Genomic DNA, 144,179 nt, shown 5'->3' on the forward strand with positions numbered 1-144,179 from the left:
CTTGCAATTTTAATTACCTAAGTATTTTACCTAGACAAATGTATTCCCGAAATTTCATTACTCTACATTATTTATTTTTTAATGCTGCGATTATTTTGCGTCAGTGATGTAGCCTAGATCAAGTGAAATGAAATGAAATATTCGAATCCAGTTGCGCTCTTTGTTCCAAATATGAGGTCATGGGTCGGACCAGACGGGTGGCCTCAGGGCCTGGGCTAATCCCACTGTGTCTTGTGTGGTGAGTACTTGGTGCAGTATCGTTTGTATCGATGATGCTGGTGTTGGGGGCGATGGAAAGGCTGAAACCTGGCAGTGGCATGTGACCTTCTCTTCTCAAAAAGCACAAATGCGCCGAACAAAATGTGACAGATTATTCTGTAACTCACGAATCCATATCAGAAGATGACATGTAATGAGTTCCCAAAGCTGTGACTGATAAATATCCAGTTGTACATCGTTAACTCTTTCTGATAAATTATTTTTGATTTATTGCCATATCTGAGCTTGAGAAAGGAAACAGCCATTGTGTAACGACACGACTGTGTGTGATTAAATGAAAAACTGAACACTTGTCGGTATCGAAACTGATTAGATAAGCTTGGTTGACTTATCAACAAATAAATAGTTCGGCCCCTCTGTTGCAAAACTAAGTGTCAAGCTGTGTGGCAGAAGATGGAAGGCCGAAAGGTCTATGTAGTTACACTGGTTGTTCTGCTGGGGACGTCGATAGCCTGTCAGTCGGCGTCAGAGTTCCCAGATGGATTTCTGCTTGGGGCCGCGACCTCGGCATACCAAGTGGAAGGCGCTTGGAACGAGGACGGTGAGTCACAGCCACAGGACGTACTAGAAATCAGATGCAGTCCCACTTCCTACGTGACAGACGCTTAGTCTTTGGTTTATGATGTAAGAGTATACAGCGAGAGACGCATTTTCTTTCTAAGGGAGGAGGACTAAAAGGGAAGTTAAGAATGTGTCATCAGCAAGGTCATTAGGGAAAGAGCACAAGCTTAAACGAGACAAGGTTCGGGAAGCAAATCGGTCGTGGCTTTAGGGAAGAACTATCACGTTATTCATATTAATCGATTTAGGGAAATCGTGTAAAACCCAAATCTTGACGGCCGGACGGGAGATTGAATTACGCGCCTCTCAGACACGAGTCCTGTGTGCTAACCAATGTGCAGTTTCGCTCGCCGTGCACTACACCGAACAAGTCTGAATTTTTCCAAAGAAACACACATGCACGCATTATTGACTAAATAACCATCCCTGTCCTTTGAGATGAATGTGTGCCGCTCAAAACCCATTGACCATGAGCAGCAGTGTGAGGATGCTGTTTCTGCGAGGGCTATTCAGGAAGAAACAAACGTTTCGGTCTATTGCGGCGGTCGCCGGGCCTGCAGCCGCCATGTTGGTGCCATAACGTTCGTACACTCCGTGCGCATCCAACGGTGGTAGTTTGTGGTCTGTGCAGTGGCGGATAAAGAAAAACCTCAAGGAGGTGGCGCTAAAGATATCTTGGGCTACCGTTACTTTTACCGTAATACACTCCTGGAAATTGAAATAAGAACACCGTGAATTCATTGTCCCAGGAAGGGGAAACTTTATTGACACATTCCTGGGGTCAGATACATCAGATGATCACACTGACAGAACCACAGGCACATAGACACAGGCAACAGAGCATGCACAATGTCGGCACTAGTACAGTGTATATCCACCTTTCGCAGCAATGCAGGCTGCTATTCTCCCATGGAGACGATCGTAGAGATGCTGGATGTAGTCCTGTGGAACGGCTTGCCATGCCATTTCCACCTGGCGCCTCAGTTTGACCAGCGTTCGTGCTGGACGTGCAGACCGCGTGAGACGACGCTTCATCCAGTCCCAAACATGCTCAATGGGGGACAGATCCGGAGATCTTGCTGGCCAGGGTAGTTGACTTACACCTTCCAGAGCATGTTGGGTGGCACGGGATACATGCGGACGTGCATTGTCCCGTTGGAACAGCAAGTTCCCTTGCCGGTCTAGGAATGGTAGAACGATGGGTTCGATGACGGTTTGGCTGTACCGTGCACTATTCAGTGTCCCCTCGACGATCACCAGTGGTGTACGGCCAGTGTAGGAGATCGCTCCCCACACCATGATGCCGGGTGTTGGCCCTGTGTGCCTCGGTCGTATGCAGTCCTGATTGTGGCGCTCACCTGCACGGCGCCAAACACGCTTACGACCATCATTGGCACCATGGCAGAAGCGACTCTCATCGCTGAAGACGACACGTCTCCATTCGTCCCTCCATTCACGCCTGTCGCGACACCACTCGAGGCGAGCTGCACGATGTTGGGGCGTGAGCGGAAGACGGCCTAACGGTGTGCTGGACCGTAGCCCAGCTTCTTGGAGACGGTTGCGAATGGTCCTCGCCGATACCCCAGGAGCAACAGTGTCCCTAATTTGCTGGGAAGTGGCGGTGCGGTCCCCTACGGCACCGCGTAGGATCCTACGGTCTTGGCGTGCATCCGTGCGTCGCTGCGGTCCGGTCCCAGGTCGATGGGCACGTGCACCTTCCGCCGACCACTGGCGACAACATCGATGTACTGTGGAGACCTCACACCCCACGTGTTGAGCAATTCGGCGGTACGTCCACCCGGCCTCCCGCATGCCCACTATACGCCCTCGCTCAAAGTCCGTCAACTGCACATACGGTTCACGTCCACGCTGTCGCGGCATGCTACCAGTGTTAAAGACTGCGATGGAGCTCCGTATGCCACGGCAAACTGGCTGACACTGACGGCGGCGGTGCACAAATGCTGCGCAGCTAGCGCCATTCGACGGCCAACACCGCGGTTCCTGGTGTGTCCGCTGTGCCGTGCGTGTGATCATTGCTTGTACAGCCCTCTCGCAGTGTCCGGAGCAAGTATGGTGGGTCTGACACACCGGTGTCAATGTGTTCTTTTTTCCATTTCCAGGAGTGTATTTCTGATTCTAAATGTAACCTAGCTCCCTATTCGGCGGATAGTCCATATGTATAACGCTACGTATCAAAGGTTCTCTGTAAAAGAAAATAGTAGAACATTGGCGACTTTTCTCGAACAAATGCCAGGCAGAATAACTCGCCGAGATCACTAGAATGGCCGCGACTTTTCTCGTAGGTCTGTGTTAGCTATCTATGTGCCAGACAGAAACGTAGAAAATACGATGACGCGGGCGCGCGTGCTACGTAGGAAAGTACAATTACTCGATTCAGTCGAGTCGACTGACGAAAGAAACGAACGAATAGCGTGCGGGCTGACTGGCGGGGACGGCGTGGGTGGCATTGTGGATGGTTGGGTTGGGGGTGGGGGGCGGACGCCCCGCGCGCCCCAACATATGTATCCGCCACTGGTCTGTGCCTCTGCTACTTTGTTTTCTGTAACGTGTTAAAATCTACGCTGCAGTAGAAAATCCCGCTACTTGTGAAGTGCGTGCTGTGATTAGATTTTTGTTGGCAAAAAAACTGCAAATCAACTGAAATTTATCTCGGCCTTTGTGATGTATACAGAAAAGGATTAATGAATGAAAGTTGAGTAAGGCAATGGTGGAATGAAATTACAATGAAATGAACACCCTTTGCTGCTTACAGGCGTTGACGTACGTCAACGGGGACAGATGAAAATGTGTGCCCCGATCGGGACTCGAACCCGGGATCTCCTGCTTACAGGGCAGACGCTCTATCCATCTTTTTTTTTTGCATTTTGTTCGTTATTGATCGTTGTGTTCGGTCGTTGCGGACGTCGCAAGACATCCTGTTCAAGTTCGGTGGTTGATCCTTCCACTCAGTTTTTTTTTTATTACAGAGGCCAACCGGCTCTCTGACCGAACACGCTGAGCTACCGTGCCGGCATTGAGGATAGCGCGACTGCAGGGATTTATCTCTGGCACGCCTCCCGCGAAACCCACATTCTCAACGTATTGTCCCGCACTACATTCGTAGTGCCCCCGCCCATTATACATCCATCTCAGCCACCGAGGACACAGAGGATAGCGCGACTGCAGGGATTTATCTCTGGCACGCCTCCCGCGGAACCCACATTCTCAACGTATTGTCCCGCACTACAGTCGTACTGCCCCCGCCCATTATACTCAATACTCGCGGCGCGTTGCCGATTCCCGTAAGAGTTCGGGCACTGTTTGTGCATTCTAACGAGCTGCTTGGTCACCGATGGTATCTGTTCTTTTGGACATGTCCGAAAGAACAGATACCATCTTAGTAAATATATAGTTAAGGCTCACCGGCCACTTGACCATCTTCTTCTTCTGTGCGAATGCACAAACAGTGCCCGAACTCTTACGGGAAACGGCAACGCGCCGCGAGTAATGAGTGAGAATGTGGGTTTCGCGGGAGGCGTGCCAGAGATAAATCCCTGCAGTCGCGCTATCCTCAATGTCCTCGGTGGCTCAGATGGATAGAGCCTCTGCCCTGTAAGCAGGAGATCCCGGGTTCGAGTCCCGATCGGGGCACACATTTTCATCTGTCCCCGTTGACGTACGTCAACGCCTGTAAGCAGCAAAGGGTGTTCATTTCATTGTAATTTCATTTTAACGTGCTTCTTGGTGATATGTCCGAAAGAACAGATACCATCTTAGAAAATGGTGGAATGATTTTAGAAATAACCGTATCAATGTTCATGATGAGGTCCGCAGTAGTAGACCTAACATTGTGACGGAAGTCAACGACAAAATATGTGGAAACCGTCGTTTCATGATTACAGGACTTTCGCAACATTTTCCTCAAATTTTACGCACTTTGGCGCTTGAAATTGTGGCGGAGAAATTAGGTTATCACAAATTTTGTCCTAGTTGGGTTCCCAAAATCCTAACAGAAAACCACAAAAAACAGACTGGCTAAAGGACTGATTTTCTTTGAAGACTACGAGAAAAATGGTAACAAAGTTATTGATTGTATTGTAACTGGGGCGAGACTTGCATGAGTCACGTCCGTTGTGAAACAAAGCAGTCATAGGATGGGGACACACAAATTCTCCCAAGAAACCAAGGAAGTGATTGCAAACGCTGTCAGCAAGAAAGATCAAAGTTACTGCGTTTTGTGAGTCTAAGGGAGGGATTCTCGTTGATTTCATTGAACGAGGCGCAACAGTTACCTCAGAGGGCTATTCTCAAACACTGACAGAGTTAAGGCGAGCGATACAACACAAGCGTTAGGGAAACTTAGCGCAAAAGTTTTATTTTTTCACGCCAACTCACCTCCACACATGGCTGATTATACCCGCTACCTCCTACGGGTTTTGGATGGGTGGTGGTAGATCATCTACCACACAGCCCGGATTTGGTTCCGAGCGAATACTACTTCTTCCCAGGAATGAAGACATGGCTCGCTATACAGCACTTTCATACCGACGCCGAACTGCACGCCGGCATAAACATGTGGTTGCAATCGCAGGCGGCAGATTTCTACAGAGATGGTACTGAAAACTTGTGCCACGGAATGATGAGTGCCTCTTTGAATGGCGATTATGTAGAAAAATAGCTCAAGAGTGAACCTTTAAAGTATTTTGGTTTTTCCATCTTGTTAATTTTTTTGTTTCAAAACGTATGTTACTTTCTGACAGCGCTCGTATTACGCAGTTATAATGTTGGTTTCACTGCCCAGTAAGTACTTTTCTGTATCAGTAATAATTAGTAGCATTCAAACAGTTAACTAATACTTTTCACAACTGAAGAACGTGTTTTGAAAGACAATGCTAGTTGTCAGTATTCAGGATCCGTAGTTAAAAAACTACAAACTCTAATAATACATTTGCGGCGTTCATAAACCGCACTGAAGCACCAAAGAACTGGTATAGGCATGCATATTCAAATACAGAGATGTATAAACAGGCAGAACACGGCGCCGCGGTCGGCAACGCCTATATAAGACAGCAAGTGTTTGGCGCAGTTGTTGGATCGGTTACCTTTGCTACAATGGCAGATTATCAAGGTTTAAGTGAGTTTGAACGTGCGATGGGACATAACACCTGCGAGGTAGAGATGAAGTGCGGGTTTTCCCGTACGACCATTTCACGAGTGTACCGTGAACGTCAGGACTTCGGAAAAACATCAAATCTTCGACATCGCTGCGGCCGGAAAAAGATCCTGTAAGAACGGGACCAACGACGACTGAGGAGAATCGTTCAGCGTGACAGAAGTGCAACCCTTCCGCAAATTGCTGCAGATTTCAGTGCTGGGCCATCAACAAGTGTCAGCGTGCGAACCATTCAACGGGTCATCATCGACGTGGGCTTTCGGAGCCGAAGGCCCACTTGCGTACCCTTGATGACAGCACAACACAAAGCTTTACGCCTCACCTGGGCCTGTCAACACCGACACTGGACATTGTTGATGACTGGGAACATATTGCTTGGTCGGATGACTCTCGTTTCAAATTGTCTCGGATGGATGGACATGTACAGGTATGGAGACAACCTCATGAATCCATAGATATCGCTGCGGCCGGAAGAAGATCCTGCAAGAACGGTGCCAACGACGACTGAGGAGAATCGTTCAGTGTGACAGAAGTGCAACCCTTCCGCAAATTTCTGCAGATTTCAGTGCTGGGCCATCAACAAGTGTCAGCGTGCAAACCATTCAACGAAACATCATCAACGTGGGCTTTCGGAGCCGAAGGCCCACTTGTGTACCCTTGAAGACTGCACAACACAAAGCTTTACGCCTCACCTGGGCCTGTCAACACCGACATTGGACATTGTTGATGACTGTAAACATGTTGCTTGGTTGGATGAGTCTCATTTCAAATTGTATCGGGTGGATGGACGTGTACAGGTATGGAGACAACCTCATGAATCCATAGACCCTGCATGTTAGCAGGAGATTGTTGAAGCTGTTGGAGGCTTTGTGATGGCGAGGGGCGCGTGGAGTTTGAATGGTATGAGATCCCTGATACGTCTAGATATGACTCTGACAGGTGACATGTACGTAAGCATCCTATCTGATCACCTACTATCCATTCAGGTATGAGCATTCCGACGGACTTGGGCAATTCAAAGAGGACAATGCTACACCCCACACGTCCAGAATTGCTACAGAGTGGCTCCAGAAATACTCTTCTGAGTTCAAACACTTCTGCTGGCCACCAAACTCCCCAAGACATAAACATTATTGAGTATGTCTGGGATGCCTTGCAACGTGCTGTTATGGATTTATGGACTTGCCTGCAGGATTCATTGTGTCGGTTCCCTCCAGCATTACTTCAGACATTAGTCGAGTCCATGCCACATCGCATTGCGGCACTTCTACGTGCTGGCGGGGACCCTGCACGATATTAGGCAAGTGTACCAGATTCTTTGGCTCTTCAGCGGAAAAGAAAGACAATCTGGGCCATAGATCCTCGTCTTACTTCAAAATCGTCTATTACTATCTTTAATCGCTCCATCACACATCACAACTGCACAACTGCGCATCAAAGCGAGCCACGTTCCTGTCTCATGTGCTTGCTGTCATACTACCAAGCCATCAACCTTCCTTTCCGCTCCGCACGTTCTTTTTTACCGATCCGACTCTTCACCCCAGTCGGGCTACAATGCCATTGCAAGTGGGCTAGGACATTATAGTCGTACAATTGCATCTGTGTGTATATGTATATACGAGTACTCTGTACTAGTCAACTCTGAAGAACGATATCATGTGAAAGCTTGTTGATGTTTTCTGTCTTCTTTAACAACACCTCAACCATACGGTGAAGTGTTATGTTTACTCCTTCTGTTACCTGGTCTAATCCGAGTCACTTCTTGGGGAAAACAGTCTTCAGATAAGGTGAGGAATTTATTAATAAATATGCTGTATTTTCTAGTAATGCCTGTAGCACTGTATACACCGTTCTAGTTCATGTCTTGGAGTTATTTTTTAAAATAATCAGTTTTTGGTTCACTGACTACTTATTGAATTGTATCCTGACATGTCAAAGCATTGACTATTAGTTCTGTGCTATAATTTTGTTCAGTAGACTTTATGTATAACAATTTTATCAGTGGTTCTTTTTGCGCAATTAGTTGCTCTAACTGGAAAGTTTACAATAGGAGTTAACTTGAATGGCAATGTCAGTTACGAACAGCAACAAATCCTTACTGGAATGCTTTTCAAGAAAGCACTGCTCAGAGATATGAGGATAAGATGACACGTCAAGTTAATCAGTTCTTTCATGAAGCAGAAAAGAAATCATTTTCTTACAACAAAAAACCCCAAATACGTACAGTCCTAAATCCTTCTGTCGACTCAGATCAACAGAATATTCACGAACATAAAGAAATAAACAATGAAAAAACCGTGACTGTCATACATGAGACTAACAACCACTTAAATAAATAACTGAAAAGTGTACACGATGGGAAATGAAACGATTTTAATATTGACAGGGTCAGATGGCTCTATATAATCCACTTGTGAGGAAACCGATTCGTAAGAACTAAAATTTCTATCATAGAAAGTAGGTAACTAAAAGAAACTGAAACCTCCTTAAAGACCACATTGTAGAAGCATGTGAAACTTTTAGAGGAGAGATAGAGAATGGAAAGAAGAGGCTAGGTAGAGAAAGAGAGGAAGGTACCTTATGTATAACTCTTACAAGAAGAAGAGAAAGGTTTGCAGAATACATGCTTAGGCATCCATGAGCATCTATTTCAGGCGACCACCGTAGGCAAAAATTGAAGAGGAAGGCAAAGATTGATACGTACAGATTATCGAGGTTGCACGATACGAAAAAAATGCTGAGGTGAAGACCCAGCAACACCATCACACAAAACAGATAAAAATAAGAGAACGCCGGCAGGTAACGTAAAAAACAAAATTTAAATCTTAGATTACGTAAACCACTGCAGATTGATCTTGAAAGTATAAGACTTATCATCGCTGTTTCCGAGTATCAAAACTCTTCGCTTCGAAGATAATACTGTGGCGCAATAAATCGGATAGAATGTTTTTATTTCCACTCCATAAACGAATGAACCTATATAAAATATGTGCAAGCTTTGGGCGATATGGTTAGATGATGAATGAATGGAGAATGAAGCAGGCAACAAATAACTGCCCAGCATGAAAGACATACACCGTACCCATTCAACAAACGTTCAGCCACAATATGAGTCGATTCCTTTTATAAGTTGAGAGTTTTAGTACGCCTATTAGGTTTGGAGAGGAGAATGGAGTGTCTTTCATCTCTAATTACTGTGGTCTTGTATTGTGAAATGCATCTTTTTGTATGTAATGCAATAACGTAACACAAAGAAATCTGTTACTTTTATCTGTATCGTTTATTGTTAGAAAGAAAAAAAGCGGTTTTGCATAAATGCATGACAATGCATTTTCTCACAAAAGAGTAACGATGTCCTGTATGTGTTCCCCAACAGGTAAAGGTGAAAGCATTTGGGATTACTACCTTCATAATTATCCAGAATCGGACCCTGATGGTGCAAACGGAGACATCGCATGTGACTCTTACCATAAATACGAGGAAGATGTTCGGCTGCTCAAAGAACTTAATGTGAGTTTATTTCGCTTATGTCTGTGCCAGCATTGCTGTGCACAACGGGAAAATGAACAATTTGATGACATGCATGAACATTACAACAAAATAAAAATAGTTAAGATAAATAGTTAAGTTACCATTTTTATAACAGAAAAAACTGAATTTGTTTTGCAGGCCAACGTCTACAGATTTTCAATTTCTTGGCCTAGAATCCTCCCAACGGGAGATATATCACAAATCAATGCTCCTGGAATAGATTATTACAACAAGCTCATCAATCTCTTGCTGGAAAATGGCATTGAACCTTTGGTAAGTCACTAACCGTTTGTGCCTGGGAATTTAATCAAGTCTTCAACTTCATCAACTTGAACAAAATTTTACGTGTCTCTCAAACACCGTGTAAGTACATTTTATTAAAAAAGCAATGGACCTTTTTAATTGGGCAGCTTGAATTCATTTCGGTGTTGAGAGTACTCAATGGTTGCAACTCTTGTTGGTTGTGAACAAGTTTTCAATAATTTGAAAAGACTGTTTCTGATTAGATGTAGACTATGTGGACTTTTATTAAATCAGTAGACGTACGAGCAGAAACGAATTATTTTCGGTGTTCTTTGATTCTAGGTGACCATGTACCATTGGGATCTACCGCTAGCTTTGCAATACATCGGTGGCTGGACTAATCCCATATTGGCAGACTATTTCGTCGAGTACGCGCGAATACTATTCGACAACTTCGGTGACCGAGTGAGTTCAAAATTTATTACATTCCCACATGTAATCTTCACAGTGTGTAAAACCTACCAACAAGTAATGTCTGTAAGTAGGGCAATCCTGTTACACTTAATACTGTGGTACCAATACAATAGGGGATAATCCAGAAAAACGAACCCTGATTTTAGATTGAAGTTTCGGGAGAAAAGTCGTATTTCATGAAAAAAGAAATAAAATTACTCTTTACCTTCTATATTGCTTCAATAGTGATACTGACATACACGTCGAAGTGCTTCGTTAATTTCATTACCAACTGCTGTGTATCTGATTAATCCCTTTTTTCCGGTAGTAATATCATATGAGATGTAGAAAGGTGTTAGAAGTATAAAGAACGAAACGGCGTCTGTAAGTAACGGAGTTGCAGTAGAAATGATTAAAACTTGAGGAAAGGTAATGCAATAGAAACTTACAAAACGATTTACAAAATGTCTGCTGGAAGAAGATGATTTCCAAAAACTTGAACAATGCTGCAATTATTCTACTTCGTAAGAAAGGAGATAGACAAGATATTAAAAACTATCAGATCCCACTTCCTATTATACGAGATCTTCACTAAAATGGCCACAACCGCTTAAGCAACGCATTAGATTCTAGTCAAATAAAGCAAGAAATTGCTTTCAGAAGTAGATACATAGCACAATGTATCAGGTGCAACTTGCAAATTAAATTATAAAACACAGCAACGAGTGTGAATGTGAACTTTGTCTAGGAGTCATAGATTAAGCTGAGTAGGCTGAAATCTGTACTATCTGCGTACATCGTAAGAATAAACCTGATGTAAACATTACACTATGTACTCTTCTTCCTTTCTGGAGCCTCATTGGATTTCATTTCGTGTTGAGCGGAAGCCAAGCTGTCTCGAGTACAGTCAAGTGCGATAATAAGGATGCATTTGTCGTTAAAGCTTGCGTTACGCGATCATCGACCCAGAGATGTTCAAATGTGTGTGAAACCTTATAGGACTTAACTGCTAAGCTCATCAGTCCCTAAGCTTACACACTACTTAACCTAAATTATCCTAAGGACAAACACACGCACCCATGCCCGAGGAAGGACTCGAACCTCCGCCGGAACCAGCCGCACAGTCCATGACTGCACCGCCCTAGACCGCTCGGCTAATCCCGCGCGGCTGACCCAGAGATGATAACGGCACAACAGTGTTACCGGCGCATTTAATTTGGACTGTACTAGAAAACCAGCTGGTCCAACTAAACTGCAGTGATGTGCCGGCCCGGAGTGGCCGTGCGGTTGTAGGCGCTACAGTTTAGAACCGCGAGACCGCTGCGGTCCCAGGTTCGAATCCTGCCTCGGGCATGGATGTGTGTGATGTCCTTAAGTTAGTTAGGTTTAATTAGTTCTAAGTTCTAGGCGACTGATGACCTCAAAAGCTAAGTCGCTTAGTGCTCAGAGCCATTTGAACCTTTTTTTTTGCAGTGATGTGAGCAATTGCAGTTAAAAACGTAAAAAAGAGATGAGCAGAGAAACAATATCGCTTCGAGTTTCATTTAATTTCCAAACAAATGAAATAATGGCAATAAGCTGCCTAGGTGAGAAGACGCAAAACGTAAGATACTCTTGTACTTAGTTATCATAGTACTATAGTTAAAAAAGATGAGTAATAAAAATTACTAACTTAAACACAGGGTAATTTCTCTGCGTGGGCTGTGTTTGACATAGGGCTATGTTTGATGAATTTGAAATTTAAATGATGTAAGTATTCGAACTGAACTAAAAAAAAGTAAGGCCACTGTGAGATGCGATCTAGCCATACATAGAATTCTCAATTACCAGCCACACATCTCATATCCACAAGTAACATATATTAAGTAAAAAAAAAAAACTTCAAAAGCTGATTTTTCCTTGTAATCTTGTGGAAAACATTAAGTACAACTCGTTTCCCGCCATTTTTATTCTTATAATGAACGAAATATAACAGCCTTTGAGGAACAAGAAATCTACATTCACATACTGCAGAAAATAAAAGTTTTCAAAAATTCAATCTTCATATTGACAAATATGATGGTGGAATACCGAGAAATATCCGTTGTTGAGCAACCAGGAGTCTGTATGCATAGTGGGTAAGTACAAAGCACCCAGGGCGTCATTTAGCATGCTTGAGGTGTGTAACAATCCTTTATTGTTCTGATGTCGTTGACAATAAACATTCAAAATGAACACCATTAACTTCAGTATGGAGCCTGTATTGACGTAGCAGGGCGTCTCATGTTCGATGGAAAATATGTGGCGTGGTTTGTACGTATGTGGCCGCTGCAAGAACTGCAACCAGCCCACAGGGGTAGAATACACTTTGGTTTTCATGTAGCCCCAGAGAAGAAAGTCTAATTTGGAGCGGTCTAGGGACCTTGCACACCAGTGTTCAGTTTCTCCCCGGCGGATCCACCGATTGCCAAAAGCAAGGGCTACTGCTACAGGTACTGATACATCAACGTGCGCCAGGGCTCCATGATGCTGGAACCACATCCTCTCGCTGACTCATAGAGTTACCAGTAACGTCGGCAGGTTCTCTTGCAACAACAGTCTGCACATTGGCCACTTCAGTCGAGGAGGCAACATGTATGACCCAAGTAAGTAGGCACCCGCTATACCGGCCCGCATGTTTACTCCAAATTGTCTCTGATGGCCTCACATAACTCTTGTACATGGGTTTTCTTCTCCACAATACATGCGAGTTACGACAATTTTGCTTATCTTCCTGAGTAAACTGAGTGTCATTTGCAAACAGAAGAACTTCAGGAAACTAAGGGTTTGAGTTAGCTGTTGTAGAAACCAATTTACGAACTCAAGGTGAAGTGGATAATCATCTGATGCTAGAGTCCATACTCTGGTGGAGGGAAAGGATGAGGCAGCTGTTCATGCATCACATTCCATACTAAACTATGGTGAACTTCACTAGGACCCATTCTCAAAGTGTAACAAAATGTCGTTATCAAAGGTACATGTGCGCATCGTCCATGGTCTCCCTGTATTGGGATTGTGTACCATCAGTGTGTCGGCTTTTTCCAGTCGAAAGTGGACTGCAGTCAATGTTCGACATCTTTGTGCAGGGAAAACTTGGCAGTATATCTGGTGAACACTTTGATCATTGGCTTCAGCTTGCCATAAACAAAATGCACGTGTCACTCTTGTCTCCATATGTAGCGCTCCATGTTACCGTAACTGCAGGCTGTTTACTGGCTGTTTACTGGCTCAATGGGAACGTTAGGACATCACATTATTAAGTACTTCAAAAAAACTTACGTGTAACAGTGTTTGAAGACGGTATTTTTTGTTTATCTTCTTTATCACTGGCATACTGATGCATGTTTAGTGCTTACGCAATATGCGCTTCTGAAACCCGGTTGCTGAACGAAATACATTTTTTGTTGGTTCTATTGTAAAATCTGTCAGTTTTGGATTTAACTTATTGAACACCCTGTAATATATCAACAATATAATTTCCATTAGATTTCAAAAGATTAATGCGAAGCAGATTAAGGAGGCCAAGAGGAATGTATTAGATTCTTAAACTGGGGAAAGGAAGGGTGAGTACTTATTAATGCCAATTACAATCAGTGTATACACTGCCTAACAAAAATAGTGAAGCAGCCAGTAGATATGTGCGCAAGTGAGTGTTACGCTCATGCATGTACACACCATCGGATCCCCTGCGGGTTCAGGGGTTAGAATAGGCCTGAGGTGCAGGCCATTTGGGGAAGGATGTCTCACATGGCGCACCATATATCTGTAGTGCGATTCGACCTCCTGCACCCCTCTGGAACTCCACCCACAATCCAGCTCTTTAGGCGAGGATGCCTAAAGGGATACATTATTTACTTCCATTGCTTGTTTTCCTCTTTCACCCCCAAGACAATATTGGATTTCACCGCACTCAATATACAGCACAACAGGCAGTCTGTCGTGGTGGTGTCGTCATGTACCCTCTTGGTCATAGCCCCGTGACAACACAAGGGTCACTCTACCGATGCCTTATCTGCCAACCTCCCCCCCCCCCCCCCGTATGCCAAGGAGTAAAAAATGGCTCTGAGCACTATGGGACTTAACTACTGAGGTCATCAGGCCCCTAGAACTTAGAACTACTTAAACCTAACTAACCTAAGGACATCACACACTCCATGCCCGAGGCAGGATTCGAACCTGCAACCGTAGCGGTCACGCGGTTCCAGACTGACGCGCTTAGAACCATACGGCCACACCGGTCGGCTGCCAAGGAGTAGATTCCCTTCTTCTTGGGGATCAGGATTCCTGGCAACGGCCACTGTGCCAGGTGACCTTTGTTGTGACTGGGTGGCGCCTGTGGGGAGAGCCACTGATCAGAGTGGATGGCATGAGGGCAGATGACCTGCAGTGAAGCAGACCAAGTCATGTTTTGCTGGGGATGAATGGCCCCAGCAGTCCTTAAAAAAGGGAAGGTAGAATATAATGTTGAGAAATATGACCTCAAGTCATTCCCCTAGCTAACTACACCATGAGAGGAATATAGGGTTACAGAAAGAAGAGCGCCATACTCCCCTCGTTATTTAGCGTGCAGCAGAACCGTTGGGACTCATTTCTGGCTACCAAGCCTCTCTTTCTTGTAGAGCACGTGGAGGATACGTTTGGGGAAGTGGCAGTGCTGTCCAAAATGAGAAATGAGTCAGTCTTGATTCAGATAACATCTGCAGCCCAGTCCCGAGCGTCGCTCGCCTGTGACAAACTGGCTGATATTCACGTTTCGCCCCGCCCCGCCCCCCCCCTATGAGACTCAACATGGTCCAGGGGATTAGTTTCCATCGCGACCTACTCTTGCAGTCCGACGACGAGCTATGCGCCAATTTAGAATGGCAGGGTGTTCACTTCATCTGGCGCATTTATAGGGGACCAAAAGATAATAAGGTGCCTTCATCTTGGCCTTTGAGGATGATATGTTAACGGGCAAGGTCAAGTTGATCTTATACCAATATGATGTAAAACCATACGTCCTTACCCCTATGCAGTGCTTTAAGCGCTGGAATTCTGGCACATGCCTTCCCAATGCAATTCCAGCGCCACATGCAGAGACTGCAGATGTCTCTGCATCTGAGTACTCGATGTGCACTTCCTCCCACCTGTGTCAACTGTGGAGAGCACCATTCCCCCTGCTTGCTGGACTGCATAGTACCCCAAAAGGAGCGAAAAATGATGGAGCACAAGACCCTGGACCAGCTGACTTACCAAGAGGCTAAATGGAAATATGAATGGTTGCACCTCATTCACCTCATATCTTCATATGCAGCAGGTACATCGATGTCACCCTCACTGGTGACGGTGCTCCCCACGCCCCTGCCTCATACACTGGCCCCTCAGGGCTTCCCGATTGCACCCTCCCCCTTGGTGCTTGGAGGCACCTCTTCTTCCATTGCTCTCAAAGCATCTACTTTGGGAGCAATACTCTTCCAAACACTGGGGACATCGGTCTCCTCCGCTCAGCTGGAGAAGCAACAACCTTCCCTGGCTTCTCTCACCTGAAGTGGGGTCCCATTGGGACTCTACCTTCCAATGTCTCCCCCTGTGCAACAATGGACACTAGCCAGTGGCTGAAGGAGCCACAAGCTGCTGATTGAAGGGCTTCACGGTCGTCCTTAGTGCCTGAAGCTACTTCTGTGGAGTCCTCCCAGCAAGCCACTAAAGACTAGTGAGAAGACAACCAGATGAAGAAGAAGTCTGATAAGAAACAAGATACTCCAATGGCCTCAACATCACGACTCCCTACCAGTTCTGTGTCTGAGGATGAGGTGGAGATTTTGGCATCCCCCAAGGAGCTATATCTTGCTGACGTCTCAACCACAATGGAGATGGATACAGATACTCAACCGGTGGCAGCAGGTGATTATGAGGCGTAAGCTGCCTTCTTGGTCACTTCATGCCTTCCCAGACTTCAGAAAGCGTGATCCTCCAGTGGAACTGCGGAGTTTTTTTCCACCACCTGGCTGAGTGATGGCAACTTTTAACTGTTACACCTGCTTTTTGTGTTGCTCTTCAGGAAGCTTAGTTTCAGAAAATGTGGATCCCTGGCGTTCGTGGCTATCAGGAGTATTACAAAAATCATTTTGACTGCAACAGGATGTCAGATGGAGTCTGTATCTATGTCCTTGCCTCTGTATATAGCGCTCCTGTGCCCCTTCAAGCACCTTTAGAAGTTCTGGCTGTCTGGGTGAGCACAACACAGGAAATTACTATCTGTAACATTTACCTTCCTCCAGATGGTGCCATGCCATATCACAGATTGGCTGCACTTATTTCCCAACTCCCCTCGACTTTTTTACTTTGGGTAATTTCAACACCCACAACCCTTTATGTGGTGGATCCAAGATTACTGGCTGTGGGAAAGATATCAAATATCTTCTAACTCATCTCGACCTTTGCCTCCTAAATACAGGTATCCACACTCATTTCAGTGTGGCGCATGGCACATACTCGACCATTGATCTCTCCATTTGCAGTCCTGACCTTCTACCATCTATCCACTGGAGAGCTCACGACGACTTGTGTGGTGGTGACTACTTTCCCCTCTTTGTGTCCCTCCCCCAGCGTCACTCACCTGGATGCTTGCTCAGATGGGCCCTTACCAAGGCTGACTGCGATGCTTTCACCTCTGCTACCAACCTTGAATCTCCGTTGTATGGCGACATCCATCGATGTGGTGATACAGACCATCACTACTACCATTGTTACCACAGCTGAATCGACAATTCATTCTTCCTCAGGTTGCGCCCAGCGGAAGACAGTACCTTGGTGTTCGCTGCAGCCATTAGAGACTGTAGGCAGGCCCTCCAATGTCATAAGCGCTCCCTGTTGCTGGTGCACCTAGAAGCCTTCAAACAGTTCTGTGCCCAGATCCATCAATTCATCAAATGACAGAAGCCGAATTGTTTTGGAATGATACATCTCCACCATTAGAACACATACCTGTCCTTGCCAGGTTTGGACCAAGCTCTGGCGCCTTTATGATTATCAGACCCCTGCAGGTATACCTGGAATTTCCACAAATGGACCTCTATATACCGATTCAGACATAATTGCAGAGCATCTTGCTGAGCATTATTCATTGCACCTCTGTATCTGCCAATTACCGTCCTGCCTTTCGTCCCCTAAAACAGTGGGTGGAATGACAACAGCTATCTTTTGCTCCATGCCACCCTGAACCATATAATGCTCCCTTCAGTGAATGAGAATTTCTCAGTGCTCTTGCTGATTGTTCTGACACATCCTCTGGACCAGACCGCATTCAGCCCCAAATGATTAAACATCTGTCAGCGGATTACCAGCGCCACCTCCTTGCCGTCTACAATCGTATCTGATGTGATGGCGAATTCCCGTCGCAATGGCGAGAAAGTATCGTCGTTCCATTGATTAAACCTGGTAAGAAACCTCTATATGGGGATAGCTATCGTCCTGTCAGGGTCACTAACGTTTTGTGCAAGCTGCTCGAACAGGTAGTGAGCCAGCAGTTGTGCTGGCACCTTGTGTCTTGGGACCTTCTGGCTTCGTCCCAGAGCGGTTTTCGCCAAGGTTGTTCCACCGCTGACAGCTTGGTATACCTTAAGTCTGCCATTCGAATGGGCTTTTTCCGCTGTCAGTTTATTAATGCCGTCTAAAGCTAATAAAAGCCTACGATAACACTTGGCGACACCACATTCTCACTACTCTGCATGAGTGGGGTCTCCAGGGCCTGCTCTGGATTTTTATATGGGACTCTTTGTCGCTCCGCATTTTCAGAGTTCGAGTTGGTGCTTCACCCAGTTCGCCCCATATCCAAGAGAATGGGGTCATACAGGGCTCTGTACTGAGCGTCCCTCTTTTTCAGTGGCAATTAATGGACCTGCAGCAGTAGTGAGGTCCTCAGTCTCCCTCTTCTTATATGCTGACGATTTTTGTATTTCGTCCTGGTCCTCTTCTTTGGTGTGGTTGAACGTCGACTGCAAGGAGCCATATGAGAGGCACAGTCATGAGCCCTCACTCATGGCTTTCAGTTTTCAGCCACCAAGACTTGCGTCATGCACTTCTGCCGTTGTATTTTCCACCCACATCTGGAACTTTACCTTGATGAGCAACTACTTAATTAGTGGAGGCTTACCGCTTTTTAGGAATGGTTTTTTATGCCCATCTCCGTCATCTTAAGGAAAAGTGCTGGCGGCATCTTAATATTCTTCGATGCCTGAGTCACACTGACTGGGGAGCAAGTCGCCCTACACTGCTGCAACTGTACAAAGCCGTTGTGCAGTCCTGTATAGACTATGGGAGCCTGGTGTATGGTTCAGCATCACCCTCAGCATTCCAGCTGTTGGACCCTGTACACCACTGCGGAGTTCGACTTGCGATGAAAGATTTCCGAATGAGCCCAATGTACAGCCTCCATTGCAGATCAGGCAACAACAAGTGCTTGTGAATTATAGTGCCCACATTTGTATTTCACGTCAACATCCAATTTTCTCTCTCCTTTTTACTAACATAGGGATCCATCTCCTTCAATGACAACCTAGATTGGGGATTCTAATTGCAGTCCATATCTGGTTCCTTCTCATTGAACTCGAGTCTTTCCATCTGCCACCTTTCCTGAGGACCCACTCAAGTACACCTCCATGGTCCATGCCTTGGCCACAGTTTCATCTGGACTTATCGTGAGTCCAAAAAGACTCACTTTCTCCTGAGGCCCTCAGCCGCCAATTTTTCTCTATTCTCAGTGAATTCCAGGGCTCAGAAATAGTCTCCATCAACTGCTCTATAGTTGATGGTCATATTGGCTTCTGTTACACTCATGCTGGACATACTGAACAGCGCTTCTTGCAGGATGACTGCAGTGTTTTCACTGCAGAGTTGGTAGCCATCTCTCGCACTCCTGCACATATCTGCTCCTGTGCAGGTGAGTCCTACGTCATCTGTAATGAATCCTTAAGCAGCCTACAAGATCTCGACCAGTGCTTCCCTTGCCATCCTGTGGTAATGACTATCTAGGAGTCTCTTTGTGCCCTTGGAAACAATGGATGTTCAGTGTTCTTCATTTCGTCCCCAGGACAAGTCAGGATCCCAGGCAATAAACTTACTGACAGGCTGGCCAAACAGGCTATTGGTAAAATGACCCTAGGGATCGGCAAACTGGAGACTGATCTCCGATCGGTCTTACACTGTAAAGTTTTTGAGATGTGAGATTCTGAATGGTGCACCCTCAATGCACCGAACAAACTGTGTTATCAAGAAGACATCAAATTTGCGGAGGTCATCCATGTAAGGCATTTGCAGAGATGCCATTGTCCTTTGCCAGTTTCACATCAGCCACATTTGGCAGACTCACTGCCACCTCCTACATCGCAAGGATCCACCTCAGTGGTGCTATGATTCCCACTTGACTATGGTCCACATCTTGTTTGTAGTTGGACAGCCCAATTTTAGTCACTATAAGGCAGACTGTTAACCTTCCTGCCTCACTCCCTATGGTGTTGGAAGACAATGCCTCAGCTGCGATCTCATTTTACGTTTTCTTTGAGAGGGAGGTTTTTACCACTCAGTCTAAGGCTGAGCATCCGATCATCTCTCCCAGGCCTTCACCCTCCCTCTTTTTGAACTCTTCTTCGCACTTTGTTTGCTGTTTATTTGCTTGATGTTCGTCGTTCCCGATTTGTGTTCCTCTAGCCTTGTATTTTTCGACTGGAGATTTTAGTGTGTTGCAGAGTGGTTGGCTCATCCTTTTTTATTCTTGTGATCTGCCAGCCCAAGCCATCTGCTACATTATTTTAATTCCCTCCTCCGCTTTTTTTCTTTTAGTGCACGTTTTTCCCTTTTGGTTTGCTTATTTCGTTCTCTCTTTCAATGTGGTTCCCAATTAGTTTTACGCCTTTTTTCTTTCCCGACTCCTTTTGGGAAAGGTTTCAACCCAAGACCTGTTTGCATGAGGAAAAAGGGACTGATCGCCCTATAGTTTGGTCCCTTCAATCTCCAAACCAACCAACCATCCAACATTGTTGGAGGGTAGATGGACGATTAGAGTTACAATTCTCTGCGACCAGTAGAATGGCCACCAGCGTGCATTAGTGTTGTTTGTGTTTATTATTGTTACCAGGCCTGGTAGGGAATATAATGGACATGAACAGCATCAGATATTAAGTGGCCGTTGTGGAACATTGATATGCTGCAGACTTTAGTGAGATAAAGTTATCAGCAACTGATACGTTTCCAAGAGACCTCATTGTTGGTCTCCATTTTGCTGGCTGGTGAATCGAGCAATATCCAGATATGTGGGGTATTTGAATGTGACAGTGGCCCAATGTTTAACTGCGTGGGAGTGTGAGGTTAGGCATACTTGTTGTCAAGGTTCCAGTCCACCATATATGACCACCAAATGGTGGATCGCCATATTGTGCAACATGCACAGTTCAACACCAGGGAATCACTGATCCACGCATAGGTTGCCGTTAACATCACAACACAAATGGCTGCGTCTGGAGTCGAGCCATGACCAGAAAGCGTGGTGTGCTGATGAATGATGTCACATTGTGTTCAGTACTATCCCGGATGACCTCCGTTGGCGAGTTTAGTGGTGACCTGTGGAGAGGTCCCAGTCTCCAATGTTTGCAGAAAGGCACAGCAGTGATACTCCTGGTATCTTGGTCTGGGAAACCATCGTTTATGACTCCAGATCATGGCTGATAATGATTCAGAGAACACTGGTGGAACAACAGTATGTCACTGACATCCTGCTTCCCCATGTGTTATCCCTTATGAGAGACTATCAAGATGCCGTATTTCAACAGGATAATGCTAATCCACACATGCCACTTGTCTCCATGAACCGTCTGTGTGATGCTAAGGTGCTCCTGAGACCATCAAGATCCCTGTCCTCAACAGAACATGTGTTGGACTTGCTCTGACATCGCCGGCCACGGTGGCCGTGCGGTTCTAGGCACTCCAGTCCGGAACCGCGTGACTGCTGCGGTCGCACGTTCGAATCCTGCCTCGGGTATGGATGTGTGTGATGTCCTTAGGTTAGTTAGGTTTGAGTCGTTCTAAGTTCTAGGGGACTGATGACCTCAGATGTTAGATGTTGAGTCCCATAGTGCTCAGAGACATTTGAACCATTTTTTGCTCTGACATCAAATTTGTCCCAATGCCAGTATCCAGGATGTCAAGGAGCAGTCACAATAGCTTGTCTCAGGAGAATATACGACGACTTCATGACACACTTCGGATGCATCCAGGCCAGAGGGAGTGCAACGTCATACCGGTAAGAGCGCAAATGCTGCCAAGTACATTGCAAATTTGATTCGATTATGTAATTACTGAAATAACATCACATACCCTCTCAATGTGCGCAACATCAGGCTGGGAAGAGGCCGCATACTGCCAAGTTCTTTACAAATTTTATTCGATAATGTAATCACTGAAATAACATCACATACCTTTTCAACCTATGAAATTCCATTTCGTTCCCTCCTCCTCTTCTGGGTCCTTCAGATTTTTTGTCAGGCAGTGTGTTACGATTTCTGACTTACGGAGAGAGACGTGCACTTTCAGTTTGAAAACTGCTTTAAAAATGAAGGTTGCTCAGCGAGAAATAGAGGGCTGCATGTTGGGAATCACTGTGTTAGATGGGCAAAAGAATAAGTGTACCGAAGAGCAGACCACAGTGACTGTAATGAAAATGAAACAGTGGTGGGCACGATATGTAAGCAGCCGAATCGATGGTAGATGGGCCAAGGAAGTTGTTTGTTGGCGTACAAGAGACTGACGACCTATTGGAAGGTTGGTGAATGGCATGCGCAAACATGAAGGAGTGTCATATTTGTGGGACAGCTACTTAAAGGAACTGGACCTGGCAGGAGCACCATATAATTTTCTGATGAGGACGACAGTATGGCAGAGAGCTGAAATACGTGGAATTAGAAGATGCTGTGCTCTAAATGATGAGTAATGCATGACCAGCAGATTCATTTCATTTCTGATACTCAGCTCTGCCTCATCACAGAAAAGATCACAATCTGCCTGCAGTTAAACTGTCAGTAACAGGAATTTTCATAATTGAACCTGATCCAGTTATTTAACCTGTGAATATGGATTATTGATTCAGCTGATATGTCTCATAAGTATAGTAAAGATGTAAGAAAATGTATGATGTTTGCTGGTGAATTACTTGTGGCAGATGCTTCTCACTGCACGTATAGACATGTCTTTGCCTTGCTACACTCTATTCTTGCTGTGCATGCGCACTCATCTGTACACCCACCCACAGATACACACACACACACACACACACACACACACACACACACACTGAGGTTATCATTTTCCAATGGTAGAACTACGAAGTTCATCTGCCTCTTCCTCCCACCTTCTCCCCTCTCTCTGCAGAACTATTTCTATACTTTTCCTTTGTGCACAGAAAACAACTTCGATAATTCTATAAGTAGATTTAATAAATATGAAGCGTTATTGAAAAAAATTACTTTTATAAACCACATTGATAAAAAATATTCAACAAATGAAATTTATGAGGAGTGTTCAGTAAGTATTTGCAACACATTTTTTTCTCGGCCAGTTTCGGCTGAAAAAAATTTATAATTTGTTGTGGGACACCATGGCTTATTCCTGCTTCAGTATCTTTAGTTACATGGAATTCCGATAGGTGGCGACACTATACATAGCCTTCAAAATGGCGTCTGTAATAGAAGTGCGTTCGAAGAGAGAGATGTCATTGAGTTACTTTAGGCGTGAAACGAAAGCATCAGAGATATCCATAGGCGCTTTCAGAATGTCTACGGAGGCCTGATAATGAACAAAAGCTCTGTGAGTTGTTGATGAGGCGTCTGTCATCGCATCAAGATGGCTCTAACCTGTCCTATATCGCGCTTCCGTACACAGCTGTGGCTCATGCAGTGTTGGAACGTGCGGACACTCTCATCCGAGGTGATTGAAGGATCACAAGCAAACACCTTGCAGCACAGTTGGGCGTCTCTGCTGCTTGTGCTGGCACATTCGTCCACCAGTTGGGGTACTGAAAGGTATGTTGCCACTGGGTTCCTCACTGACTAACAGAATGCCATGAAGAGCAACGGAGGACTATCTTTGAGGAACTACTTGCGCGTTATGAGGCTGATCGTGAGAATCTTTTATCGAACAACGTCACAGCCGATGGAACAGGAATTCATCACTTCTGACCGGAAAGAAAACGGCAACCCATGGTGTGGCACCACACCATCTCGCCTCTGAAGAAAAACTTTAAAGCCGCACCCTCGTCAAGGCCACGGTCTTTTGGGACTCAGAAGGGTATTCTGTTTGATGTCCTTCCTCACGGTGCAACGATCAACTCTGACGTGTATTATGCTACCCTCAGGAAACTGAAGAAACGACTTGAGCGTGATCGTCACCACAAAAATGCAAACGAATTTCACCATCTCCATGACAACGCAAAGTCTCACACTAGTCTGCGCACTCTAGAGGAGCTCAGAAAACACCATCGGACTGTTCTTCCACGTCCATCCTACAGCTCGGATCATGAACCCTCCAAATTTCATCTTTTTGTCCTAATAAAGGATGCGCTTCACTGGAAGCAGTATATAGATGATGGGAAGGTTATTGATGCAGCTCTACATTGGCTCTGACGTCAAACAATAGAGTGGTGCCATGCGGGCACACAGGCCTTGCCAGTAAGGTGGTGTTAGGCCGTTGCAAGGAACTGAGATTGCATTGGGAAATAAGGTTTTGTAGCCAAAAGAGTGGGGAATAATATGTGTATTAGAATTCTGAGCAAAGCCAACCTGATTTCACAAAAAAAGTGTTGCATTACTTATTGAGTGCTTCTCGAATCACTGTAGTAATTACAAATTGAACTGGGACCGATGGCCTCGCTGTTTGGTCGCCTCCCCAAATAAACTAACAAATTACACAAACTTTAAAAAGAAAGTCAAAGTAAACGAAATTGATATTTTGTTATTCACAACAGATACCGTATATTGGTTTTAGAATAATGTCTGCCCGCATCTCGTGGTCGTGCGGTAGCGTTCTCGCTTCCCACGCCCGGGTTCCCGGGTTCGATTCCCGGCGGGTCAGGGATTTTCTCTGCCTCGTGATGGCTGGGTGTTGTGTGCTGTCCTTAGGTTAGTTAGGTTTAAGTAGTTCTAAGTTCTAGGGGACTGATGACCATAGCTGTTAAGTCCCATAGTGCTCAGAGCCATTTGAACCATTTTTTTTAGAATAATGTCTAATAATGAAAACAATTCATTTGCTCCTCATAAATTATTAATAGTACGTAAACTATTTAATATGAAGTAAAAGAAATATTTATAGTTTAAAGTTAAGAAAATATCCCTTTCTAGAAATTGTGTTTTTATTATTATTTTACTTTGTACATCCCAGCTTTGAAAGAAGCAAACTCATTGAAATTGTCACTGTAGTCCAAATTAGTAGCTGTGTCATGTACTGTCAACAAAACAGTTAATTTGACTATCTGCATTCCAACATACTCGACCTTAAGTAGTTTTTTATACTCTTTAATTTGCTGAAACTCTCTTCACAACATGCTGCAGTTACTGCCATGGTCATAAATAACTTTGAATCTATTTCGATGTTCATATATCTTTAAAAATAGCCTATTTGCTTCAGCACCCACTAACCGACCTACAATAACGTACCGAAGTAGCAACAGGAATTCCTTTGTTGGATATGAGTCAGCCGTGTGGGCTGTGTTTGTGCCAGGAATCACGTTTTTGGGTATGTCATCCGTGTGGGCTGCGTTTGTAGCAGGAATTCCGTGTTTGGATATGAGTCAGCCGTGTAGGCTGTGTTTGTGGCGAGAAGCTAGTGTCACTCTCTGCTTACTGTGAAGTGACGTCAAAGGACGTGTCACTCAACGCGACTACGAAACTCTATAGAAGCATAAATGAACGCCACTTGGAGTTTGTCGTATTTCGTAGTATTTGTATCATAACTTCCGTGTTATAATAGCATGCCGTTTTAAGTAAAGGGCCACTTGAAGATCTGTAACAAATACATCACTCTTGGTGCGACTGTTGTAATTAAATGCCAGTCAGAAACCTGCGAATGTGTAAGTAGCAGGAACCTAAGAGCACACCTTAAATTGCTTGTCGTTTCACTCGGAGCAGTGACATATACGAGGTCAGTTCAAAAAATTCCGGAACATTCGTAATTCCTCGCCAGTGGTGTATCGGAGCGAAATACGGTTGGCATCCCTGCACACGCTTGTGTGTAATATATAACTGCCGGAGGTTTCATTGTCGTAGGTAAATTTGTTATTGTTCCAGCGCTGTATTGAGTAGAACGTTGTGTCGCACGGTTGGCGAATTTCGAGATGACAGGGTCAGAGGAGCAACGCATCTGCATTAAATTTTGCGTGAAATTCAGGAAAACCTTTACAGAGACACACCAAATGATGCAGGAAGCCTAGGGTGATGAGTGCTTAAGCCTTACTCGGTGTTGTGAATGCTTCACACGGTTTAAAAATGGCCGGACGCATGACCCTCGTTCAGGACGCCCTTAACTTCTTACTGACGTCACTCATGTCAGGGACTTCAGCGAAACAGTGCGTACCAATCAACGACTGACTGTCCAAGAAATTGTAGAAGAATGTAACATTTCAACTGGATCATGTCATAAAAACCTGATACAGCATCATGGGATGCATCGTGTTGCCGCCAAGTTCATCCCACTGATCATGAGTCAAGACTATTAAGACTTTCGCCTCGCAATTTGTAAAGAACTTTTGGGTCACGCAAATGAGAAAGAGATGTTTCTTAAGAGAATCATGAATGGTGATGAGAGGTGAGTCTACGGTTATGATGTTGAGACCAAGGTTCAGTCTTCACAGTGGATCGGGAAAAGTTCTCTAAGAGCACAAAAGCTCGTCAGGTCAGGTCAAACGTCAAAGCCATGTTGATAGTTTTCTTTGACTCTGAAGGATTAGTTCATCACGAATTCGTGTCACAGGAACAAACTGTTAATCAATGGTACTATCGGGACGTGTTGCGACGCCTGCGAGAAACTGCGAGAAGGAAACGGTATGAAATGTGGCGAGACAATTCATGGCTCTTGCGTCACGGTAACGCACCGTATATTCATCTCTGTTGGTGTGTGACTATTGCACGAAAAACGAAATCACTCTTCGTCCGTACTCTCCAGACCTGGCCCTTGCAGACCTTTTTTTTATTTCTGATGTTGATAACCCCGTTGAAAGGACGAAGATTTGCAACTATAGACGAGATGAAAGAAAATTCGCAGACGGCGCTTCGCGCGATTCAGCAAGAGGCGTACGAAGACTGCTCGACACCATGCTCAATAAGGAAAAGTTAAGCATAGGAAAATTTTGTGGACAAAGTTAAGGAAATTTTTGAACAGACCATGTATATTTTTACTTCTCACGAATTTTGGCTGTTTGTTTCGGAATATGACACCATTTGCGAGGATGTGGTTAGGCGGGAACCTTAGGGCACAGCTTAAACTGCTGCGAGCGAGATGAACAAAACTAGTCACTCACGGCACCTTGGGTCGACTTCTATCAAGTTTCGTGGTAGTATAGAGTGACCCATTATTATGATATCACTTCACAGTAAGACGAGCGTAGCTTCCCCAGCATTTCTCTATACCAAGTGCAGTCTTAGCACATATACTACGTTAATGGAAAACGTCTGTTCGGTAGCTGTCTTTTCTTTATCAGGATTCTTGAACGAAATTACGCTGACAACAAAAAAATGTGTGTGAATTCCTAAGGCACCAAACTGCTTAGGTCATCGGTCTCTAGACTTGTTGTTGTTATGGTCTCCTTTACTGGTTTGATGCAGCTCTCCATGCTACTCTATCCTGCGCATGCTTCATCTCCCAGTACCTACTGCAACCTACATCCTTCTGAATCTGCTTAGCGTATTCATCTCTTGGTCTCCCTCTACGATTTTTACTCTCCACGCTGCCCTCCAATGCTAAATTTGTGATCCCTTAATGCCACAGAACATGTACTACCAACTGGTCCCTTCTTCTTGTCAAGTTGTGCCACAAACTCCTCTACTCCCCAATTCTATTCAATACCTCCTCATTAGTTATGTGATCTACCCATCTAATGTTCAGCATTCTTCTGTAGCACCACACTTCGAAAGCTTCTATTCTCTTCTTGTCTAAACTATTTATCGTCCACGTTTCAATTCCATACATGATTACACTCCATACAAATACTTTCAGAAACGACTTCCTGACATTTAGATCTATACTCGATGTTAACAAATTGTTCTTCTTCAGAAACGCTTCCCTTGCCATTGCCAGTCTATAGTCTATATCCTCTCTACTTCGACCATCATCATTTATTTTGCTTCCCAAATAGCAAAACTCCTTTACTACTTTAAGTGTCTCATTTCGTAATCTAATTCCCTCAGCACCACCCGACTTAATTCGACTACATTCCATTATCCTCGTTTTGCTTTTGTTTATGTTCATCTTATACCCTCTTTTCAAGACACTGTCCATTCCGTTCAACTGCTCTTCCAAGTCCCTTGCTGTCTCTGACAGAATTACAATGTCATCAGCGAACCTCAAAGTTTTTGTTTCTTCTCCATGGATTTTAATACCTACTCCGAAATTTTCTTTTGTTTCCTTTACTGCTTGCTCAATATACAGAATGAATAACATCAGGGAGACGCTACAACCCTGTGTCACTCTCTTCGCAACCACTGCTTCCCTTTCATGCCCCTCGACTCTTATAACTGCCATCTGGTTTATGTAAAAATTGTAAATAGCCTTTTGCTCCCTGTTGTAGGCGCCCCGGTGGTCCCGGTCGCCTAAGGTGGACTGGAGGCCGAGCGGTGACCTCTCCAGTTGTCAGGATGCTAGGAAATGACTGTGGACGCGTCAGAAACGCCAAAGAAACATTATTAATTCATAACACCTTTATTCCTGCCGAGTACAATGTGGCCCGCGTAACACAGGCTGGCTGAGCTAGGTGATATCAACGACCTTCCCTGAGTCCTCGTTCTCGTAGTGCGGAGTGCACTCTATCCCACCCCGTCTTCTTCCCTGTTCCTCCTGGTGGCTCGTACGCGGTGGACGGGCGGAACGGGCTGCAGTCCCCCAGCGTCGTCGGCTCGCCCAGTTGTCACGGCGGATGCACAGGGCCTAGGCCCCGCACGATCTCGACGACGGCTCACTGATATGGTCAGCATTGGCGGCAAGTGAGTCTGCCGCGACGTCTGCTAATCCTGGGTTGATGATTGACAGCGGCAGAAGAGAGGACCAGAGCTGCTACTGTCCCCTCACGTCTGCTACTGGTTGGGCCGCCCTTACTGCAACATCTTCTTAATAGAGATTAACATGTTGATCACCGAGCTGACCGCTACGCAGCGACCCAGTACACATCTAACTGCAAGTCTAACTGCGACTGCCTTGTTGCTATCAAAGCTGGCGTATTTAAAGGAAGCACGAGCGACGTCCTGACATGCTCATTTGTAACGAACGCATTCGTTCCACTTATACTGCTGATTCATCTGTCGTTCTCGCCCCTTAGGTGTTCTTGCGAAAGAGTTACGTGTTGTTACGGCAGACTTACGCGAAGTTGTGAAATGCAGTACAGCTGACGATATACCTCCGTCTTGCACTCTACGAAAGTCTCCGTCTAACACAAACCCGCGTGCTAAGCAATTTTCTCTCGCCTGTTATGTGTAACCCGGCCACTGCCCCTGCGTGACGACACATTCAGATATATGTGCAATCCTCTTACCCCTTGGCTAACCAACTGCCTCTGGCTCTCAGCATAGGCAACGAAACTTTGACAATATTCCACGTTTCCAACTCTTTACTATTTCGCGACACTACACTGTATTTTACCTCTGCCACCTTTAGAATTTGAAAGAGAGTATTCCAGTCAACATTGTCAAAAGCTTTCTCTAAGTCTACAAATGCTAGAAACGTAGGTTTACCTTTCCTTAATCTTTCATCTAAGATAAGTTGTAAGGTCAGTATTGCCTCACATGTTCCAACATTTCTATGGAATCCAAACTGATCTTCCCCGAGGTCAGCTTCTACCAGTGTTTCCATTCGTCTGTAAAGAATTCGCGTTAGTATTTTGCAGCTGTGACTTATTAAACTGATAATTTTCACATCTGTCAACACCTGCTTTCTTTGGGATTGGAATTATTATATTCTTCTTGAAGTCTGAGGGTATTTCGTCGCCTCTAGACTTACACACTACTTAAACTAACTTATGCTAAGAACAAAACACACCCATGCCCAAGGGAGGACTCGAACCTCCGGTGGGAGTGGTCGCGCAGGCCGCGAAATGACGCCTAAACCGTACGGCCACTCCACTACGTTGACAACAGCATGTGTTCATAGTCAAGGGCACTTGGGAACATGAGGCGTAGGAGATTTCAACTACCTCTTCAGATTAAGCCTTCAACCACATTTATTTATTTTTCTGCTCAGTTTTTATGCCACTTTGGGGCTTTGGCCTTCGCGGAGGCCTGTCTAACCAACCTGTGAGTATGGCCCCGCACACCACACAATTTACCTTTGAGAAAAATCTTCCTGCATCCTTGGTCAGAACAATTGGAAGGCTGGTAACGCCAAACTCTTGTGTAGAAATTCTTTGCTGTGTTGTGGATCATAGCATGCGACGCCAAATGACTTACGGCCCAGATGGCTCGTGTGCTCATACATTATGGATAGCTGGTTGGTTGTAGGAATTCTGGTATGGGTTTGTGACGGGACTGTTTAGAAGTGGCGGAATGCAACAGACCACGTGTTCAGAGGCTTTGTAATTGTGTTTAGTCGGCTTCGATTACATAATGTTGATAACAGAGTTCAACTCATTCTGCACTTGAGTTGAAGTGTTTTCGTCTGTCGAAATTTTATTGCGATTCCCGTTTATCAAATTCACGCCACTTCGCGGCATGTGTACTTGAAATGTGCTGGTTTCTCTAAAGCTCTGTTTCAGAGCATGTGTTGCTTCAACGTAGTAAACTTTGATTTAATGTCGTCACCCATACCTATATGCGAGTTTCGTAGGTGTTCCAATTCAGGGTATCTGTTGTGATCATGCAGTTACAAACAGCGTAAGTGTGATAAGATTCCCATGCTATCTGGCTTATAACGAGCTAGTGTGAAAGCCTATATAATGTACAGAGCTTCATTTACCCTGGTAACCACAATGACGGAAACAAAAATAGCAACGTCAAAAAATATTTAATGTAGGGTATTGAAATTTCGGGGGTACATTTGTCTATATGGCATATTTAAGTGATTAACATTGCAAGACCACAGGTTAGTGTAAAACCGAGATAAGCCATTGGAAACGGGAAATTCTGGTGCATTAATAACCGGTGTAGCCGCCAGAATGTTGAATGCATGGATGCAAACGTGCATGCATTGTTTTGTACAGGCGGCATATGTCAGTTTGTGGGATGGAGTTCCACGCCTGTTGCAGTTGGTCGGTCAATACAGGGACGATTAATGCTGATTGTGGATGATGTTGGCGATATCTCCCCATGATGACCTATGTGTGCTCGATTGGTGACAGAGCTGATGATCGAGTAGGCCAAGGCAACATGTCGACACCCTGTAGAACATGTTGCGTTACAACAACGGTATGTGGGAGAGCTTGACGTGTTGGGAAAGACCCCCTGGAATGTTGTTCATGCATGGCAGCACAAAGGGTAGAATCACCAGCTGATGTACAAATCTGCAGTCAGGATGCGTGGGATAACCACGAGAGTGTTCCTGCTGTCAAACGAAATCGCACCCCAATTCATAACTGCAGGTGTAGGTCCAGTGTGTGTAACGCGCGTACAGGTTGGTGGCAGATCCTCAAGTGGCCTCCTTTTAACCAACACACGGTCATCGCTGGTACTGAGGCAGAACCAGCTTGCATCAGGAAACACAGTGACCTCCACCCTGCCCTCCAGTGAGCTCTAGCTTGACATCACTTAAGTCGCAAATGGTGGTACTTTGGGGGTCAGTGGAATCCACGCTACGAGGCGTCTGGCTCGGAGCTTTCCTTGGAGTAACCGATTTGTAACAGTTCGTTCTGTCACAGTGGTGTCAATTGCTGCTCAGATTGCTGCTGCAGGTGCAGTATTCCGCTGCCAGCAATTGTTTACAGGGGGTATGTCCTTGCCAAGTCTTTCTCCACTATCGCAGAAGGAACATTCAGTTTCTCGTAGCCCTATTACACAACACCTTTCAAACTCAGTGAGGTGTTGATAATGGCGCCTTTGTCACCTTTAAGGTATATTTGACTAACATCAACTCGCCCACGTCCAGTATCACAGGTAACTAACGCTTACGACCGGTACAGCGTGTATTTAAGGCAAACCTGATTTGCATCCTCATAGTGGCGCTACTAGCGCCACTCTTTTGCGGCTGGACGAAATCACCCTTCAGATGTAGAAACACGATTACCAGCTTTCATTTATGTCGCACAACTCCTTTTTGGTGTTTTGTTTTTTTCCCTCAGTGTATTTCATTCATATTTCCGTCGAATAAAACTTGTTCTGCATAATTGTTGGAGTATCTGTCAGAGCTTTTGAACAGGTGTGTCTTTGTCCGATTAATGTGAGCCATCAGCTGCTAACTGCACATGTTTGAGTTTTGTCCTATCCATGTTAGTTTGGGTTGCCAATATAACAAGACTTTTATTTGAATATACGCTTCTGAAAAGGATGTGTCAGTTTTTGACATAATTTTACCCATAGACCACTGTCTTTCCACATTTCCATCGCCCCTATTTCCATCTTTCTTTGGTTAATGCCATATTTGTGAAATATCCACGTGTATACAACGAAGAGCCAAAGAAACTGGTACACCTGTCTAAATGTGTGACCTCCGCGAGCACGTAGAATTGCCGCAACACGACGTGGCATGGACTCGACTGTTGTCTGAAGTAGTGCTGGAGGGAATTGACTCCATGAATCCTGCAGGGCTGTCCATAAATCCGTAAGAGTACGAGGGGGTGGAGATCTCTTCTCAACAGCACGTTGCAAGGCATCCCAGACATGCTCAATTACGTTTATGTATGGGAAGTTTAGTGGCCAGCTGAAGTGTTTCAACTCAGAAGAGCGTTCCTGGAGCCACTCTCTAGCAATTCTGAATGTGTGGGGTCCCGCATTGTCCTGCTGGAATTGCCCAATTCCATCGGAAGCACAATGGACACGAAAGGATGCAGATGATAAGACAGGATGCTTACGTGCGTGTCACCTGTGAGAGTCGTATCCAGACGTGTCAGGGGTCCCATATCGCTCCAACTGCACACGCCCCATACCATTACAGAGCCTCCACCACCTTGAACAGTCTCCTGCTGACATGCAGGGCCCATGATTTATGAGGTTCTTTCCACACCCGTACACGTCCATCCGCTCGATACAATTTGAAACGAGACTCGTCCGATCAGGCAACATGTTTCCAGTCATCAACAGGCCAATGTCGGTGTCGACGGGCCTAGGCGAGGCGTAAAAAAAATGATTCAAATGGCTCTGAGCACTATGGGACTTAACTGCTGTGGTCACCAGTCCCCTAGAACTTAGAACTACTTAAACCTAACTAACCTAAGGACATCACACACATCCATACCCGAGGCAGGATTCGAACCTGCGACTGTAGCAGTCGCGCGGTTCCAGACTGCAGCGCCTATAACCGCTCGGCCACTCCGGCAAGCGAGGCGTAAAGCTTTGTGTCGTACAGTCATCAAGGGGGCACGAGTGGGCCTTCCTCTCCGAAAGGCCATTATTGATGATGTTTCGTTCAATGGTTCGCACGCTGATACAATCTGCAGCAATTTGCGGAAGGGTTGCACTTCAGTCACGTTGAACGATTCTCTTCAGTCTTCGTTGGTCCCGTTCTTGCAGTATCTTTTTCCGGCCGCAGCGATGTCGGAGATTTGATGTTTTACCGGATTCCTGATATTCACGGCACACTAGTGAAATGGTCGTACGGGAAAATCCCCACTTCATCGCTACCTCGGAGACGCTGTGTCCCATCGCTCGTGCGCCGACTATTACACCACGTTCAAACTCACTTAAATCTTGATAACCCGCCATTGTAGCAGCAGTAACCAATCTAACGACTGCGCCTGACACTTGTTGTCTCATATAGGCGTTGCCGACCGCAGCGCCGTGCTCTGCCTATTTACATACCTCCGTATTTGAATACGCATGCGTATACCAGTTTATTTATTTATTTATTTATTTTTTTTTTTTTTTTGCGCTTCCATGTATTTAAGCTAACAGATAAGCACATTGCAACATCGAAGAACAGAGACACATGACTCTATTGCCCAACTTTCAGTCTAAGTTAATCGAGGCAAGATCTCACCCTTATGAATTTTTCTTATCATGGCATGAAAATCTTCAGAAATCAACTGAATCTGCTTGCCGGCGTGTATACTCTATTGTACCGTTACTGCAGGTCTTGTAATGAAAAGCAGATGAGACGTTTCTCATAGATGCGGGAGAATTTAACAATCTTCAAATGATGCAGTGTAGTATAATAGAACAGTTGAGAGATGGAAACAACCTCCGTTGAGGATGGAAATTTTACTAAGAAGCGCACAATGTGGCGCGTCACAGGGAAAGTCTCCTGCTTTTATACAGTATTTGCCTCATAGAAATCCACCCTCAGGTGGTTTATTTGCAGATCTGCCTGGTATTAAGCCATTGAATAGGTTGGCAGACGTCATTGTTCGGAACCGGAAAGCGATCAGACCAGCGCGCAGTTATAATTGCAGAACATTGCATATAGCCGAGAAACGATCGGAATAAATATCTCAGGGAGATTCGAACATTTAATTGAAAAGTAACAAGCGAATGGACACAATTATGTCCGATCGGTCTCGTCCAAAAAATCCGCCGTCAGCATCGCCTACGTTATGCTGTAACATGAGGATTTCACAACTTAAATGACTCTCAAGGTAGGGGCTTGAATCAATGACGGAGCCGGCACATCAGATAGATTTAAATAATATTTATTGACCAGATATATTGACAAATACGAAACTCACCGTGAGGTGACGAAAGTCATGGGACAAATGTTAATATCGTGTCGGACCTCCTTTTGTCCCGCATTGTGCATGAACTCGATGGAAATGGACTCCACAATCGTTGGAAGCCCCATGCAGAAATAATGATCGATGCTGCCTCTACAGCCGACGACAATTGCGAAAGTGTTGAAGAAGCACAATTTTTTGGACGCACTGACCTGTCGGTTATGTCTCATAAGTGTTCGAGGCATGGCCAAATTATTCGGTGGAATTGTCGAGAAAGTTCTTCAAACCAACTGCGAACAGTTGTGACCTGGTGACATGACACATTGTCATCCACAAAAATTCCATCGTTGTTTGGAACATGAAATTCATAAATGACTGCAAATGGTCTCCAAGTAGGCGAACATAACCATTTCCAGTCAATGATCGGTTCCATTCGGCCAAAGAACCCAGTTTATTCCATGTTAACACAGCCCACATGACTATGGAGTCACCACCAGATTGCACATTGCTCTGTTGAGAGCTTGGGTCCACGGCTTCGTGGGGTTGCGCCACACCTGAAAATTACCATCAGCTCTTATTAACTGAAGTCAGATCTCATCTGACCAGGCCACTGTTTTCCAGTCGTTGAGGGCTCAACCAATACGGTCACAAGTCCAGGAAAAGCGCTGGAGGCGATGTCGTGCTGTTAACAAAGGGAAGGCGCTGTCGTGCTGTTAGCGAAGGAACTCGCGTCGGTCGCCTACTGCCGTATCCCATTAACGTCAAATTTCGCCGCATTGTTGTAACGCATACGTTTGCCTTACTTCCAACATTGATTCCTGCGATTATTTCACCCATCGCTGTTTGTCTGCTACGACTGACAGCTCTATGCACACACCACCGCTCTAGTTCGTTAAGTGAAGGGCACTGGCCACCGCATTGTCCGTGGTGAGAAATTTGGCACACACTTGACACTGTGTATGGAAAGCTTTTGGCATGAATCATTTGAGTACAATTGACAGTTCGGTTAATGCTCTGCCCTTTTACAGCCTGTGTTTGCGCTACTACCGCCGCCTGTGTATCTGCATATCGCTATCCCAGGACTCTTGTCACTTCACTGCACATCTGCTCAGCATGAGCTCCTAACGACAAAAGGCTATAACACTGGAAGAAGATAAAGGAGCAAAACTCCTTCATTTATTTTCAGTGGCTTTGCATTCACCACTTAAACAACTATTGGAAGTTTTGCTATGTCAAATACAGTCTTTGAACATATAGAGCCACACAGGGTATGTAATACAAACATGTTTCAGGACCCCTGTGCCGTCATCGGTTGGTTTTCTTCATTGAAATATGTGCACTGCGACCATATTTTAAGTGATATCTACCAAAATCAGGACTGAAACAGTTTTTGTATGTTTTTGTCATTACCTTAATTTACCCTTTGTACATTATAATGTACTGGTAGGTTGTCATCTCCAACCAAACGATGTTAATGTGAATTTCGTTTGCGAGTTAACACATCATATTACGTTTAAACGTAACTTTGTTATGTCAGAATATTTCACGCATATATTTGGTATTACAAATGTTTTGCTTTGGCAGATCCTTTTCCTATTGTGTTTTTATGAATTATTGACAGACTCACAAATACTACACATATTTTGTAGAATTTTGTTTGTAACGAACATTTTTCACTTCATCAAACCACAGTGTAAACTTTTTTATTGTGCTTCCTATCCCACGTCGAAGTTAAAAAAATAAAAAGGGTTATTCCAGTTCGGCGCCAAACTCACTGGAGAGCAAGTGAACGCCGACTTGGCATAGAACACTCAGTAACGAAGTTTACCTTGTGTTTTGGTGAATTGAAAAGTGGACATTACAAACAAAATTCTGCCAAAGATATGTTATATTTGTGTAACTGCGGTAATGGCAAAAACAAACAAAATCTATTCTTTAGCCATAATTTTCGTAAATTAGCTATCACTTAAAATATGTTTACATCTCACGGATTTCCATAAAGAAAACCCGCTGATGATGAGACAGAGATGCTGAAACGTGTTCGCCTCACATGAAAAAGAAAGTGTTTTGCAAAACAGGGGAACCTTATATACAATAATATTTATAAAATGACTTTACACTGAAATAGGAAAAAACAGAAAAATTGTATAGATACATTCATTGATTCAAGCACACATAGCATTTCGTAAACTCCATCGCGATAGAGAGCACCCAGGGATGTGGAACGAATCAAGTTTACAGGCATGAGTAGCTACTGATGGCTATTTCTGTAAAGTATACGAATAACAGATTATGACTAGTGCTAATAGACTCACATCGATAACCGTGGTCATTAATTCTAGATTCGTTTGTAAAGGTATATTAAGGATAAAACAGCTACTAAAAAAAAAAAAAAGGGCCAGTACACCTCCTGTACAACTTTGCTGCTTCAAACAAAACATTTATGTACATCTACACAGACCACCATCAGCTGTCCATACGCTGGCACATTCAGAATCTGTATAATACAAATATTTCAATCACGCGTAATTACCATCCTTGAGTCCAAATATTCTGATAGATTGTAGGAATGGCCAGTGTCTGTCTGATGTCCAGCAAAAGTATAAAACCCTAATCAGAAGCCTAGAGAGGGATACTCTATATGAAAGTAATAGTTACTTCTAGTATTGTGTCTGTGAATTGCAATGTTCATCCTATATTCACTCTTGTTGTTAACCAGAAATAATATTAGGAAGTATTGGCACTAAGGTGTAAGAACTCCTACGTCTCTGAAGATACAGGGTGGCGCAGGGAAACGGGAAATTTCTAAATAACGTCATTTCCATGAATAAATTCATAAAACTAGTAATTTATTAACGAAAGTGAATGTATTCAGTATGCCATTATTCAGTATGTCTTTACAATTCAAATTTCCGAAAGTGTCTCTTTACTTTTTAAAGATGACATCGGAAAGATGTGCTCCCATTCGGCGTTCACACTCTAACGGCCTGTTATGAAAACTCTGGAATGCGCGGTGTAGCAAATCTTGAGGAATGGCAGTGATTTCGTTTTCAGTGTTTTCCTTCAGTTCATGGATTGTTGCAGGACGTGTACGGTACACCTTGCCTTTAAGATATCCCCACAGGAAGAAGTCGCACACACTAAGATCAGGGGATCTCGCAGGCCATGCAATGTCACCGTTACGTGAAATAATGTGTCTTCCAAACAGTTGACGAACTGCTGCCATCGATTGTCGAGCAGTGTGTGACGTAGCTCCGTCCTGCTGAAATCACATGTTTTCGACGTTAAGATTAAGCTCGTACAGTCTCGGTGTAAAGAATGTTTGAAGCATTTCAACATATCGAGCGGATGTTACTGTCACTGCACTACCATCCTCACGTTCAAAAAAATAAGGGCCGATAGCACCATGACATGATACAGCACGCCATATTGTGACCTTGGCGTTATGTAGTGGTCGCTGGTGAAACTCACAAGGATTGTCCTGTGCCCCATAACGAAAATTCTGTTTGTTCACGAATCTGTTCAGGTGGAAATGGGCTTCGTCTGATATCCATAAGTTACCAAGGAAATTCGCGTCCTCGTTGATTTTAGCCAATATCTGGCTACTAAACTCCATACGTGACGCTGGCTCTCGTTCATGTAAGTGTTGCACAATCTGCAACTTATAGGGATGGAAGTCTAATTCGTACAGTATTATTTGTAAGCTTCGTCGCTTAATCCCTAGCGAAGATGCACGCTGTCGAACGCAGCGGCGAGGACTTCTCTCGATTGCAGCTCTAGCAGCTGCAATGTTCTCTGGGGTACGTACCGTTGGAATGCCACCTGAAGGTTTCTTTTTCAAGGCAGATCCTGTTTCTTCAAAATTACGCACCCACGTTGTAATCGCATGCGCAGATGGGACACGTCCATGACGTCCAAGCTGGTAATGCTGTCGAAATGTTCTCCGCGCGGCAGTCGCACTATCACAATTTTTGTAAAATGCTCTCACAGCTACTGCACGTTCCGCACCAGTCCAATTCTCCATGATTACTAAATGGCAATGCGTTCACGTCAATTGTGCAAAGCTTCGAACATCTGCCGGCGCTACAATGCCGCCAACTGTAACGTTCAAAATTTCCCGTTCCCCTACGCCACCCTGTACTTCTACAATCGACTTTGCACACCATTCTTATTGCGCACATCTGCACAATCGATACTTTTTTACTCTTAGCTGACTGCCTCAGAAGACTATGACGTGGAGTTGTGTTTAGCGAAAGTATACAAAATATGTTAGCAGTACTCACTGCAGCTCAACACCGTGAGACAGATTTCTAAGTGCAAATCAAGCAGTACTGAGCTGTTTGGTTAGCATATCCGCACACTGGAGCCACCTCAGTTGATTATCCATCTATATACCTTGGAACTTCACCCAGACTATTTCTCTTACCGCTAACAGTGATTTCAATTAATATACAATGGGATGACGAAAGTCGTGGGATAACAATATACACTTATACAGATGGCGGCAGTATCGCGTACACAAGGTATAAAAGGGCTGTGCATTGGCGGGGCTTGTCTTTTATGCTCAGGTGATTCATGTGAAGGGATTTCTGAAGTGGTTAAGGCCGCACGGCGAGAATTAACAGATTTCGAATGCGGAATGGTACATGGAGCTAGACGCATGGGACATTCCATTTCGGAAACCGGTGATTGACTGGAAATGGTTATGTTCGGCTACTTGGAGACCATTTGCTGCCATTCATGGACGTCATGTTCCCAAACAACGATGGAAATTTTGTGGATGACAGTGCGCGGTGCCACCGGTCGTGATTGGTATGAAAAACATTTTGGACAATTCGAGCGAATTGTTGGGCCACCCACATGGCCCGACAGGAATCCCATCGAACATTTATAGGACGCAGTCGAGAGGTCAGTTTATGCACAGAACCCTGCACTGGCAAAACTTTCACAATTACGGACGGCTGTACATCTACACTTACATTTACATGGTTACTCGGCAATTCACACTTAAGTGCGTGGCAGAGGGTTCATCGAACCATTTTCATACTACTTCTCTACTATTCCATTCTCGAATGGCGCGTGGGAAAAAGGAACACCTAAATCTTTCGGTTCGAGCTCTGATTTTTCTTATTTTATTGTTGTTGTTGTTGTGGTCTTCAGTCCAGAGACTGGTTTGATGCAGCTCTCCATGCTATTCTATCCTGTGCAAGTTTCTTCATCCCCAGTACGTACTGCAACCTACATCCTTGTCTACTATGGGACTTAACATCTGTGGTCATCAGTCCCCTAGAACTTAGAACTACTTAAACCTAACTAACCTAAGGACATCACACACATCCATGCCCGAGGCAGGATTCGAACCTGCGACCGTAGCAGTCGTGCGGTTCCGGAACTGCGGCAGGCAAAAGGAGGTCCGACACGATATTAGGAGGTATCTCATGACTTTTGTCACCTCAGTCGTGGTAAATATTCGTTACAAATCTGGAACCGCTGTGAATGCACTACGCCAAACCTTACAATACAAACCAGAACCTTTGCAAACAGTTCCAGTAAGAGATCTGAGAATGAACAACAGAAACTGATTTCGACCCTGCTTCATATCTTAGTCCACCACAGCAGTGTCTCTGCACATCAACCGACAGCATCGAACGCGAACACCCTTTGAGTGTTTAAAGTAAACGTTCCCAGTGAAACACATGGTACTCTCACCCATGAGTGGCTGTCGCTACAGCATGCTACTGAATGACTAGCGTCTCGCCGTTGCGAGGCTGTGCATCAATATCTGTGGTTTGTGACACGCTCGACTTACACGTGGCGTCAAAATGACGCCGAGCCCACAGCAGTCGACAGCTTTGGAGACGCCATATTGCTTTCGTCGTTTTTTGTATTATAACTTGCGTGTAATGGGAGCATGCCAATCCAAGGCAGCGGTACATTGAAAATTTATCGTAAACGCGTCACTTTAGTTTGATTTCTTATAATTAAATGTCAGTTAAAGACACATGAGCCGTAATAGTCTTCAGCAGATCATAACATGAAAAATATTTTTTTAATGCACTATTGGTCGTTAAAATTGCTACACCACGGAGATGACGTGCAACAGACGCGAAATTTAACCGACAGGAAGAAGATGCTGTGATACGCAAATTATTAGCTTTTCAGAGCATTCACACAAGGTCGGCGCCGGTGGCGACACCTACAACGTGCTGACATGAGAAAAGATTCCAACCGATTTCTCATACACAAACAGCAGTTGACCAGCGTTGCCTGCTGAAACGTTGTTGTGATGTTTCGTGTAAGGAGGGAAAATGCGTACCACCACGCTTCCGACTTTGATAAAGGTCGGATTGTAAGCCATCGCGATTGCGGTTTATCGTGTCACGATATTGCTGCTCGCGTTGCTCGAGATCCAATGACTGTTAGCAGAATACGGAATCGATGGGTTCAGGAGGGTAATACGGAACGCCGTGCTGGATCCCAACGGCCTCGTGTCACTAGCAGTCGAGATGACAGGCATCTTATCCACATGGCTGTAATGGATCGTGCAGCCACGTCTCGATCCCTGAGTCAACAGATGGAGACGTTTACTAGACAAGAACCATCTGCACGAACAGTTCGACGACGTTTGCAGCAGCATGGACTATCAGCTCGGAGACCAGGGCTGCAGTTGCCCTTGACGCTGCATCACAAACAGGAGCGCGTGCGATGGTGTACTCAATGACGAACTTGGGTGCACGGATGGCAAAACGTAATTTTTTCGGATGAATCCAGGTTCTGTTTACAGCATCATTATGGTCGCATCCGTCTTTGGTGACATCGCGGTGAACGCACATTGGAAGCGTGTATTCGTCATCGCCATACTGGCGTATCACCTGGCGTGATGGTATGGGGTGCCATTGGTTACTTGTCTCGGTCACCTCTTGTTCGCATTGACGGCACTTTGAACAGTGGATGTTACATTTCAGATGTGTTACGACCCGTGGCTCTACCCTTCATTCGATCTCTGCGAAACCCTACATTTCAGCACAATAGTGCACGATCGCATGTTGCAGGTCCTGTAGGGGCTTTTCTCGATACAGAAAATGTTCGACTGCTGCCCTGGCCAGCACATTCTCCAGATCTCTCACCAATTGAAAACGTCTGGTCAATGGTGGCCGAGCAACTGGCTCGTCACAATACGCCAGCCACTACTCTTGATGAACTGTGGTATCGTGTTGAAGCTGCATGGGCAGCTGTACCTGTACACGCCGTCCAAGCTCTGTTTGACTCAATGCCCAGGCGTATCAAGGCCGTTATTACGGCCAGAGGTGGTTGTTCTGGGTACTGATTTCTCAGGATCTATGCACCCAAATTGCGTGAAAATGTAATCACATGTCAGTTCTAGCGTAATATATTTGTCCAATGAATACCTGTTTGTCATCTGCATTTCTTCTTGATGCTTGTGAAGAACTTCTTCGGCGCTCTGAACGAAAAGGTGACGGCTTCCTTGCAAGAATCGTTACTGGGGACGAAATCTGGGTTCACTTCTACCAACGGGAATGAAGAGAGGGAGCAAGGAATAGCGCCGTTCCTCATCACCAAAACCAACGAAGTTTCGAACAGAACCATCAGCATGGTAGGTTAAGCTGACTCTCTTTTGGGACGAAGAGGGTGTCATTTTGGAGCATTACATGCCTAGAGGGGCCACTGTCACCAGTGCATCATACACAGCTTTCCTAAAAAAATCATCTGCGGCCTGCAATCAAATCAAAGCGACGTGGATTGCTGGCAGCAGGTGTCCTTTTACAACATGACAATGCAAGGCCCCACACTGCCCGTACAACAGTTGCAACAATCACAGACCTGCATTTTGAGTGTCTTACTCATCCACCATACTCACCAGACCTTACTCAAAAAATGGTTCAAATGGCTCTGAGCACTATGGGACTTAACATCTGTGGTCATCAGTCCCCTAGAACTTAGAACTACTTAAACCTAACTAACCTAAGGACATCACACACATCCATGCCCAAAGCAGGATTCGAACCTGCGACCGTAGCGGTCACGCAGTTCCAGACTGAAACGCCTAGAACCGCACGGCCACACCGGCCGGCACCAGACCTTGCTTCAAGTGATTTCCATATGTTTGGACCACTCAAAGACGCAACGGGAGGAAAGAAGTTTCGTTCTGATGAAGAGGTACGCCACGCGGTGCATGAGTGGTTGCGCGGACTACCAAAAGAATTTTTTTCTAAAGGAATTTATGAACTTTGTAAGTGCTAGAGGACTTGCATTGAGCGTGGGGGGAGATTATGTTGAAAAGTGATACAGCTTTGTACCACTTCTGCACAATAAATAATATTTAAAAAAATATTTACGGTTTTCATTTGACTCACCCTCATACTTGGACCGATTATTATGCCACAATGCCTCGACGGAGGAACACACCTGTACTTCCTGCGGAATACTCTGCCTGGCATGCATGAGAATGTGCCTTTGGCAATACGACATAGGCACCACGCCACTTCCGAATTACAGTTCGTCAACACCTCAACAACATTTTCCCAGGACGTTCGATAGGATGCGGAGGCACTGTTGTATGACCTGCTAGATCACATGACTTAGACCCCCAGGATTTTTACCTCTGGGGGCATCTGCAAAGTGTTGTGTACGCTGAATCAGTTCCTGGTGTGCAGACCTCGCAACAGTGCGTTCACGGCGCCTGTGACGCCATTCAGAGAGAGGCCGGAACAGAGTGTGGCAATCCATGACGCGATGTGTGAACGGGTGCATTGCATCCGATGGAGGCCACTGTGAAAATCTGTTGTGACGTGGATCCGATGAAGCTCTGAACTGTGAACTTCAAATGATATAAAAATAGTCCTCACAAGCTTTACAGTTCACATACTGTAATAGCACTCTGGCACTGAATCACCTACTATTTATGGGCAGACTCAGTTTCATTTATTATAACTTATGCACAGATAAAGAATAAGCCACAAACTATGTTCTATAATGATGAATAACATAGGTCACAGTTTAATAGTACTGTCACATTTTGGAGTGGATATTATTAGAAGATTAACACATTTCATGAAGTTAATTGCAAGTTCACAGTCGGTCATAGGAAGTGGTGAGTGGACAGTTTCTCGGCCACAGATTTTAGATAAAACTCACCACCCTGCACAGGTTGTAATTTGTGTTAATTCATGTGCAATAATTTCGTGCACAGATCTCGCCCACATGATACACTTCGCAAACTGACTAAAATGGCCTCCGGAAGCCTCTCTTTTATAAGGTTGCAATAATTAAGAATACTTTCAGCTTTTGTTGTTTGCTGTCTTTTTACAAATTACGGTTAAAGATTTATGCTTTTGTGCAAATGAATGATAAGGAAAGACTCTTCCAAATGAGTACTTTTAGATGAAACAATAATTGCTATTCAATTCTGCTGTCTTATTTGCCAAAATATGATATTCTATTTCAGTAAGAATGTTTTAACTATAAACGCTAATTACTCTGAAACTAAATGGATGCAAAAGTTGCTAACATAGTTCTAGCATTAGCTGTACAAATGTCATAATTGTTTACCTGGATTTTTCCTCTACTCTATCCAAACGTTAGTAACTGGGTATGGTTTTACATGTGATCAATGACAACGAAGTTTCATATTACTGGTATCTTGCAATTGTACTAAACTAATTATACCAATGGCTTCTAAGTAACGAAATGAATGTACTGGATAATGAAGTTAAGCTGGCTAAGTAGTAAGTTAATATTTGAGATTTTTGGTATTCGTGGCAAATACCACATAAGTGAATCTCGCAGACATTTGCAATAAATAACGGCCCCTCCCGCTGGAGGTTCGAGTCCTCCGTCGGGCATGGGTGTGTGTGTGTGTTGTTCTCAGCGTAAGTTAGTTTAAGTAGTGTGTAAGTCTAGGGACCGATGACCTAAGCAGTTTGGTCCCCTAGGAATTCACACACATTTGAACATTTGCAATAAATAAACAATCAAATTGAAATTTTTCGGCAAAAAAGCATAACTGGGGGAAAGATCCACCTGGTTTGTTACAAGTTGTCTGTGGTTGCTCGTGACGAGTACTTATCAGTATTCCTTGGAATTGTTTCAATATAACGAGGCTTAAAACTTAAAAGTTATCTTGTTATTATTCCTTATGGATTATATTATTAACCCTTTTTCCTACCATTTTCGATATTAAAAAAATGCAAATAAAAAAACTGCAGAACGCATGTGGGAATCGAACACAAGTTCTCTCCTTCCCAGCCAAAAACAAATAAAAAAGTGCAGAACGCCTGTGGGAATCGAATACAGATTCTCTCCTTCCCAGCCAGACGCCTTGGTCGCTACACCAGCGACGCTTGCCGGCACGATAACTCAGCGTGTTCGGTCAGAGGGTTAGCTGCCCTCTGTAATAAAAACAACTGAGTTAATGGATCAACGACGAACTCAAACGGATGTCTTGCGACGTCCGCCCCGAGCAGATACAACGAACAAAAACGAACAAAATGAGATATAAAAAAAAGAAAAAAACGCTTCCGTTGAACAGCATTAACCTTCTGGGTACGTAAGCGGCAGTCGTAACACTTTCTCTTCTCCATTTATAGGGAAATACACGTTTGTGGAGCGCACAGATACTAATGAAAATGCTCTGTTTTCAATTATCTATCGATCCCGTGAATTCTGAGTCGATTGTGTGTTATGAAATTCACGTGTGGTGTCCTCAAAACGAGAGGCATGTTGAACCAAAATATTTTAGTCTTTTATTTTAGGTTGTGCACAAGCAATGTGCCACATATGAGCCGAATCAATTGCCCGCATCAGTTGTGAGTGTGTCAAAGATAGTCTTTATTTCAGAGATCGTAAGCTCATATATAAAATATCTTTGCAGTGCATATGCGATTTAGAATACATGGTTGGAAATTCAGCCTAAAAGTTGTAATTGTGACAAACAAGTTTCAGAGTAGACGAGTTTTTATTGTGCGGTGGACGTTTAGTAAGTAATGCAACACATTTTTTTTTTCTGAAAGCCGATTGGTTTCACTCATCCAGTACACCGTCTTATTCCCCACTCTTGTGGCTACGAAACCCCATTTTTCAATATAATCTCCGTTCCAGGCGACGGCCTTACGCCATGTTACTGGGAACGACTGTATGCTCGCATCGTAGCACTCTACTGCTCGACGTCGGAGCCAACGTATTGTTGCATCGATAACCACCCCATCATCTACGTAATGCTTTCTGCGCTGTGCATCCTTCATTAGGGCAAACACGTGGAAGTCAGAAGGTACGAGATCCAGGCTGGATATGGAAGAACAGTCCAATGAAGTTTAGTGAGCTCCTCTTGGGTGCACACACTTTTGTGGGGCCTTTCGTTGTCATGGAGAAGGAGAAGTTCTCTGTATTTTTGTTGTGAAGAACACGCTGAAGTCGTTTCTTCAATTTCCTGAAGGTAGCACGCTACACTTCAGAGTTGGTCGTTGTACTGTAAAGGAGGACATCAAACAGAATAGCCCCTTCAGAGTCCCAAAGCCAGTCTACATCTACATCTACGTCTACATGGATACTCTGCAAATCACATTTAAGTGCCTGGCAGAAGGTTCATCGAACTACCTTTACAATTCTCTATTATTCCAATCTCGTATAGCGCGCGAAAAGAATGAACACCTATATCTTTCCGTACGAGCTCTGATTTTCCTTATTTTATCGTGGTGATCGTTCCTCCCTATGTAGGTCGACGTCAACAAAATATTTTCGCATTCGGACGAGATCGTTGGTGATTGGAATTTCGTGAGAAGTTTCCGTCGCAACGAAAAACGCCTTTTTTTTTAATGATTTCCAGCCCAAATTCTGTATCATTTCTGTGACACTCTCTCCCATATTTCGCGATAATACAAAGTCGCCACGACTTTACTGGTTGAAGGGGTGGCTTTGACTTATTTTCTTGCCGGCCGAAGTGGCCGAGCGGTTCTAGGCGCTACAGCCTGCAACCGCGCGACCGCTGCGGTCGCAGGTTCGAATCCTGCATCGGGCATGGATGTGTGTGATGTCCTTAGGTTAGTTAGGTTTAGGTAGTTCTAAGTTCTAGGGGACTGATGACCACAGCAGTTAAGTCCCCTAGTGCTCAGAGCCATTTGAACCATTTGAACTTTTTTCTTCGGAGGAGAGGTGGTGCGGCGCCAGTCCATGGATTGGCGTTCTGCTTCCGGTTCGAAGAGATGAACCCGTTTTTCATCGGCTTTGACGACCTTCGACAAAAAAATCGCTACGATCAGCCTCTTAACACCCAACCAATTCCTCACAGATGGCTCCTCGTTGCTCTTCATGATCTTCTGTTAGGCGGCGAGGAATCCAGCGGGTGCACACCTTTGAGTATCCCAACTGGTGGACGAGCGTGTCAGCACTACCAACAGAGACGTCCAGTTGAGCAGCGAGGTGTTTGAGTGTGATCGTCGATCACCTCGAATGAGAGTGTCCACACGTTGCAACAGTGCAGTAGTCACAGCTGTGTGCGGGAGATCGTACAGGTTTGAGCGACTTGTTGCAATGACAGACGCTTCACCCAACGACTCACTGTGCTGTTGTTCACGTCAGGTCTCCGTTGACATACTGCAAGCGCCTGTGAATATCTGCGATGCTCAGTTTCCGCCAAAAGAAACTCAATGACAGGTCTCTGCCCGGAACGCAACTCCGTTACAGACACCATTTTGAATGCAACGTATAGAGCCGCCACCTAGGCTATCTGAACTATAAGTCTTGAAGGGAGAAAATTCCACGACACCTTCCGCATTTTTTCGACTGAAACTGACCGAGAAAAGAAATGTGTTGTATTAATTATTGAATGCTCGTCGCTTCAGCGACGAGATAGATTACAGTTATGGAAGCTCACTTTTTCTTACAGGTGAAGTGGTGGACCACATTTAACGAGCCGCCAGTGATCGCTTGGGGCTACAGCTGTGGCATAGGGGAGGGCCCGGCACCCAACCAGAACGCTTCCGGGATCGGAAACTACCTGACGGGTCACACTATCCTCAGAGCCCATGCTCTGGTCTACAGACTGTACGACGAGCAGTACCGAGCCACACAGAACGGTGAGTGTCTGTTTCACTCCTGTGTTCACTTCTGTGTGTCACTAAAGCCAGCTTCACTCCCCCCCCCCCCCCCCCCCACACACACACACACTTATTTCATCCTGAAGGGGATCCTTTCTTTAATAGCGTAATGTTGTGCTGTATGGAGCAGCATATTATGTCTTACAATAATTTTAAACCGTAACGCCAGATTAACAGAATAATTATGATACATTATTTTCTGTTAGTGTCCAGCTGTTTACGTACGGTCAGTCTGATCCCCACCGACAAAATTTCGGAAATTGGTAACGATTATTTTCTGAGTAATTTGGTACAAAGGTTCTGTGGTCTCATGTGACTCGTTATAGGCCAATAATGATTTGTTACTTCAGTTATCTTTATATGAACGTGTGGTGTCTGTGGAATCCGTAGCTGTGATACGTATTATGTAAATTGAAGATTGAGGGGGGACTTTATTCGAAATCGGCAGCGACGAGTGAAAATATATGCCAGACAAGAACACGAAAGCGGGATCTCCTGATTACTAGGCAGCTGATTTTATCACTGCGCCATCTGGATACAGTGTTTATCGCAAATGCATGGACTACGTAGGCACGCTCCTCGGCCGACCCAAATTGCCACCAAATGCCACCTATCCGCAGTCCCGTCCATGTGCTCCATGCTCGCTAATTTTACGAGGGTCTCTCCAGAAGAAATGCACACTATTTTTTTAAATCCATCTTTTATTCTACATGTTTGAAAGTTTTACAGTGAGCAGATACATCCTTTAGGAACAATATTTTCATTTCTCCATATAATTTCCATCCCTCTCAACTGCCTTACGCCATCTTGGAACCAGCGCCTGAATACCCGCACGATAAAATTCTGGACCAACCTGTTGGAGCCACTGTTTGGCATCGTGCACAAGGTAGTCATCATATTTAAACCTTGTTCCACGAAGAGAGTCTTTCAGTTTCCCAAAGAGATGATAGTCACATGAAGCCAGGTCAGGACTGTAAGGCGGGTGTTTCAGTGTTGTCCATCCGAGTTTTGTGATCGCTTCCATGGTTTTTGACTGACATGTGGCCGTGCATTGTCGTGCAACAGCAAAACATCCGGCTTTTGCCGATATGGTCGAATAGGACTCAGTCGAGCTTGAAGTTTCTTCAGTGTCGTCACATATGTATCAGAATTTATGGTGGTTCCACTTGGCATGATGTCCACAAGCAAGAGTCCTTCGGAATCAAAAAACACCGTAGCCATAACTTTTCCAGCAAAAGGTTGGTTTTAAATTTTTTTCTTGGGCGAATTTGCATGATGCCACTCCGTTGATTGCCTCTTCGTCTCTGGTGAAAAATGATGGAGCCATGTTTCATCACCTGTCACAATTCTTCCAAGAGATTCATCTCTACCACTCTCGTACTGTTCCAAAAGTTCGGTGCATACCGTTTTTCTCGTTTCTTTGTGAGCCACTGTCAACATCCTGGCGCAAACCATTTTTAACGCCAACACTTTCAGTATTCTGCAAACACTTCCTTCCCCTATCCCAACGTAGCGTGACAATTCGTTGCGGCTGGTCCCGGCGGAGGTTCGAGTCCTCCCTTGGGCATGTGTGTGTGTGTGTGTGTGTGTGTTTGTCCTTAGGATAATTTAGGTTAAGTAGTGTGTAAGCTTAGGGACTGATGACCTTAGCAGTTAAGTCCCATAAGATTTCACACACATTTGAACATTTGAACAATTCGTTGACTGTGATGCGTCTGTCAGCAGTCACCATTTCGTTAACTCTCTGCACATTGTCTGGAGTCTGTGCAGTACGAGATTTCTCTGCCTCGTGATGACTGGGTGTTGTGTGCTGTCCTTAGGTTAGTTAGGTTTAAGTAGTTCTACGTTCTAGGGGACTGATGACCATAGATGTTAAGTCCCATAGTGCTCAGAGCCATTTGAACCATTTTTTTGCAGTACGAGACCTGCCGCTGCGAGGACAATCCTCAATATTGCCGTGCCCGCTTTCATCACGTAACCTGCTTGCCCACCGACTAACTGTACTGCCATCGACAGCAGCATCTCCATACACCTTTTTCAACCTCTTGTGGATGTTTCCCACTGTCCCATTTTCACAGCCCAGGAATTCTATGACAGCACGCTGCTTCTGACGAACGTCAAGTGTAGCAGCCATCTTGAAGACATGCTGTGACGGCGCCACTCACGGGAAAAAGTTGAACTAAGATTGAAAACAAGCGGGAAGGATGTATCTACACACTGTAAAACTTTCACACGTGCAGAATGAAAACTGTATTTTTACAAAAATAGTGTGCATTTCTTTTGGAGTAACCCTCATAGATTCCTGCTGGAGGCTGAACGACATTGTGAATCCGCATTGAAGGTTGTAGATTCATTGCCCATCGAGGCGAATCAATTATGTAACTGATTATGCAACCTGATTAGGTAAATTGAAGGAATTGTACGATTGATTCGCCTCGATGGGCAATGAACCACAGTCTTTAGTGTGGATGCACAATATCATCAACATCCAGTGGGAATGTAAAATTAGCGAGCACAGATATGGATGGGGGCTGCGGGTAGGTGGCGCTGTGTGGGACTGCGGGTCAGCCGGGAAGCGTTCCGAGGTAGTCCGTGCATTTGCGATAAACACTGTGTCCGGATGGCGCAGTGGTTAACGCAACTGCCTAGTAAGCAGGAGATTACGGCCGGCACACATTTTCACTCGTCGCCGCTAATTCTGCATAAAATCCCGACGCAGATGACATCAATAGTTACTTTCCTTTCCCTCCATTCACCTCCAATTTACACAATCAGTTACCTTTGTTTCTGTGAAAATACCTTCACAACAACGAAAAAACCTGTAGTCATATGCAATCACCAAAACGTACATCACCAAAACTCAGCTAAGACGCATACGTACAGATGCAAGAGTGCTTGACGTGGTTGCCTGACTATGGGAATATCCCAGCACAGCTTCATCCTGGAGCATTATCATTGCATTCAGTGAACCCACGAGTTGCAGCGGCCAATTCTTCATCAGTAATCCTACCCAAACTGCTGTGTATCCCTATTAACGTACAGGTAATACTATCCGTTAACATATCCGAGACAGAACTTGATACAAGCTTGAGGGCGAAGAGTAAAATGAGCATTAATAATGTCAACAGCAGTACTGTCTGTGAATGGAAAAAAAAAAAATTTCAAATGTGTGTGAAATCCTATGGGACTGCTAAGGTCCTCAGTCCCTAAGCTTACACACTACTTAACCTAAAGTATCCTAAGGACAAACACACACACCCACGCCCGAGGGAGGACTCGAACCTCCACCGGGACCAGCCGCACAGTCCATGACTGCAGCGCCAAAGACCGCTCGCCTAATCCCGCGCGGCTGTGAATGGAAGAAGCTTGTTTCCAACAAGACGCGCAGCGCATACTGTCGACATTTGAAATGTTGTGCAGATATCTTCAGCACATCAGAGACACAAAGATAAACGAGGATAAAGAAATCAAACGAAATGCAACTGCTCCATAACGAGCCACCGAAGGCCACGGACCCCTTATAGCGACACGCTCATAAAATATTCCCCCTCCCCCCCAAAAAAGTCACAAATACCCATGAACAACCTCTGAAACTTTGTCGGTGAAGTTAGGTTCACACTGTATAATAAGCACTCGATTGCTTGTACGCTTTATCTTTCAGAATGTAGACAGAGTTTTGACACAAAATGGCACGGTAAGTCAACTTGCCTTTTGACCCGTTATTAATGAGAGTGAATTTGATCTGCAAAATACTAACGTGAATTCTTTACAGACGAATTGAAAAACTGGTAGAAGCCGACCTCGGGGAAGATCAGTTTGGATTCCGTAGAATTATTGGAACAGAAGCTAGATTAAGGAAAGGCAAACCTACGTTTCTAGCATTTGTAGACTTAGAGAAAGCTTTTGACAATGTTGACTGGAATACTCTCTTTCAAATTCTCTAGGTGGCAGAAGTAAAATACAGGGAGAGAAAGGCTATTTACAATTTGTACAGAAACCAGATGGCAGTTATAAGAGTCGAGGGACATGAAAGGGAAGCAGTGGTTGGGAAGGGAGTGAGACAGGATATCAGCCGCTCCCCGATGTTATTCAACCTGTATGTTGAGCAAGCAGTAAAGGAAACAAAAGAAAATTTCGGAGTAGGTATTAAAATCCATGGAGAAGAAATAAAAACTCTGAGGTTCGCCGATGACATTGTAATTCTGTCAGAGATAGCAAAGGACTTGGAAGAGCATTTGAAGAGAATGGACAGTGTCTTGAAAGGAGGATATAAAATGAACATCAACAAAAGCAAAACGAGGATAATGGAATGTAGTCGAATTAAGTCGGGTGATGCTGAGGGAATTAGATTAGGAAATGAGACACTTAAAGTAGTAAAGGAGTTTTGCTATTTGGGGAGCGAAATAACTGATGTCGAAGTAGAGAGGATATAAAATGTAGACTGGCAATGGCATGGGAAGCGTTTCTGAAGAAGAGAAATTTGATAACATCGAGAATAGATTTAAATGCCAGGAAGTCGTTTCTGAAAGTATTTGTTTGGAGTGTAGCCATGTATGGAAGTGAAACATGGACGATAAATAGTTTAGACAAGAAGAGAATAGAAGCTTTCGAAATGTGGTGGTACAGAAGAATGTTGAAGATTAGATGGGTATACCACATAACTAATGAGGAGGTATTGAATAGAATTGGGGAGGAGTTTGTGGCACAACGTGATTAGAAGATGGGATCGGTTGGTAGGACATCTCCTGAGGCATCAAGAGATCACCAATTTATTGGAGGGCAACGTGGAGGGTAAAAATCGTAGAGGGAGACCAAGAGATGAATACACTAAGCAGATTCAGAAGGATGTAAGTTGCAGTAGGTACTGGGAGATGAAGCAGCTTGCACAGGATAGAGTAGCATGGAGAGCTGCATCAAACCAGTCTCAGGACTGAAGACCACAACAACAAAAACAACAACAACAACAACAACAACATGACGATGTGGCTTATTGACAGGTGTCATCAACTGATTTTTCAACGATGCAGATTTTCTTGGAAATAGAATGAGTGTGCGCTGATAGCGGAAATAAAGGTTATCTTTTGTGGCAGAGATGTTACTTCATCATCAATAATACTGGTTGCAGTCTGCTACTGCCCAGCATCTGTTTTAACGCGAACAATATCATGCTTTATCAAACTAATCACAACTGATTCTTGCCTTTTGACATGTCTCTCAGCCATCCTTGAAATTATTTTGTGGATGGAATTCATATTGTCGATCATGGGCTACTCCCTGCACTAATCAAATGAACATAAGGTATTGTCTCAGTGACTATTTAAGTACCATTGGAAGATCTAAATTGTGGAGCGAAAATGAGGTTTTAGTCTTCAGTCAGAACGCTTTGCTCAGTAGGCAAGTGCTCTGAACTACCAAAATGATTCCAACATTCCATGCTGCAACTTGAAGGACATCAGTTTTTTTTTCTTTTTTCTAACGATGTCCTACTGTGCACTCTGTGTATGGGGATCCAAATGAGGGACTATTTTACCACCGGAATATTTTACACATGAGGATGTCATCATCATGATACCATGTCCTGCATATCCTCAGGGAATACAACGGCAGTAGTGAATTAACGACGATTGACTGCAAGCTCGAAATGGCTTCAGGTATCCGAATTTGCGACATACTACATGGTAAGAGAGCAAACCTTTTAAGTTCTTTAAACTTTTTATTGAGATGTCGTGGCCATGGCATAATAACAAAGTATGGAGTGTCACATTTTATTCAGATTGCTGCTGCACGAAACATTAGACAGAAGGCCAGACACGCTGCTGTCATAGAGAGGATTTACTATACGAAGCGAAGGGAGGCCATTTCAGAAGAGTTATACGACCTATACTAAGGTTGCAGCTCATCTCTCACCAGTATCGTGGGGTTGGGTTGTTGGAGTTCCTTAGAATGTACGTTTGGAGCACAGCATTGTATGGTAATGAAACATGGACGGTGGGGAATCCAGAACAGAAAAGAATCAAAGCATTTGAGAAGAGAATTTTGAAAATTAGGTAGACTGATAAGGTAATGAATGAGGAGATTCTCCGTAGAATCGGCGAGGAAAAGAATACAGTATATCGAAGACACTGGCAAGAAGAAGGTACAGGATGAGGGGCTATCTGTTAAGACACCAGGGATTAATTCTCGCTTCCCGAGCACGGGGTCCCGGGTTCGATTCCCGGCGGGGTCAGGGATTTTTACCTGCCTCGAGATGACTGGGTGTTTGTGTTGTCCTCATCATTTCATCATCATCCAGAAAAGTGGCGAAATTGGACTGAGCAAAGATTGGGTAATTGTACGGGCGCTGATAACCACGCAGTTGAGCGCCCCACAAACCAAACATCATCATCGTCATCACACCAGGGATTAACTTCCATCATGGCAATGGAGTGACCTGTGGAGAGTAAAATTTGTAGAGGAAGGCAGAGATTGGAATACATCCAGTAGGTAATTGAGGATGTAAGTTGCAATTTTTACTTTGAGATTGAAAGGTTGGCACAGAAAAGAAATTCGTGGTGTATCGCATTAAACCAGTCAGAAAACAGATGATTCAAAAACAATCAGTGGAAATCAGCAGGATGGAAAATCTGAGGAATAGTGATAGTGTCCACCAGTTAGTAAATGCGTGAAACCTATCATTTCCACAATTTTCTCTAATCGAATACGAAATGGCATGTCGATGGCCGTGGTGAGCGACATTACTGAGGGTAGCTTGTTCTGCAATTTCGCCAGCGGGGGCGCTACCCGCCGGGTAATGTGGTCAGCCCGTCACCACGATCTTCAGGAATGCACGGAATACACACAGTGCGCTAAATTACGAAAAAGGGGATGTCTTGTCAGTCTTCGATGCCTCACCTGAGTATGAATAGTAGATCCCCAGCTGAAATGTTGTGGAGTGTTGTTAAAGACGACTGGCTGCAGGCCCGAAATTTCTGAGAGCGTAACAGCTATGATTTCCACTGATGCAGCACTACTAACGTAGACAAGTCACTTTGCCTAACGTTACAAGACTGGATGCAGACAATTGGTCCTGAAATGACTGAAAGATCTACTTCCCTTCTTCAGGAAACACTTGTTCGTCTGGAAGCGGCAGAGATGTTCTTTTCAATGTGCTTGCACCTACATATCTGCATCGAGACATGAAAGCCTCCCCATTGCGGTGGGGTTCATGATTCTCTCATCAAGCTGAATGCCTCTCGATCAAGTTCTCCAACCAAGGGAAACTCCTTGTCAGTATGGGAAATAGAATCCTGGTGGCCTGCAAGGGATTCAGACAAACTGAACTTCAGTTACCTTGCCAGACTGTTGTACGATAGGTCAGTTGGTTAGAAATGACAATGGTTGTATCCTGTTTAAATTTTCCTTCCCGGCATTAGCCTCAGATGGTTTAGGAAAATAATGACAACCTGAATCTAGTAGGTCGGATGGTGATTTTAATCCTGCTGTGCCTTCGCACCGCCATAGATACAGTGTGTTAACTGTAAGACGGTAGAGTTGTGAGGGGAGTGCGGGGTGAGGAGGAAGCAAGCATTGGCTGGCGTGGGGAGAGGAGCCGGTGGGGGGGGGGGGGGGGGGGGGACAAGGCACGCCTACCAGTTGCAGTGCTGGCACTACAAATTGCGCGTCATGCTTACACGAAAGCAGATGAAAGGCTTGGAAGTAAAACTCGCTTTAAATGTTGTTCGTAAACGAAACTGAAATTGTCATGTACATTAAAATCCATATATATATAAATGAATGTATGTATGTATGTTTGTCTACTATGCGCTCCCAAACCATTCATCCGATTGCAATGAAATTTTGGTGATTTGTTCTCCGAACGCCCGAAAAGAGTAATGGATAATGTTTCAAGAATTTGGTCACTCTTGCATGCGTAGCGCAATTGATTAGGTACAGGCTTATCATGCAGCGGACCCGGGTTCGATTCACACTGCTTGCAATTTTTAATTTCATTCCCCGCAATGTTAAACTAGTAATTATAAAATTTAAATATACTTAAACAGGTCGTATAGTATAACGTAACTGTCAATCTCTATATATAAAAATGAATGTATCTATGTCTGCTCTCTGTGCGTTCCCATACCATTCATCCGATTGCGATGAAATTTTGGTGATTTGTTCTCCGTACGCCCACGAAGGTTCCTAGCCGAAAAAAATAAATAAGACACATTCTTGAGGAGATATGACGTCATAAACAATGAGATGCCACCGCGGGAAAATACCCAGATTTATGCATCCACTATTTGGGAATGAGAGCACTTAGCGACTAGCAATAAACGTTACATACAATTTCAAACCTTAACGAAAATTTATCTCGCTCACACCCCCCACAAAATAATGAAAGGAAAAAAGGTTGTCGCTTACTACACTCCTGGAAATGGAAAAAAGAACACATTGACACCGGTGTGTCAGACCCACCATACTTGCTCCGGACACTGCGAGAGGGCTGTACAAGCAATGATCACACGCACGGCACAGCGGACACACCAGGAACCGCGGCGTTGGCCGTCGAATGGCGCTAGCTGCGCAGCATTTGTGCACCGCCGCCGTCAGTGTCAGCCAGTTTGCCGTGGCATACGGAGCTCCATCGCAGTCTTTAACACTGGTAGCATGCCGCGACAGCGTGGACGTGAACCGTATGTGCAGTTGACGGACTTTGAGCGAGGGCGTATAGTGGGCATGCGGGAGGCCGGGTGGACGTACCGCCGAATTGCTCAACACGTGGGGCGTGAGGTCTCCACAGTACATCGATGTTATCGCCAGTGGTCGGCGGAAGGTGCACGTGCCCGTCGACCTGGGACCGGACCGCAGCGACGCACGGATGCACGCCAAGACCGTAGGATCCTACGCAGTGCCGTAGGGGACCGCACCGCCACTTCCCAGCAAATTAGGGACACTGTTGCTCCTGGGGTATCGGCGAGGACCATTCGCAACCGTCTCCATGAAGCTGGGCTACGGTCCCGCACACCGTTAGGCCGTCTTCCGCTCACGCCCCAACATCGTACAGCCCGCCTCCAGTGGTGTCGCGACAGGCGTGAATGGAGGGAGACGTGTCGTCTTCAGCGATGAGAGTCGCTTCTGCCTTGGTGCCAATGATGGTCGTATGCGTGTTTGGCGCCGTGCAGGTGAGCGCCACAATCAGGACTGCATACGACCGAGGCACACAGGGCCAACACCCGGCATCATGGTGTGGGGAGCGATCTCCTACACTGGCCGTACACCACTGGTGATCGTCGAGGGGACACTGAATAGTGCACGGTACATCCAAACCGTCATCGAACCCATCGTTCTACCATTCCTAGACCGGCAAGGGAACTTGCTGTTCCAACAGGACAATGCACGTCCGCATGTATCCCGTGCCACCCAACGTGCTCTAGAAGGTGTAAGTCAACTACCCTGGCCAGCAAGATCTCCGGATCTGTCCCCCATTGAGCATGTTTGGGACTGGATGAAGCGTCGTCTCACGCGGTCTGCACGTCCAGCACGAACGCTGGTCCAACTGAGGCGCCAGGTGGAAATGGCATGGCAAGCCGTTCCACAGGACTACATCCAGCATCTCTACGATCGTCTCCATGGGAGAATAGCAGCCTGCATTGCTGCGAAAGGTGGATATACACTGTACTAGTGCCGACATTGTGCATGTTCCGTTGCCTGTGTCTATGTGCCTGTGGTTCTGTCAGTGTGATCATGTGATGTATCTGACCCCAGGAATGTGTCAATAAAGTTTCCCCTTCCTGGGACAATGAATTCACGGTGTTCTTATTTCAATTTCCAGGAGTGTATATTTTCTCAGTATATACCGTAAATCTGCCGCAGTAGGCATGACGTTTTAATGTATTATTTCGTTACTATTAAATCTAATAATCATCATCATCATCATCATCATCATTTAAGACTGATTATGCCTTTCAGCGTTCAGTCTGGGGCATAGCCGCCCTTATAAAATTCCTCCATGATCCCCTATTCAGTGCTAACATTGGTGCCTCTTCTGATGTTAAACCTATTACTTCAAAATCATTCTTAACCGAATCCAGGTACCTTCTCCTTGGTCTGCCCCGACTCCTCCTACCCTCTACTGCTGAACCCATGAGTCTCTTGGGTAACCTTGCTTCTCCCATGCATGTAACATGACCCCACGATATAAGTCTGTTTGCCCTGACTGCTACATCTATAGAGTTCATTCCCAGTTTTTCTTTGATTTCCTCATTGTGGACACCCTCCTGCCATTGTTCCCATCTACTAGAACCTGCAATCATCCTAGCTACTTTCATATCCGTAACCTCAACCTTGTTGATAAGGTAACCTGAATCCACCCAGCTTTCGCTCCCATACAACAAAGTTGGTCGAAAGATTGAACGGTGCGCAGATAACTTAGTCTTGGTACTGCCTTCCTTCGTGCAGAAGAGAGTAGATCGTAACTGAGCGCTCACTGCATTAGCTTTGCTACACCTCGCTTCCAGTTCTTTCACTATGTTGCAATCCTGTGAGAATATGCATCCTAAGTACTTGAAACTGTACACCTGTACTAACTTTGTTCCTCCTATTTGGCACTCAATCCGTTTATATTTCTTTCCCACTGACATTACTTTCGTTTTGGAGATGCTAATCTTCATACCATAGTCCTTACATTTCTGATCTAGCTCTGAAATATTACTTTGCAAACTTTCAATCGAATCTGCCATCACAACTAAGTCATCCGCATATGCAAGACTGCTTATTTTGTGTTCACATATCTTAATCTCACCCAGCCAGTCTATTGTTTTCAGCATATGATCCATAAATAATATGAACAACAGTGGAGACAGGTTGCAGCCTTGTCTTACCCCTGAAACTACTCTGAACCATGAACTCAATTTACCATCAACTCTAACTGCTGCCTGACTATCCATGTAAAGACCTTTAATTGCTTGCAGAAGTTTGCCTCCTATTCCATAATCTCGTAGAACAGACAATAACTTTCTCCTAGGAACCCGGTCATATTCCTTTTCTAGATCTATAAAGCATAGATACAATTCTCTGTTCCACTCATAACATTTCTCTATTATTTGCCGTAAGCTAAAGATCTGGTCCTGACAACCTCTAAGAGGCCTAAACCCACACTGATTTTCATCCAATTGGTCCTCAACTAATACTCGCACTTTCCTTTCAACAATACCTGAGAAGATTTTACCCACAACGCTGATTAAAGAGATACGTCTGTAGTTGTTACAATCTTTTCTGTTTCCATGTCTAAAGATTGGTGTGATTACTGCTTTTGTCCAGTCTGATGGAACCTGTCCCGACTCCCAGGCCAATTCAATTATCCTGTGTAGCCATTTAAGACCTGACATTCCACTGTATTTGATGAGTTCCGACTTAATTTCATCCACCCCAGCTGCTTTATTGCACTGCGATCTATTGACCATTTTCTCCACTTCCTCAAATGTGATCCTATTTCCATCATCATTCCTATCCCATTCTACCTCGAAGTCTGAATTACTGATCGTATTTTCATCTACATTGAGCAACTCTTCAAAATATTCCCTCCATCTGCCCAAGGCATCCACAGGATTCACCAGCAGTTTTCCTGACCTGTCCAAAATACTTGTCATTTCCTTCTTACCTCCCTTTCGAAGACTGCTAATTACACTCCAGAATGGTTTTCCAGCAACTTGACCCATAGTCTCCAAACTGTTTCCAAAGTCTTCCCAAGATTTCTTCTTGGATGCTGCAATTATCTGTTTGGCTTTGTTTCTTTCTTCAACATAACTTTCTCTGTCTACCTGAGTTCTAGTATGTAGCCATTTTTGATATGCCTTCTTTTTCCTTTTACAGGCTGCCTTGACTGTGTCATTCCACCAATCTGTTTGTTTCATCCTACTTTTACACACTACTGTTCCAAGACATTCTTTAGCCACTTCTAGTACTGCGTCCCTGAACCTTGTCCATTCCTTTTCCAATGACTGTAATTGACTACATTCAACTAACTGGTACCTTTCTGAGATCGCTGTTATGTACTTGTGCCTGATTTCCTTATCCTGAAGTTTCTCCACTCTTATCCCCCTACATATAGACCTGACCTCCTGCACTTTCGGCCTCACAATCCCAATTTCACTGCAGATTAAATAATGATCAGTGTCATCAAAGAATCCCCTGAATACACGTGTGTCCCTCACAGCCTTCCTGAATTCCTGATCTGTTATTATATAGTCAATGACAGATCTGGTTCCCCTGCCTTCCCAAGTATACCGGTGAATGTCCTTATGTTTAAAAAAGGAGTTTGTGATTACTAAGCCCTAATCTAATCGCAACATATTTCGCATACAGTATCCACATATATCAGTAAATGCGCCGGTAAATTTATGTCTCTTTACGACATATAATTCAGGAGATATGACGTGGTAAACATCGAGATGTGTGAAAAAGTGCCGCGTCAGGCATGACGTTTTGTTCTATTATTTCTTCACTACTAACACTATTCGCATCACGTTTCGCAAATGTGTTAAAAAAAGTATATAAAACCAAGGGCGTATTCCTAAAAAACGTTGTGCCAAAATTTTAAATCAATCGGTCAACAACTTTCCGAGATTTCTTGTGTTGCGAAGCACGGGCGTACAGTAGACGGGCCAGCAACTGCCTCTTCACTTATTTTGATAATGTTTAGCAACACTGCACAATAAAAACACACAGAACAGTACAGCGCAAAACAATAACGAACCAGACGACAATGGCTACCTTGTACGACACAGTCAGCTACGTAATGTTAGCAGCAGTCGAAACTGCGTGCCTACCGAAGCCTCCCGACGTTTACCGACTTCTACCGATTCAGGACTATTTTTGGGAGTGTCTGCCATCTAAAAGTTTACACTCTGTATGTTGCTGCACAGAACTGTCCGTCCGTGAGTGTAGATAGTGTGTGACGCAAATCTTCCTACTAATCGTCACGAATGATTATGTTTAGATGCCGGTGTCCAACTGTCAATCAGAAGCACCCACTGTGTACTCCATGATAGGGCATTAAGTGTTACAGTTTGTTCCTTCGTTATACTAACTCCTCTTCAAATTGACGCCATTTAGTATTTCGTTATGTTGCGTGATAACAGGCACAGCGAGATTCCGCGATCTATCAAATACAACGCCAGTTATGTGTAATGTTATATCGTTTTTATGGGATAGTGCTATTTGGTAAATTACCTAGGTCGTAAAAAAACTCTCTTTATACACTGTCTGACATGAAAAGTGAAGTAGCCGGAAGAGGAGGAGGAAACGAAGTGAACTTAACGAGCTGAGAGTGTATGTGATGTTATTTCAGTGATTCCAAAATCGAAACACATTTGCAAATTACTTGGCAGTACGACAAGGCACTTATTACGGCGTTGCACTCCCTTTGGCATGGCTGCATACGCTGATTCGGTTGGGAAGGGTGTTACACAGCTGTTGCATCCTCTTCTGAGGCAAGATGGCTGGTTACTTCTGTAATTAGTCTTTGATACCTTGGTTATTGGCACTGAGACAAAGTTGACGTCCAATCACTTCCAACACCTGTTCTAACAAGGAATCATCTGGTGATCTTGCTGGTCAAGGGAGTACCTCAACGTCACGCAGACAGTTCATAGAGACACGTGCCATGTGTGGACGAGCATACGATACTGTCACATGAGAAGTAACACATAAGGACGCATGAAGTCGGAGACGTACCGTTGTGCTTCGACAGTTCTCTTAGCCGCGCGGGGTAGCCGTGCGGTCTAGGGCGTCTTGTCAAGGTTCGCGCGGCTGCCCCCGTCGGAGGTACGAGTCCTCCCTTGGGCATGAGTGTGTATGTTGTCCTTAGCCTAAGTTAGTTTAAATTAGATTAAGTAATGTGTAAGCCTAGGGACCGATGACCTCAGCAGTTTGGTCCCATAGTCCTTACCAGAAATTTCAAAAATTTACAGTTCCCTTAATCACTACGAGCCTGAAGTCATATCATGACGCCAAGAATAACACCGCCGTACTTCACCGGAACATTGGTATAATCATGCTCATAAATGAAGGATAATGCTGATACATGGTGAAACAACGCTCTGGTGGGCGGTTTGCGGGTTTAAATCACCTCGGGGTATGAGCATGCGGTGCATTTGACCTGCGGTTGTCGCACGGTGGCGCTGGCAGCAGTCCACATAAGCAGAGGTGTGTTGGTGCATGTCAGAGTACGGTGCAGCGAGTAAGTGTGCAGACGTTCTTAGACGTGCTAATGGTGACTGTGTGTTGAAAATGGCTCAAAGAACACATATTGACGACATTATGAGTGGTAGAATTCTAGGGCGACTGGAGCCACTGGAAGAGTTGTATCCAGACACACAATCTACAGGCGACTGAACAGACTTGGTTTATTCGGCCGGAGACCTGCAAGGTGCATTCCACTGACCTCTGGTCACAGGAGAGCCCGTAAAGCCTGGTCAAGAACACAGTACATGGTCCTTGGAACAGTGGTCACAGGTTATGTTCACAGACGAGTCCAGGTGTAGTCTGAACAGTGATTCTCGCCGGACATTCATCTGGCGTGAACCAGGAACCAGATACCAACCCCTTAATGTCCTCGAAAGGGACCTGTATGGAGGTCGTGGTTTGATGGTGTGGGGCGGGATTATGATTGGTGCACGTACACCCATGCATGTCTTTGACAGAGGAACTGTAACAGGTCAGGTGTATCGGGACGTCATTTTGCACCAGTATGTCCGCCTTTTCAGGGGTGCAATTGGTCCCACCTTCTTCCTGATGGATGATAACGTACGGCCCCACCGAGCTGCCATCGTGGGGGAGTACTTTGAAACAGAAGATATCAGGCGAATGGAGTGGCCTGCCTATTATCCAGACGTAAACTCCATTGAGCACGTCTGGGATGCTCTCGGTCGACGTATCGCTGCACGTCTTCAAACCCCTACGACACTTCAGGAGCTCCGACAGGCACTGGTGCAAGAATGGGAGGCTATACCCCAGCAGCTGCTCGACCACCTGATCCACATTCTGCAGTTATCCTTAATTTATGAGCATGAGTGTAGAATGTCGCCTCTCTCCAAATGCGACGCCATTCGGCAGCAGTCCATTTTTTTCCCGGACACGGCTCCAATCCATCAGCCTTTTGTATTGCAGTGTTAACAGCAGGCTACGGATGGGACGGTAATTCCCTGGTTCAGCTGCCGCTAGTCTCCTACAAATAGTGCGGAAAGATACAGAATGCTTGCAAGGAGTTCATTACTTACTCTCGGATGGCAGGCACAGATGTGAGTGTGTTACGATTTGCTTGGTACACAATACGGCGATCCACCGTTGTGGTGGTCAGTTTCAAACTGTGTTTGGTGTCGTTAAGAGCGTCTCACACGTGTACGCGTCATCTCCGTGTCTTTCACAGTAATTGCTCTACTTCCGATTATGTTACCTTTCATACCCTACCAGGTCTTGTAACAACACTAGACACGATCAACACTAACGTATTCTGGCGGCGGTTCTACCTGCCACAGAGAATTGCAACTCTAATTATTTAGATACCCGCCGATAGTGTGTAAATGTACGAAGTTACATTGACATCCTTACATATCTTCTGGGTTCTCTCCTTTTTTTTTTGCTAGGCAGAGTAATTATTGGTCTTTTTTTTTTTCTTTAAATGAACAGTTCCTCGACTGGGTTCATGCTGTCTTCCATTTTTTCCTACCTTATGGTAACTTTTTCAAATCTATTTTATTAATACATCCTCTGTAATTGGTTTTTCATATACTGTTCCTTATCTTGTAGGTCCCCCGCCTCCCCGCTCCCCCCCCCCCCCCCCCCGGGGACTAAAATCGGTTAATGCGATTATATTGATAGTGAGCCTAATCGTAACAAGAAAATTATAGGGAAATCGTTTCATAGGTGGATAGTTAATATGTGGGGAGAAATGTACAAGAAGTTATTCTTGTAAATGATTTCCTGTACTCTCTGCTTACATGAATTTTGAATAACGTATGTAAAACATTGCTGCCACACACGGTAAAGTACGAAACGAAAGGGAGTACCATGAAACTTCGAATAACCCGCAGCAAAATCAAATGAAATAATTTTTAAAACAATTTAATACCTGCCAATCTAACTGAAGATCACCTGTTGTTACCTAATCCATATTGAGAGCAATAACAATTACGTATTTGTCTAAACAAATGTCTGGACACAGAATGTTCTCACGCACGTAACCAGCATAAAAAGCACAAAATAACAGCTAGAAATTATTAGCCATTGTTGTAAAATTATTAAGAAATCAAAAGTAATAATTTTGAATAATAAGTAAATGCTCATTACTGAAATGAATGACAAGCAACAACTTTCTGCGATAACGAGAATTACGTAACGTCACGCTAACGTTTACTTACATGCACAGGACTCATGGAATTTGCAAATGAGGCTCACTGAAATATCTTTAATACCTAAGAAATTACTCGCCTGAATGAGGAATAATTATCAAAAAAAGGTTCAAATGGTTCTGAGCACTATGGGACTTAACATCTGAGGTCATCAGTCCCCTAGAACTTTGAAATACTTACACCTAACTAACCTAAGGACATCACACACATCCTTGCCCGAGGCAGGATTCGAACCTGTGACCGTAGCAGTCGCGCGGTTCCGGACTGAAGCGCCTATAACCGCTCGATCACCGCGGCCGGCAATAATTAATCTTTAGCACAAATAAAATGCTGGAGCATGATCCAGTTAAGGCAGCACAAAGTAACACTCGGATAAGCAACAACAAATAAAACTGTAAAAATTTTCTGTATCTTGAATTTGAATCTTAATTTTCCAGTAATAATTAAATGAAATTTGCTTCAATGTAAGTTCTATTACATTTTAATAGCGTACGTCGTCTCTGGTTATTACGGAACAGAATATCCAACTCCCTGACGCATTATTAATGATCAGTCATATTTTCAACAAGAAATCAAACCTGACAGTATTACGCTTTTTAATGAGATCAGGGAGCTGAAGTTGTAATAAACAACGGTTATTATTTAGAAAAGTTCACTCAAAGTCATCGGACATGCCTCACATTATTTCTAGTTTGGACGAAAATAACAGTCTCACAGTTCTTCGGGGAAGTTACAACGATGTCTTAGGTGTCTGCAACAATGCTCCTTTTACTCCATACACGGAAAGAAAACGACGTACCACGAAGGAATTATTCGAATCAGGCGGAAATCGGCAGGTGTCACGTACATGTAGGAATATACAAAAGGTTACAATTTCAGAAAAAATTGATGATTTATTCAAGAGAAAAAGCTTCACGAATTGAGCAAGTCCGTAACGCGTTGATCCACCTCTGGCCCCTATGCAAGCAGTTATTAGTCTTGTCATTGATTGACAGAGTTGTTGGATGTGCTCCTGAGGGCTATTGTGCCAAATTCTGTCCAATTGGCACATTAGCTGGTCAAAATCCCGAGCTGATAAGAGGGCCTTGCCCATAATACTCCAGACATTCTTAATTGGGGAGAGATCCGGCGGCGTTGCTGGCCAAGATAGAGTTTGGTAAGCACGATGACAGGCAATGAGGGGTGCGGGTGGGCATTATCTTGCTGAAATGTGAGTCCAGGATATCTTGCCATGTAGAGCAACGGAACGGGGCGTAGAATACGGTCGACATACCGCTGTGCTATAAAATTGCCGGGGCTGACAACCAAAAGCTGTGAAATGAAATGGCACTCCAGAGCCATCAGTCCTGGTTATTGGGCCGTAGGGCGGGTGGCAGGTTGGTATCCCACCGCTCTCTGGAGCGTCTCCGGACACGTCTTTCCTGGTCATTGCAGTTCAGTTTGAAGCGGGGCTCATCACTGTGGAAAATCTACTCCAGTTAATGAGATTCCAGGCCCCGATGGCCAGTGAAGGAGGGACTGGAGACGCCCCAGAGAGCGGTGGAATACCAACCTTACTGTCACCTGCCATACAGCCTGACAACCAGGAGTGATGGTCTGAGATTGTGTTTCATTTCGTAGCAGGACCCCTTTGGTTGTCATCCGCGGCACCCTTTAGCACACCAGCACGTCGACGATATACGACGCCCCGTTTCGTTGCCTTTCGTGCCAACCTATTCTTAGATTACATTTGAGCAAGATAAATGGGCGGGCCCATACACGGCGAGAGTTTCTACTGCCTGTCTTCGAGCTCGCCACATCCTACCATGGCCAGCAAAATCGCCGTACCTCTCCCCAATTGAGAACGTTTAGAGCATTACGGGCAGATCCCTCCAACCAGCTAGGGATTTTGACGATGTAACTCGCTAATTGGACAGAATTTGGCACGATATTCCTCAGGACATCCAACAACTCCGTATCAACGCCAAGCCGAATAACTGCTTGCATAAGGGTCTGAGATGGGTCAATACATTATTGACTTTGCTTGATTTGTGGACCTCTGTCTCTTGAATAAATCATCCAGTTTTTCTGAAATTGTAATCATTTCTTCGTCTGTACATAGATGTCACGTCTATCGAATTACGTTCCATTAGTACAATTCCTTTCCGGTGCGCCTTTTCTTTTCTTTTTTTTCCTTAGAGTGTATTAAGGGCACACTGATTAGCAATGACCAGTTGTAGGGCATGATGATGTGTTCCTGGAGCCTTATACATCTACCCACACCTGTCACGTCCGTTATACTTCGTAATTAACAGTTTGGTCTCACATGGACCTAACTTTCCATTCAGTACGCAACTCATTCGTCCACACAATTATTGTTTAAAAAATAACACTGGAGTGCCGCACACTCTCTTTGGCACCACACAGCACCGTCCAGAGACGGCGATAGCATTTTTCTTTACCTTTTGACAAACAGTACAGAATTTCCCTTTTCCTATTAGTTTCCTGTCGGTACTGACCCAGTGTGATATTTGCATTAGCTACGAAACATTCCATTTTCAGCTCCAGATGACAGTTTAAAATTTACAAAAAAACCTAATTTACAGTATAAAAATGAAAAAAAAATTAGGTAGTACATCTGTATTAAAGTGTTATAGCTGCTGAGAATTCTTCCGGGTTGTATGGCCGTGGTCCATGGACCTCTTCAGTTCCAGACGTTTTCGTCCAATGCTACGTTGGACATCTTCGGAGGTGCTCCTGGTTGCCTAAATACCGTGGAAAAGAAGCCATGAAACTCATTGATATATGGACTGTGACGCTACAGAATCGATGAGAAGATTTTATCTTTGACGCACTATGATCGATAGTTAAAAAAAATTGTCTTTGACAAGGTTTATCTCTGCTACCACGTGAAATCCAGACCACGCCCATTTTCCATGGTATTTAGGCCGTTCTTCGACGTCCGACTCGTCAGTCGATAAGACTCAGCACAATCAGGAGCACCTCCAAAGATGTCCAACGTAGCCTTGGACGAAACGTCACGGATTGAAGAGTTCCTTGGACCACGGCCATACAACCCGGAAGAATTCTCAGCAGCCGAAACATCCTGTCGTGAAAGCCTTCATTGTCTGATAAAGTGCCGGCCGGAGTCGCCGAGCGGTTCTAGGCGCTACAGTCTGGAACCGCGCGACCGCTACGGTCGCAGGTTCGAATCCTGCCTCGGGCATGGATGTGTGTGATGTCCTTAGGTTAGTTAGGGGACTGATGACCTCAGAAGTTAAGTCCCATAGTGCTCAGAGCCATTTGAGCCATTTTATTTGCAGTGTTACATTTACACGATCATGATTTCGGCTTTAAAGTGCCATTATCAAGTGTCTTAATGTTATGCAGTGCCTAAGATGGCATACTGTCTTATTTAAAATCATGATCGTGTAAATGTAATACTGCAAATAAAAAACAGTCTAATGGCGATACTGACTTTAAAGAAATTTTTCTTCTTTTCTGGATTCTATGCTAAGTTGTCCGGTGTCGATGGAAGGTCTTACAACGTAAGGTTACAGTTCAAATTCGAAAACTAGATGCTTCACGCAATATCAGCAATCCTGTTTCTTTTATATTGAAGAGGTACTGAGTAACGTCTTACATTAAATTCCTGAAACGCTCCTGCTGTCAGGCTGAGTAAACCGACTGCAGACGTTACTCTGTGTTGCAGGCACTGTCGGCATCACGCTCAACACAGACTGGTACGAGCCCTTGAGTGACTCTGAGGAAGACCAGGCTGCCTCCGAGCGGATGCTACAGTTTCAGGTAACTGCTACGGGCCTCACCTCCACAGCACTTTCTCGCAATGAGATGGCTGGGACAAGCGTCTAAACTGCCAGCTCCAATTTTAAATGCTTCATCCTGATTCTGCTTTAACCATTCAGAGAGTGGTTTCTCAGGGTTTAGACTCCATAAGAGAAGTGACCCCCCCCCCACGAACCATGGACCTTGCCGTTGGTGGGGAGGCTTGCGTGCCTCAGCGATACAGATGGCCGTACCGTAGGTGCAACCACAACGGAGGGGTATCTGTTGAGAGGCCAGACAAACATGTGGTTCCTGAAGAGGGGCAGCAGCCTTTTCAGTAGTTGCAGGGGCAACAGTCTGGATGACTGACTGATCTGGCCTTGTAACATTAACCAAAACGGCCTTGCTGTGCTGGTACTGCGAACGGCTGAAAGCAAGGGGAAACTACAGCCGTAATTTTTCCCGAGGACATGCAGCTCTACTGTATGATTAAATGATGATGGCGTCCTCTTGGGTAAAATATTCCGGAGGTAAAATAGTCCCCCATTCGGATCTCCGGGCGGGGACTACTCAAGAGGACGTCGTTATCAGCAGAAAGAAAACTGGCGTTCTACGGATCGGAGCGTGGAATGTCAGATCACTTAATCGGGCAGGTAGGTTAGAAAATTTAAAAAGGGAGATGGATAGGTTAAAGATAGATATAGTGGGAATTAGTGAAGTTCGGTGGCAGGAGGAACAAGACTTTTGGTCAGGTGACTACAGGGTTATAAACACAAAATCAAATAGGGGTAATGCAGGAGTAGGTTTAATAATGAATAAAAAAAATAGGAGTGCGTGTTAGCTACCACAAACAGCATAGTGAACGCATTATTGTGGCCAAGATAGACACAAAGCCCATGCCTACTACAGTAGTACAAGTTTATATGCCAACTAGCTCTGCAGATGATGAAGAAATAGATGAAATGTATGACGAGATAAAAGAAATTATTCAGGTAGTGAAGGGAGACGAAAATTTAATAGTGATGGGTGACTGGAACTCGTCAGTAGGAAAAGGGAGAGAAGGAAACATAGTAGGTGAATATGGATTGGGGGGAAGGAATGAAAGAGGAAGCCGCCTTGTAGAATTTTGCACAGAGCATAACTTAATCATAGCTAACACTTGGTTCAAGAATCATGAAAGGAGGCTGTATACATGGAAGAAGCCTGGAGATACTGACAGGTTTCAGATAGATTATATAATGGTAAGACAGAGATTTAGGAACCAGGTTTTAAATTGTAAGACATTTCCTGGGGCAGATGTAGATTCTGACCACAATCTATTGGTTATGAACTGCAGATTGAAACTGAAGAAACTGCAAAAAGGTGGGAATTTAAGGAGATGGGACCTGGATAAACTGAAAGAACCAGAGGTTGTAGAGAGTTTCAGGGAGAGCATTAGGGAAAAATTGACAGGAATGGGGGGAAGAAATACAGTAGAAGAAGAATGGGTAGCTCTGAGGGATGAAGTGGTGAAGGCAGCAGACGATCAAGTAGGTAAAAAGATGCGGGCTAATAGAAATCCTTGGGTAACAGAAGAAATATTGAATTTAATTGATGAAAGGAGAAAATATAAAAATGCAGTAAATGAAGCAGGCAAAAAGGAATACAAACGTCTCAAAAATGAAATCGACAGGAAGTGCAAAATGGCTAAGCAGGGATGGCTAGAGGACAAATGTAAGGATGTGGAGGCTTGTCTCACTAGGGGTAAGATAGATACTGCCTACAGGAAAATTAAAGAGACCTTTGGAGAGAAGAGAACCACTTGTATGAATATCAAGAGCTCAGATGGCAACCCAGTTCTAAGCAAAGAAGGAAAAGCAGAAAGGTGGAAGGAGTATATAGAGGGTTCATACAAGGGCGATGTACTTGAGGACAATATTATGGAAATGGAAGAGGATGTAGATGAAGATGAAATGGGAGATAAGATACTGCGTGAAGAGTTTGACAGAGCAATGAAAGACCTGAGTCAAAACAAGGCCCCGGGAGTAGACAACATTCCATTAGAACTACTGATGGCCTCAGGAGAGCCAGTCATGACAAAACTCTACCATCTGGTGAGCACGATGTATGAGACAGGCGAAATACCCTCAGACTTTAAGAAGAATATAATAATTCCAATCCCAAAGAAAGCAGGTGTTGACAGATGTGAAAATTACCGAACTATCAGTTTAATAAGTCACAGCTGCAAAATACTAACGCGAATTCTTTACAGACAAATGGAAAAACTGGTAGAAGCCGACCTCGGGGAAGATCAGATTGGATTCCGTAGAAATGTTGGAACACGGGAGGCGATACTGACCTTACGACTTATCTTGGAAGAAAGATTAAGAAAAGGCAAACCTACGTTTCTAGCATTTGTAGACATAGAGAAAGCTTTTGACAGTGTTGACTGGAATACTCTCTTTCAAATTCTGAAGGTGGCAGGGGTAAAATACAGGGAGCGAAAGGCTATTTACAATTTGTACAGAAACCAGATGGCAGTTATAAGAGTCGAGGGGCATGAAAGGGAAGCAGTGGTTGGGAAAGGAGTGAGACAGGGTTGTAGCCTCTCCCCGATGTTATTCAATCTGTATATTGAGCAAGCAGTAAAGGAAACAAAAGAAAAATTCGGAGTAGGTATTAAAATTCATGGAGAAGAAGTAAAAACTTTGAGGTTCGCCGATGACATTGTAATTCTGTCAGAGGCAGCAAAGGACTTGGAAGAGCAGTTGAACGGAATGGATGGTGTCTTGAAAGGAGGATATAAGATGAACATCAACAAAAGCAAAACGAGGATAATGGAATGTAGTCAAATTAAGTCGGGTGATGCTGAGGGAATTAGATTAGGAAATGAGACACTTAAAGTAGTAAAGGAGTTTTGCTATTTAGGGAGTAAAATAACCGATGATGGTCGAAGTAGAGAGGATATAAAATGTAGACTGGCAATGGCAAGGAAAGCGTTTCTCAAGAAGAGAAATTTGTTAACATCGAATATAGATTTTGGTGTCAGGAAGTCGTTTCTGAAAGTACTTGTATGGAGTGTAGCCATGTATGGAAGTGAGACATGGACGATAACTAGTTTGGACAAGAAGAGAATAGAAGCTTTCGAAATGTGGTGCTACAGAAGAATGCTGAAGATAAGGTGGGTAGATCACGTAACTAATGAGGAAGTATTGAATAGGATTGGGGAGAAGAGAAGTTTGTGGCACAACTTGACTAGAAGAAGGGATCGGTTGGTAGGACATGTTCTGAGGCATCGAGGGATCACAAATTTAGCATTGGAGGGCAGCGTGGAGGGTAAAAATCGTAGAGGGAGACCAAGAGATCAATACACTAAGCAGAATCAGAAAGATGTAGGTTGCAGTAGGTACTGGGAGATGAAGAAGCTTGCACAGGATAGAGTAGCATGGAGAGCTGCATCAAACCAGTCTCAGGACTGAAGACCACAACAACAACAACAAGAGAAGTGAGTTCAGACACTATGAACTACCTGTGATAAAATAACCTTCTCCATGCAAATCAACGTAGTTTAAGCATCACTCACAGAAATTAAGTTCGTGCTGTTTCCACATGATGTCATACGTGGCACGGTAAGAGGAAATCACATCTATTCGGGGTTTCTACAATTTCAAAAAGCGTTTCATTCAGTACCACATGAACACCGTGTAAAGGAAGTACATTCTTATGGGATATCTGGACGAATTTACAACTAGGTCTAAAATTTCATCACAGGAAGAAAGCATCACTCTATCCCGGATAGAAAGTCATCTACTAAACGCCGAAGTAACGTCTGCTGTGTCTGAGGGGTGTGTGCGAAAGATGTAAGCCACCCCTTACTTTGCCCGGTCGGTTAGCCGCGGTCTAACGCACGGCTTTCCGGAGCGGGAAGAAGCGCCTGGTCCCCTGCACGAATCCGCCCGGCGGACTTGGGTCGAGGTCCGGTGAGCCAGCCAGTCTGTGGATCGTTTTTAGGCGGTTTTCCATCTGTCACGGCGAATGCGGGCTCGTTCCCCTTGTTCCGTCTCAGGTACACTATGTCGGCGTTTGCTGCGCAAACAAGTTCTCCAAGTACGCGTGCACCACCATTACACTACCACGCAAACATAGGGGTTACGCTCGTCTGGTGTGTGGGTTCGTTGTGGGGCGGCGGAGGGGTGAGGACTGCAGCAGTCGTCGTGGGGTTGTCGACCACTGCGGCTGAAGTGGGGACGGAGCCTCTCCGTCGTTTCTAGGTCCCCGGTTAACATACAACAACCCCTTATTTGCTGATAACAGCGCATTTTTTTATTTATTTATTTTTTTGTTGCTTTCACATACGTGAGGTGAATGTATCAGCGCTGCACTACGTACAGAGTAAGGAGCGGACGGCAGGCTGGCCATTAGGCGCTTTCAGAGTCTGTGGGAAATGCCGATACAGAAATCATTCGTGACGTCAGCAAAGAGTTACATAGGGAAAGAACGTTTATTTTGGCGCGAATGAAGTAATTGTAATTAATAAATATTTGCTAATAAAAGTTGCCTTTTGCCACTCAGACATTAGGAGGCGTCTACAGGTCATAAGTATTATATTTCAATAATTTCAGAGTGCCTGAAACGTTGATATAAATAAATAAATGAATAACTTTGGCATAACCGAAGATGTACGATCTTATACGAACTATACCGACTGTACGCTCAAGTTCCAGACTGTGCGCCATAGTCGGCAATCGTCGATAGCATGCCTTTCGACCTATTCATGTGATAGACCGTGCTCTTGTGCCGTTAATACTTAGCCTATAATCAGAGTGAACAAGTTCATTTTACGGTGTCTCTTAAATCAACGCCCAATAATGGCATCCCGTACATAAATTATTTGCACAAAATTTCTTACCGCTTCGTTACGTAAAACATACACTGTAGTATTGTACTTTCAGAATCCAACGCCGCTGCTATGGCTCTGCAAGGGGACAGAAAACTACGAGAGCATCTTCACGTAGCAGATAGGAAGAATTCCTAAGCGGCGTCTCACTAAGGCAGTTCAAGGACAGACTGACTTAATTATCGCAAAACTCGGATGGGAAAGCGTTGCCAGTTATACTGTACACACCTTACACCATCATCTTAGGATCCACGGCTAAACTGAGACATTTCTGGAGGTTTAGTACGAATGCGGGGGGTGGGAGGGGGGTGTTCTTACAAAGTAAGTTACTTTTCCTCCAAAAATTTTGGTGTATCCAGTCGAATGCTTCGCCTCGCCATTTGGCGCGAAGAAGCCGAACTATCGAGGAAATATTGCTCCACGCTAGTACCAATCTCGTGTTTGTTAATGTTCATTTTGTATGTCAAGAATGGGAAGTTTCTACTGCGTTCCCCTGTTCTTTCGTTAAATAAGCGGTATTTTCGTCCGTCAATCTGGCAACACCATTGAATTGTTCCCTGCATGTAGAGTATTTTGAACGTAGAAAGTTGAAGAGGGAGATGGTCACAGTCTGGTGCTGATGGGTGCAGCTTTGCTGATTTTGAGGAAGCGCGATCCATATTGTGAGCAGTTCGTTGCTTACTTGTTCTGGTACGCAACTTGAGCTGCCGATTTGACGTTCAGTTTATGATTTTGTCTCATTAACTTTGAAGTCGTGAGGTGAAACATGTAAGGATACCTTGTTGTGTTTTCTCCATTCAGTCTTCCAAATAAGTATGTACCCCCCCCCCCCCCCCAGTGTTAGCGTCACTTAGTGTAAATTCACTCGAGAAAAATAAATTTCTCTCTGTCAATGCCCATCAGAAAAACTGTATATAAAGCACGTGTAAAGCTCATGCTTGACTGGTAGTCTGACTAACGAGACTGACAAGGGAGATCGAGCGTATAAAAATAAAGGTAGTATGAATGGTCACAAGCTTGACCGATAAGTGAATCTAACAGAAATATTGTCAAGTCTCAGCTGGCAAGCACTCCAACGCTGTACATCTCGGAAAAGTGCACCTAACTATAGACTTCCGTCGCTGAAGTTGGCGTATATTATTATGGAGAACTTTTTATGCTCACGTATCATAATGTGTTCGGAATCTCCTCTGTAGGCTTTAACATAAATTCTGGAAATAGCGATCTTGTGCAACTCAGGTCACCCATTTAGCTCACGAGATACAGAACCCAGTGGATAGTGCCGCTCAAGTAGGTATCTTGTCCGAAAACGTTCGATACAGTTATTCACTGCCAACCAATGACCACATAGTGAAACGTCCTGGCAGATTAAAACTGTATGCCGGACCGAGACTCAAATCGGAATCTTTGCCTTTCACGGGGAAGTGTTTTACCGACTGACCTAGCCAAACACGACTCACGACCCGTCCTCACAGCTATACTTCAACCAGTACCTAGTTCCTACCTTCCAAACTTCACAGAAGCTCTCTTGAGAAACTTGCAAGACTAGCACTTCTGGAAGAAAGGACATTACGGACACATGACTTAGCCACAGCCTGGAGGATGTTTCCAGAATGAAATTTTCACTCTGCATCAGAGTATGCGCTGATATGAAAGTTCTTTGCAGCTGAAAACTGTGTGCCAGACCGAGACTCGAACTCCGGACCTTTGCCTTTTGCGGGCAAGTGTTCTATCGACTGAGCTACCCAAGCAAGACTTACGACTCTTTCTCATAGCTTTATTTCCGCCAGTGCCGTAGGAGAGCTTGAGTTTGGAAGGTACGAGGCGTGGTACTGGCGTAAGTAAAGTTGTGAGCACGGGTCCTGAGTCGTGCTTGGGTAGCTCAGTCGGTAGAGCACAAGTCAGCGAAAGGTCCCCAGTACGCATCTCGGTCTGGAATGGACAGATCGCGCCACCACTGTGCCACATTCGTAGCTATCTGGTCGGCATGAGTTACCTGTTGGATGTCCTACCGACCTCGCGGGCTGCTAGAACCGAGGACTTCTACCGCTACTTTCAACGGACACTGCCTGCTAATGTGATTCAACGCTGACATCCGGCGGTTGGCTGGAAGGGGGTATGGAGTAACATACACTCACCTTTACTTCCCACCGCGGTGAGCGCGCTATAGTATGTGACAACGACTGAAAAATTCTCCACCCGACAACGTTTATACACTTTGTGTCTGGCCGAGGACCCTCCCTGCCCCAGATGCGCTGCTGTCGACATGCACCGTTTCGTTTTTGATACGGCTGCCGACTGCTGGGTCCTCACACGTCGTATGTTGTCATTGTTGCTGCGACGGACGCCTCAGTCCGTAGAGACCACCAAGCTGATCCAACCCGACGTCACTTGCTACCCTGCTACTCGCCCTAACGGCACGGTATGGGTAAAAGGTATGCCGTTGTCATACTTTTTTAGTAAGAGCGTTACAGAGTTGTTAGAGTTTTGGCACTATTTAACGAGCAACTACACGCTTTTACGGCGCAAGGTGTCGTATGGTTCGCTCTTCGTGAATTACTTGGGGTCGTTGTTTACGCACCCTCCAGACCATTAGGATGTACCAGGTGTGAAAATAGATTGAAGATATGACACAGGATGGACTGATGAGGGATATCAAATGTAATTACAGGGTGTTTCACCCTTTCTGAAGGAGAAGACGACCTGGTCATCCCACCGTCTGCTTGCTGTGGAAAACCCCGGAAGAAGATTTAAAATAAATAAATAAATAAAAAATGAATAAAAATGGAACAAATAAAATAATAGAAATATTGTACCCTTTCTTTTATCCTTCTTTTTTTAACAAAACGATAAAGAGCGTATTTAGGTTCTGTTCGTGGGTGGAGCCTGAAGTGGTGGCAAACATCAGTCCTAGTTAGCTTTTAGGGTGAAAGTGGCGGTGGCACTAGCTGTTGTTTTGTTTGTAGGTTAGATAGGTTTTTGGGGATAGTAGGGGTGTTAGGGGCCAACGCGTGGCGTGGAAGACGTCTAGGGAAAAAAAGTTGGCGAGCAAAGGTCCCCAGTTCGAGCCTCGGTCTGGTTTTAATCTGCCAGGAAGTTTCATATTAGCGCACGCTCCGGTGCACAGTGAAAATTTCGTTTGGGATCACATAATGAGCTTACGGGATTCCTGAGCAGCTCTGTGAGTGCACTAAAGACTTACTAACTCCGTTTTTAATCGGGAGAAATCGTTAGACTGTTACTGTTTACGATATGCAGGGTGTAACAAAAGAATCATGGCAAGCACTGAAGAGTTGTGGGGGGTGTCATGAGGAATACATTGAAGATAAGGAACAGTATTTGGGAACCTCATTCAGCGACGCTATGGAAAGCCAGATTATAAAACATTATTCATATGTATCTCTATAGTTTCAGAAGATGACCGCGAAAAAGCCAGAAGACATTCAAAAGAATGACACTTAAGTGACTAGAGTATCTATAACTTTCTGCTCGTAACACGCGCCATGAACAGTTTCAGAGCGCACCACTAGGGGGCAGGCGTATCAGAACATGTAGAAGAAGCGTCTGCGTATTGTAGCGTCGAATTAGAACGTGAACATTCGAACGGGTTCAAAAACAGGCTTCCCTCGGTGTCCGTTGCTCTGCAGCAACAGTGATAATATTGAGCACCCGTAAACTGTGTTAAGGGGGGGGGGGGGGGGGGTAGGACGACAAACGGGCCGACTTGGAGCAGGAGAGGCACCACAGCACATTTCAATTTCCACTGTCTATACTTTTACAAATAAATTTATAAAACTTAGTCAGCATGACCAGGAAGGATTCAGAATTCACACTCTTAGCAGTGGAAGTTGTAAAACATAACGAAATAATTTTTTTTAAATATGAAATTTCATAATTTTTTCACTTACTAATGGCAGCATTTGTTGCTATAGGTACACTTTTCTTCATAAATAATACTTAAAGGTGTATGAAACTCTAGAATTTTCCAAATCTATTAAAAACTGTGGTAAAAATGAGGTAATTAACTACAAAATTTGTGTTTTTTCTAAGCATGAAGTTTAAAATACAACAGCTCATTCGTTTTTTCATAAATTAAATAAATTCTAGAGTTTCATGCACCTGTAAGTATGGTATGATTGATGTCCAAAATTCATCGAAGAATCTCTCTAACTTATGAAGAAAAGTGTACCTATAGCAACAAATGCAGCCATTATTAAGTGAAAAAATGATGAATTTTCACACGCAAAAAAAATTTTATTTTGTTATGTTTTCGAACTTCCACTGCAATGAGTGTGAATCCTGAATCCTTCCTGGTGATGCTGACAAAGTTTTATGAATTTATTTGTAAAAGTATAGACAATGGAAATTAAAATGTCCTGTGATGCCTCTCCTGCTCCAAGTCGGCCCGTTTGACGTCCTACCCCCTTAAAAACTTGTACAGATGCTCTATTCACGGTTGTGTGTCTGTTTTCTGTTTGTCTTTAAGTTTTCGGACAGTCGTCTTCTGAAACCCTGTAGGTACTTCTGAATAAACACGTAGAGACCGTGCTGCTACGCATCCCTTTCAATAGCAATGATGAATAGCAGAAGGACCAAAGGCTAAAGACTGTAAGCGGAGCACATGGTCCTGACAGCATTCAGGACGTTAGCATTTCCCGTGTAAATGCTCTATTGACTGAGCTATCTAGGCACGACTGTCGACTCTCCCCGCACTGGTTTATTTCTGACAGTACCTCATCTCCTTTTTTCCAAACTTCACAGTTCTGCTGCATACCATCTCCTTCTTTCCAAACTTCACAGTTCTGCTGCATACTTGGTGGGACTAGCACTCTTGGGTAAACAGGTCATCTCAGAGAAACGGCTTGGTCATAGTCTGGGGGCTGTTTCCAGTATGAATGTTCGCTCTGCACGGAGTGCAGGCTTATTTGATACCTGCACAGGTTAAAACTGTGTACTGGACTGGATTAACTCAGCTGGAAGACCATTTATCATTTTGAAGAGAATGTCACACTGAAGCGTTTGAGGATGGTAACTAATTTCCTTCACATTTATTAATTGCTTACAGGAACTCCCCTACTCTCCCTTCTCCCCTCTGGTGATGTCCTTTGTTGATGGGGAGGAAACACTGAATTTCTCCAAGAAATTTATTCGAGCGGGGCGCAATAATTCGGCACGTTTTAATAAAACGTGACATTTCTGTCAGTGAAAATTTAGGTTTTACCACCAGAGGAGAGCTGGGAAAGTGGCAATATAATTTTGTCTTCTTTAAGATTCCACTGTTTCTCTTGCTGTACGAGTGTTGCTTCCAAGTTGCGCTTATCGCTGAGCAGGATTCCTGGTTTTCAGCTGGGACTGTTCGCGCACCCAATCTTCAGCTCCTCTGGTGACTACCCTGCCGTGGTGCGCGAGAGGGTGGACGCAAACAGCATAGCAGAGGGTAGACCGCGCTCCAGGCTGCCCAGCTTCACGCCGGAGGAGGTTGAAAGCATAAGGGGTAAGTGAGGCTTACATCGCTTTAAGTGTGCCAGACCGCTGAACGGAGCAAAGGCGACTGGACCTCATGGCACATCTACGCTATCTAATCACAAGTAGCCAGTCACTTATTAGTGGATACTAACACGGGTGTAGCCAACCTTCGCCATTAAGACAGCTTGAATTCTGCTGGGTTACTTTCCTTGGTGTGTCTGAGTGACTGTGGAGGAATGGAACCCCATTCTTTCTCAACAAACGGAACCAGAGGAGGTTGTGATGCACAACGCCGGAATCTGGAGCAAAGTCGACTTTCCGACTCGTTGGGTTCAGATGGAGACTCTGGACAGGCCAGTCCATTTCGGCAATGTTATTGTCCGCAAACTAATGCTTCACAGAAGCTCTTTAGAACAATGCCCATGGTCATGTTGCTACAAGCAGTCGTATTCATCGAACTGTTCTTCTACTGTATTTAGTGCACAATGCTGTAAAATGTGTCAAAATCCTCCTCATTTAGTGTTTTCTTAACACCACCTCCTCCGTACTTCTCTGGTGGCACTACACATGCTGGCAGGTAAAGTTCTCCAGGCATTCGCCAAACCTACAACCTCCCATTGGATTAACACAGGTTATAGCGGGACACCTCACTCCAGAATCACACGTTCACTCGTTTCCAGACATCTACCGTTCAGCGGCTTCGCTGTTTACACCATCTCAAGCGTCGCTCAGCACTGGCTACAGAAATGTGTAGGTTACGAGGAGCTTCTCGAGCATCGTACTCCATTCTTTTTAATTCCGTCCGCACAGTCATTGTGCTGTCTGGACTGCTGGTAGCACTTTGGAACCCCTAGTGACTCCTTCCGCTTTATAACCAACCTTCAGAATGTGTGATCTTAGGCTTTCCCGGCGAATTAACTGTTTGTACTGTTCTCGGGTCTCCAGCCGGGTGCAGTCGTTTTCAAACCACGATACTTCGACAGCGTTTCTTGCCGTCATCTTCAGGTGATCCCTGCTGTCTGCAGGTGCAGGCGATACCTGCAGTCTGCAGGTATCACCTGAAGATGACGGCAAGGAACGCTGTCGAAATATCGTGGTTTGAAAACGACTGCACCCGGCTGGAGACCCGAGAACAGTACAAACAACCTTCAGAATGCTCGACACTCACTGTTCGGCAGTACATGAGGTCAGCCTGGTCTTGGTTTTGCTGTAGCTGTTTCTTTGTGTTTCCACTGCACAGTCACATCACCAACTTCAGAATGACTGAAATGTCCCAGATGGATTTGTTATTCAAGTGATGAAGATGAAATGGCGTGTACCGAAGGCCTCCCGACGAGTAGACCCGATCGCCTGGTGCAAGTCTTTTGAGGTGACGCCACTTCGGCGACTTGCACGTCGATGATGATGAAATGATGATGATGAAGACGATACAAAAACCCAGAAAATCTCCAACCCAGCCCGGAATCGAACATGGGCCCCCTGGCATGACAAGCCGGTGGGCCATCCACTCAGATACGGTGACGGACATTCAAGTGATATATAATGATTAGTCCAGATTCGAAGTCGCTGAGCTCTCCTACAGACCCATTCTGCTATTACTGCATCTTAAGCGACAACATAACTCCCCTACTCCATTTATTCTGCTGCGTCCGCCTTTCGTGACATCTAGTGGTCAATTCCGCATTACAAAGGGGTATCCGCATACTTTTGGTCAAGTAGTGTATGCAATTCTACACAGAGTATGCGAAAGAAATTGGTCGACTTAGAAGCTGTCTACCACAGGTCGTTCAAGGAACGAAGGGTTTCAGCAGACTGAAAATAATACACGTCATTCCCGTTTTAAAGAAGATCCGTCAAACAGACGTGCACAACTACAGGCATATACCACCGACACCATCATGTTGTAAAACATTGGATAACGCTTTATGCTTGCGTCTTATGGCCTTTCTGGAGACCGAAAATCTCTTCTCTAGGAATCCAAATGGGTTCCGAAAACAACGATAGTGTGAAACCCAGCTCGCTCTATGCACCCACGAGACTCAAAAGGCAGTAGTTACTAAAGCGCAAGTTGAGGCGGTGTTCCTTAATTTCTGGAAGGCGTTTGACGCAGTTCTGTAGTGTTGCATAATGAACAAAATTTTGAGTTTGGATTAAGATTTCCTAGCAAATAGAACCAGAAAGTCATTCTTAAAGGAGAGACATTTTAAGACGTAAAATTAATTTAGGGTGAGTCCCTAGGACGTCTTATAGTACCTTTGCTGTCCACAGTATATGTATATAACCTAGTGGCTAACGGCAAAGGCCCTTGAAGCTTTTCACGGTCGATGCTAGACAAGTCTTAGAGTCAGTAAATTGTAGCGAAATGCAGAAAGATATGCAGAGGATTTACCCTTGGGGCGGAGACGGGCAGTTGACCCAGATCGTACCAAACGTGGCGTTTTGCTCATTAAGAGGCAACAAGCACTGTTAATACATGATTGCACGCTTGTCGAGCAGTTTCTAGAAGCAGTCAAATCCATTAAATATCTAGGAGTGTGCGAACGGAACGATTTAAAATGTAACTGCCAATCAAACTAATCGTGGGAACGGCACATCACAGACTGAGATTCATTGGGAGGAATTTTCAAGCAGTCCACACACGAAGGAAGTAGTTTGCAAAACCCTCGTTCGACTGATACTTGAGTATTGCTGCTAGTCTGTGACCGCTGCTAGATACGATTGATAGAGGCACCGGAGAAGATCCAAAGACGAGCAGCGTGGTAAGTCAAAGTTTCGTAATAGCGAAAAGATCAGTCAGATGCCATCCAGTGGTACACCCAAGTAGCTTCTATCACAAAGAATGAGGTGGCCTGCGGAGTGCGAATGTTGTTGTAGATATGAAAGGTTCGTACCAGAAGTTTGTGACTAATTTTCATGGTCGTACGCAGTACATAGAGAGATTGAAGTTGGAAGTAAGGAAAGGAGATTAGTGTTTAATGCTCCGTAGAAGAAGACGTCATTAGGATGATGACATTGATTTAGAGAATTGATGGTTCCCATAAAATCCTATGCTTCTGAAATTATTGTACTCACAGTCTGCAGCAGAAACTGACGATTTCAAGGCAAACTCGTAACTTCGTAATTCTTGAAACAGTGAGATACCGAGAAATACCCCAGATGAGAACACATTACAGTTATGATATTAGTAATATCATTTTAAAAAAGTATGCATCCTGAGTACCACATCGGCTCAGCGATATACCATAAGCTTCGGGCTGTGGACTCATTACATAAATTAATGAGTTATTAAATTAGACGTAGCTGACGTATTAGAACGAAGAGACTGCTCTATCTCAACCCCGAGTTGTTCATATTTTCACGAGACTGTGATGTCGTCAGACCTCGTACAGCCTGTCAGCGTGATTGTTGACTGTAGGCGCTTTAACTCCGAGATTGTGTGGGCACTGAGACTTATAAAACACCACTATGTCTAGTAGCAGCGGCATCAGTCTGCTAAGCCGACAACGGTCGGGAGAGCGTTGCGCTACGCCCCTACATATCGCATCTCGATTAACCCACTGGCTGAGGAAGACTCGGCAGTCTGTCGGGGCCAAATGACCCGTCTATGGCCAGGACGTCGGTGTTGTCCTTCCCCTTCCTTTCACTTTGCATGGCATAAAACGTACCTTCAGTATCGACACTGGGGAAAATCGACGTTACCAGAGTCAGTTGCCATGTGTCACAACTACTCGTAGATTAGAGCTGTCGCCGTGGACTATGGAGCTTTGTAAAAATGGAATAACAGGCCACAGAGCAGCAAGTTACTCTCCAGTTCAGCGCTGGTCAACCCAAACCAGCCTACTCCAGATTCTTTCTGTTATGTGCAGGACTGGGGCCTGCAGGCGCTTGGACAGTCTGAGTGGTCCACAAGTGGCTGCAGTATACGAGAGAGAGACAGACAGAGAGAGAGAGAGAGAGAGGGGGGGGGGGGGGGAGTATTAGCTGCCTGTGTCGACTGAAAACTTACTTGCGCTCGATACTGGAAGAATAGAGGCCGAATAGATTGGCACACCTGTCCATTAACCGCCATATTAAAATGAACCCCTATAACGTGACTGAGGGTGCCGTCCCCTAATCAATAAAAGTTTCAGTTTCTCCATTTAACATGAATTTCGAGAAAGAGTTTAATTGCACTCGAGATAAGTACCAAAACACCAAATTGGCTCTTGATCGCAAAGTGGACGATCCCGTAATTAAATTTTTGCAACGTGGTGATTTAATTTACAGTAGAATATTTGTTTTGACATTTGTCTGGCTTTGAATTGCGTAGATACCTTTATTGAAGTGTTTTGGATTTTCACGTCAGAGGAAGGTGAGATGTAAGTGCCGCGTTAATTCCGTGGAGTGAGGAGAGAGCGCTTTTGCTTTATTCTGTTTTGTTGGACGAAGACGTGTGCGTGAATCAATAATTCATGTCGGTGATTTGTCCGTATTATTTCTAGGGAAAACTGCTACATTGTGTAACTGGTACATTAATCCAGTTCTGTCGCGTGATAACGTCGACGAAATTAGTTTAAAGTCACAGAGAGAACACAAATAACACTTTGGTACAGGGCGTGCTCAGACGCATTGTGTGCGATTGATTTTGCCGAATTAATTGAAAACACGCAGATTTGAATAGCCGCGCTATAGACAACAGTGTGGTGCGTAAATAATTAGCGGAGATTTAAAGACTCACCCGCGCTAAGTATTAAAATATTGAATTTTGAAATAATCGGCAATACGAAGTAGCTTATTGACTCCGTTGCTAGGTTGCATAATTATTCAGCACAATTACAGTTGTATACGAAATCACGCTATTGAAGATGAATGGATGCAGAGTGACTGCAGTTTTATTTCAGAAGGATCAATAAACCGCAGTTCGTCATATTCAGTGCTGTTCGATTTTCTTAACGTAAAACCAGTCTTTTGAACTTTGATTGCCAGTACACTACATACCTGTCGGAATTTTGGTGAGGGTGACCAGACATTCATTTGTTTTAAAAAAAAGAAAATTGAATTAAAAATACAAATCCACACCTGAACACTAACTGAATAGTCACGCTTACCGAAATTCTACGTGCCGATCTCCCTCGCTCCTTCCCTGAGACGGGCAAGCCGGAAGACAAAAAGACACGACGCCAAGCGGTTCACGTGGCGATGAGAGAGAAGGAGGGGATAAGGCGGTTCACCCCGTCGCTATAACTGACAGTTTCACTCGATCCCCACGATGACCTGATTCTACTTTGTAAACTTCTAGTATTTTCTTAGAATTTTTCGAAGTATTTGCTTTTCTACTGCGTATTGCACTGAATCGCCGAAGAAATAACGGGGGGAGGGGGGGGGTGTGCCCCAGGGATCAGCGTTGGGGCCATTCATGTTCCTTATTTATAGAAACTTATATAAACGATATGCCCTCTAGTATTACGGGTAACTCTAAAATATTTCCGTTTGCTGATGACACTAGCTTGTTAGTAAAGGATGTTGTGTGCAACATTGGCTCGGTTTCAAACAGTGTGAGCCGTGGTAAAAAATTTGCTGTTTTGAAGAGCGCGCCGCAGCGCGTTATGTGAAGCAGTCGCCCTCCGTTTCTGGCGGTGGCGCCGCTGTGGTAATCGCAGCTTTGGTGTCTCCCTCTGGTGGGAAAGCGGAAAGGTTGCCTGTTCACGTGCATTTAAGGGGTGCTATGGGCTCTGTAAAAGAGGAGTCGGTCAGTCGAGGCGAGTCTAGTCAGTTGGTCAGCCAGCTCAGTGTGGGGCAGTCAGTGTCTGTCTGTCGTCGGAGTGCGAGTATGGCTGTCGTTTGGATCAAACTTTAAGCCAGAAAATGAGAGTCTTGCCACTCCGCCAGTAACAGAAGGCAGCTAGTGGTCGCCCGGTCGGGGCTGAGCTCCTGCATCTGCTCGAGTGGCTCGGGCAACGGTCATTGGCGGATGGATTGGTCGGTTGGTTGGTCGCGCACTGAGACACGAGATGACTTGTCCGCCTTGAGCGTCGGCGCATGTGAGGTCCCCACGTGAGTCCAGTGGGCAGCGCCGTATAGAAAGGGGTAGTGGCTTCGCGGTTCACAAGAGAGCAACAGGAGGAACCATGACATCGGTCTGGCCGGCGCGAGCTGCGACGCCGTCCGACGGGAGATCGGCGCGCCTTCCTGCGTCCGTTGAGGCGGCTGGCAGCGGACGGTTCGGGAGAGCGTTGGGGGTGCTGCGCCAGTTCTTCGCCAGCAATCGCAGTTTATTAGAAGTTAAGTGATTCGTAATATGTTGTTTCATTTACTTGTTAAATTCTACTTGTTTTCTTGGTCAGGTCACCAGTACTTCCTTTCCCACATGTCGGTGCTTATACAGGGTGGTTCATTGATCGTGACCGGGCCAAATATCTCACGAAATAAGAGTCAAACGAAAAAACTACAAAGAACGAAACTTATCTTGCTTGAAGGGGGAAACCAGATGGAGCTGTGGTTGGCCCGCTAGATGGCGCTGCCATCGGTCAAACGGATATCAACTGCGTTTTTTAAAATAGGAACCCCTATTTTTAATTACATATTCATGTAGTACGTAAAGAAATATGAATGTTTTAATTGGACCACTTTTTTCGCTTTGTGATAGATGGCGCTGTAATAGTCACAAACATATGGCTCACAATTTTAGACAAACAGTTGGTAACAGGTAGGTTTTTTAAATTAAAATGCAGAACGTAGGTACGTTTGAACATTTTATTTCGGTTGTTCCAATGTGATTTATGTACCTTTGTGAACTTATCATTTCTGAGAACGCATGCTGTTACAGCGTGATTACCTGTAAATACCACATTAATGAAATAAATGCTCAAAATGATGTCCATCAACCTCAATGCATTTGGCAATACGTATAACGACATTCCTCTCAACAGCGAGTAGTTCGCCTTCCGTAATGTTCGCACATGCATTGACAATGCGCTGACGCATGTTGTCAGGCGTTGTCGGTGGACCACGACAGCAAATATCCTACAACTTTCCCCACAGAAAGAAATCCTGGGACGTCAGATCCGGTGAACGTGCGGGCCATGGTATGGTGCTTCAACGACCAATCCACCTGTCTTGAAATGTGCTATTCAATACCGCTTCAACCGCACGCGAGCTATGTGCTGGACATCCATCATGTTGGAAGTACATCGCCATTCTGTCATGCAATGAAAGATCTTGTAGTAACATCGGTAGAACATTACGTACGAAATCAGCAAACATTACACCATTTAGATTGCCATCGATAAAATGGGGGCCAATTATCCTTCCTCCCATAATGCCGCACCGTACATTAACCCGCCAAGGTCGCTGATGTTCCACTTGTCGCAGCCATCGTGCATTTTCCGTTGCCCAATAGTGCATATTATGCCGGTTTACGTTACCGCCGTTGGTCAACGACGCTTCGTCGCTAAATAGAACGCGTGCAAAAAATCTGTCACTGTCCCGTAATTTCCCTTGTGCCCAGAGACAGAACTGTACACGACGTTCAAAGTCGTCGCCATGCAATTCCTGGTGCATAGAAATATGGGACGGGTGCAATCTTGATGTAGCATTCTCAACACCGACGTTTTTGAGATTCCCGATTCTCGCGCAATTTGTCTGCTACTTATGTTTTGAAACTTTTGGTAAGTAATAGGGGACCAAACTGCTGAGGTCATCGGTCCCTAGGCTTACACACTACTTAAACTAACTTAAATTAACGTACGCTAAGGACAACACACACACACACACACACACACACACACACACACACACACACACACACACACACACATGCCCAAGGGAGGACACGAACTTCCGACTGAGGGAGCCACGCGAACTGTGGCAAGGCGCCCTAGACCACACGGCTACTCAACATGGTGTTTTAGTCGGCGCACGAGCGATGGGACACAGCATCTCCGAGGTAGCGATGGCATGGGGATTTTCCCGTTCGACCATTTCACGAGTGTACCGTGAATATCAGGAATCCGGTAAAACATCAGATCTCCGACATCCCTGCGGCCAGAAAAAGATCCTACAAGAACGGGACCTACGGCAACTGAAGAGAAACGTTTAACATGTGTGAAGGCATTTCTATTCTGTTTCTTTTGTTCATATGGGCATTTCTAATTGTGATTATGTAACATTCTACTGTGGTTTTTAAATGTAAAGATGTAATTGTGATTATTTCGTTTGCCAATGGATAAATATGTTTCTTGCTTTGTACCTGTGGTATAGTTTGTAAAGTTCTCTTTTGGAATATTATTAATTGTGAAAAATGCAGTCAATAACATTTATAAATGTTTATGTAATTTACAATAACGAGATAACATCTATAGACAGGGGACAGTGATAGTGATATCGAGAGTTGAAAGGTTGTTGCGTAGTAGAGGGGATGGTGGATTGCGTGTCTGTGAAGCGTGCGGGGGAAAAATAGTACTGTGTTTCACGAAAAGCATACGTAATTGTATGGATACCGAACTATCAGATTGTTAATTCTCTTTACCACTGCGGTATGTAATGCCATTGCCAGCGAAATTTAAGAACAAATATACCGGACTGTGAAAGTGCCGCTAACATTACTTTGTTGTGGCCGACACGAACTGTGCTTTTATGCGAATGAACTTTGCTGGTATTGGTTTTGGGTGGTGGAACTGTTGTATATCACATTCTGTCAAGCCGTGAAAGTGAAGACCAATTAACTGTGCGATATAAATGGCTTTCAGTGACGTTGTCGAAGTTTGAAATGCGAGAACAGAGTGGACATTATTTACGGTGTGCTTCACACACAAAAACAGTTCTATGAACTGTGTATTTGTGGCTAAGACTATATGAATGTGACGAACCGTGTAATTATGGACGATAGCGTCACGGACAGTGCATAAAGTGTAAAAAACGAGCGATGTCCACGTCATGTACTTTGAAAGAGAGGACATGTCAACAACGTTCGTATACTGGCGTCTTGTGGTTTGTTAATCACCACGGGGTTAATGATACAGCTGTGCCGGAATTTTATTTGCGTTTCGCCGGAGAAGATTAACCAGTGGAACTGTCTGTATCCTGCTCTCATCATGGTAACCCGCCGACATCGTGCTACCAAACGCAACACTTCGTATGCAACAAAAAGTTAAGGGATTTCGCCGAACGCTATCCCCTGACCTAGAAACTTTCTTTCTCTATTAAAAGTATAAGAATTACAGACTCTATTTAATTGAATTCTTTGTTTAGTTTGTTTGCTTTCTGCTAACGAAAGTAAAATTACAATCAGTGAATTAAAAGTTGCCTGGTAGACATTGTTGAAACACCAGTAAATATAAACTTCTTCCTCTCATTAGGACTAATTCTCTTTGCATGTCAAAATTAATGTAGTTATTTTATGTAGTTTTATGTATTGTTATGAGACTAGACATATGACAGTGACTAATAAGAGTATTTTGTCGCGAAATATGTCTTCGCGCGAAAATTACGGCGACCGCCATAATTGCTTGTGTTCTGACCAATAACGTAAAAGCTGCTATTCCCGTATTGGTGCTTCTCCTGACGTGAGCGGGAATTATAAATGTCAGCTGTCAAATCACGTAGTGACTGTTTACCCAGTAATAAAAGTTTTTGATATTGTATTGCTACGAGTCGTAGTATTAAGAGACACTGGTTATACTCAAAAGTGGGTAGAAACCACCCAGTGTTCATGCGATTGTTAACAGTATTGTGTGTGATTCGCGAAATTTTGTCACTTTTTCTAATTCCTGTCAGATATTGTCTTAGATGTCTTTGAAGTTTCAGAGAATATATACACAATTTTGTCGGTTCAGGTTAATTTCAGAGCAGTTTCTCGTGAATATTACAGGTTAATTTCAGAGCAGTTTCTCGTGAATATTATAGTTTTCAGTTCATAAACAAAGTGGGATCATGATCAAATGAGAAGTATAACAAAAAGTGTGGTTTTCCAACTAGAATTCTGTATGACTTCACAGTTCAGATTTTGATAATTATTTTTCCTGTGGGTTGAGGTCATCACACATGACAGAAGTGCAACTATTCCGCAAATTTCTGTAGATTTCAGTGCTGGGCCATCAGCAAGTGTCAGCATGCGAATCATTCAACGAAACATCATCGATATGGGCTTTCGGAGCCGAAGGCCCGCTCGTGTGCCCTTGATGGCTGCACAACACAAAGCTTTACACCTCGCCTGGGCCCGTCAACACCGACACTGGACTGGTGATGACTGGAAACATCTACATCTGCAGACATCTACATCTACATACATACTCCGCAATCCACCATACTGTGCGTGGCGGAGGGTACCTCTTACCACAACTAGCATCTTCTCTCCCTGTTCCCTTCCCAAACAGAACGAGGGAAAAAAGACTGCCTCATGGTGTCTATTTCCTCCAGCACTACTTCAGACATTAGTTGAGTCCGTGCGACGTCGTGTTGCGACGCTTCTGCCTGCTCGCAGAGGCCCTACACGATATTAGGCTGGTGTACCAGTTTCTTTGGCTCTCCAGTGTACTACTAAAAGATAACATCGCTGTCACGGGTGACATCTAGCATGAGGGGATGCATGTGATTCGCAACTGTCAACGTCTCTTCGATTAGTACCACAGGTCGTATGCAAGCACAGGAGAATGTCTCAAACAGCATAATACTGCTCCCACCAGCTTCCGTCCGTGGCGGGCTACTCGTTTCCAACCGCCGTTCACCTTGTACAATGAACATTGTTCCTCGAAACACATGTGCATTCACCAGTATTGTGCTCTGTCGGCAGAGATGCCACAGATTACCATCTATCCTACTTTACAGAGCAGACAAGCCTCCAAACACCACGTTCTGCGAAGAGTCATGGACATCCAACAATTTAGCGCCTAATTGTATTTCACCGTTGTTGTGTACATAGTTCTGCATAGTCAGCGCGTACACAACTTTCCCACTAGAGCGTGCCCTGCTAAGCACAGGCGCAGCGCTCGTCCGTCTCCTCACTATGAGATGGTGCTGCCATAGAGACGGACCAAATTCTGCTTCCGCCGATCCTCGTATTAATGTGTAACGCAGCCAATGAGATTGCTGCTAACGTAGAACCTTTTCTCCTCGCGGATCACACTTGTGCAGTGATACCTGAACGTGCGAGGTATTATAACGAGTGCACAGACCTCCGATTAGTCAGTCTGCATTTGTCTGCACCAGTCTGTACCAGTCTGCATTTCTCTGCACCAGTCTGTACCAGTCTGCATTAGTCTGTACCAGTCTGTACGAGTTCTACATTTGTCTGTACCAGTCTTCAGTCAAGTTTCAGTATGTGCCTACTAAGATTACCATATTCCTGTACATAGCCATGAAGATAAATGTATAGACACTTTTGTCAAGTATCAGAGATATATATGAGAATAAGATTAACGTACCAATACCAAAGGAACTTCAGATTGTAAATTGTAAATAGCATCCAGAACCAAGTTAAGTAATTTTATGCTTGTTATTATTTTAATAAATGTGTGTGAAAATTAATCAAGTTCTGTTTAAAGTTGGTCACCGTCAATCTGCTACTCTAGGCGTGCAAGTGGCATTTCTATCATCTGACCTAACGGCAAAAGATAAACATGCCACGATAAGACCATGAGACATATTGCTGACACTCGCCTACCTCGTTAGAGTGACAAGTCAAATAATCGGATGGTGTGTGTACCGGAGGTCTTACAGTACGCACACCACAACCGTCCTTCTACCTCTTTCCGTAGATGCTCAGGACTATAGCACGTGAACATTCGACCAGTTTCGCCGTTTCCGAGATAGGTGTTCACAGGATCTGCATAATAATAATCTGCTCTTTGTCAAAATCGCTTACCTCAGTGGATTTCTCCATTTGGAGGCCATATCTTCGCAAGGGTGGCCCCCATGCGTGTATGCTCCGCTTTCATACTTTTTTGTCCGCTTAATATGCCCGCAAAGCCATCAGGGAGCATCCAACGTCGCGGTGGGTAGTGCTTACAATGTTTTGGCATGTCGGTGGGTACTTTAACCAGTTCCCAGTCATTTTCCGTGTAATAACTTTCCTATTCCGCCCCATGTTGAACTGACCCAGCAGAGCACGTTGTTCGACTGTAGTAATCGAAAAAAAGGAAAAGGGTTATGCCATTTCAAAGGTCCCATTTTTTATTTCCAGCTCTCCTTGACTGCTAAATGCTTGACGCATGCACGAAGATGTAAAGAATTAAAGTACTATTAGTAGTATTAGTGTCTATTAGTAGAGAAGCGCCTTCGTTGTGCATTTCAAACATATTCAAGTAACTTAACATATAATTTCCTGGTTATGGATGTGGAAATGTATTCTACAGGGTGGCGCACGAAATGTGTTACCAATTGTTTCCTTCACAATTTACGACGCACGTTAGATATCCCGATGGGATCTCTACAGCAGTACCAGCAGAGCTTGGAAAATCAAATGAGTTACGAAATGACGTGTAATTCACGATACTGCCGCTAGGAGACTAGTAAGCAGCAATGGCTGACAATGGAACACTGACGACACAGCAACCATCGGCAATTGTGTTACTTTTTCATGAAACGAAAAGCCTTGTTGTCACTCAGAGACATTTTCAACAACAGTTTAACACACGATGGGTTCCTTGCAAGAAGACCATCCACAGGTTGTACGATAAATTTATACAGGAAGGAACAGTATTGGAAGCGAAGCGACCTCGGCCTAAGCCCGTTTGTTCGCCGGAGAATATTGAAGCGGTACGAGTTGCTGTACAGAGAAGCCCCGGGAAATCGTGTAGAAAGGCAGCAGTGCAACTGGGAATATCCAGACGCTCCGTTCAACGCATTCTTAAAAGTGACCTCCATATGTACCCATACAAGATGACCTGTGCACAGAAGCTCACTGAAGAACACAAGCAGCAGAGACTACTGTTTGCTCAGTGGGCGGAGGATACGGAGGAAACTCTCAACAACGTTTGGTTTTCAGACGAGGCGCATTTTCATTTAGACGGTGTGGTTAACAAACAAAATGTACGCTTTTGGGCCACTGAAAACCCACAAGTGCTTCATGAACGACAACATTATGCTCCGAGGATTACAGCGTGGGCAGCAATTTCCAGTCACGGACTTATTGGACCCTTTTTCTTTGAAGAAACTGTGAACAGCGAGCGTTATTTGAGCATGCTTCGCAATAGCTTCATTCCACAGCTTCTTGCTACTGCCTTGCCTTTCAACACGCAGTGGTTCATGGAAGATGGAGCAAGGCCACATACTGCAAACACTGTGTTGGGAGTTTTTACACGAGCATTTCGACATGTGGATCATTTGACTCAGGTTTCCAGGTCGCTTCAATGACGGACAAAATTGGCCTCCCAATAGTCCAGACGTCAATCCATGTGACTTTTTTCTTTGGGGGTACCTAAAGGAAAAAAATTTCCCGAAACGTCCACGTGATTTAATGGAGCTCCGAAGACTTATTCTTCAAACTTGCAGTGAAATTACGGAAGACATGTGCCGTAGGGTAATCGCTAACTTAAGTGTTCGTTTGAAGGAAGTTAGGAAACGAAATCGTGGAGATATTGAGCATGTGCTGAGTTAGAACAAATCTCCATGCACGGCTCTTCATTGTAGTATATGTTCCTTTCAGATTATGTTGACAATAAAGTTTATATTCAAAAGCAAAATGGTAACACGTTTCGTGCGCCACCCTGTAGGTTGAAAATAATGCTCTTTGTCCTTAGCACATTTGTCTTCTGGGAAAGGTCACTCAAACTACAATAATGCAGCCGTCATTCCGTGAAAATACGGCATGTGGTCGTATTGTTTCGCCTTGTGGTTCTGGCGAATGGCGAATGCTACACCACGTGATCGTGTTTTTGTTTTCTTGTTTTTTGCTGCCAATGTGATACTGTTGTAAATATTTTTGTTACAATGGCGGATACAAGGAGATTCACAATTGAAAAATTTCTTCTTCTTAGCATGGACAGAAACGAACGAGTGAGACATATCATGAAATTATGGAAAGCCTTTTTAATTGTCTCAAGAAAGAAGTCGCAACGGAGTCTAATCTTCGGAAACTGAAAAGAAAGGCCTTTGCAGCTAGGCCTGTGACAGACACACCGTGCACTGGAAGATCCGAGAAATATGACAACGATAATGAATTCCGTTGGCTAGCAAAATCGACAAGGCAGCGGTCAGTGGAGATAAAGAACCCCCACAGCTTCTTGCGTCGTTGGATGAAGAAATAAGGTTGCCGTTCATTTCGGCCCGGTGGCATCAATGAGTTAAGTGATCATGATATGAATACGCGAAGTGATTCATGCGAATAGTTACATGCACCTTTTCAAACATAAGCGGCTCTCCTTAAGGATGTGGTTACAGATGAATGTGTAGATTATCTTAGTCCGTGGTCTCTAAATGTTTATATATGGGCGAAAGACAACCCTGAGAATGATCTCTTCGGAAATGCTGTGCCAGGAAAGTAGACGCAGATTGCAGCAAATCCAACTCTGCGCCGAGAATGATGGTCAGCATGCAGAGAGAGTACGAAATATGGAAGAGTATGTAAGAACATTCGTTTCTGTGTTATTCCATTCCTGCATGTATCATTTTCCTGTTTGTCTTTCATGATGCTTCTTCCTTCAAAGCAATAACATTAATCATTTCCGATCGTGACTTCTGGTCCATCCTGCACAAACCGTTTGTGAGTTCTGCTGCATAAACTACAAGAATAACGTCCGTAATCCCGTTATCAAACAATGTAGTCTCTGCTCACTGGATACCCTTATTTGCAAATACGTACCAAAATTAACTTGTGTGAAATAGCTTCTGAATTAACTTGTGAAATAAATGGATGACGCAGAGTTTTTTGTCTCATACATGCATTAAGCACTTGAGACAAATGATGAGTCTGTTCTTGTGAGAAGGTAACGGCCGTTTTTCATCCTCACTGCTTTCAAATCCGAACCTACGCACCTTTTGGAATGACTTCATTGTGAACGAGACATGAATACTCATCCTTCGTGCCTCTCTTCATCCGCTTGTGTAGCTGATCTGATAACAGTGCGCACCCAGTGTTTGAAGGTCGGCCGTGGCTGCGTCACGCATCGATCAGTTCTCAGTAGGGAGATCGCGCTTATTCGTGTGTAGTAGACAATTTCAGCGCTTTTAATGCCGCGCCGCTCTTGTGTATCAACTAAAAATAGTAGGTGCCTTATTGATGTCAGGTAAAGATCTCAACGTGCGCAGGAGGTACACACAGACGCAGGTTTCCAAAACAAACTCGTTACCGATTTTACAACGGTGGAACTGGCGGCCGCATCTATATTATCAAAGGCTAACGCGATTCATGGTTCATGTTTCATGCTTCGTGATTAAATGATTCAGTTCCATGTTGCCTATCTAACAGTTTCCAGTGGCAACAAAAAGTTAATTTTCAGTATTTCACGTAACTATTGAACGAATTTAAAAATTTAAAATGCTATCGTAAACTACTCATTAAGAGGTATGCTCTTCTGTTAAAAGTTTAACACAAAACTATGAAAAGAAAAAAGTTTTCGCTTACTACATATTAGTTTTTCATGCAGTAAAATTTCAGCATTATCTATGATGTTTTAATTTATTGCTTCCTTTCTAATAACTCTATTCGCAACATTTGCAAAGAGTAGCCACATATATCACTGAAGGTACCTGCAAAATTATATTATTGTTAGACACATGGTTCAGAGGATACCACGTCATAAACATTGAAATACGCGAAAAACTAGACACATAGACACGACGGTTTTTTATAAATCTTTAAATCACGACATTCTGTTTTCGTTATCCGATTTTGATTAAGTAAAGCCTGTACGTTCCCCCAAGCTACGCTCAAGTTGCCTGTGAAAAGCTTACGAAAATTCGTCTAGTAGTTTTCGAGATTAGCGAGTTCAAACAGATAAAAAGACACGACACTTTTAGGTAAAACTTTAAATACCATCTTTTTCTTGCGTGATCCAATTTTGATGAAATAAAGCTTTTTCGTTGTCTTAAGCTATGCTCAAGCTACCTGTCAAATCCTCATGACAATTCGTCTAGCAGTTTTGGAGATTATCGAGTTCAAAGAAAGAGACAGACAGACACGACAGTTCTACAGTTTTGTTATTAGTATATAAGAGATGAAGATAGCTGAGTCACCATAATACCCGATCAACAAGTCTTTATGACTGGTAGCTGGAGTGCTCTGGATTAGGTGAGTTAGACGACGCACTGTCACACATTTGATACTAATTTGTTTTTCAAACTCTGTGCCTTCTGAAAGCTTGTCTTACGCCATTTACTCTGAAACTCTCGACTGCACATACTGGTGCATATGCGCGGCTAGAAACACACGTAGCTGCACTGTTTCATAGCCATGTACAAAGTACTACACTGTTGCACAATATTTGGTATTTAAAGCACTTTCCCACGATGCGCAGCGTACATTGATGTTTCTCAGCTATGGCTTGAATACAAAGCTCTATCCTTCGGTGGGTATGTACCAGTATCCCCCATAAAAACTCGCCTGTACATTTCCATACGTATGCACATTTCTTGGTGCACTTGAGGGTGATTCCACGACAGTTCACTCTTATATATCAACACTTACTTACTCGTAGTATCATGTGACACGTTCGTCTGTGCTCGCTAAAGATACCCAGTCATTTAAACATTTACAAAAGCATCTTGAAACACTACTACACATATTTTCACAAGCAATACTTCAGGCTGCGTGTTATACTTATCTAAGCCTGTTAAACATACTGATTTCCTACACTGACATTTCTGTTTGTATTTGAGTGCAATCTTCTTTACATATTTATGTAGCCACTATGTGTCACCAGTTATGTTCATACCTGTAAACAGATGGTCATAATTGCCATATTCGCCAATAGATGACATATATTGTGATCCCAGCATCTACATTATTTGTCTGCACAACATCAATACGGAAAATTAAGCATACAGTAACTGCCACATTACCATAGTGAACTGAGGTGTATGTTACACTGCACAACATCAATACCGAAAATTAAGCATATAGTAACTTCCACATTACCATGGGTAACTGAGGTCTGTGTTACACTGCAAACGAAATCAGTATTCAAGTAGTCTACTTGGTTTTTCAGAATTTTATTATTTAATATTTATGTACCTACTCGTGTATTACTTCGTCTTCATGCTTCTTCTTATAATATTGACCAGACTATTATACTCTTCTCCAGTAACTTTATTTCAGTGGCAATAGTAATATTCTACACTCATATTTCTTGGCTTTCCATTCTCAGTGTTGCTCTGCTTCTTTGGCTTATTTCGTGTCTTTCAGTTTATTATTTAGGGCTTTTGCTTGTTTTTCGGCCATTCTTCTAGTACCTTCACCACATTCACTTATGTCTATTTTAACTCTTTTAAGTTCACTCGCAGCTTCTTGCTATTAGAAGGATATCCATCTTCGATGACTCAATGTGAACAATAGAAGCGTTTGAAATGTGATGTTACAGAGTAATGCTGAAGGTCTGGCAGGTAGATCGAGCAACTAACGAGAAGGTGCTGATTCGTATCAGAGAGAAAAGAGCTTCAAAGTACAATTTGACTAAAAAAGGGATAGGGTGACAGAGGTATCTCGAGGCATAAAGGAATATTTAATTTGTTAATGGAGGGATTGGGGGGGGGGGGGGAGGAGGAGCGAGGCAGGTAAAAATTGCAGGTGATGACCGAGGCTTCAAAGTCAGGTTCAAATGAACAGAGACTGCACTTTATTATCTATTAATTTATCGTATGGAAATATGCAATAGCTGTATGCAGATTTTGAAAATATACTATAAAATTATACTTTACTGTATGGTTAAATGATGATGGCGTCCTCTTGGGTAATATATTCCGGAGGTAAAATAGTCCTCCATTCGGATCTCCGGGCGGGGACTACTCAAGAGGATGTCGTTATCAGGAGAAAGAAAACTGGCGTTCTACGGATCGGAGATGATGAGATAAAAGAAATTATTCAGATAGTGAAGGGAGACGAAAATTTAATAGTCATGGGTGACTGGAATTCGAGTGTAGGAAAAGGGAGAGAAGGAAACATAGTAGGTGAATATGGATTGGGGCTAAGAAATGAAAGAGGAAGGCGTCTGGTAGAATTTTGCACAGAGCATAACTTAATCATAGCTAACACTTGGTTCAAGAATCATACAAGAAGGTTGTATACATGGAAGAATCCCGGAAATACTAAAAGGTATCAGATAGATTATATAATGGTAAGACAGAGATTTAGGAACCAGGTTTTGAATAGTAAGACATTTCCAGGAGCAGATGTGGACTCTGACCACAATCTATTGGTTATGAACTGCAGATTAAAATTGAAGAAACTGCAAAAAGGTGCGAATTTAAGGAGATGGGACCTGGATAAACTGACTAAACCAGAGGTTGTACAGAGTTTCAGGGAGAGCATAAGGGAACAATTAGCAGCAGTGGGGGAAAGAAGTACAGTAGAATAAGAATGGGTAGCTCTGAGGGATGAAGTAGTGAAGGCAGCAGAGGATCAAGTAGGTAAAAAGACGAGGGCTAATAGAAATAGAAATCCTTGGGTAACAGAAACTGGATAATCCTTGGGTAATAGAAATCCTTGGGTAACAGAAGAAATATTGAATTTAATTGATGAAAGGAGAAAATATAAGAATGCAGTAAATGAAGCAGGCAAAAAGGAATACAAACGTCTCGAAAATGAGATCGACAGGAAGTGCAAAATGGCTAAGCAGGGATGGCTAGAGGACAAATGTAAGGATGTAGAGGCTTATCTCACTAGGGGTAAGATAGATACAGCCTACAGGAAAATTAAAGAGACCTTTGGAGAAAAGAGAACCACTTGTATGAATATCAAGAGCTCAGATGGAAACGCAGTTCTAACCAAAGAAGGGAAAGCAGAAAGATGGAAGGTGAGGACAATATTATAGAAATGGAAGAGAATGTAGATAAAGATGAAATAGGAGATACGATACTGCGTGAAGAGTTTGACAGAGCGCTGAAAGACCTGAGCCGAAACAAGGCCCCGGGAGTAGACAACATTCCATTAGAACTACTGACGGCCTTGGGAGAGCCAGTCATGACAAAACTCTATCATCTGGTGAGAAAGATGTATGAGACAGGCAAAGTACCCTCAGACTTCAAGAAGAATATAATAATTCCAATCCCAAAGAAAGCAGGTGTTGACAGATGTGAAAATTACCGAACTATCAGCTTAATAAGTCACAGCTGCAAAATACTAACACGAATTCTTTACAGACGAATGGAAAAAGTGGTTGAAGCCGACATCGGGGAAGATCAGTTTGGATTCCGTAGAAATATTGGAAACGTGAGGCAATACTGACCTTACGACTTATCTTAGAAGAAAGATTAAGGAAAGGTAAACCTATGTTTCTAGCATCTGTAGACTTAGAGAAAGCTTTTGACAATGTTGACTGGAATACCCTCTTTCAAATTCTGAAGGTGGCAGGGGTAAAATACAGCGAGCGAAAGGCTATTTGCAATTTGTACAGAACCCAGATGGCAGTTATAAGAGTCGAGGGGTATGAAAGGGAAGCAGTGGTTGGGAAGGGAGTGAGACAGGTTTGCAGGTTTGTAGCCTCTCCCCGATGTTATTCAATCTTTATATTGAGCAAGCAGTAAAGGAAACAAAAGAAAAATTCGGAGTAGGTATTAAAATCCAGAGAGAAGAAATAAAAACTTTGAGGTTCGCCGATGACATTGTAATTCTGTCAGAGACAGCAAAGGACTTGGAAGAGCAGTTGAACGGAATGGACATTGTCTTGAAAGGAGGATATAAGATGAACATCAACAAAAGCAAAACGAGGATAATGGAATGTAGTCGAATTAAGTCGGATGATGCTGGGGGAATTAGCTTAGGAAGTGAGACACTTAAAGTAGTATAAGAGTTTTGCTATTTGGGGAGCAAAATAACTGATGATGGTCGTAGTAGAGAAGATATAAAATGTAGACTGGCAATGGGAAGGAAAGCGTTTTTGAAGAAGAGAAATTTGTTAACATCGAGTATAGATTTAAGTGTCAGAAAGTCGTTTCTGAAAATATTTGTGTGGAGTGTAGCCATGTATGGAAGTGAAACATGGACGATAAATAGTTTGGACAAGAAGAGAATAGAAGCTTTCGAAATGTGGTGCTACAGAAGAATGCTCAAGATTAGATGGGTAGACCACATAACTAATGAAGAGGTATTGAATAGAATTGGGGAGAAGAGGAGTTTGTGGCACAACTTGACGAGAAGAAGGGACCGGTTGGTAGGACATGTTCTGAGGCATCAAGGGATCACAAATTTAGCACTGGAGTGCAGCGTGGAGGGTAAAAATCGTAGAGGGAGACCAAGAGATGAATACACTAAGCAGATTCAGAAGGATGTAGGTTGCAGTAGGTACTGGGAGATGAAGAAACATGCACAGGATAGGGTAGCATGGAGAGCTGCATGAAACCAGTCTCAGGACTGAAGACCACAACAACAACGTTATATTAGATTTGTAAGTCCAATACCGTCAATCAAATAATTGCGGGATGGGTTGCTTCGATAATGTCTCTCATAGGTCTCCGATATTTCCTAGCTGGGCAGTCTTACAGTCTGTAGTCTGCAGTGTGCTTGGGCTCTGCACAGTCACAGCCCACGTGTTCTTCAGGGAGTTGCAGCTCGCATAGTCTGTTATTCTGTTCAGCCTTGTCCAACCGTTCTTGGGAAGATTCAATCCCAAAAATTACTACAAATGCAAGACTTTCCGGCATTGAAACCTCCCAGGATCGATATCCCAGTTTGTTTTCCGAAATTTCGATCGATCTTGAGGTACATGGTTTGTGCTCATAACGTCAAGACATGTCCGCCTCCTTAGCTGAGTGGTCAGCGCATCTGACCGCCATGCAGCGGGCCCTCGTTCCGTTCCCAGCCGGGTCGGAGATTTTCTCGCCCAATGTAGCGTCAACTGAAAAGACTTGCAACTCGGCGACCAAACTTCTTCAGGTGGGAACTTCCAGATATCAGTGCAAGACGATCATTTTACTTTCTTAGCTCACGAAATTTCTTCGCATCTCGCGAAAATTCCTCTTCACATCTTGTCCAGAGCTGCAGAGTACAGGTAATAATGGTGTCGCTGCAGATGTTAAAGTATTAGTTATTTTCCTTGTGGTTTTATTGAATTTGTAGATCAGTTTTCTAACGGTTGCGCTTTTGAACCACTCGGGAGCACAATATCCTCCCCTCCTCCCGCCATGTTGTCTTAGCAAGTTTCCTAAAGAAATTGTTTCTGCTTTTTATTTTTTGGCTTGTATGTTCAAGGAGTAGCTATTCAGTATGGAAAGGCCTACACAAGCAAGTATGGTGATTTGCATCAAACCATATGATCCACATTTATAATAAAGTTGTTTTTTGAGAATACGCCGGCCGGAACAGTTCTAGGCGCTACAGTCTGGAACCGCGCGACCGCTACGGTCGCAGGTTCGAATCCTGCCTCGGGCATCGATGTGTGTGATGTCCTTAGGTTAGTTAGGTTTAAGTAGTTCTAAGTTCTAGGGGACTGATGACCTCAGAAGTTAAGTCCCATAGTGCTCAGAGCCATTTAAACCATTTTGGGAATACGTGTGAAATATAAACAACAATAATTTCCTTCTTTATCTCTAGGAAGTGCTGACTTTCTCGGCATTAACCACTACAGATCGTATTATACAACAAGTGGTGAAAGTGGGCTCTCTCCCTCTTTAGACAGAGACTCTGGAGTCATCAGGTCACAACTTGGGGTAAGATTACCAACAGATTATTTGTTATTATTATTATTATTATTACTATTATCACTATTGTATGAATAATTTGGGTATCCACTGGCCTGTTTTTGAACAGGAAGCCATACAGTGTTGATAATTTGTAGGATACTCTAAAAAAAACTTCAGTCGCTTGTGATTAGTTCCTACTAATTCTTATTATTTTTTGGTAATTCCTCTTAAAAAATTAAGTGTCCTTAATTTTCGGAATATGTTCACACATTTGTATTTAAAAACTCATATTTCAGTCCAGTACAGAAGAATAAATAGCAACTAATAGCGTCGTTTCTCTCTCGCTCCTCTTTAAAAACAGTCTTTTACTGTCCACAGAATGAAATATTTTTATTATCAAATACAGACATATAAATACAAAAGCAGCAGCATATAATATTTGTAACTCTACTGATATTATCAGTTACTGAAGTATAATGCATTGAGAACCAGTTATCATAAATGCTTTGCTAAGGTAATGTAATATCTCAATTCCTTGAAGAAATCTTTTGCTTTAAAATGGAATCTACAAAAAATATATTTATAGATGGACAGATTTTCTTCCAGTTAACATCATTTTACAAAAATATATATGAGTGAAAAATTCTCCAGTATTCATTGTCATTGTTTACCAACGATCCACCACAGCTTCGTACGGGTAGCGCTCATATCTATGGCTGGACAGCTTGTCTGGTGCAGCGGTGATAAATTATACGCACAAACTTTCCTCGTCAATCAGTCGTCTATTAGTGAAAACCCTATCGAACTCCCTAAACTAGCTCCTGAGATTATCCTTCACATACAGACCGAAAAATGAGGTGGGGAACCTTAATTCATAATAGTTCAGCCAATTTCGACGAAATACCTGTAAATTATGTATGCTCTAAGACAAGAAAGAAACGACGCACCATGAAGGCATTATCCGAATGGAAAGGACATCAGTAGATTTCATGTCCATGTACAGACAAAAAATGATTACAATTACAACAAAAATTGGATGATTCAAGAGAAAGCGCAACGAAGTCAGTAACGTGTTAGCCCACCTCTGACACTTATGCAAGCAGATAGTCGGCGTGGCATTGTCTGACAGAGATGTTGGCTTTCAAATAACTTCCGGGAATTCAGCAAGGTAACACTTTCAGCGACCGCCGATATTTCGGCGGGAGAACACCCCGCCATTTTCAAGGCAAACTGCAACGGACAGGTGACGTACATGCCAATTTAAAACCTCAGTTCTCGGACTGAAGCAGGAAAGATCACACACACACACACACACACTGAACACTAGTTCCACCAAAGATGACCAAAGTCAGAGCTATCGATAGTGAGACTACGAATTCGCAGGTGAGGTAGCATTGACTCTGTTTCTCTGTTTTGTGACAAGGGAGAGAGCCGGATCCCAAACAGAGTTTAAACAAAAACCTCCATCCCTGTTAACGAGGTTGCTCGTTAATTTAATCTCAACTGCCTCCTTAATAACACTGTCCCTATAGCTGGACGTGCATACCAATATCTCGGTGTTATTATATAACATGGGGTGCCCAGTATCCAAGCAATGTTCGGCAATAGCAGATCTACTTGCCTGCTGTAATCCTGTGTGCCGTTTATGCTCAGTACATCGGTCTTCCACGGCCCTGATAGTTTGCCCAATGTATACCATGCCGCAGCTACAAGGAATACGATATACACCCTCCTTACGCAAACCAAGATCATCCTTAACAGAACTCAAAAGCGCTCTAATTTTAGATGGAGGTCGAAAAACACATTTCACATCGTATTTCCGTAAAATACGACCGAGCTTGTTGGAAGTGTTTCCTACGTAAGGCAAAAAGGCAGTAGACTTAGGTGTTGACTCAGAATTATCATCAATCACCCGATGTACAGTTAGTCGATAGCGCAACGCACGTTCAATCTGTCTATCACTATAACCATTTTGCGAAATGTAACTTGAAGATGGGACAGCTCAGCTGGCAAAGTCTCAGCGTCAGAAACGACATGTGCCCTGTGTACCAAGGTGCGAAGTATCCCTTCACGCTGAGTCGGATAGTGACAACTATTAGCCTGTAAGTGCAAGTCGGTGTGTGTACGTTTCCTGTAGACTGCATGTCCCAATGATCCATCATCCTTCCTCCTAACCAATGAAACGTCCCCTTTGAACAATTGTACAAGACTATTCTTAACGTGACACACAATATTATTTAGCGCAACGCAATCTGACTATCAAAGATCCCTGCAAAAGAATGGCCCTGAGTAACATTAAACTATACCTTTCACAAATAACTTACCTCACAAAAATCTTCATTACTCGAACTACTGCAATACAGCGAGCGCCCCTACTGCCAGCTAAATAAAAGATTCAAACTACTGAAGGCACTAACTACTGATAGGGATAGTTAGCAAATGAAAGATTTTAATAGAGAACAAACAATGTATTTACCTTAATATTCATAATTGACATCCAGTATTACAAATTATCAAAACTCCGCCATCTCCTTCCACACATCCACCACTGCTGGCGGCTCATCTCTAACTGTGCAACGCTACGCGCTGTTCACATCCAGCTGCCGCTGCCTAACACTACAATGGCAGACAACAATGCAAACTAGCCACAGGCTGCACACAGCACAGCCAGTGATTTTCATACAGAGCGCTACGTAACGTTGCCAATAAGAAAACATAAATAGCCTACTTACACCAACACGTCAAGAAAGGTAAGGCAACCATCCTCTTCCACCTCCATCGTAAGACGAATCTTCGGGTGGATCGAGTTCAGATGTTCTAGAAAGGCATTCAAATTCTCCCTACCATGAGGCCAAACAACAAAGGTATCGTCAACATATCTAAAGAAACAGGCGGGTTTCAAAGGGGCCGACTCCAATGCACGTTCCTCGAAGTCTTCCATAAACAAACTTGCGATCACAGGAGACAACGGACTACCCATCGCAACTCCCATCTGTTTGCTCGTAATACTCGTCATTGAATAAAAAGTAGGTGGGTGTCAACACATGCCGAAAGAGATTAGTTAATTCAGCACCAAACCTGGCCTCAATTAACCGCAACGAATCAGACAGAGGAACATGAGTGAAGAGAGAGACCACATCGAAACTCACTAAAATATCAGATTCAACCGCAGTCCCTCGAAACGACGTAAAAAATCAGCTGATCTGCTGTTGCCGAACATTGCTTGGATACTGGTCACCCCATGTTCTATAATAACACCGAGATATTGGTATGCACGTCCAGCTATTGGAACAGTGTTATTAAAGAGGCAGTTGAGATTAAATTAGAGAGCAACCTCGTTAACAGGGATGGAGGTTTTTGTTTAAACTCTGTTTGGAATCGGGCTCTCTCCCTTGTCAAAAAACAGAGAGACAGAGTCAATGCTACCTCACATGCGAATTCGTAGTCTCACTATCGATAGCTCTGCCTTTGGCCATCTTTGGTGGCACTAGTGTTCAGTGTGTGTGTGTGATCTTTCCTGTTTCAGTCCGAGAACCGAAGTTTTAAATTTGCATGTACAACGCCTGTCCATTGCAGTTTGCCTGGAAAATGGCTGGGTGTTTTCCCGCCGAAATATCGGCGGTCGCTGAAAGTGTTACCTTGCTGAATTCCCGGAAGTTATTTGAAAGTTGTATACGCCAGGAGAAACTCAGGTCTCAGAGATGTTGGCTGTCCTCCTGAGGGTATCGTACCAAACTCTGTCCAATTGGCACATTAGATCATCAGAATCATAAACTGGTCAGAGTGCCCTGTCCATAATTCCTCAAACATTCTCAATTTGGGAGAGATCCAGCGACCTTGCTGACCAATGTAGGGTTTTGCAACCACGAAGACAAGCATTAAAAACTCTCTCCGCGCGCGTGTGTGTGTGGGGGGGGGGGGGGGGGAGGGGGGGGGACGACATTATCTGACTGAAATATAGCCCAGGATGGCCTGCTGTGAAGAACAGCAAAACGGGGCTTAGAATATCGTCGACGAACTGCTGTGCTGTATGGGTGCCGCGGATAACTCCAGAGGTCCTGATTATGGAATGAAATAGCAACCAGACCATCACTCTAGGTTGTCGGGCCATATCGTTGGCGACAGTTAGGATGGTATCCCAGCTCTCCATGAGGCGTTTTCAGACACGTCTTCTCTGGTCCTCTGAGCTCAGTTCTAAGCGAGACTTATGACTAAAGACAGTTCTTCTCCATTCAATAATATTACAGGCGAAAGATGTGTCTAGAGATGCCCCGGATAGCAGTGGGATATCAACTTGACTGTCACCAGCCATAAGGCCTGAAAACCAGGAGTGATGGTCTGGGTGCCATTTCTTTTCATAGCAGTATCCTTTTGGTTGTCATCTGCGGCACCCTTACAGCACGGCAGTACGCCGACTATAATCTATGGCCTGTTTCGTTGCCCTTCATGACAAGCAATCTTAGGCTTACATTTCAGCAAGATAACGCCCACTCGCACATGGCGAGAATTTCTACTGCATCTCTTCGTTCTCCCAAAACCTTACGTTGGCTAGCAGTGTCGCTGTATCTCTTCCCAGTTAAGAACGTCTGTAGCATTATGGTCAGGGCCCTCCAAAAGGCAGGTGATTTTGATGGTCTAACGTGCCACCTGGGCAGGATTTGGCACGATACCTCTCAGGAGGACATCCAGCAACTTTATCAATCAATGCCATGCCAAATATCTGCTCGCATAAGTGTCAAACGTGGACCAACGCGTTACTGATTTGCTCAATTCGTGAAGATCTTTCTGTTGAATAAATCATCCAATTTTTCTGAAACTGTAATTATTTGTTTGTCTGTACGTGTGCAGCACATCTATCAACTTCCGCCCCATTCGGATAATTCCTTCGTAATGCGCTCTTTTTTTGTCTTCGAGCATATACAAACCGCCCTCACGAATCAGTCTGTCTATTCAAGAAAATCCTATCAAAATCCCTATAGTAGTTTCTGATAATAACCTTCAGAGACAGACAGAAAACATGAAGGATGACTTTAATTAATAAGACGTGTAACTGCACTTTTCAGATCCTACTCACCCTTTTGAGAAATTTGTACTCATGAAATATCTCACTAATATAAACACACAAGTATATCGTGACACTATACCTCCCTCGTCCCAACACACACACTGGTCAAAGTATGAATATAATACTACGACCATTAACAATCTCTACAAAAACTTTAAGGGGCTAAAGCTGAGTACAAGGAGGCAGATACGTGGGCACATATGAGTTCAACAAAATACTGTAGCATGTTAAATGTCTTATGGTTGAAGTTAAGGGCTTTGGATTAGGGAACGTCTTCTACGGCAACGGAAAGGTCTCGACAGAACCTCTTAAAATTAACATGTTAGATTATTTTATTACGTAAAATTAGCGCTGTAATAAAATTAAATTTCATAATGTTGTCATTTCACTATGTTGCACTAGAAAATGCACGTTCTTGACGTTCTTACTCAACCCAGTGACGCCTATTAGAGGCAGCCTTGGAACACGGCTGTGATAAAGCTCTAGAACAATCTCATACGAACAGTGACAATGAAAGGATATGCTGCATTTCAAATTGATTCTATTTTTCGTGAAGAAAACGTATAGAGTGTTCTCTTTTTGTCTAAAAACTGTTATGGAGTAATCCTACAGAGAACATTCATTAAGCATCAGAAAGGTTTTCAGTTGAATTCGAATAGTGTCAAGATTGCCTTTATTTGTAATGGATGTTGCAAGATGCTTCAAAAAGTTGATTAAAAAACTTGAAAATGCGAGAAAAGGAATTACAACGAAAGGATGTAAACTGCTGCGAGGGACCCCCGTGAATAATGAAAGGAGCCTGTCAGAAGAAAGTCATAACCTTAGAAATATCATTCAAATTTCTCAGTGTTACTGGAAATCTCTTGAAAATGAACATTCTTGAAAATGTGGTACAATATTCATTTTCAAGAGATTTCCAGTCGTTGTTGAAGACCACCACAACAACAACAACTGGAAATCTCTTGAAAATGAAAATGATTTCCAGTTGTTGTTGTTGCTGTGGTCTTCAACAACTGGAAATCTCTTGAAAATGAATAGTGTACCACATTGTACACCATGTTTAAGATGTTCTTCATGGGTAAACAGTTTTTCTGTGTTGGTTAAGGTGTTTTCCTGTCAAGTGTTCACTGAGTAAAATGTGGTGTTTCTTTTCAATAAAAATGCTGTGTGGCATTGTTGGCTGGGATATCCCATGGGGTGGGTTCAGCAATCTATTGGGAAGGGTACTCTTCCTCTGCACACATTGTCCTCTTCGCTTGTAGATATGTAGAGTTGTGTCATATGTATATTGTGGAGTGTACCTGAGTGTTATTTATGTGTACATAGTGTAGTGTTTTATGTTTACTTTGGATTGCAATGATCAGCGAAGGGAGATGGTGAAACTTGTCGCTGGCACATAGCCTAGACCTCTCGAATGGCACCAAGAGGGCCATTGAGCTTAACACCCCCATTCAATGTCAACATACACTCAGTTCATGAGACGCTACAGAGAGATTTGGAATTTAAGCCAGAAGACTGGCGCAAAGAATGGTGATCAGGACTTTATGCTGCCACCTCTCCTCCCCATTCCAGCCAAATATTGGCAGCAAAAATCTCATCCACAACCATGTTTCGAACTCACATATTTATGAATCAAGCACCACAGCACAGGCGTGCTTTAGCAACATTTTCTATGGTCTTGAACTACCGCACCTCCTCTCTAACCACATCTTCCTCCCCCTCACTCTGTCCATATTCTCCTCCCCTCTTTATCTTTCCATCTTCACCTTCTGTTCTTCCTTTTCTATCTGCCAACTGCCCATCTACACCTTCTACCCGCCTCATGCATCTCCCCTTCTTCCTCTCTCTCTGTCCATTTCCTCCTTTCCCTTACTCTGTCTTCCATACCTCTATACATCTCAGTCTGTTCCCAACCATGCATTTCAGTATGGGTAGCTCCTGCAGTACAGTTCAATAAAGCAGATCGATACTACTCCCACAAAACATTTGTCATGCAGGGCAGGCTACACATCAGGGACTTGAAAATCATTTATTTTCCCCTGAGGTACAGGCCACCATACAAAGGAGGCCGACACAATGTGCCCTGATATGTAGGCTGCCCTGCAAAGCTGCTTGATTTGGCAGGTTGATACTGTTCCCACACAATAAGCCTGTCATGCAGGACAGTGTATTTGTTAGGGGCTTGAAAAAACCACATTTACCTTTATCTGCGCTATAAACACCACAGTAGTGATACTCATCAAGCCTGCTGTTTCTGTGCCAAATTTGAGTGAAATCGATCCAGGGATTTGGAAGGGCATCCCGGGCATACACACATACACTCTGTTTTTCATCTGTATAACATATGGTGAGGATAACGACATTCGGTTTCTGCACAAGATCCTAAGTGTGATACTTGGAAGAAAGTTTCCAATTTAATAATTTAATATGCTTAACACCAGTGTTCATTTGATATTGTTGTTGTTGTGGTCTTCAGTCCAGAGACTGGTTTGATGTAGCTCTCCATGCTGCTCTATCCTGTGCAAACATCTTCATCTCCCAGTACCTACTGCAACCTACATCCTTCTGAATCTGTTAAGTGTATTCGTCTCTTGGTCTCCCTCTACGATTTTTACCCTCCACACTGCCCTCCAATACTAAACTGGTGATCCCTTGATGCCTCAGAATATGTCCTACCAACCGATCCCTTCTTCTAGTCAAGCTGTGCCACAAATTTCTCTTCTCCTCCATTCTATTCAATACCTCCTCATTAGTTATGTGATCTACCCATCTAATCTTCAGCATTCTTCTATCCGACAGACCATCAACAGTTTACTTGCCATCACTTCATAAGGCACTGCAGAGTGGTTCGGACTTCAACCCAGGAAACTCGTACAAAGACTAGGGATTACACCAATACTTCCTCCCCATTGCCGGCTGAATACTAGAGTGAAAATCTCATCCACCATCAGGCTTCTAACTGGCTTACCTCCATTTACAGCGTTGCGTGCTGCAATGGTAGAAGAAGAGAGCAGAGATGATGATTTTATTTGCATGTTAATGCGCACTGTTATAAAGTCACATCTGTGAGGCAATAGTTTGTGGGCAGTAACTTTCTTGAAGTGAACTGCCCTGCCCAGAATCCCAACCTGAACCAAAAGGAATCCTTCGGGATGAGTCAGAATGTCTCTACGCTCTAGATCTCAGCTTCCAACATCACTACCCCCTCTGGTTTCGGTTTCTGGGGAAGAATGGAATACCATTCTTGCACAGACATTTAGACATTCGAGGTTTCCAGCGGATTTCAAGCCGTAATAAACGTGAAGGGTGGACACACCCCTTTTCAGTGCCGACTAATAGGTGTTCGGATTCTTTTGATTAGATAGTTCACTGTTACAGTGTGTAGTCGAGGTTACTGAGTTAATTTAAAACGCTGAAAATATTCACATTTACTGGCTACTATTGTCTCCAAATTATAAAGTTCCCAGTCTTACATGCTATGCTTCATTTAATTTATTTTTTTTTTCAAAAAATACATATCCATTTGACTGTATATTTATGTAAATTTCTTGTGTACAATCTAGATTTTGTCTTCCACGCCATTATCGAGTATATTGTTCTTAGACCATTAATATCATTTTGCAATGTGTTCTGCAGGATAACAAACACACAGTTCAACACATTTGCTTAACATGTGCTTAACATTGAATGTGTTGAACTGTGCATTTGTTATCCTGCACAGTACCCAGCAAAATTATCTTAATGCTCTAAGATCATCGTACTTGATAATGGCATGAAAGCCGAAATGTAGACTGTACACAAGAAATATTCAGAAATATGCGGTCAAACGACGGCATATCCTTTTAAAAATGCTGTATGCTTGTGGCTCAGAACCACCGAAAATTTTCATTTAATTTACTTACTTTTTGTAGGAGGTGGCGTGGGGAATGCGTAAACTCCTGAACTGGATAAAAGTGGAATACGAGGATTATCCGGTGTTCATTACTGAAAATGGTCACGAATCGTCAGACCTGGGGCTGAACGATACTGCTCGTGTTGAGTACTACAAGGTAAGTTACATAATAAAGATTGTAATTCAGTTTCTCAGGGCGTAACATGTTATAAACGCCTTTGTTTACTGATTGTATCATAAGCTACCTGTATTTTAACCAAAAATCATTGCATTCTTTCCACAAAAAGCGTTAATTGGGGTCAAACAGGGTTATGAAGTCAGCATTTGTTCTTTATTCAGCTAAAATGCCTGGGAAATGATCTTAACATCTCGAAGCAGTAGTAGTAACTGGGATAGTTACTGGTTTGGCGGGAACAAGTAGCCAATAAGAGTCACAAAATATAATAGTTCCATTTTTAACTAAATCTGCTGCGTATAAATTAGAAACAAAGGTGTTTTAATGTATAGATTTAATTGCTGCATTGACAAAGCACTGAAGCTGCTTAATTTGTACGGTTAGATCTTCACCAGGCAAATATAGTTCTACGTGTACATATACGCTCCACAAGCCACATTAAGTACGTGGCTGAGGGTGCTTTGTACTAATATTGTACTAATTTATCTATTACCTGTCCTAATCTATTGACATATTGAGAGAGTAAAAAAATGACTGTCTACTTAATTCCATAGACGCCCCAATCTCGCACCTTTTCTCATATTCTCTGCGCGACATATACCGTTATGCCAGCAGATTTGTAGAGCATTATTTCCTGACTATCGGTTGTCTAAATTTACCACGTTTTCATAACAATAGCGTGGCAATTTCTTCCAAAGAGTCTCATTTAAATGTTTCCGAGCATCTCTGTTACACTTTCGTAAGGGCGATGCCAAAATGAGACTATGGTAGCAGCGCGTGGCTGAATTCGGTCAACTTCAGCTGTTATGCCTGTTTGTTGATGACTGAAAACTATAAGGCAGTATTCTAGAATTGGTCATACTAGCTCCCTGCACGTGATTTCCTGTGTGGATATAGTGTACTTCCCAGAATACTTCCAATAAATGTAATCTTCCATTTGCCTTAGAGGTTTTATGTGTTCGTCTCATTATACATTGATCAGCCAAAACATTATGGCCACTGACCTATTACCGGTATAAAATAGATAAAGTAGTACACTAAGTACTGGCCGATATGGTACTGTGGGTAATAGAACGTAATTATATTTAGTAGCTAAAAGAAAGCAGTTTCATCCCAGTCTTCTTTGACTCAGTGTGGTCTCGGGTAGGCTGCGAGATAAAAATGAACCACAGAAAATTATTTATAATTGATTGTTTTACTGTCCACAGAATTACCTTACCGCCTTGCTCGATTCCATTAACATTGATGGGTGTCGAGTTATTGGATATACTGCGTGGACTCTCATGGACAACTACGAGTGGGGCAGAGGACTGTCGTAAGTAATACACAGCATTGCCGCAGAATGCTTACACAGAAGCGACTGGTTCACTATTAATTGTAGCTGCAACGCTGCACTGACTTTCTGGGCATGTTTCGTATTACTAGGCGACATTATGTTCACATCACATTGGAAAGTAGATCAATTTCGAAGCGTTCTACGCGTTGTAACCACCCCTGATGTGTCCTTTAAACGCCAGGCAGGCGCACTTACACAGATCACTACAGAGTACTTAGGTCGTGTCAGTTAACTAGAGACTTAGTAAGCTGGAAATGGGATACAATTCTAATTAAAACAGATTAAATTTTATCTGTGGATTAAATGCTATTAGAATTTATGGACGTATAACAGAGAGCAGCCTCCACTGACAAGATAAACTCCGGACATATAAAGACAGTAATCAAGGAGCGCAGGAATCAACATGCATCTACATCAGTACCCCGCAAACCACCTAACGATGTGTGGCGGAGGGCACTTTTGGTACCACTAACCGCTCCACCTGCCCTGTTCTGTTCGTGAATGGTGCGTAGGAAAAATAACTGTTGGTAAACCTCTGTATTAGCTCTAAATTCTCAAATTCTCTCTTTGTGATCATATCATGAGACGTATGTGGGAGGAATTATACGGTCCAGTCACATTAATGTGACTACCGCTTATGTTCGACGTCAGTGTGAGATAACTACTCACAGACATCAGGTGGCAGCACTAACAGTGGAGGTATATCAAATGTGTCGAGGGGACGTGGTAAACTGTGCAGTCGTTGTTGTAATGTAGAAACAGAGTGATTTTTCTGACGTTCAGTAGTATGATCATTGGCTTTCTGGCCAAGGGTGGAATTATTTCCAAAACAGCTAAGTTTGTAGACTGTCCGCATCTGCACTACCCAAAGCTGTCACTGAGGCGACTGTGGTGCACCACGAGTCATAGATGACAGGGCTGAACAACTGCTGCAGAGATGTGTATGGATGAATAGATGTGCAACTGTTAAGCAACTGGACGCCCAGATGAACAAAGGGGCTACCATCAGTATCTTCTCAACGACCGTTCAGCGATAGTTGCTGCGTATGAGCCTCTGCAGTAGGCGCCTGGTTCATGCACCTCATGCACCCATGCTGATTGCTGTTTATCGGCGACGAAGGCTGCAATTTCACGCCAATACGCTAACTGGACGTCTACTGATTGGTGACAGCAGGCCTTCTCAGATGAATCAGGTTTTATACTCCATCGTACAGATGGCCTTTGGCGTGTATGACCCTGCAACAGTCGTCAGAAGAATCCAGTCTGGAGGGGAGAGCATTAAGGTCTAGGGAATGTTTTCGTGACATACCCTGGATAACGTCGGCATTCTGCAAAGCAGAATGGATCAACACAAGTATGCATCTATCATTAGAGACCATGTCCATCCGTGTATGTTGTCCGTTTTTCCTTGGCACAGTGGTATCTACCAGCAGGGCAATGCAACATGTCGCGTAGCTCACAGTGTATGTGTGTGTTTCAAAGAGCTCCAGAATGCGTTTACTGTACTCCCCAGGCGACCAACCCCCAGAGTTAAACCCAATCGAGAATCTGTGGGACCATCTTGATCAGGCAGTTCGTGCCATGGATCCTCAATCGTGAAACCCAGCACAGCTGGCCACAGCCCTGGAGTCGTAGCTTCACGCCCCTGTCGGTACCTTGCAGAACCTGATTGAATCTATTTCTGCATGTCCACGCTGGAAAAGTTGGTTATTCAGATATTTGACAGATTTCCACATTAATGTGAGTGGACTGTGTAATATGTTATCCGACTCTGCCTGGAACGCATCCTCTCTGCATTTAAGTAGTAAACTTTTCCGTGTAACAGTCTCTCTTCTATCAGTCCTATCTGGTAAGGATCCCAATGTGAGGAGCAGTATTCAAGAATAGGTTGAACAAGTGTTTTGTAAGCCACTTCTTTCGTGGATGATGATGATGATGTTTGATTTGTGTGACGCTCAACTGTGCGGTTATCAGCGCCCGTGTAAGTTCCCAATCTTTACTCAGTCCTATCTCGCCACTTTCATGAATGATGATGAAATGATGACAACACCCAGGCCCCGGACAGAGAAAATCCCCAACCCGGCCGGGAATCGAACCCGGGACGCCGTGATCCAGAGGCTAGCTACTAGACGACGAGATGTGGACTCTTCCGTGGATGAGCCACATTTCCTCAAGACTCGCCCTATTAATCAGTCTGGCACCTGTTTTTCCTAAAGTTTGTTTTATGTGGTCGTTCGACTTAAGGTCGCTCCTGATGCTTACTCCTACGCATTTATCAAAAGAACGTACAGGATCCCTGAATTTGAAAGTGCTAGAGAGAGCTGAGTTCATGTGAGGAGACTCATAATATATTACAGAGATAGAGAACCCATGAGGTGACAGACTGCTTACTACATGACAGAGAAAGTTGTCTCACTGCACCAGTACGACGTAGTCAAGCTCACCGATTTCAAAAGGTCGCGCCTGTGTACATTCAACGATTCTATCTTACGCCCAAACTTTTTCTGACTCGAGATGACAAGTACCCAACCTTAATCGCGTGTGCGTCGGAGTCGTCTTGCTGCAAGTGTTGATCTGAAGAGAAGCTTACAAACTGTACTGCAGTTGCTGCGCTGGTTTAGTGACTTCTGAGCCCTCACATAGGAGTTAGCTTCTGAGTCTAGTACTAACTGCGGGGTGGGGCGGTCGTCGAGCACTAGCTTCTGGGACTTGAGAGAACACACAAAATCTTTTGCCCACGGAGATTTTACCTTGACTCCAGCCGTAGAAACACAGTCGTTTTGTAGCACTACGCCTCTTCTAGGAAGAAGAAGATCCTTAGAATTTTTGTCTGAATTTAGCGGCTGTCCCAATCTTGAACAAAGAATCCAATCCTGTCAAATTTATCTCATCTGAATTCGGGTTCCGGCGTACTGTTCCTCAATATGTTGGGGGATCTCTCAGTTACGACCTCTCTTCTCTCTTGGTTTTTAATCAGAGGCAAATTTGTATTTATTATTTGGGGAACTTTTAAATAAAATTAATAACATGATATAATATATCCCTTATCTGGTTTTTAATTATCTGGAGTTTCTTTTTTTGTTGAGGCTTCCCACGAACGCACACGAACATGTCCCGATGCGTGGCGAGGCTTCTTTTGACCCTGGCCTTAAGGCATTCACGTTTTAACATTCCCGCCCACCTGTCTGTCTGTTTCTCTAATGATCGCTGGAAACGTCGCCTGTAAGCGTGATAAATAATATGAACTCCCTTGAAGATCTGGGCGATTACCACAAGGTTTTTCTTAAATCATGAGCACAATTTGGACCCACCCTGACAACCTTGTGCGATAGTATGTCGCTGATGGGATTTGGGGAGGCGTGCTGGCTCAGGATGGAATTCGTCTGACGGATTAACAACGAGGACATGTGTGCCGACCGGCCTAGATGTCATTTTTAGGCGGTTTACCTCATCCACCTAGGTCAGTAACTACCAGCCTGCGGATAATTACCACCTGAGCAGTGAAACTGAATTTTCTAAGAAAAAGGTTTCCATTGAGTTTCGGTCACGAAACTATATTATCTTTAAAAGATCATTACTGTTATCACTATTGCGTAAGCTGGTAATACTGATTACATTAGTAACCAATAATTACGTTTTTTCAAGTACAAGCATTAACGTGTGACACATTGTGGTGGAGGTTATAGCTTCTGAAAGGAGTACATGAACAACAGCTTCTTCACATATTCTGCCCACTACACACGCACATTGTAGTTTGGACGATGCATTTATGACAGTAGAATTGAGACATATGCGTCACAAATGCTTAAATATCATGAAAAGGCCTACTCACAATTGTGCATAGTTCCCACAATGGTCCCAGAATTGCTTCATTTTTCATTTTGCACTAGATAAAAAAAAACTAATTGACAGCACAACACAACAGTAACGTCCGCTCCCGGTAGCTGAGTGGTCAGCGCGACAGAATGTCAATCCTAAGGGGCCTGGTTTGATTCCCGGCTGGGTCGGAGTTTTTCTCCGCTCAGGGACTGGGCGTTGTGTTGTCCTAATCATCAGCATTTCGTCCCCATCGACGCGCAAGTCGCCGACGTGGCGTCAAATCGAAAGACTTGCACCAGGCGAACGGTCTACCCGACGGCAGGCCCTAGTCACACGACATTTTATTTACAACAGTAACTGCATTGCTGTCGGGTTTACACAACATTAATGTTATTATTGTTATTTATTATGATTGTTATTATTAGTGACAGTGACCAGACACAAAGCATTGGCAACCTGAAATGTTCTAGTTTCTGTCATTTCAGAAGTAAGGAACCAAGAATCAACTGATTAACAAACAATAAGTATTGCACACGTATTTTAACTTGGTGATTCTAAATGGGGGTGCAGGATATGGGTGAAGTACTGTCGCCAGGGAGAGGAGTGATACAGAGGGAACAAGTTTTGTAACAAGTTTCCACACTAAACGAGGATAGCATTCTTTCCTGAAAATGAGTTGTAGGTATCACTCGCGATGAACTGAGAATTGCTTCATAACTGTGTAAAAACACGTTATCCGAAATGAGCTGTATCAATTGGTTCATTGACTAATTAATTTGTGGTTTAATGAAACACATACAAAAACCAATCATCATGTAAGTTTCGTTATTTTGTTATTTTAGAAATAAAAGAGTACATATATTATTCTTTTCCATTTTAAAATTTAGTTAGGCGCTAATGTTATGATTGGGGAGGGGGCGGTTATTAGCTAATGTGTTATTTCTCTCAGGAGCAGGCCTGATAGTCTCAGAAAGATTGGGAACAAACGGACTAGATGAATACCCGTCTGCCAACTACGTTCTGTCTCAGTTACATGATTCACTAACATTTCGAAAACAGCCACTTCCAGGGTTTTAACCGTCTGCCACCCTGGTTACTGGAGAGGCCCAAACTGATTTTAGAGTTGGTGCGGTACTGAAGAGATAGCACTCCTGCTTCCGTTTTTAATGTGATATTTTCTGACATTTTATCTGAGCACCACAACCATGTACCTGTTTATACAGATGGGTCTAAGCAGGGGGACTCCACTGGGTGCTCTGTCGTCTTCCCGGATCATGTCCTCAAAGTTAGACTGCCTCCAGAATTTACTATCTTCGACGCAGAATTTTATGCGACCTTGCGGGCCCTGGAGCAGTGTCAGATTTCTCATCTGTTCAGATTCTCTGAGCGCCCTTCACTCTCTCCAACTTTCGTACTCAGCAGATAAAGTAACCCAGAACATCCTGGATGCCCTCCTCCAGCTACAACGACTGGGCAACGATGTCTTTCTGCTGGGTACCAGGGCACATGGGAATTGCAGGGAACGAAAGGGCGGATCGAGCAGCCAAGGAGGCATGTCTGGACCCTCAGGTGTTTGGGTGTGCTATCCTCCCGCACACTCTCACCTCGCTGTTGAGGTATAAAGACATGTGTCGATGGGAAGACGATTGGCTGAAAGTGACCGACACCAAGCTCCATTTCGTAAAGCCCACAACTCGGCCGTGTCATACTTCCTTCCAGCCACGCCGACGGGGCGAGGTCCTTCTTACTCGTCTTCACTGAGGCCACAGCCCTATGACGCATGGAGCCTTACTCCGGCGAGAGGACCCTCCAGTGTGTGGTGCTTGTGGCGTGCCGATCACGGTGCGCCACATTTTATTGGACTGCATTTTATGTACCCACCGACGGACTGCGGCGGATTTGCCGGCGGATCTACGGTATATTTTATGTAATGATCAAACGAACGTGGTTCGAGTTTTTCGTGTTTTAAAGTTTTGTGAATTGTCCAACATTTTTAACAAGATTTTAGGTAGATGTTTTCAATGAGTCAACAGGGTGGCTGGCTCACCCAAGGTTTTTGTAAGTGGTCAGACAGTCACATTTCCCTGCTTTTCCTTTAGCTCGTCTGTATTTTGTTCTCTCTGTGTTTTAATTTCTTGATTACCTATCTTTCCTCCTAAATGGTTTTAGTGCATGGCACACACACACACACACACACACACACACACACACACACACACACACACACACACACAAACACACACACACACACGCACACACACACACACACACACACACACACGCACACAAGCTTTCACTTGCCATGACACTGGACGTAGGCAGATAGGAAATGCACAGAATCCGTGGCTGCTAAAAGAAGATCCTCGCTATACAATTGATTATACAGGGTGTTACAAAAAGGTACTGCTAAACTTTCAGGAAACATTCCTCACACACAAAGAAAGTAAGAAAATATGTTATGTGGACATGTGTCTAGAAACGCTTACTTTCCATGTTAGAGCTCATTTTATTACTTCTCTTCAAATCACATTAATCATGGAACGGAAACACACAGCAACAGAACGTACCAGCGTGGCTTCAAACACTTTGTTACAGGAAAGGTTCAAAATGTCCTCCGTTAGCGAGGATACATGCATCCACCCTCCGTCGCATGGAATCCCTGATGCGCCGATGCAGCCCTGGAGAATGGCGTATTGTATCACAGCCGTCCACAATACGAGCACGAAGAGTCTCTACATTTGGTACCAGACCAGGGTTGCGTAGACAAGAGCTTTCAAATGTCCCCATAAATGAAAGTCAAGAGGGTTGAGGTCAGGAGAGCGTGGAGGCCATGGAATTGGTCCGCCTCTACCAATCCATCGGTCACCGAATCAGTTGTTGAGAAGCGCACGAACACTTCGACTGAAATGTGCAGGAGCTCCATCGTGCATGAACCACATGTTGTAAAGGCACATGTTCTAGCAGCACAGGTAGAGTATCCCGTATGAAATCATGGCGGTGAATCGAGGAGGTACAGTACATACTGACGAAACTAAAATGAGCTCTAACATGGAAATTAAGCGTTTCCGGACACATGTCCACATAACATCTTTTCTTTATTTGTGTGTGAGGAATGTTTCCTGAAAGTTTGGCCGTACCTTTTTGTAACACCCTGTATACTTCCGGAAAAACATACAGTAACTCCCAAATATTGGAATCACGTAAAAATTTCTCTGTCAGTTGCATCATTGTGTTGGGTTGGGTTGTATGGGAAAGGAGACCAGACAGCGAGGTCATCGGTCTCATCGGATTAGGGAAGGATGGGGAAGGAAGTCGGCCGTGCCCTTTCAAAGGAACCATCCCGGCATTTGCCTGGGGCGATTTAGCGAAATCACGGAAAACCTAAATCAGGATGGACGGACGCGGGATTGAACCGTCGTCCTCCGAAATGCGAGTCCAGTGTCTCACTGCGCCATCTCTCTCGGTGCATCATTTTGTAATTGGTTGGATGGTTGTAGAAATACCGTACTGGATCAGGAAGGCTTCCAATCGTCTAATGTCTGCATTGTTGAATATCTCTCAAAAGCTAAAATTGTGTGCTGGACTAGGCCTTGGTCCTTTACATCTGCACAGCGGTACTGTATCTCAGCCTACGCTACTACTTCGGCTGACTTGGTTCTTAGAGGCATGAAGTGCTGTTTGGAAATTTCTGGCAAAGGCAGAGTGGGGCTGTACGCAGTTTAGTAGCGATAAAACAGGATGTTTCTGAGTTCGTCTCGACAATGGCTGAGTGTTTGCATTTTGTACAATGCCAGGAACTGCGTAGCAGCAAGCTTACCACACCAACGTGCTGTGAAGACTCAGGCGCTTTTTGGTGCGGACACCTGGGAAGTGGCAAGCAATTGTGAGTTTACTTAACTGCAATGAAAACAGTGAGAGGAATGGGGCAAGTTGACATTTAGTGATGTTCTAAATTTAATACTGATGTCACTGCAAACTACAGACATGCAACCAGCAGTTGGTAATAGATTTCTAATGCATGATGTAATGGCTCTGAGCACTATGGGACTTAACTTCTGAGGTCATCAGTCCCCTAGAACTTAGAACTACTTAAACCTAACTAACCTAAGGACATCACACACATCCTCGCGCGGTTACAGACTGTAGCGCCTAGAAGCGCTCGGCCACTCTGGGCATGACGTAAGCACTCCAAATTAATGAGTGGTGACCGTAATACTCTTAACTGTGAAACATACCTCTCATAAATAATATTAATATGAATCATCGTATACTCTAGTAGGCAGACTAATCTGCCTAATAACAGCTACTGTAGCCTTTCCTTGGGATATCATTTATGAATCAATAAATAATAGTCAGCAGTCTTTTCAAGTAAATTGTAATTGAAATCAGTCAGATGCTTAATAATTAGTCCTTTCAATAAAGCAAGTAAATTGTAATTGAAGTCAGTTATAAGTTAAATAATTAGTCTTTTTTCTTATTGGTATCAGCAACTCTTTGTAATGCTTTCTGTATTGTGTACACCATAGTAACGTTGCATGTCACAGGTTAATTAGTCAAGGTGATATACCATATCGTATTCAAAATCAGATTCTGTATTGACTGACCGTGGACCACGAATAATTACCAAAACACGTAAAAGAGACGTTCCGACGATGAAATTAAATCTCGGAAAACCAAGATTACTTGAAACTGCCTCACCTTGTACGAGGTAGACACTTGATTCTTCTTGGTACCATCCAGAGCTGATCATGAAATCCCTCGTTTCGCGTCGGACATCGAACAACGAATAAGAGCAGAGAGGAAATGCCCTCTGATCGGCTAGCGCACACTGTTGTTGCCGCACTAACTATGTAGTCGCTGGCTTATGAAATTTCTGTAAAATCTTCAGGTGCAGAAAAAAGCAGTCGAGGCTATCTGCAACTTAGGTAAAGAAACTGGAACCTTGAAGGCCAGACTTCATTCAACAGGAAATAATGAGCCCACCAAGCCTTTACATGTATGAGTGTATCCTGCGTGCAAATGAATATGCATCCTGAAGATGCACAAAATTGGAGAGCTGCAACAAAATAAACATGTCCATAGCCATAACACAATTAACATCGCTAATACCGGTGACCACATGTGTTAGTCTAGAACAGGGGGTGTATCACATGTTAAGTTATTCAACTATCTAACTAGTAATTTAAAACAACATCGAGATAAAAGTGCATTTGAATACAACATTCACTCGTTTCTGATGGACAAGTGTTTTCACTCATTAAAAGAACTCTGGAATTATAAAATATAGATTTTGTGAACTGGGTTTGTAAGTACTGATAATTTCTACGAATTAAATTGTGTTGTTTGTTACTTGTGATTTATGATTACAGTTTGTAAATTCAAATTTGTTCTCTCTCTCTCTCTCTCTCTCTCTCTCTCTCTCTCTCTCTCTCTCTCTCTCTTTCTCAGTTTTGACTTGTCCTATATTCAGTTTACTATTTAATTATGTAATGGATCACAAATGATGATTATGACGATGATGATGATGATGATAACTATTATGCGTGAGGTAAGTATCTTCTGAGCTGGAAATGTGCTTGTACCTAAAAGACAATACCTTACAAACCTGGTTATCCTCTGCACTCTGCAATACACATTTGTTCGAGTTAATCGATTTTTTGTTTACTGTTAAAATGCACAAAAGATTTCATTGTTCATTTACAGAGAGCTGCTTGTATATCGGTCGTTCACTTGCAATTTGCCATATTAGTGCCCTCTACTTGCAAAATACATTACAACTACCAACGCAATTGCATTACAGACTCTTAAATGACAATCACAGGGAGCATTAATTAGTAATGATATACGTTGTAATCAACGAAAGTACAAGTTTTGCACCCATGCTTCCTCCACCGCAATAGCTACAATGATAAGCATCCTCTTTTGTTTGATATTATAGGGATGAGATGACTACCAGAAAATAACGAATATCCGCCTGCAAATAAAATAAAATTATATCTTTAAATTTTGCAAAGAAAATATTTCTCCTTATTACGGTATGGCTTCTTTGACTGAAGTTGACACTCGCCAAAAAATGCTCGAAAAAGCAAACTCTCTCTCAATTATTACCGCGTATGTCGCCCCTATTTCAACTAAAATGTAATATTCATACACTGGATAAAAGCAGAAATTCTCATAATTTCGACAAAGTACAACACATGGAAGTTTGTCATGCGATATAACCAGAATATGAGCTCAAAGCCAGGGGTCAACCTTTATGAAGTGGATAACAACAGTCCACGACTTTCTGCATATTTTATTTCTTGTAGGCAGCAGTAGGCCTACACACATAATTGTAATTTGTTTCTTGCCTTCTGAGCATATGCAAAACGGTATCTGTGATTTACTTTTTTACCGATAAAAGTACTGTTACAATAACATATACATCAATACTTTCTATTTTTTTCTGTGTTTGCGAAGTACCTTAATGGTGCATCCTGAACACATTTACTTCTCATGAAATATGTCGACGAGATAATGTAGTTACATGTTGTAATTGTGATTTCTTTTGTATAGGATGAGATTAGGCCTGCACTACGTGGATTTCGACGACCCAGAGCGCCCAAGAACGGCTAGAGATTCTGCCAAGTACCTGTCAACTGTGTACAAGTCGAAGCGTTTATAGCTAAGTCATTCGTCGCCAAGTCTGAGAAGACTTGGGCTCTAGTGTCATTGTAGACGTCAGTAAAGCCTATTTCAAGGGGTATTCGGTGCTCATACATTTTTTTTTGTTTCTACAGCACTGTAACAAATAAAATATTTGCAATCAGTTCCAGGGAATAAATGTGACAAGTCACTGTTAGGGTAATAACGACATTTCCTTCAAATGCAATGAAAGCAAGAAATTTTAAACCTTCAACATGTACTACCTGAACCATACTAATTAAATCTGCACGACTAATTGAAAAATAATGACATTATTCTGCTATTTTTATGTAAAAATGTGATTTGACATTAAAAATTATCAATCCTGTCTTGTCACTTCATTTTTTTAAAATTATTATTATTGTCATAACTTCATTGAGAAAATTTTACCTTGTCTATTTTGAAAATCTTTCCATTTGCGTTTTCACTCCCCTTTGACTTTCCTCTCAACATTTAATTTTTTTCGTTATTTCAGTTTTATATTACCGTGTTTGTCACGCAAAACTACGAAAAAATGTATGTGTAATGGTGTTATAGGATTGGTAAAACTTGCAGTAGTTGTGTGTTTGCTCTCCAAAGACCTTGTCAGCACAATGGGAATTATAAAACTGCTTCTCTCGTAAAATCAGATGGGACAGCATAGACAAAATGGATGCACAGACGTGTACACATGAGATGGACGCATATCACTAATGGTCGCTGATGTAAATCTTTCCAGAATAAGCACTGATCAGCTGATGATGGAGAAACCTGCCTCATCCCTCTCAATGAACTTCATCTGGAATTTAACTAGACTTTACGTTTGTTTTGTCCAACTTCAAAAATAGAAGCTGTAAATGTAAAAGAAAATAACTCCTATATTTGGAATGATGGCAGAATGGAATCGTAGCTTAAGAATCATGTAAGTTCATCACTTGCATGCATTGTTTAGAGTAGAATCAGAACGGCATACCATACTTGAACACTTTTTAGGTATACAAGGGAAGATATAGAAATATTCTTCAACTGAGTAAGATTATTGCTATCCTCTCTATTAATATTTATGCTGTTAGTTACACAGATGGATTTTCTTAAACCATAAACCATTAGTCCTTGCACTCTGTAACAAAATCCCAAGTCACATTGATAATGTTATATGAGAATCAATGTAGTGTCAAAAGTGAGAACTCAGAAAGATGAGTATGTGAACTGCTTCAATGATGCTTATGTATACGAAACTTCTTATATTAAAGTAAAATCTAATAAACTGGCGCGAAGCTATATTCGATAGATTACCTAGGAAGTACATGGATATGCAGTACTTTTGTTTGCCTCGAAGAAAGACTCATTTTAAAAGTAACGCTATAATTAAGTTATTAAGCTGGTATGACAATCAACTTGAGACGATTGCAGAAGAAATATTGTTCTTACAGCACATATTTAAAAAAACTATGAATGGTGGATTAAATAGGGTGACACACTTCACAAATCAAATTTACTTTACAAGAGAATTATTAAGCTAAAATTCTGCATACAAAAAAAAAATAGTGCATGAAATGTACATAGGAACTGTGTCCAATAATTGTAAATCCGCATGGGAGATTTACACAAATGAACTCGTTCTTGTATACATGTCAAGATATGTGTCCAACCACATATACTGAATGACTTTTTTGTATCTTCAATGAAATAAAGTGGGAACAAAATCAACATAACTGTCACTTTTGTAACTGAACTGTTTTATAAGCAGTTCCACTGAGAAAGTTTCTTAATAGAATACTATCACATCCATTGAAGTTGTAACAGATTCTCCATCTTCATCTTCTCGCTAAAGGGTGGATTATTATTATTTTTTTCAAATAAGTTACAAAAAATTGTAAATTTGATCTGTAAACCTCAAGCATTCATTTTTACAAATGACTACAGTTTGGTACTTTCCTAAGAGTGCTAAGAGTTTCGAAACTTGTACCATTTTTCAAAAAGAGTAGTAAAAATGTTTCTTAAAATTATTGGCCCATTTCAGTAGCTTCAATTTTGCTTTAGTTATGCAGAGCTAACCTGATAGATTACTGATAATCTTCTCTTAGTAAACTTAAGATAATAAAATTTATAGCATCAAACCATAAATCACATTCTTTGCACTGAAATGAATGTAAAGAAATTGAATTAAAAATAAACTATTCACTTCACTAGAACATCACCAGTCTTAAACTGAAAACTTGTATTCCAAAACACGGATTAGTAAAATCAGATCACTCACCCAGAGTCAGCTCCCTAAAACTCTTCAATAAATAACCATCTCTGACTCAGTCCATATCTTTGAAACAATTTCAAATTAAACTGAGTCACTAATTAAAAGAAAATCCATTTTACAGTATAAGAGAATTCATTGATGCATGTAGTGTTAATTGCTATTTTAATATGCCAAGCAGATTTCTAAATACCATAACTGTATTCATGATTCATACATAAGAAATAAGGCCTCTTTCATTTTATATAATAAACAGAAAATGAAGATTCTTGATTATATGGCAACACATCTAATTTCCTTACTTTTGCTTATAAAGTCTTCAATGGGTGTTATTATTTCAGTCAAAAGCAGCATGTTCAACTGTTAATTTACGCTTGTGAGGTAGGTAGCTAACATAGAATGGTCATGCCACTATAAAACTTTCATCAAACTCGCATTGTTGTATGGGATTTTCGATTACAATTCTACCCAGATAAAGTATAATTGTATCATATATCTATTTAGCCAGTCTTGTCTGTTGCTTGCTATAAGTATCCAAAATAGATATGTTTTGAAAATATTCACTCAGTTTCCCTATAATCTGCATTAGATGGCTAATTCTAGCACTTAAATCCACTGTACTGATGGCTACAAAAATGTAGTAAGTGAAATTCAGGCAGAATGTAAATAATTTAGGAGTAAAGGAGGCAACTCAATGAATAGCAGAAGCATTAAGGTGTCGAGAGGCACGTAAAAGAAAAAGAAAATTTTACCTACTATCAGATGAGTTCTTTAATGATCTGGAGTACACATACATATGTGTGTGGACACACACACAACTGTGCAGCTAGATTGAACTGACTGAACACATAACGCTGGGACTGCAGTTCAGAAAGTACACCAAAGTGAGGGGCTGTGTTGGGAGGGATAGGTAGAGAGTTAAAAGAGCCAGGATGCATTGGGAGGGGTGAGAAAGGGAAGTCAGTGATTTGGAGGGAGGCAGCAGTCATGTGGGATAGAAATGTGGGAGAGAGAGGCAGCAAGTGGGGAACCAAGGGTAGAAATGTGATGCATGGGCGCTGGAGCCAATGAGCATCTATGGTACACAATGATGATGATGTGGAACAGTGGATTGGGTGGGGTTGACAGAACAGAGGTAAAGGACACTTCTGGGTAAATGGTGTGGGTGCAGTGGGTTACTAAGGTTAAAGCCAGAATAATAATAGGAATGAAGTATGTGTTGGTGCTGCAAGGATGACTCCCATCTACATAGTGCAGAAAAGTTAGTGCTGGAAGGAAGGATCCAGATGGCAATGATTGCAAAGTAGCAACTGAACTTGAGCATGTTATTTTCTGCATTGGGTTTTGCCACTGTGGGATTACCTCTGCCCTTGGGCACTGTTCAGAAGTGGTCATTCTTTGTTGTGGATACAGGGTTGTTGGTCACGTCCATGCAAAATACTGTGTGGAAATTGGAGGAGAGCTGGTATATAAAATGGCAGCTTTCACAGGCGGCGCTCTTTCTAATGAGATAGGATAAGCCTGTGATAAAGTAGGATTGTGCCACATGGATGAATTCAGGCAAGTTTTGGATCTGGGTCTTCTACAAAGATATGAGCCCTGTGACGAGGGGCTAGGAGTGAAAATGGCATATGGAGGGGCCAGGATGATTTTTAGGTTGGGTCGGCAAAGGAATAACACTTTTGTAGAAGTGGGACGGATTGTAGGTAAAATGGTCCTCATTTCTACACACGGTGATAGATGGTTGAACCCCTAGCAAAGGACATGGTTCAGTTGCTGCAGTCTGGTATATTTTGTGTGATGAGGAGCTGCTCTTTTGCAGCTGCTTCTTTGAGGTGGTAGGAAGATTGGGGCTGTGGAAGGATGTGCCATGAGAAATTTGTAGATGGCTGCTGTGTGGTGCAGACATTGTGGAGAGAAGGGATGTGGATTCAAGCGAAAGATTTTTGGGATGGGCCTAAGGATTTAAGTGGGCATTTGAGGTTATGTTGGTCTAATGGGAGGAGGTCACTCTGGCAGAATTTGTAAGTGGAGTAGTCCATTCCCTACTCATATCCTTAGGTCTATCCCAAAATCATTCCCCTTAATTCATCTTCCTCCTCACTGCAACAACCCCCTCCCCCACCCCACATGCCTACCTTCTACAGTCTTTTTTCAGTCATTTGGTCAGTCTAGGGATTATTGTGAATTTTTTAGTTAATTTGATATTTTTGGACTTAAATCATTGGTTTCAAAAATTAAGTACTGACTTCTGTGCCCTATGGCCAAGTAAAAGCGTTGCCTCTGCAGAAATTGTTTACTGTAAAATATTTTGGTTGTCAAGTGCCCACATGTCTCCCGAACAGCCAATAAAGACCATGGGAGAGGACTTATGTATTGGCCATAGGACACCACCAGTGTTGGGCTGGCAGATACACACTGTCCCTGGCTCTCGCTCTCACCTAAGGATGATATCCACACGCTCCTCTCTCTCTCTCTCTCTCTCTGTCTCTCTCTCTCAGTTGCTCTAGGACTTAGTTCTGCTGTGAAACGGCGTCTTCCATGACTACCCTCAATGGCTGATGGTCTCTTTTTCTAGCCCGGGGCATGCCCAATTGTATACTGAGATTTCAGAATATAATGCAATGTATTTAAATACGCCTTCCATTCAAATAGGAACTCTTTGGATGCCTATAGTCCTGAAAATTCTTAAATTTACTTCTGACACACTGGCACAAACTTGTGTCAGAAGTGGTATCTACCATCTTTCTATCTGTAAGGGATGCCATAAGTTTCATGGCAAGCTTCATCACGAATTAAATATCAAAGCCAGCGGAGTCCACCAAGAACTTGGGCCTTACACTGGGACATCACTACCACCTGTATGCTTGCTGTTAGCTGAACCATCCACACAGATGCTGCATGCCCATGCCATGCTCCCTCAGTCAGCAAATTTCTCGCCACTACGCTACACCATCATGCTGCCTGCTGATTTTCGCCAGCCATCCAGCAATGCACCACTGCGGCATCCTCCCCACCTGAACACAGCCTGCCTGGTTGCAATGTCACTATATGCTGCCAGGACGGTCCTTGCCCGTCACATTGTTTATGCCATCTGACAGCTTCCATGAGGGTCTGATGTCCATCACTCGTGGTCATCCACATTGCACCGCATTAGCCACATCACTACATACAAGTGTCACTGAGCGACAGTTTGAAGTTGCCAGCCCATGAGCCAAGGCTAACAAGGATGCAGCTGTTGCCAGAGAAGAAAAAACAATTTTTATTCTCTTCTAGGGGCTGAATCACAGTGACACAGCGCAGCTTTTTACACATCTTGTTAGTAATTTTTTTGGGAAAATCCCACTATGTGTTTACAGATGGAGGGTAGCATGGAGATGAGAAGTCGTGACCTATTCAGAATTTCATAAGACTAGTTAGTGGCTCATACTCGTAGAAACACTGAATTGCAGGAACACCTACAAGCCATACAACGTCTGCCACCTTGTCGAAAAGTAGACCCACATATTCAGGCAGCATTTGACGATTCTGTAATGTATGTTAATGATTCTCCTCTCCCTCTACATGTGATCAGCACAACGCTCTCCCAGTCGTCAGTTTTCGTGACCGGAGCCACTACTTCTCAGTCAAGTAACTCCTCAGTTGGCCTCACAAGGCCTGAGTGCACCCCACTTACCAACACCAGTCAGCAGACTCGCATGGTTACCCATCCAGGTGCTAGCCAAGCCCAGAAGTGCTTAACTTCAGTGATCTGATAGGATCTGGTGTTACCACTGCGGGAAGACTGTTGGCTCCCTGTGTAGAAAAACACTTAGAAAATGGAGATAAATTTGTGCAGAATTTTCACAATGGCAGTCAAAAGTCTTCATGGCAGGATGGGTTTCAGTTAAAGGTTGTGTATCCATGGGCGGTGGCAAGGGGGGGGGGGAGCTATAGCCCCTCCCCCAATGGAGTATCATATTACACTACATAAAATGACTTCAGAAATCAGCGAATGTATTACTCCAACAGATTCAATCATTTTTTTATAATTATGTAGCAATATAGGTTGCAATTTATTTCAACCACATTTTAACAAAAGAATAAAAGTGTCAAATAGCTTACTATCTAAACCAATAAATATAATTTAACTTAAAATGGACGTCTTATTATTTATTAATGCAAATTTTTTACCCGGACCTCCAAAACAGTTACCAAAAACTACTTTAAGCAAAACCAAATTTTACCAGTTAGTTGGTGGAGGACCCCAACTCTCCTTTTTCTAAAGGATATTCCATTCCTCCAAATCCTCCCCCCAACATTAGCCCCCCCCCCTTGACCGGTTTCTAGAATCGCCCCTGTGTGTATCTAACGGCCACAGGAATTACATAAACTCACATCGATCGAGTCTCTGTGAAATAAAGTCTGTTTCGATGTGTTGGCCAAGGGTTTACCCGACCAGTATTCCAACAAAAGAAAAAAAAAGAGTGTTTATTGTGATGAGCTGTCCACTCTTCGGTAGCGCACAGGGAAAAATTTTTAAGCTGGGATCAGAGAAAGGAAGCCCCTTGTTGCACGCTCTCTAGGCTCTAGAGTGTTTGGCCACTGATGGCTGCAACCCATCCCATATGTGCAAAGCTCAGGCCATTGAGGATTATGAGGTTCCAGAAGTAAAGGAAGGTATGGACCAGGAAATGGTAAAGGGGCTGTTATCATCGTAATGAGCTCCCATTAAAGTCAGTCAACTCAGTTAGTGCAATTTTGTCATATGATGACATGTCGGAGACCGTGGCTGTTTTTGAAGACAAATGTTGATGGTGTGAGGACAGCAACCAGCCACAAATTTACTTTGAGTTCCTTTATTCAAAGGAAACCGTTACCGGTTTCGAATCGTTGCGATTCATCATCAGACGGTTTACATGCTTTCTTTCTGACATTTGGTGTGTTTTTTATAGATTAATTGTCCTAAAATATAAATAAAACATAATTACAAACACGCCACACACGGATGGTTGCGTTGCAGATTTTCGTTGCATGTGACTTACGTGAGACGTCGGTTTCGAGTGATTTACATCGATTGGATGTACGTTATGGAAACAACCACTCGAAACCGACGTCTCACGTAAGTCACATGCAACGAAAATCTGCAACGCAACCATCCGTGTGTGGCGTGTTTGTAATTATGTTTTATTTATATTTTAGGACAATTAATCTATAAAAAACACACCAAATGTCAGAAAGAAAGCATGTAAACCGTCTGATGATGAATCGCAACGATTCGAAACCGGTAACGGTTTCCTTTGAATAAAGGAACTCAAAGTAAATTTGTGGCTGGTTGCTGTCCTCACACCATCAACTCAGTTAGTTTTTGTGGGTTAACAGAAGCGGCAAATATGACTGTGAAAAGCTACCTACAAGGTAGACCAGTTAAAATTTTAGGAGACAACGACGATCAGATGAGCTTACTTGTACTACTTTTACCCCTGGTGATAAGCAGGCATGAAGCTGCCCTACTACCACATCAGTGGAATAGAAACAAAAATTATTAATCTCTTGGGAACACACCATGTCGAGATAGGGAGTGCTACAAGGGAACATGATTTTGATATGGAAGTGCTTAGGACACTATTTTGATGTTATTCTAGGAGGATGATTTCCTGCACCACTTAAATGGAGCCATTGACTTTTGGTTGCAACTGTCCTATTCAGTGGCACAGTACACTGATTTGATAGTGACAGCACCACAAAGACGCGAATGACTAGCAGAAAAAGACCTATTCCACGAGTCCACGCTAAACCACATTTCTTAATGTTGAAGGTCAGCGCCGCAGAAACTATATTTCGTGGAAAATGGAAAGTTTTCTGGACAACTACTGCAATCGTAGGAGCTACAGAATCTTTTTAGACTATCAGCTGGTTCATGTAGGATGAGGACTTTGTAAATGTTTGTAGCAGTTGACTGGATAATTTCAGCACACAAGATGTAACAGTTCCATGTGAAACAGTACTGGCCAGCGTGCATGATATAGCAGGAGTGAATGTAGAACAGTTTCAGATGGAAGTTTTGGAACTATGAAATCAGAAAACATTGCCAACCACAAAAATATGTGTAGTCTTACCACCTCTTAGAAAACATTTGAAAGAAAAGTTGATGTATTTCTCAGAACCAGAGAGATGCCTGTTGCACCGATTAGTAGAGAAATTTGAGTAGCTATTTGGGAGAAGGTGATATTTACCAGAAAAAGATGTAAGAAAGCACGAAATTCCAACAGGGAATCCATGGTTGATAACTCAGAAGCCTTACTACGTTCCCCACTATTTTCAGTCAGTTCAAGACGAAAATATTCAACAGTAAGTAGATGCAGGTATAATTCAATAATTCAATGTAGCCCCTGGGCCTCACCTACTGTTATTGTACCACAGAAAAGCGTCAATGGAGAGAAGATTTACCATTTCTATGTAGATGCATGAGCAGTAAATTGCGTAGCTCACTAAATACATACATATCCACTCCCTCAAACCGATGAAATGCTCAAATACCGGGAAATTGCAAATACAAGGTGGTCAGAAACAGTCTGAAAAGAAAACAATTCGATAAATTGCCCCGTTCTCGAGTTAACTGGCACTGAAGTTATCCAATCAGCTCGTTGCTGATGCTGTGTACACACTGACTCAGGCAGTCCACCAGAGACTTGGTAGCCAAACATGTTCTACCTTTGTTTTCTTAAAACTGAGCAAGAGAGCGATAAAAAAATTGGACATGACATGGTTGTGATGGTGGAACCTGAGCCAAAGTCTAGCAGCCTCATGACTACCATCTATGCTGTGAGAACAGCTGACACTAATTGTATCTGGCGGTCCACTTGAATTTGCATGCATAACAACCTGATTGGCAAACTACAATGCTAAATAACTTGGAAACTAATCAAATTTTTTAAGAATTAGTTCTCAGCACAACCTACCTTGCAACACCCTTACAAACTTTTCAGATTGTTCAGACCACCTTATATATTATCAATTTGGATATTAAGCCAGGTTATCACCAAATGCTAATAGCGCCTCAGGACAGACTCAAGACAACATTTTTCACACCTACTGGCCTGTGAGTTCCTCAGAATTCCTTTTGGGTTAAGAAATACACCCAATACCTCTAATCTATTATTGCAGAGATTGAAACCCACCATTTACTTAATGTATATCAATGATATCATTGTCTTTTCACAGAAAATCAAGGAGGATGCAGACCAGTTGAGAAGCACACTGCCAGGTTGAAAAAGTGCCATCTTAAACGTAAACCGAAAAGTGTTTTTTCGTAAAGTGTGCAATATCTGGGCCACATTATAAGCTCTGCTTCGATAAAATTGGACTCTTGTTTCACAGAAGAAGTTGACGATATTCTTACACCAAAAATTATAAAATAACGCAATCAGTTCAAGGCCTGGCCATCTTCATTTGTGCAAGATTACGCCACTGTCACAATTCCCTTAACTAAATTAGTTACAAGAAGGGTACCTTTCAATTGGACCACAGAATATAAAGCAGCAATGAAATCAATTAAAGTCATGTGACAAAATCCTCTATTAATGTACTCAGACTTTGAAAAACCTTTTGCTCTCTCTTTTGATGCTAGTGATTACGGCATCAGCTGTGTTATAAATCAAGAGGAAGATAATGTTGAGAAACCGGTCGGTTATGCATCCTGTCAGCTTAACAAAGTAGTTAATTACAGTGGAACTGACAAAGAGCTATTTTCTCTGGTATTTGGAGTAAATTATGTCAAGTGCTAGCTTTATGGCAGATATTTCGTACTGATCACATATCAAGCTGCCATATTGTGACTGCTGCATTTAAAATACCTGAGTAGTCTAATGACTTAAAGCTCAGAGAGTATGATTACAAGGTCCACCGCAAACCCTGCAAATTGCACCAAAATGCCGATGTGTTGAGCTGGAAAGTTTGGATGTTACAAGAAAATGAGATACTTATTGTTGAATAGCAGGAGGTGCAAAAACAAGATAAATAATGTCAAAAACTTGCTACTCTACTGGAATTTGTTGGCAGATGGTATTTCATATTCTAGAATTCTCCAAGGAAACTGATTAGTAATACCTAAAGCATTTCAGCACCATAGTATCACACTGTTTTGATCCATTATAAATTGTTTTCAAAGTCTGCAACTGTGTGAACAATAGGTTTGTTTATAAATAATTCTTCTGCTACCAGTCACGATTTTCTTTATTTACTTTTTATGGGACGCGTTTCGGGAAATAATTTCCATTTTCAGGTGCGTTTTTTGTGTATATTGTGCCGTTTTTATGCGATGTCGATGTGTGAGAGTCTGCTTCATTTCGTTGTCTTTATTGCAAAATATAAGAAACACATGAGTTTTTAGTTGGTCACAAAAAGATCGATAACAAACTAAAAAATCGCGTTTTTCTTATATATTGCAGCAAAGTCAATGAAATGAAGCAGACTCTCACACATCGACATCATCTAAAAATGGCATAATGCATACAAAAAACGCGCTTGAAAATGAGAATCATTTCCCAAAACGCATCATGTGAAAAGTAAATAAATAAAATCGTGACTGGTAGCAGAAGAATTATTTATAAACAAACCTATTATCACACTTGACATCATCCAAGCTTGTCATTGTGGAAAGTGAGCAACAACCACTTAAAATCATGTCATTCTGGTGAAAGTGTCGACAGTGCGATATTGACATTTACATTCCTCTTCATCCCTTGCACACAGCAGATACAACATAGCAAACCTCAATTGCACTTAGACACTACGTGAGGCCTCTGGACCCTTTGAAATACTGGCTTTGGACATCCTAGGACCATTATCGATTATTGATCACTTCTCATGCTACCCATTCATGTTGCAGATTTCCGATACGAAAGCATAGACAACTGCAGAAGCTTTTGTTATGCATATGGTCCTACCTTTTGGAAGACTGGATACAATACTTGCAGATCAGGGGACAAATTTCAAGTCTTCATTATTCATACATTTTGTGAACTGCTGTGCACCAGAAAATGGAGAACTCTTCTTCATCCCAAGGTGAATGGAAACGTTGAGTGTGTGGAGAAAATTATGTCAATAAGACTAACAATGACTGGGATAACAATTTTCCATACACCATTGTGTCTGCCTATAACAGATGAATCAATGAGTCTATTGGGCACAATCCTTATGAGGTTATGTGCACATAAAACATGAGTGCCCCTTTTGAATTATAAATGTTTCCAGCAGGTACAGAAATTGGAGAGGTATCCATGAAACTTAAAACTATTTTGAAAAAAGTTTTACATAATTATTCCAGAGCAACTGCTAGGCAGATAAAGAGCAATAAACGATCCCATCTTACCACATTATCAACAAGGGGCAGGATCTTACTGAGAAATCCTGCATTCAGAAAGGGAAAAATTGAGAAATTCTCCCCATCCTATAGACTCCATTCCAGATTTAACGGCTCCCACCACCTGTGAATGCTGGGCTGCAATTAACCGACCATGTCATGATCACACATTTTTAAAGGCTAAAACCATATTGCAGTGAGTTGACACTGCCACCTGCTATAATTCCTATTGATCCTCCTCAGGCCAAACCCAGTACCTCCCAACGCGTTACAAGATGTATAAACCTCACTCCCAGCACAACAATTGCCCCAAATTGATTATGATCAAGAGAGTGAGTTCTGTTTTCTCAAACTACCCATGCAGCAAGTCCAGAACCAGTGGAAAACAGTGCATTCAGTTACGTGGTTTCGTCATCCACTGGAAAGGAGAGATAAACAACTATTTGTTCTGCAACTCTGCATTTATAACATTGGTGAGCAGTTGCAGTTGGCCTCTATCCAGTTACTTTTACCACCACCTCTCCTTTCTATTTTCTTATAGTATTCCTTCACCATTGTTGCTGTCCTGTTTTTCTGTTCTTCTGTTTGAGCAGGACAGGATCTGTAAACTTTATCACCATTACATATTGAAGCGTTGTGCTTCTCTTCATTCTGGTTTCTCCCAGTGTTAGTTTCCAACTTCACCTGCTTGGAGTGGTCCTCTTGTAGAGCAGAGACTTTCCTTTAGTCTACCACAAGGCATGCAGTAAGAATGACTGTTGCCCTGTCATCCCTTCCTGACAAAGATAAAGTGTTCCAATAAAATATAATTTGCCTTTCCAATGTTAGATTCAAAGTGTACAGAAATTTAGGAATCGTTTGCTATAAGTCTTGAGTCACTCCAAATAATATTCCAGAAGTTGATGAAATTAAACATCAATTGCATGATATCAAAATAATTTTTCACAGCACTCAAATATCACCATATGCTTGACTAAGCAAAGGACTATTCTCTCATAGGGGTGGAGACGATTTATTTGTTCAAAATAATTCACGATATTACGACTAGCCACAATGGTTGATTGAGGCATTAATTTCAATTTCTTGCCACAGCTTTCTTACAGTGCAGGGACACAAGACCATCCCACCCACTCACAGGACTGCCATCACTCCAGAAACCCTTACCTATGAGCCATGAGAAAAGGTCTAACTGACTAGAACAAATTCTTACTTTCGCCCTATTTATGTAGGCCATGGACGCCTCTTCCTGCCAGCTGATGCATTGTGAGATGTAGTTCCCCTGGTAAAAAGAAGAAATTGATGATAGAAGCCCTGTCATCTCGATTCATTGATGGTTAGTCGATGGAGCCGTGTTGTGATCTTCACTAGTGCAGGTGTTGCCACCATTTATATGTCCTTGTGCCTGTTATTGGTAAGAGCCATGGAGCTCACAGCTCAGGTTAGAAGTGTCTTATATTCACTGTAACACAACCACGATTATTTCTGTCGTGAATTTGTAGAAATGCAATGGTTTGCTCTTCAATCAGTGGTCGCGATGAAGGTAGCCATGCTTTCATGGTAGTACATAGTATTGGCCTGTCTGAGCTTCAGTCGCCTCAATTCTCGTGGCTATTAATCATTTAACAAATCTCTGTGTATTCTCTCTCCCTCTCTGATCAGAGGCTAGACAAGTTATCGAAACGCTCGTTTATGCTGCAGTTATCTGTTTCTTTTGTTTTTTCCTGTAGAAAGACTTTTCGGGCTAGGTTGGATATGAATAAATCGTATCTAAGTTGTAACAGGCTACCTCACATTCCCACATGTTTTCTTTGGAACAATTTATGCAAGATTTATCAGTTTTGTCGGACTTCTGGTCTGTTGAATTCCCTGTTACCTACTAGGACTATACATTTAGCTATTAGAAACCTCTGCTAGAAGAGATGGTGTCTGATGCTGGCTGCAGTCGATACAACAGTAAATTAGCGGGTAAGGCTAAATGTGCCCGTTAATTGGAAATCAGAGGTGAAGCAGTTTGTCATCAATTTTATTACCAGTATCGTCATGTTCTTTTAACTGAACACAGCAAACACCAGCATCGATACTCTTTCTCACAAAAAAATTAACTCCCAGAACTGGCCTCTAACCTCTAAACCCCATCCTCTGCATCCATCTTTTCCAGTGAACTCCTGATTTCAGTTCTAAGGGAGGCTTGACAGCCGAGAACAAGTGTGTAATGTTTTTTATTTACAGAAAAACCGCTGCGAAATAAACAGGTAGTTATGTCCTTTCAAATCTTTCCGAAAATCCCCCTACATGATTTGCCTTTTTTATCCCTATATTATCCAACACAACAAGTTCTGTTTCTCTTAATATCATATAATTTTGCATGTTTTGCGCCACACAAGTTGAGGAAAGATCTCTGGGAAGCCACTTTCTGTGGCAATAGTACAGCCTACTCACATAAACACCCAGAGAGCCTTAATGTGCGCATCTCCATCTACATTCACATCTAATGATTACTCTGAAATTCACAGTTAAGTACCTGGCAGAGAGTTCATCGAACCACCTTCACGCTTTTTTCTACCATTCGATTCGAAAAACTACGCAGAAAAACGAACACTTAAATATTTCTGTAAGGCACTCCAATTTCTCTTATTTAATTACTAGCTGGGGTAACCGGCTTGGCTTAAGGAGTTGATATGAGATTGTGTTGTAGCTGGAAGAAAAGGATAAACTTTAAAGTATAAGAGGTAAAAGAAATTATTCAAAAATATTCAAATTATTTACAATACTTTTTAAAGTATAAGATTTAAAAACTTTTATACTGAAAATATATTTTAATTGTCTACAATACTTGATTATAAACAACATTTTTCATTTTGTTATCCATATATAAAAATTTCTTGAATTTCCTACTTGAGAGCAAGTTAAGTATAGTAGACCGTGAGAGGAGCGGGAGTTTTGACACTGATGCCACAATATTTTACAGTTTGTCCTTGCACTTTGTTATTTCTAAAACTGTAGGCTAATCTGATTGGAAATTGCGGTCTTTTAAATTGGAATGGCAGTTCAGTGGAGATCAGTGGTATTCTGGGGATAAATAGGGAGTTTCCTTTGTATTTTCCAGTCATAAGCTAGGCTACATAATTTTGGTGAGTTGAGATTTCTGAGTACTATGATCAGAGATCCAATTTTAAGTCGAAGGTAATGTAATGGGATTCCTGGTAGTTGCAATGAGTTTAGAAATTGTGTAGGAATGTTTCACACTTTCTTCAACGTTTACCATTGTGTCGATCGATTTGCACATTTTCACTCTAGAAGTTTTATTTTGAGTAGCACAATTCACAGAAACTATTTTAGAAGCACTAGATGAGAACAGCTATGTAAGTGGCCTTTTCCTAGACCTGTCTAAGGCATTTGACACAATTGACCACCAGAAACTGTTGGATAAGTTAGAGGCACTAGGAGTAGGGGGACTGGTTACCAAATGGTTTCGATCATATCTAGAAGACAGAGTGCAGTCAGCAGAAATGACACATGTCTCCAGCGGATACAAGTACATTTATAAACATATATCAGATCACAATATATCAATATTGGGGCCCAGTATTGTTTCTGGTATATAGAAATGATTTCCCACAACATATTAGCCATGGAGAGAAGATATTGTTTACTGATGACAGCCACGTATTAATTACTAGTAAGACACCAGCACACTGCTAGAAAACTCTAATTAACTGCTGAGGGATGTCTACAGATGGTCACAGGAAAACAAAGTAATTCTCAACATAAATAAAACAAATACAATATGTTTAAGAATGAATAGGAAACAGAGTCCTTTAAATTTAAAACTGGGCAACATCTCCTTAGATGATGTAACTACAACAAAAGTCTTAGGGTTGCACATTGACACCAAATGAAGTGGAGTGAACATGGTGTGAAACTCTCAGAAAAGATGTCCACAACATGTTGTGCACTTAGAGTTCTTGCAGCTGCATGCAGTGATGAATGTCTGAGAATGGTACACTTCAGTTATGTTCATTCAGTAATCAGTTATGGTATAATTTTCTGGGGAAAGAATGGTCAGAATTTACAAACAATATTTGAAATGCAACAGAGAGCAGTAAGAATTGTAACAAAAAGCAGTAAGTGGGCCACTGTAGAGAACTTTTTCAAAATGTTAGAAATTCTAACTGTTCCTAGTGAGTTTATATCCCAAGAAAATCAAGAGCATGCAGAAAATTATAGTGCAAGTAGCAGTTTTCACGACTATAGTACAAGAACATGTCATTGTCTTCACCTAGACAGGAAAAATAAATGTAAGACTCAAAATAGTTTCTTGTACAAAGGTGTAAAACTGTATAATAAACCACCACAGAAAATAAAAGAAATGGGTAAGATGTAGTGCTTTAGGAAAAATCTTAAATTGTATTTGCAGGAACATTGTTTTTACACCATAAGTGAATGTCTTAGGAAAAATGATTGTAAATAATTTTTGTCTCACAATGTTTAACTATATGTAATGTTTTGATAAGGAGCAAAAAGGATTGAAAATAACTTACATCTCAGAATGTTTAACTACATGTAACGACAAACTGTATAAATAAGTGAATGTACACGAACTGACAATATCGATACATTTTAAATTGTCTACAGCTGGCTAAATAAAGAAATATTAAGTTTGATATCGTCGACAATATTAATTGCTCGCGAAAGGCAAAAGTCCTGAGTTCGAGTCTCGGTCCAGCAGACAGTTGTAATCTGCCAGGAAGTTTTATATCAGTGCACACACTGCTGCAGAGTGAAAATCTCATTCTTAATATTATTTTTAGTTGCCGAAATTGCCATTTCAAACAGCTAATCCGGATTGGTATAATTGTGAACAACGTTTGGATAAATTAGGTCGAAGAGTTCGTTTTCAGCAGCCACTGTATTGCAGAAATCACCATTGAGTTAAATGAGGCCAGTCGTGTGGTCAGTAGGATATGTGCCTTCACCTATTTATGAAAGTTGTTGAGCAAAATGTGCTGTTGTTTCGTCTTTCGATAGTTCAACCTTTGCATTGTTTGTTAGTCGCAGTATTTGTATATGTGACCAGAGATGTAATATTTTTAAATATGCACTGATCTCGTCTGCTGGTGCTGACTTGGGTACAACCGGAAACTTTTCTTGAAAATCTCCTGAGAGTATAAGAACAGCACCTCCCATCACTTTCGAGTTTCTTCGCAAGTCTTCTAATGTTCTGTCCATAGCTTCGAGTGATTTTTTTTAATGTGCCATTGTGCAATTGTCCCAGGAGATAATTTTATCCTGCTTTAGAACTTCACCCCGGCCAGATCCTCTTAAGTTTTTACATATTGGGAATTGTTCTTTGGCTACATTCAACTGTAACTGTAGGGCGAAATGGGCAGTTTGTCCTCATTCCATAAGTGTGGCTGCAATGCTGGATGATGCAAGTGCAATGCACTGTTCAGCACGTATTTCCGCCAGAAACTTATTACAAATGTTTTCCCAGTGCTGCCTGGTACGTCCAAGTAGATAATACCACAGCGTTGTTGTCGATCCCATCCATGATAACTTTGTAAATTTCCTTCCGATTGTCAGTGAGGAGTGGTTTGTTGTGAGCAATGTACTGAGGTCAAGTTTCTTGGCATATGGCTTGAAGAAAATCTTAAGTGGGAGAATCACACAAATTATATCTAAAAAAAAAGCTATCAGTGTGTGTTACATTTTAAGGATACTCAAAAAATCAGTCACAAAATCTGTTCTCATACATGTACATTAGGCTTACTTCCATTCTACATTACAGTATGGAATCATATTTTGGGGAAACTCACCTGGAGGTAGATATATTTTCAAAATGCAAAAAAAGGCAATATGCATAATATGCAATCTAAGACATAACGAATCATGTAGACAACATTTCAAAACAAATGGCATTATGACACTGCCCTCTGCTTACATTTATAATATTGTCGCATTTGTCAAGTCATAAATCCTTGGGTAACAGAAGAAATATTGAATTTAATTGATGAAAGGAGAAAATATAAAAATGCAGTAAGTGAAGCAGGCAAGAAGGAATACAAACGTCTCAAAAATGAGATCGACAGGAAGTGCAAAATGGCTAAGCAGGAATGGCTAGAGGACAAATGTAAGGATGTAGAGGCTTATCTCACTAGGGGTAAGATAGATACTGCCTACAGGAAAATTAAAGAGACCTTTGGAGATAAGAGAACCACTTGTATGAACATCAAGAGCTCAGATGGAAACCCAGTTCTAAGCAAAGAAGGGAAAGCAGAAAGGTGGAAGGAGTATATAGAGGGTCTATACAAGGGCGATGAACTTGAGGACAATATTATGGAAATGGAAGAGGATGTAGATGAAGACGAAATGGGAGATACGATACTGCGTGAAGAGTTTGACAGAGCACTGAAAGACCTGAGTCGAAACAAGGCCCCCGGAGTAGACAACATTCCATTGGAACTACTGACGGCCTTGGGAGAGCCAGTCCTGACAAAACTCTACCATCTGGTGAGCAAGATGTATGAAACAGGCGAAATACCCTCAGACTTCAAGAAGAATATAATAATTCCAATCCCAAAGAAAGCAGGTGTTGACAGATGTGAAAATTACCGAACAATCAGTTTAATAAGCCACAGCTGCAAAATACTAACACGAATTCTTTACAGACGAATGGAAAAACTGGTAGAAGCCGACCTCGGGGAAGATCAGTTTGGATTCCGTAGAAATGTTGGAACACGTGAGGCAATACTGACCTTACGACTTATCTTAGAAGAAAGATTAAGGAAAGGCAAACCTACGTTTCTAGCATTTGTAGACTTAGAGAAAGCTTTTGACAATGTTCACTGGAATACTCTCTTTCAAATTCTAAAGGTGGCAGGGGTAAAATACAGGGAGCGAAAGGCTATTTACAATTTGTACAGAAACCAGATGGCAGTTATAAGAGTCGAGGGACATGAAAGGGAAGCAGTGGTTAAGAAGGGAGTAAGACAGGGTTGTAGCCTCTCCCCGATGTTATTCAATCTGTATATTGAGCAAGCAGTAAAGGAAACAAAAGAAAAATTCGGAGTTGGTATTAAAATCCATGGAGAAGAAATAAAAACGTTGAGGTTCGCCGATGACATTGTAATTCTGTCAGAGACAGCAAAGGACTTGGAAGAGCAGTTGAATGGAATGGATGGTGTCTTGAAGGGAGGATATAAGATGAACATCAACAAAAGCAAAACGAGGATAATGGAATGTAGTCGAATTAAGTCGGGTGATGTTGAGGGTATTAGATTAGGAAATGAGACACTTAAAGTAGTAAAGGAGTTTTGCTATTTGGGGAGCAAAATAACTGATGATGGTCGAAGTAGAGAGGATATAAAATGTAGACTGGCAATGGCAAGGAAAGCGTTTCTGAAGAAGAGAAATTTGTTAACATCGAGTATAGATTTAAGTGTCAGGAAGTCATTTCTGAAAGTATTTGTATGGAGTGTAGCCATGTATGGAAGTGAAACATGGACGGTAAGTAGTTTGGACAAGAAGAGAATAGAAGCCTTTGAAATGTGGTGCTACAGAAGAATGCTGAAGATTAGATGGGTAGATCACATAACTAATGAGGAAGTATTGAATAGGATTGGGGAGAAGAGAAGTTTGTGGCACAACTTGACCAGAAGAAGGGATCGGTTGGTAGGACATGTTCTGAGGCATCAAGGGATCACCAATTTGGTATTGGAGGGCAGCGTGGAGGGTAAAAATCGTAGGGGGAGACCAAGAGATGAATACACTAAGCAGATTCAGAAGGATGTAGGTTGCAGTAGGTACTGGGAGATGAAGAAGCTTGCACAGGATAGAGTAGCATGGAGAGCTGCATCAAACCAGTCTGAAGACCATAACAACACAACAACCTGTTAAACAATGACTGCACACTAAAATTCAATGGAGATATTCATAACTAAGCAACAAGGCAGCAATCTGACCTACATATGATTCAGTCCAGAACTACCTGCTACCAAAAAAGTGTTTTAAATGTTGGGATACAAATGTATAATAATTTATCAAATGAAATCAAAGCAACAAAGAACCCAAGAGCCTTCACACATAAGTTAAAAAAAATATCTCTTGGACCATTGCTTTTATGCAGGTGATCATTTTTTTGAAAGGGGTTAAAATTGTAAACAATTTTATGATAAATGTTCAATTAGGTCTGAAAATTATATACTGTGCATGTCTATGAAATATACTGGATTATTATATACTGTGCATGTCTATGAAATACACTGGACTACTTTACTATTACATTTGTATTGGCTGTTTGTATTTTACCATACAACATTTGTATTTACTGTTTTGTTAAAGATAGCTAACTTCCTCATTACAAAATAATGCACAATCAATTTATTAAAAATTACTAGCATTTAATATGTTCTCTTGACCTGTCCAATATCGTATGCACAACCTTACAATTCTATGATTTGTATTAACTGTTTTGTTTAAGATACACTCCTGGAAATGGAAAAAAGAACACATTGACACCGGTGTGTCAGACCCACCATACTTGCTCTGGACACTGCGAGAGGGCTGTACAAGCAATGATCACACGCACGGCACAGCAGACACACCAGGAACCGCGGTGTTGGCCGTCGAATGGCGCTAGCTGCGCAGCATTTGTGCACCGCCGCCGTCAGTGTCAGCCAGTTTGCCGTGGCATACGGAGCTCCATCGCAGTCTTTAACACTGGTAGCATGCCGCGACAACGTGGACGTGAACCGTATGTGCAGTTGACGGACTTTGAGCGAGGGCGTATAGTGGGCATGCGGGAGGCCGGATGGACGTACCGCCGAATTGCTCAACACGTGGGGCGCGAGGTCTCCACAGTACATCGATGTTGTCGCCAGTGGTCGGCGGAAGGTGCACGTGCCCGTCAACCTGGGACTGGAACGCAGCGACGCACGGATGCACGCCAAGCCCGTAGGATCCTACGCAGTGCCGTAGGGGACCGCACCGCCACTTCCCAGCAAATTAGGGACACTGTTGCTCCTGGGGTATCGGCGAGGACCATTCGCAACCGTCTCCATGAAGCTGGGCTACGGTCCCGCACACCGTTAGGCCGTCTTCCGCTCACGCCCCAACATCGTGCAGCCCGCCTACAGTGGTGTCGCGACAGGCGTGAATGGAGGGACGAATGGAGACGTGTCGTCTTCAGCGATGAGAGTCGCTTCTGCCTTGGTGCCAATGATGGTCGTATGCGTGTTTGGCGCTGTGCAGGTGAGCGCCACAATCAGGACTGCATACGACCGAGGCACACAGGGGCAACACCCGGCATCATGGTGTGGGGAGCGATCTCCTACACTGGCCGTACACCACTGGTGATCGTCGAGGGGACACTGAATAGTGCACGGTACATCCAAACCGCCATCGAACCCATCGTTCTACCATTCCTAGACCGGCAAGGGAACTTGCTGACCAACAGGACAATGCACGTCCGCATGTATCCCGTGCCACCCAATGTGCTCTAGAAGGTGTAAGTCAACTACCCTGGCCAGCAAGATCTCCGGATCTGTCCCCCATTGAGCATGTTTGGGACTGGATGAAGCGTCGTCTCACGCGGTCTGCACGTCCAGCACGAACGCTGGTCCAACTGAGGCGCCAGGTGGAAATGGCATGGCAAGCCGTTCCACAGGACTACATCCAGCATCTCTACGATCGTCTCCATGGGAGAATAGCAGCCTGCATTGCTGCGAAAGGTGGATATACACTGTACTAGTGCCGACATTGTGCATGCTCTGTTGCCTGTGTCTGTGTGCCTGTGGTTCTGTCAGTGTGATCATGTGATGTATCTGACCCCAGGAATGTGTCAATAAAGTTTCCCCTTTCTGGGACAATGAATTCACGGTGTTCTTATTTCAATTTCCAGGAGTGTAGATAATTTCCTTGCTACAAAATAACGTAAAAATCAATTTGTAAAAATTACTTGTAAATAGCTCTCTTGACCTGTCCAATATCATATGTACAACTGTACAATACTATGATTGCCTGGATCAATAAAAATACAATACAATACAGGTAGATTGTTCAAGTTTTAGCTTTCTTCTTTTGTGATTTCGAAGTTTAGCACACTGATGGCATCTTTTCGTGGTGCTTGCATCCCAAGTTGTACTAAGGTCTGGTTGTTTACTGCTAAATATTTATCTTCTAGGCGAATAGGTGTTTCATTGAAGATGTCGTCTATGAATTCTATGGTCAGTTCAGGATGAGCTTATCGGATTTTTTAAATTTTCTTTGAAGCAGTCCCACAGCTGTTTTGGATTCTATGCGTAACATGTTGTTAGAACTATGGCGAGTAAGTCTCTCATTTGTACAGCTGAGACTGTGAGGGATGCTTCTTGTAGTATTCATTCCCAGGGGTTATCGTTTTCCAGTAGTCCTAAGCATTGGCTTGCTTCTCTGTACATCTGGCGTAGGCAACCGTCAACAGTCGTGAGATCTCTGAAATTTTTTTAGTTCCCATATTTCATGTAGCAACTTCCAGAGATAAAAAGCATTCAGCGTTAGTCGGTTATATCATGGAGGTAAGAATTCTTACCTCCATGGGTTGTATGGTGTATACTCGGCCTAGTGCGCCAAGTTCCATGATTCCTGGTCGATCTTCTTCTGGAATTCCTTGTTTTCGTCGTTCAAAGAATTTCTTGCTGTGTTAGTATAATACGTAGGGACTTTGACGTGTAGTAATGTTTTCGAGAATGAATCCGTTTGGCACAGATGGTAAAAAGCTTTTAATGTTGAGTTCTGAGGTAGTTCGCTGCAATTTTTCTGGTGGTGTTTTTTGTGAAGTCAATTCTCTCTCCATTCTCCCAACGTACTGTTAAAATGTTGCACAGTTGGTTCACGTTCATGCATAGGAAGATCGAAAATTCGCCATGCGTTTATGTATCTTCCCATTTGTTACACCGGAATCTCATCGCTTCTGTTTTGTTGTTCGCTGTCTTTGGCTATTTGAAATATTGACATGTCACTGCTTTTGTTTACATATTTACAGGTATATTTGATGGCTTTCATTGAACTGCAGTATTCTACGTTTATGTGTGCTTGATGTTATATGGTACAACCCATCGAATATTTACTTCCAGTTTGTTGCTGCCTCGCATTCGTATTTTTGCTGTGAAGCCACCGTTTTCGTGTGATCGTTTGCTGTATTTGGAATAGCTATCCACTCCGGTTTGTGTGTCATCCAAGTACGGTTTTGGGTAATTTTTTATATTTTTAGGTTACTCATAGGTTTAATGGCCCTCATGGTCCATGAATAATGTTTTTCACTACCATCTCGTACAGTTCTGGATCTTCTTGTGGATTGGGAAATTCAGCTTGGATGATTTTTTCAATATAAATGGGATGAATTCTGTCGTGTAGGCATATGAGAGAGGGTGAGTGAGGCAGTCTTCGTTTTTGCCATTCAGTGGTGTACCTCGAGCATCAAAGATATCTTATTTTGTGATGACTTCAACAAATCTCTTTTCCTTTGTCGGAATGCTGGGGCTATTATCACGGTGTAACATATACAGTTCAAGACACTGTCTGGTGTGAAAGTTGTTACCGTTTGACAGCTGGAGCGACACAAGCGCTTCAGGTGGTAAGAAAGCTGGTACTCACTTGTGCCACAAGGCTAATGTTTGTTTTTAATTATTTTCTGCTTAATTAACGGAGAAGTGGTTATACTTTGGCGTTGTATGTCTTAGTAAGCTACGAAGAAACGTGAATTATCGTGAAATATACCCCAAAACAGCCAAATCATACTGATTCAGTGACATGAGCAACAACTCATTCATGAGGAAATACTTTCGAATATGTCTATATTTGCAGTATATTCCGCTGAAAGCAAGACGATATAAACACACATTTCTGTTGTCTGTTGTTATTACCACAGACACTTCCTTTGACACTTAAAAAATTTTTGTAATGTCTAATGATTCGTCCTTTCTTACACTTTACTCGACTTTCTAATACAGGAATATATTTGTAAATGTAA

General features: G+C 43.1%; 1 protein-coding gene across 1 annotated transcript; it reads left to right on the forward strand.

Annotated features, from left to right (window-relative positions):
• Positions 1 to 656: 656 nt before the first annotated feature.
• LOC126094834 (myrosinase 1-like) lies at positions 657 to 120,874 on the forward strand. Its single transcript, XM_049909431.1, has 11 exons — positions 657 to 820; positions 9,390 to 9,523; positions 9,683 to 9,817; positions 10,130 to 10,252; positions 47,176 to 47,365; positions 67,466 to 67,560; positions 77,762 to 77,909; positions 99,540 to 99,655; positions 108,605 to 108,742; positions 109,969 to 110,075; positions 120,471 to 120,874. Exons 1-11 carry the CDS (start codon positions 673 to 675, stop codon positions 120,577 to 120,579), a joined length of 1,443 nt encoding a protein of 480 aa, XP_049765388.1. The 5' UTR covers positions 657 to 672; the 3' UTR covers positions 120,580 to 120,874.
• The last annotated feature ends 23,305 nt before the right edge of the window (positions 120,875 to 144,179 follow it).

The sequence above is a fragment of the Schistocerca cancellata genome, chromosome 8 (assembly GCF_023864275.1).
Source record: "Schistocerca cancellata isolate TAMUIC-IGC-003103 chromosome 8, iqSchCanc2.1, whole genome shotgun sequence".
Lineage (NCBI taxonomy): Eukaryota > Metazoa > Arthropoda > Insecta > Orthoptera > Acrididae > Schistocerca > Schistocerca cancellata.

Bases quoted from the DNA above. Each gene is read 5' to 3' on its own strand.
- LOC126094834 (XM_049909431.1), top strand. From the start codon at position 673: ATGGAAGGCCGAAAGGTCTATGTAGTTACACTGGTTGTTCTGCTGGGG. The intron at 9,818-10,129 runs GTAAGTCACTAA...CTTTGATTCTAG, and splicing joins AAAATGGCATTGAACCTTTG to GTGACCATGTACCATTGGGA. The intron at 10,253-47,175 runs GTGAGTTCAAAA...TTTTTCTTACAG, and splicing joins TCGACAACTTCGGTGACCGA to GTGAAGTGGTGGACCACATT.